A 144,179-nucleotide genomic window follows, 5' to 3' on the forward strand; every position below is an offset into this window, starting at 1 on the left:
AGGGAATATGTGGAATTTAAGAAGCAGGGCAGAGGACCCTAGGGGAAGGGAAGGAAAACAGAATGAGAAGGCATCAGAGAGGGAGAAAAACCATGAGAGACTCTTAACTTTAGGAGACAAACTGGGGGTTGCTGTCGGGGAGGTGGGTGGGGGGCTGGGTAAGTGGGTGATGGGCATTAAGGAGTGCACACGATATAATGAGCAACGGGTGTTATACAAAATTGATAAATTATTGAGCAGTACACCTGAGATGGATGACTTACTATAAGTTTGCTAATTAAATTAAAATAAAGAAAACAAAAGAAAAAAAGTGTCTTCCAGCTTCTGTGCAATGATCTCCCATCTCATATGGCCCCAGGAAACCAGATACTCTTATCACTATAGATAAGTTTTCCTATCCTAGAATTTCATATAAGTAGAATCAGCTCTTGTGCATTTTTTTATGCCCAGCTTCTCTTGCTCAGTGTAATGTTTTCCAGATTCATTCACACTGTTACATTTATTAGTTTGTTCTTTTTTATTATAGATAGCATCCTATTATATGGATTCACATAATTTGTTTATCTGTTCACCTCTTCATGGACATTTAGGTGATTTCTGGCTTTGGGTATTACAGATAAAGCTGCTATGAGCATTTGTATACATGTACTTTGTGGACACACGTTTTTACTTCTCGTGGGTAAATAAGAAAGCATAAAATATGTCTTTCCTTACATCAGTACTACACTCTTTTGATTACGTTACTGTAGAAGCTTGATGTTAATGAGATATATATCCCAAGTGATTGGTTAATTTCTAAATACACCAAACCACCATTTTATCAAATTTCTCCTGTAAAAATGTATGTTATTACTGAAATTTTTAAGTAATTCCTTCAGACTGTGTTAGTGTTTTATTGATGGCCATTTTAAGTCAGTTTGAGGTCTTTTTGGTTCTTGGTATGAGTAGTAATTTTTTATTAAATCCTGGATACTTAAAATCTTTTCTCAAACAACAAAAAATTCACAGCCACCCATTTACAGTTATTTCTTTCTTCTACTATTAGCTGCAGGCAATCACTGGCCCATTTTTCCCCCCCTCTCTCTGTTGTCTTCTCTAGAAATTTCATAAAATTTGAATCATATAACATGTAGTCATTTGTGTCTTTTATTTTTAAATTTTTTATTTATTTACTTGAAAGAGAGGGTGTGTGCACATGTGGGAGCAGGGGCAGGGAGAGGAAAAAGCAGACTCCCCACAGAGCAGGGCTTGATCCCAGAACCCTGGGATCATGACATGAGCTGAAGGCGGACGCTTCACCAACTGAGCCACCAGGTCCCCCTGTGTCTAACTTCTTTCATTTAGTATAGTATTTTTGAGTTTTCTTCAAATGTTTTTCTGGTATCAGTAGCTCATTCCTTTTGTTGCTGAGTAGTATTCCATCTTAAGAAAATACCAGATTTTGTTTATCCATTCACTACCTGAAGAACATTTAGATTATTTCCAGTTTTTGACTATTATGACTAATTCTGCCACGAACATTCACTACAAAGTATTCATTTCTCCAGATGCCTGGGTGGTCCATCCGGTTAAGCATCTGCCTTTGGCTTGGGTCGTGATCCCAGGGTCCTGGGATTGAGACCTGCATTGGGATCCTTGCTCATTGGGGAATCTGCTCCCTCTGCCTGCCAATGCCCCTGCTTGGGCTCTCTCTCTCTCTCTCTGCCTCTGGCAAATAAGTAAAATCTTAAAAAAATATATTACTTTCTCCTGGGTAAGTACTTAGAATGGAATTATTAAGCCTATGGTAAGTGTATGTTTAACTTTTTAGGAAACTACAAGACTGTTTCTCCACAGTGGCCGGACCATGTTACATTCCTGAGAGCTTACATTTCCCCCTCATCCTCCAGAAGTCTTTTAAGCTAGGGGTGGTGTGTCCCACAAGCAGCGAATCCTCTTCCTCCTCCTCTCTCCCATCTTTGCCTCCATCCTGCTATGGGCACCCGTGTCCCCCACGGGTGTAGTTTGAATTGTCTACTTGATCGCTGACTGGGATTGGATGTTGAAGGGGAAATCAGCGTCTCCTTGCGTGTGGGTTATAGTTCTTCCCACATATTTGGCATTGGTTGATAGTCTGTTTTTCTCTCTGTTCGATGCTTTCTCATGGTCACAATTCCCCCCTTTGTTGTACTGCAGCACACTGTTGTTTTTTTTTTTTAATATTTTACTTATTTATTTGTAAGAGAGAAATAGAGAGAAAGAGAGAGAGAGAGAGAGAGAGAGAGAGAGAGAGAGAGAGCACGCACAAGCAGGCTTGCTGCTGGGCAAGGAGCCCAGGTCTGGACTCGATCCTAGGACCCTGGGATCATGAGCTGAAGGCAGATGCTTAACCAACTGAGCCACCCAGGCATCCCAGCACACTGTTTTCTGCTACCACAAGAGTTGAGAATCTTATCCTCTGCTATGCAATGTTTGCCTATTTGAAAGAAAGTTTCACTGTTTGCTTTCCAGATAGTACACAGTTATGAATATTGGCATGATTTTTGATATATGGATCAGCTACTCTTTTCAAATGTATAAGCTCCTTTAAGTAAAGCCCAAAGGCTGCCCACCTTCTTTAAATACATATAGCATGCTGTCATGAGTTGGCTATCACATTTGGAACCTGCTAGTCCTTGAATTAGCAGGTGTGGCTTATTTCAGAAGGTAGTCCACTCCTCACCTGAGGTTGACAGGAAAAAGGTGTTCTGCTGCCAAAAAACCCATCTGTTCCCAGTGTCTGTGGACTGTTCTCAGAACGGGAGCTGATATGATTCACAGTCATTATCTCTCTAGGAAAAAGAGTGCAGCAGCTTGGAGCTACCAGCTGTAGGGAGGGCATGCCATCGCTTGCTTTCCCGGTCTATTTTCGTTGTAAAGGACTGCTCGAAGTGTATTTTAACAAGATATATAATTTCAGGAAGTTTCCATTGCTCTCTAGGTAGCACCTGCAATGGGAACCCTGGGCTATATGCTAAAATACGAGGCTGCCGTTAAGTTCATTTTGTGATCTTGAGTGAGACATCTATTTTCCTAGAGCTCATATTTAAAAATTGTTGAGAAGGGGCAAATTATCTTCATGCATTGTACAGTGTACAGTGTACTTGGCAGGACTATGCACTAATGAGATTTATAAAGCTATTCATAAATGAAAATTCTCACTGGATATATATTCCTTCTGTTTTAACTCTGAAAAGATACTCAGGTCAAAAATCTTCTTACTTATTAAATGTTTCAAAAGAAATTGAGTCTGAGGAAGCCAAGCTTGTGACAAAAAGTCATGTTTTCAATGATAGATTTCTTGTCTTGGTCTTCAAGCAAGGATTCAGTTTCTGGTTTCTTCTTGCATATGGAAAATTGTTGTAAGTTGTTTATTGAGAATTCTCATTGTGATATGACATAAACATAGAATTTTGGTTTCAATAAGCTTCTCCCCAGCTGTGCTATATTAAGCAGCTCCTTTTCTGTTGAGTATCTTGTCTCTTCCTGACATTTTGGCTGCAGTCTCTAACTTCCTGTCACGCTAGGTAGTAGGTCAGATCTACATGGGTATTTGAAAATTCTCTGAGACTCTTTTATCATTGAGAGTTGTGTTTTCTGTTCATACTCCTTGAATCTGGGCGAACTTGGAACTACTTTAACCATCAAAAACCCCACAGAAGTAAGGTCGTCTATGATTTCTGAGGTGAGGTTATAAGATAGATGACACAGATGGTCTGGGAGGTTTAATCAGTTACCCAAAGCTATGTAGTTCATGAGTTGCAAAGTCAGGGTTGCTGGCAATCTGTTTATCTGTGCAGACCTTTGCCATATCTCTCCACCACTGCCTCTGTTCAAGAAGAGCAACACTCTTGCATCTAGGTTACAGTTTTTTAAACACCCTAGTAAATTCATAAGGAAAATTTAAAAAAATACATTTTTACTTAAATGGACACATGAGCAAAAAAGCAGAGTTCTTGGGATTTTCCAAAGGAAGTGACCTTCATAAAATATTTTCTATCTTGCCATTTTTCTTGGGGTTGGGTTTCTTTTCAATTTCTCTTTTATCCTAGTGATGTTCTTATAAAGGATGAAGGAAGAAAATACTATTTTTTTTCCTCCCCAAGGACTTTAGTTTAGAGGGCTTTAGAATGTGATGTAGTAGGAAGAGTATAGACTTTAGAATCAGACCAAGGCTCCAAACCTGGCTTTGCCACTAAAGATCAGAGTACTTTTGGGAAAGGCGCCTTAGCAGTAAAAATGGAGATCATACCACCTTTTTGGTGGGATTGGATGAGAGAAACAGTGAAGAAAGCATAGGAAGATTATCTGTCTCGGAGACTAGCATGTTGGAGACATTCGGTACGTATTTGGTATTGGTGTTTCTTTCTGTAGCTATAATTATTTCATCAGCCCTGAGACACTCAAACAAGGCTGAGCATGGACCACACAGGAAAGGGGTTAAGACATAGTCCTGTTTTGAGAGTATTTGACCATTTATACATAAGGTGATGTAATGCAGTAGTATTCACAAACATGGGACTCCCCCGCAGTCAGTATGATTTAATTGGTATTGGAAAGAACAATACCAAAGTTTAGGGGAAAAGGAGCATGAGGAGATAAGGGTGGTGCATGGTGGGATGAACAAAGGACTCATGACTGATCGCAGGAATCCTGCTTTCTGCCAGAATGAGCCGCGGGAAGCTGGAAGAAAATTCATGTCATAGATGGCGGCGGAATGTGGGTGCAGCCTGCTGGCGCATGTTTATCCCGTACCTTCCAATTTCTGGAGGCTATGCCTACGTGATTTTGCCTGTTGCATACCTCAAATCAATCATCTCCCTTTTAAAAACTGTAGCAAATTGTGCAACCTTTTCTTGTTTATTTTTGTTCATATTTCCTTTGCGTTATCACTGGCAGGAAAAACTTATCCCTGGAGATTTCCTGTGGGACATGATTATTTACAGTAACTACAATTCAATGAATTCTTGAGGATTTCTTCCTGATTTATCCTCTCTTTTGTTCCTTCTTAAATATAGTTCCTAGGGTTTTGGCTGTTTTTCTCTTGGGTGCTTTTGAATAATTATTTTTTAAGATATCTGTAGCGTGAGTGTGTGTGTGTATAGCATGTATTGTTTGTCATACATCTGGCTTTATTCTTTTGGGCATCGTGGCTTTAAATGATAAAATAATGATCTGCAACATTTGGCTACTTCAGCCACTGCGAGCTTGGTTTAGACTATTAAAATCTTTCGCTCCAGGAATCCAATCAGCCTCCTGTCTGGTCTCCTGGGCCCTCGATTTCTAGTCTTCTAACACGCTGAAGCCAGAGCAATCTTTTTCTGAAGAGAAAATCTGATCATATCCGCTTTGTATCTTGCAAGGGCACCATCAGATTTGGGCAGCACGATCTGGCTCGTACCTGTCCCTTTGGTCCCTCTCATCTGCTCTGACCCCCAGTCTGTATCCTGGTCACACCGCTCAGTGAAGAGTTACCTAAAAATCTTCCCATCTCCAGGTCTTCCTGAGCTCTGCGTATTGCTCTGTCTGCTTGGCGAAACTCATCCGCACCCCACAGCTGCTTTTTGCCTACTTTATCCACTAGTTATTTAGGACTCAATTTAGACATCCCTTCTCACTGAGGGCCTTTAAGGTCCTCGAGACTGGGCTGTACGCTCCTCTACCACTCCCGTTTGCTGTGTGTATCATGGTACTATACTCTTGTCTAATTACCTGACCGTCCATCAGAGCAGAGGCCCTGACTGGGGAGGTAACACTCAATAAATATTAGTTTAATGAGTGAGTGAAGGAAGGCACTTGCTTGAGGCAGTGTGGCCCAGTGGAGAAGGAAGCTGGCCGGAGCCTGGTTCCTGGCTCCACGCTTAACTAGGTGTGTGACCCCTGGCAAGTTTCTTCACTTCAGTTTCTTAATCGGTGAAATGGAGATAATGAATAGCAGACATCTGTTTAGATTGTCATGATTATATGTTAATAGAGGTGAACAGTGAGAATGGCATATGCACAGGACACAGTTTCATTTCATGTTAGCTTTCACAATTGTTATAAAGTTAAAATGATGATGAAAATTATAATAAAATCATGAAAACTATAAAAACTATAGTGAAAATCATAATGAAAAATTATAATGAAAATTATTAAAAATTATTAAAAATTACTTATATTTCTTATTGTCTCAAGTTTTGTCTGGCCAAAGTAGAAGGCATAGGTTTTGGTATGGTCTATTAGCAATTGTCTACTCTGCTCCTTAAGAATGTTCCCAGGAATTGGTTTATAAAAGGTGGAATTTCTACAATAATGTTGCAAATGATTTTGGCTGTAACATATGATGTAAGTATTCTATATTAGAATTTAATACTGTAATTACAGAGTATATAGCTCATAACTTTGTTTAAGTTTTACTGTGTCCTAGGTAAATAGATTTTAAAGAATTAGAATCTATTGTAGGTAAATTTTCTGTCTTGGTTACAGAAAGGAATCTATATGAAAGGTCTTGCTCTGAGAAATGTGTTTGAGATATTGTTCAGAAATTGGCTAGAGAAAGATACAGAATTTTTCCAACAGAAAACACTAATGAAGACTTTGAAGAAAGCTGTCAGGAAGCTCATAACTAGGAGGAAGATCATGTTTCACCCAAGTCAACAGGGATGGTATTGGTGAATATTTCTCATTTCACTGGGTCCAGATATGAGACACAAGTCAGCGAGGGGAGAAAAGGGAAAGAGGGAGACACAAGGTGTTGAGAAGCCAGAACAGCCATGGGAAACTTAACCTCCAAGTTAAGAGTTTCAGCTTGAATTCAAGTTACTTAGACCAGATTAGACCAGGGTTAGAACAAGCAGCAATTCAGAAATGCCAGAGGTTAGTTACCGAGATAACTACACCTAGGTAATAATGCAGATGATACTGGATGTTAGTGTGTTACCTTACAAATGTACTTTTTGGTTATTTTAAGAAAAGCGTTAATGAAATGAAAATAATACTGTTTTATATTTTCTTGGACTTAATTATTTCTGTCTGTAGGAGACAGCTTTTTGGATAGGAAGGCAATATTCCATGTAACACCAGCTATGTGAATGGACAAGCAGGAGACTGGGTCCTTGCCCGAGGCGATGTGCATAGCGGTTCAGTGCCCTTTGCCTGGGAGCCCCTCCCAAGGGTTGAGTGTGAGTTGGTCAGAGAGCTAGTATTGTTTGAAAACTCCCCAGTGATTCTATTAGGCATCCATGGCTGAGACTTTGGTCTCAAGAAAAAGCAGGAGCACCCAATTAAGCCAATTAAAAGGACAATGAATACAATGAAAAGGACAATGAATTAAGCGCACGAGGCTTAAAAAAAAGTGAACTCCTGCATCTGTCCAGCTTCCACTAAAGAATCTTGCTTTCAACTTGAACCCACTTGAGAGGCCAAGTGCTTGCCTCAGCACCACTTGTCGGAAAAGTAGAAGCTGTTTCCTCATTCTCGGTCCACCTGAAGTTAGTAGTCATGGTCTGTCTCCATATTCCTCAAACTGGTCTTACTAAGCCTCAATAACTAATTCGTTTCACTATATATTAATGCATAATCAATACATAATACATTATATAATGCAATAACATAACTAATCAATGCATAATATACAAAAGTCTTACTAGATAGAAGACTGACCTGAAGACTTCCCCAACAGTGCTGTGAGTGGTAAGCAGTGCTACTTAAGAATCGATATTTATTTATTTATTAATTTTTTTAAAAAAGATTATTTATTTATTTATTTGACAGAGAGAGAGATGACAAGCAGGCAGAGAGGCAGGCAGAGAGAGAGGAGGAAGCAGGCTCCCTGCTGAGCAGAGAGCCCGATGTGGGGCTTGATCCCAGGACCCTGGGATCACGACCTGAGCCGAAGACAGCGGCTCAACCCACTGAGCCACCCAGGCGCCCCAAGAATCGATATTTAGAAATTGGTAATATTATAGAGCCAAATAAAGATTTGGAGGTTTCCTTGTGCTGTGCTTCTCAAGTTAGTTATTTTATTTTACTTTATTTAATTTTTTCTAAAGATTTTGTTTATTTACTTGTCTGAGAGAGACTGCACACACAGGAGTTGGGGAAAGAGCAGAGGGAAGGGGAGAAGCAGGCCCCCTGCTGAGCACGGAGCCTTATGCGGGAATCCATTCCAGGACCCTAGGATCATGACCTGAGCTGAAGGCAGATGCTTAACTGACTGAACCACCCAGGCATCCCCTAAGTTAGGTTTTTTCTTTTTTCTTTTTTTTTTTTAAAGCAATACATCCCTTTATTTGGGAAGCCCATTTAATAAATTTTTTTTAAAGATTTTATTTATTTATTTGACAGACAGAGACTACAAGTAGGCAGAGAGGCAGGCAGAGAGAGAGGAGGAAGCAGGCTCTCCGAGGAGCAGAGAGCCTGATGCGGGGTTCGATCCCAAGACCCTGAGATCATGACCTGAGCCAAAGGCAGAAAGCCTATTTGAAATGTCAGTGTGTAGTGAGAGAGGTTGGAGTGGCTTTGTTTTAGTGATGGTGGTGATGGGGGGCGCTGAACCCTGAGTGCTGGGTTCTGTGAACCTTTCAATCTACCCAACCCTCAGGGATAGCCTTTGGAGATTTACACAGACCCCTTGTCTCATTGAGAAGCACGGTTTGAAAATCATCCATCCAGGCTTGATCTCTTTCAAATAGAACATAGGACATGCCTGCTGCCTTTTGGAAGCTTCTAAGTTTTGTAAATACAAATACCTATCCATGGTGAAACATTTTAGCTCATGAGCTCATATTTACATAATATTTATTACGTGCTAGGCACTTTCCCCTCCAACAGCTGTAAGTGTGGCTATTATTACTCTTATTTTTTGGATGATGACGGAGAAGTGGGAGATATTATGTCAGTTGCCAGTGTCAAATAGCTAGGCAGTGTACTTATGAGCCATGATCTTCACCATCAATACCCTTGCTTGATATAAACATGGTGTGTATTCAGTGATAAACACCGCACATATAATATGTTTTCATGCATATACATTATTTAACCAGTAGATCTTTAGAAGCAGTAGCTTGTCATGTCATAGATGCTGGAGATTCAGGAGAGAATAAGACAAAAAGTGTCCCAGCCTTCATGGACTCTGGTTGAGAGATAGCAATACACCAAATAAAGAAATATGATGATTCAGGTAGGGGATGATGTTATTAAGAATGCACACAGGATGGCTCAGTTGGTTAAGCTGCAGACTCTTGGTTTCAGCTCAGATCATGATCTCAGAGTCTGGGGATCAAGCCCCACATGAGTCTGTGCTCAGTGGGGAGTCTACTTGTGGATTCTCTCTCTCTCCCCCTGTCCCTCCCCCTGCTCGCTCTCTCTCTATCTCAAATCAATCAGTCAATCAATCAATCAGTCAATCTTAAAAAAAAAAAAAGAATATATGACAGGATAAAACCATAGGTGGCTACGGGGAGGTACATTCTGCTTCAGGTAGACTTCTAGAACTTGCTGCTCAAAACATTGTCAACCGCCTAGGAACATCAGTGTCACTTGAGAGGTGGTTAGGAAGGCAGAATCTCAGGAACTACCCAAACCTACCCCATAATCAGAACCTGTACTTTAACAAGCTCCCTAGGTGATTCATGTGCCCATAAAAGTTTGAGAAGCACTGAAAGCAGACACCAAGTTTCTGTTGCTGGTGGCTGGGAGTCACTCTTTCTCTCCCTCCCATTCTCTCTCTCTCTCATGCTCTCTCTCTCACACACACACTGAGTATGTGAAGATAGATGGAAAATCTGGAGTTTGCATTTTGAAATATCATAATACAAAAACATTCTCACTTTTATTTGCAGCATTTTCTCAGAAACTTCATCATTTAAAAACAAGATTTTCTCATAGGACTAATGGTATAATTGGGGGTTACATTGCTGATTCACCACGAACTGATTCATAGCTCTGACCAAAACATCATAAAAGAAAATCTTAAGCAAAATTTCTATATGGCCTTTTGAAATAGGCAATTTAATGCTTCAACTCCAATAAAACAAATAGAAATATACTGTAAAGTTAATTATGTAAAGAATGTTAATTTGCTGCAATATATATATATATAGTATATAAAAATATAACTTCAATGTAAATTTGCTCTAAATTAGTATGGCAGCTACAAGTATTATTTAACATTTAATTAAATAATTGTCTTTGTATTTTGAATGGAAGATTCATGACCAGGTCATTTTAATAAACCATCTGATTTTATTTATACTTGTATAACCTCTGAGGAAAGTTCTCTGTAACAAGTAACATTCAGACTCATTCCAATTACCTTACAGCATTAAGAAATTACTCCTCAGAATACTGAGGTATTATTTCAGTGAAGGGTTACGGCACATTTCCTACTAAAATTATTTAAAAAACTGAAAGTTACCCAACATTCCCCTACTTTGCACTGCCCTTCTCAGTTTCTTGAGAGCTCTTGCACAGAGAAGCTCAAACAGAAGTCACTGGGCAAAGGAAGTACCAAAGTACTCAAGTCCTTTGAAAGGCATCTGAGCAGTCAGCAGTGAGGGCGACCAACTCATCCCAGTTTGCCTGGAACTTTCCTTGGCTTAGCTCTGAAAGTCTCAAATGCCAGAAACAGTCATACTCCCTGGAAAACTGGAAGGGCTGGTCAGTCTAGGTCACTAACGATGAACCTGAAAAAATGAGTTTCAACGTAATTGCCACAAAATTGTGAGCACAATATTGCACTTTATTTTCCTACTTTTAATGAAAACTCCAAAGTTAAAAGTGAATATTGAATAGCATCGGGTGTTAATTCAACAGCATCAAACAAATAGGGTGTTTCGTGAAAGGAAAACTAGAAATTACCATACCTTTCTTGTCTTTCTCAATATTTTGAGACAGGGAGAAGAAAAGGAAGCAGAAAGATAGATATAACATTCACCATTCACTAGACCACTGAGCTCCAAAATGGAGGTAAATGAAGAAAATAGTATAGTTTCTATTTTTACTTAATTTTACTAAAACTGAAAAAAAAACCCTTAAAAATATAAACTAAGTTTACTGATGTGTAACATACAGATGAATGTAAGTGTCTTCAAAGGTTCAGTAAGTCTGAGAACGTGTGCTCTCTGGAGGGAAGAAGGGTCAATAGCAGATCCTTCCACCGTTGGTCTATTTTGGAGAATTTAGGGACAGGTTATCAGTTACATGCCATGGGAAGTCAATTTTGAGTCAATTTATAAAAATAAGACCTTCGAATATAGAATGGGTAATATTTTGTATTTGAGATGGAGTGTATTAAGCAGCTCTTGTTATATAACAAACCACTTCAAAACCTAGTGGTTTAAAACAGCAACCTTTATTCTTTCTCATGATTCTGTGGGTAGGCTGAGTGGTTCTTCTGGTCTGAGCTGACTCATATGGAGTCGTATGGTTTAGGATACCTTCACTTACAGGCTGGCAGGCCGGGCAGTGGGGCAGCTCAGCTGGGATGATCCATTTCTGCTTTACATGGTCTCTGTCCTCTGGCAGATTAGTGTGGGTTTCTACATCTGGTAATCAGTAAAGAGCAAAAACGCAGAAAAGAGAAAGGAATCCCACTTTTTAAGCCTTTGCTTGCATCATCTTTGCTAATCTCCCATTGGCCAAAGCAAGACACATGGCCAACCCCAGCTTCAAAGGTTAGAGAAAAATACTTTGTCTTTTGATGGGAAATTCTGTAAAATCATACTGCAGGGATGAGCAGAATTTACGGCTACCTAGCAAGCAATCACAGATGTGGAACTATTAAATTATGAAAATATTTTGTAATCCAGAGAAGTTCCTGGCTTAATTTTAGTCAAAGTAGTTAAAAGATGTGTTAAAATGTAGTGAAAAGTAGAGCCATCTGTACTCCAATGTTCATAGCAGTAATGGCCACAGCAGCCAAACTGTGGAAAAAGCCAAGATGCGCTTCAACAGAGGAATGGATAAAGAAGATAGGGTCCATATACTATGGAGTATTATGCCTCCATCAGAAAGGATGAATACTTAAAAAAAATTTTTTTTTTAATTAAAAAAAAAAAAAGAAAGGATGAATACCCAACTTTTGTATCAACAAGGATGGGACTGGAAGAGATGATGCTGAGTGAAGTAAGTCAAGCAGAGAGAGTCAATGATCATATATGATTTCACTTACTTGTTGAACATAAGGAATAACATGGAGGACACTAGGAAAAGGAAAGGAAAACTGAATTGGGGGAAATCGGAGTTGGGGGGGGATGAAGTATGAGAGACTGTGGACTCTGAGAAACAAACTGAGGGTTTTGGAGAGGAGGGAGTTGGGGGGTTGGGTGAGCCCGGTGGTGGGTATTAAGGAGGGCATGTATTGCATGGAGCACGGGGTGCGATGCATAAACAATGAATCTTGGAAGACTGAAAAAATTAAATTGAACACACACACACACACACACACACACAAGAATCTATGAATAAAAATATAAATTCTAGGGGCGCCTGGGTGGCTCAGTGGGTTAAGCCGCTGCCTTCGGCTCAGGTCATGATCTCAGGGTCCTGGGATCGAGTCCCACATCGGGCTCTCTGCTCAGCAGGGAGCCTGCTTCCTCCTCTCTCTCTCTGCCTGCCTCTCTGCCTACTTGTGATCTCTCTCTGTCAAATAAATAAATAAATCTTTAAAAAATATATATATATAAATTCTAATTGAAGAAAAGCATATAATGAAAAAGTTCTAGATATCCTACTTTCGTCTTTTGAATAAAGATAAAAAAATTAAACTACAAATAAAGATGCATTAAAAGAGAGCATGCATAATACAAACAAGACAAATTTCTCACTTTTCTTGGAAAGATAAATGACTATTAGAACCATGCTATGTAGCACACAGTTTTGATAAATAAACACACTTTGTCCTTTCAACGTAAATACGACATTTTAACAATAACAAAGCACCTATTTTTCAAGAGAAACTTGTGGTATATAAGAAGTCTTTTGAAACAATCGTTTAAAAATATTTCTAATGTGAAATTATTTTGTTCCAAAAATGGATAGAGATTGTGCAAGTAAATCTAAGGTATACCCACGGCTTGTAACTGTGCTTCTTAAAGTTCACATACACTGGGATGTACTAAGAGGAAAGGACTGATGCAAAATTGGTATGTTCTGACCAAAGCAATTTTAAGATAGTGAATGTTTGTTATTATTTCCTTTTTAACGGTTTTACTTATTCATTTGAGAGAGAGAGAGACCATGAGCAGGGGGTAGAGGCAGAGGGAGAAGCAGACTCTCCACTGAGCAGGGACCCAATGCAGAGCTCTATCCCAGGACCTGGAGATCAGGACCTGAGCTCCAGGCAGACACTTAACCATGGGAGCCACCCAGGTGCCCCAAGGGCGAATTGTTACTTGGAGCTGTTATTGTTTATAGGAATTTGTTATACAGCAATAGATACTTAATACAAAGTTAATTAGTTATTGTTCTTTAAAGCCATGTTTCCGGCAGTTAATTTATTTTCTTTATGCCAAGTCCCTTCATGTTCACGTGTTAAAATAAATTGTTTCAAAATACCATTTTGTCCTGTTATGTATCACTCTCTGTATGATATAAACATTATTCAAATATCTCAATATGACAGAGTTTTGCAGTTTTCGTATACCAGATGATATAAATTTTGGGGTCTAAACCACAAGCAGCTTTCCTTTAGGCGTATTAAAACTGGTATTAAAAAAACAACAAAAGACTTAAATTTAGGAGGACTACAAATTATTGAATTTATATTTTTAGTGACTACTTCTAAAGGTTTTTTTTTAAAAAAAGATTTATTTTAGTGGAGAGAGTGAGCGAGCGCAGAGGAGAGGGCGGAGGGAGAGGGAAGGGAGCGTGAGACTTAAGAGACTCCCCGCGGAGCCCGGAGCCAGACTCAGGGCTCCATCCCCCCATCCTGAGAACAGAATCTGAGCTGAAAGCAAGAGTCTGACGCTCACCTAACTGAGGAGGGAGCAGAAGGCTGGCTGAGGACAAAGCAAAAGGCTGACACCTCGCAATCTCCCCCTCACCCCCACCACTCCTGGGCGGGACAAATGTGACATTCTTTAGGAGTCTCCCAACTATCTTGATATGAATGGCTTGCCAAAGGGGAAAAGACACCATTAATCAACAAGCTGCAAGACCTCTGGTATCCCGCACCCTGTCGGCCCTCGTTAGCATGTGAAAGCTCCGTTGAACCCTCCCTTCCCCTCACCTTCCCCCAATCGCAAGGTAGAGAACCTGCCACCCCTCACATCGGGCCAGCAGCTCTCCCTGCCCACGGGTCCTGTCCCCGTGCTTTAATAAACCACCATTTTGCACCAAAGATGTATCAAGAATTCTTTCTTGGTCATCGGCTCCAGACCTCACCCCACCGAACCTCACCTAGGTTCTAGAATTTCATCATAACTGTGCCACCTGGACACCCCGTTTCTAAAGGTTTTTCTAATTCTCATTTTTTGAATTAATCATTTCAGTTAAAACTTCTAAATTATTCATGGCTATGTCTTACTGGAAGGCTTAATTTCTAGAAATTATTTATAGAGTGAATAATAGCTGTCATTTTTTTGAGTACTTACCCAGGGTAACCACTGTGCTGAGAACCTTATATTCATCCCTTCATTTAAATTAGAAGAATTAGAAGAGCTAGACCTACAGAAAGGAGGGCAATGACCAGCAATACACTTGATCCAGGAAGCAGGCCCAAAACCAAAAGAAAAAGAGAGAGAGAGAAATATAAAATATTACTTACATCTTCCTTCTTCTTGGTAGTTCTTTGAAGAGCATTCATACTCCTTCGTTAAAATATTTCTTTTGATTTTGTATTTCATTTTTCTTTTTGAAACACTTAAAACATATTGTCAGTTAACTGGTAGCCCACTAAATTTAAAATATATTTCACCTTAATAAAAAGTAATTTGGGGGCACCTGGGTGGCTCAGTGGGTTAAAACCTACGCCTTCGGCTCGGGTCATGATCTCAGGGTCCTGGGATTGAGTCCCTCATCGGGCTCTCTGCTCAGAGGGGAGCCTGCTTCCTCCTCTCTCTCTGCCTGCCTCTCTGCCTAGTTGTGATCTCTGTGTCAAATAAATAAATAAAAATCTTGAGGGGGAAAAAAAAAGTAATTTGTAGTTTAAGTTTAAAAAATTATCTGTATCCTTTTATAGCATAGTAGATAATAAAATTGGAGTTTGGTAATTAATTCTAGGTTCATGAGTGAACTTTATCATGAAAAAAATGAATCATAAAAGATGAATCGACTTCCTAAAATTTAAAATATGATTTTATTGCTCTTAGTCATTTATATTTTCTTAATTGAATGCTTCTATTTTTAAAAGAGCTATAATTCTATATTGAATGTCATAATTGTCTAAAAACCATGATATAATCTCTAAAGATTGAGACTGTTAACATCATTTTAGCAAAAATCTCTTAATTTTGTAAAAATTTATTTTCCATGTTGGATATTCTCAGAAACATGTAGCACAGAGTCATTCATTTTTCCTGGGAAAGTTAGGGAAAGTTCTAATCAGGAAATGATTTTCGAGCTGGGTCTTAAAAGTAAGTAATCAGCAAAGGAGAGGTAAATGGGTGGTTTTGGGCATGATGCTCTTGAGGGTGAGATAATAATAGGTAGGAAAACAAGAAGTTGACTTTCTCTATACTAGTAACAGACAACTAGAAAGTAAAATTTAAAAACAATACCATTTACAGTAGCCATCAGCTATCATAATATAGTAAGAATAAATGTAACAAAATGTGTGCAAGACAGTTGATTTTTGTACCTTAATCTTGTATTCTGTGACCTCATTAAATTCACTTACTAATTCTTGTAAGTTAAATTTTTTCTTACTATTTTCTGCATTAAAAAAGGTATCGACTGTTAATATAAAGTTTTGGTTCTATCCATTTGTCATCCCTTTTAGTTATTTTTCTTGTCCTATTGAACAGCCTATTACCTCCAGTATATTGTAAACTACAAAAACATTGCAGAGAAAAAGTGAAATACATCTAAGTAAATGATGAATTAAATCATTTTTGTGCATTGTAAGATTCAGGATTGTTAAGACATCCAGTTCCTCAAATGACTGAAATTGGAATACCCATGTGTATACATTTGTCACAACTCAGAGAACTATACACTTAAAATCTGTGCAGTTAATTGCATATAGATTACATCACTAGAAAATTGATTAAATGAAACCAAAACCAACTGAAAGATTGAAACGGCAAGCCACAGGGTGAGGAAAAAAGTGACAAGGTCTTCCTAGAACTCATTAAGGAAATATAGACAATCCAAAAGAAAGTGGCAAGACTCAAACAAGACTTCATGTATCAGAATTTTGAAACAATTGATACGTTTATGAAAAGGGGTTTAACATCATGAAAATGCAAATTAAAACCACAGGGAAATATTATGTACTACCAGAATGGAAAAACTGAGAATTGATGATGCCAAGAGTTTTGGTAGACATGAAACAATCAGAACTCTCATGTACCAAGAGCAGGAAGGTAAACTCAATAACCATTTTGTAAAGTTGCTGGGTAGTATCTACCAAGGCCGAACCTCTGGATATCCTTTAACCTAGCAATCTCACTCCTAGTTTTATATCTAATACAAACGTGTGAGTAAGTTCACCAGAAAACATTTGCAGGTATGTTCAGAGCAACTTTATTTATAGTAGCCCTAAACTGGAAATAATCCATATGGCGACAAACAGTAAAAGGGATGCATACATTGTGGTTCATTCTTCAGCAATGGAATATGTATATGATTGCTACTCCTAAAAACAGAAATGAATTTTGCAAAAATAATGCAGAGCTAAAGAAGCCAGATACAAGATCATAGACTGTGTAATTCCACTTATATAAAAGTTCACAAAACAGGCAAAACTAATTTTCTGCGTGAGGTTTTAGAACAGTGGTTATCTTTTGGGGAAATGGGTAATTATTGAGAGACAATATTAGGGAGTCATCTGGGGGAATGGAAAAATTCTATACATTGATTTAGATGGTGGTTAAATAGGTACATTTTCATTTTGTTAAAATTTTTAAGTTGTCCACTTGTGATTTGTGCCTTTTCTGTTTTTATGCTTTGTTTCAGTAAAATGTTTATATTTAGATTAAAATTAAAGGACTGATAAAGGCCTGAGGCCATGAGAATAGACACGGGGCGGGGGGGTGGTGGGGGGTGGAAACTACTTGATATTAAGGATATTTCAGAGGTAAAATCCACAGGCTTTGGTGATTGGTTTTGAGGAAGCTGGAGGTAATAGGTGGGGACAAGATATTCTGGAAGAAGGTAGTTGATTAATGGAGATTGAAATATCAACAGTAGAGGAATTTGAGGTGAGGACTAAGATGGGGTGATGGGGGTAGTATGATAATAAGATGTAAGTACCAAATTAAGAAACTTTGAGAACATGAATATGCCAAGAGATCATTGAAAGTACAGTTCTGAAGCTTAGCAATAGTTTAGGGATGGTGATATTTTTACCATTATCATATGAGGTATTTCAGTCATCCATTTCTATGGATTTAATTTTGACTTTATTCTACACTTTAATATATTAAACTTTATGGGGACACCCGGGTGGCTCAGTTGGTTAAGACTCTGCCTTTAGCTCAGGTCATGATCCTAAGGTCCTGGGATCAAATCCAAAATCCAGTTCCTTGCTCAGCAGGGAGCCTGCTTCTCCCTCTCCCTGACACTCTGTCAGCTTGTGCTCTCTCTCTGACAAATAAATAAATAAAGTATTAAAAAAAAAACTTTATCTTTCACATTTCTAATTGCTCCTTCCTTATACATAACATCATGTTTTTGAAATGGTTGGGTGGAGGTTTCTTACTTTACCTGACTTCCTGAATAAAAACTCTTTTAATTGTTTTGAATATGGCTCTAGGTATTGTCTCCTTATCTTGATAATGTTTATGGTTGTGCAATCCATCCATTCTAAATTTGTTTGGGTTGTGCAGTTAAAATCCCTTTTCCTGTGCTTGAGATTTTTGACTTTCTTGGATGTGCATGTTTTTGGTTTTCAACAAATTTGGAAAAATTTCCAGCCATTACATCTTAAATGGTTTTTCTTTCCCTTCCTTTGCTTTAGGATCTCCAATTACATGGATCTTCCGTTGCTGAGGTTGGGCCGCAGTTAAGTGATGTTCTATTTATTTCTTCTCCCAGTTGTTTATTCCATTTCATTTTGGATTACTTCTGTTGCTGTGTCCTCAAATTAACTACTTGTTTTTTCCACAATGTCCAAACTGATATTAATCCCATCTCACTGATGGAATTTTCATTAAGACATCGTGTTTTTTCCCCTTAGAAGTTGGATTTGGGTAATATTAATAAGCCACATCTCTACTTAAAACATCTAATTTTTTCTCTATCTTCTTGGACATACAGAATATAGTTATAGTATCAATTTTAATATCCTTGCCTATTAATTCTACATTTGTATCCCTATCAGTTCTGGATATTTTTCTTTTGATTGGTTTTTCTTTTCTTTAGGGGTTGTCATATTTTCCTGCTTCTTTGTATGCCTGGTAATATTTGATTGGATGTCATTCACTGTGAGTTTTACCTGTTGGATGATGGATACTTTTTATTCTCATAAATTTTCTTGAGTTCCATTGAGGTGCAGCTGTGAAGACAGTATGATTGTTTCAAGTCTTGCTTTTAAGCTTTGTTAATGGAGACCGGAGCAGCCTTACATTTAGGGCCAATTTTGCCCCATTACTGAAGGAGGATCCTTCTGAATATTCCACTTCCTACCCCATGGGTGATGAGATTTTTTTTTCCCATTCTGGCTTGTAGAACCTGAACTATTCCCAGCCTTTATGAGCTCCAGTATTGGCTCCCTCTGCTCCTTTTGGGTGGTTCCTACCCTGTCCTCCAGCATTTTCCTCACAGACGTGCACTTACTACACTGAGGACCCAAGGAGGACCCTCTACAGATTGCTAGAGTCCTCTCTTTATGTAGCTCCTTCTCTTCGGCATTCTGCTCTGTTAATTCCAGACACCTTGGTTTCTCTAGACTAACAGTGTCTGCTCTATCTTCATCTCAACTCAGATTGACTACCAAGCTCCACCTGGGGTCCCTCATAGGACTCATAGGACTGAGCTTGTGTGTTTCCCCTCGTTCAGCAAGCCCTGACCTATGTTGTCAGAATCCAATGTCTAAAAGCCACTGTTTCACATTGTTTTCTGATTTTTTTTTTGGCTCTTTCTGGCAGGAGGGTAAATCTTGTCCCTCTTACTCCGTCTTGGTCATAAGCCGAAGTCCAGATCTCTTTTCCTACAAACATTTTTTTTCTCCCTTTCTGCTGTCTTCTAAAAAAAAAAGGTTGGGACGCCTGGGTGGCTCAGTTGGTTAAGCAGCTGCCTTCAGCTCAGGTCATGATCCCAGCATCCTGGGATGGAGTCCCACATCGGGCTCCTTGCTCAGCAGGGAGCCTGCTTCTCCCTCTGCCTCTGCCTGCCATTCTGTCTGCCTGTGCTCGCTCTCTCCCTCTCTCTCTGATAAATAAATAAAATCTTAAAAAAAAGAGAGATTAAAAAGAAATACGTGAATCATGAGAGACTATGGACTCTGAAAAACAATCTGAGGGGTTTGAAGTGACAGGGGGGTGGGAGGTCGGGGTACCAGGTGGTAGGTATTATAGAGGGCACGGATTGCATGGAGCACTGGGTGTGGTGAAAAAATAATGAACACTGTTTTTCTGAAAATAAATAAATTGAAAAAATTAAAAAAATTTTCAAAAATCACAAGATCACTGACATTTCTTAGAACAGAAGATTTATCCTTAGCTCAAGGTCCAAAGTCACCTGCTTAATTTAGCACAGTAAACACAAACCAGCTCTGTCCTCTTCCCTAAAAAGCAATAGCTTGCCTTTAAAGTACAATTTAAATAAATAACCAGAGGCATTTGTTTGATAAACCGGGCTGATAAACAATAAACAATAAATTTGCTGAAAAATCTATATAAAACAAAGAAAAAAAATGTAGAGAGTAACTTGTCTCAACCTTTTCCCTTTGGCAGTCTCATAAATCTTACCTATTTCTATTTATGAATAGGCAGTAAACAGGCCACACCTGTGTGACTCTCTTCCCTAGGGAACCAAAGAAAGCATGACTTACATTTTTAGTGTCTCCTATCATTGAATTCTATCTGTGTGACGGATATTATTTCGTGAACGAAAGTTTCGTTATAGCCCTCCTTTTTCTTTTTTTAAATACTGTTCCTCAGCTGTTCCCAATGCTATCTGATTGAAACACTGAATTTACATGGATGACTGTTCAGCACCCGTGACCAAGAGTACAGATGTTAGCATTGATCAGAGTTGCTTGTGAGTCCTGGCTTACCTACCAAATAACAACATTCCTCGAGCTCTTCCTACCTGGCCAGACACTGTGTTAAGGGTCTTTTTTTTTTAATTTTATTTAACAGTCAGAGATTGCAAGTAGGCAAAGAGGCAGGCAGAGAGAGAGGAGGAAGCAGGCTCCCCTCTGAGCAGAGAGCCCGATGTGGGGCTCGATCCCAGGACCCTAGGATCATGACCTGAGCGGAAGGCAGAGGCTTAACCCACTGAGCCACCCAGGCGCCCCTGTGTTAAGGGTCTTTACATGTACTGGCTCACCAAATTTTCAGAAGAATCTTATCTAATACCGAAATTGATAATATTGTTATAGTATGACGATTAGCCCCAGAAGTCAGAGTGCCTGAGTTGAATCTTGGCATTACTCCTAAGTATCTTTGTATTAATGGGTAAGTTTTTAACTTCTCCAAGCCTTGGATTCTTCATCTATGGATGGGAGTAAGAGTATTTCCTTCACAGGGCTACTTCAAGGACTACAAAAGAAGAAAAACGTGAGGTATCCAGTGTAGGGATTGCTGCACATAGGTACTCAAAAAAGGTGACTAATTGCATGATTTTTCTAGGAAACACTGAGAATAAAAGGGATGTAGCTTTGTAACATTCAGACACTTTTGGGAACTTGATAAGCCATGAGAATGCATCTCCCAGACCTTCTACTGCAAGATGCAATTGTAATTGACTGAGGGTCACAGCTGCTAAGCTTTGAAAATCAATGACATCTTAGTTCAAGTCCATGCCTTACATGGGTTGCTCCCTGTCAGTGAAGGAGTGCAGTGGGGGATACTGAGGCAGTCCCATTCACACAGCCACAGGACTCCTACCAGAGTCAGTGTAGACTCAAGGCCTTCCTGATGGTTTTGCTGACCCTTCATTAGCCTGTAACCCATTCCTAGGACGCTTCCATGCAACCTTCTCCCCCTCTTGCCTTCGCTTGAAGTCCATGTGTATTGGAGTCTTACGGTTCTGCCAGTCTTTTTTGGCTCCCTCCCTACTTCCTTTCGTATAGGCACTCCTCCTAATCAAATGTTTAATCTCATCTTGGTGTCTGCTTTCTGGAGGACCTGGACTAACACACTTGAGTTCTTATTTGGTTTACCCTGGTAATTATGCTAATCACAACTTGCAGAGAGTTTTTCCTGGCGCCAATCTTGGAGAAATGATGATTACCACTGTTCTGAGAAGTTTATGTCTCCATTTCTCCAGTGGTTCCTTTTTCACTTCATCTGATTTCCCATCATAATTTAACACTGAGAGCCCCCTGCCCCTTCTCTGATTTCCTTCCTGCCAGTGATGTTTAGTAGGCCAGTCTTTATCTACCCCCTTTTCTCTCTCTTCTCCTGGAAAACTTGAGTTGCCATCTCTCAACAATATCATTCAGTAGGGTCTGTTTCACATATCTTTGCACTGTCTCAATATTTACTGTAGTCCCACAATGGAGGATGTGCTTCTAGGTACCTTTTATAGTCCAGAAGGGAAGGCATCTTTATACAACTAAGGGCATTATGCATAACAGAAGTTTACCTTTTTTGGGGAATCCTTCTTATAATTATACATTCCACATTAGCTTCTGTGAATTTAAAGACTAATTTCATATAACATTGGGCAAATAACTTCTCTGACTCACAAATTCTTCATCATGAAATAGAGGTGGGCATACATGCCTCTTTTGGTTGTTGTGAAGATTACATGAGATAGTATTGATGATCTCTAGCCCTGTGCCCAGCATTCATCAAATGTGGATTTGTTCCTCTACCTAGGTGACACAGAATCTAAGGTAGCTCTTGGTTGTGTCAAGAAGAATTAAATCAAAAACATTCACAGATGAGAAGGAGGCACAGAGAAGTTGGCACAGCTAAGTGCCAAGACAAGATTTGAATGCAGATCTTCTGTCCCCAGAGCCTGCCTTAATTACAGATCATTAATTATAAAATAAGACAAAAATTATCTTTAGTTCTATCTTAGGTCAGGCTCCGCAGAAGCAGACTTTGACACAAGGATTCACGTGCACCTGATTTACTTATTATTTATTATTTCTTCCTTATGGAAGCCAGGAAGGAAATGGAGGAAGAAGGAAACGGAAGCGGAGGCCAAACGAGGCCCTACAGAAAGTAGGCTCAGCCTGATCCCACAGGGCAACTTGAAGCAATGGAGTTGGCTTTTATACCTCTGTGTCCATCAACTAAATACCACCCGGGGCAGGTCGATTCACAGCCATTTCTGGATCAGTAGACCAAATGAAGTCGTCTAGAGAAGGACTACAGGCGCTAGTCATGGGGAGCAAAACCACATGAAAGGTAGAGAGGGGAACAAAAATGTCAAAGGGGTCTGAAGGGCCAGACTGGATCACAGACATTGTCCACTATTCCCCCAACTTACTCCCCATCAAGCTGTTCCCATGGTTTTTGTTTCACTTTAGAACATGCTCATCTCAAAGCCCACATACATTCTCTCTTCTGAAACCTAGCATTATGCTAGTTGGTAACTAAGATTTGAATTTAAATTTAACTTAGGGTAAAGAGCTCTTGTGTAGTTTCACACTAATAAATGATTTGTATTTGCATTACATTAAGAACAAAACCATAAAATCGGTGGGGCCCTTCTTTTTCTTCAGGCTCTCTACTCCCTTCTCAGAATCAGCAAGTTGGGGCTGGGCAAGACCTGATCTCTGCTTTTCCATTGCTTTTAATGTGGTTACCTTTCTTGAACATTTTTGGCTTCCATACTAATAAAGCTAATACTTACATAACTTATACTATGTGTTGTTCTAAATGCTGTCTGCATATTAGCTCATGTAATGTTTACAACGACTCTAGGAATGAATATTAGCATAACCCCCATTTATGGTTGAAGAAACAAGCCAAAATAGGAAAGAAGTAGAATTGGGATTCAGACAGTCTGGCTCTAGAGCCCATGCTTGTCCCCACTATGCTGAAGTGCCTCTCCAAGAGGAAAAAATTTCTTCCCAAACCAGCCTATGTTAATTTGTGTTCCATCTATTGTCTTATCAATGATTCCCTGTCAACTTGAATTGGACTAATAAGTACTCAATACCAATAAAAACACTTAGTCTCTGGACCTGGTGATTCCGATAGCAGCTTCTAATCTAGGCCATCCCTGGCTTGTCCCATAGTCCCTCCCACGAGGCCTCCAGAAAGACCAAGATCTTGCCATGTTTGAACATTACAGGTAAAAGTGATTTAAAAAAATCCCCTACAAATCCTACTGCACGAGAGAGTTGACAGACAAATTTTGTAGAAATTTGTGATTAAGTATCACAAATCATACTTCATGAAAAATAAAGGGTATCACTGCACCTTGTGCGATATAAAGGTTTGAACATGCATATAATTCAATGCAATGGACAATATTGAGCTCCATGGATTCAAGTTCATTTCTCTGTATTTATTTGTGGGTCCTCAGGGAAACTGTTTCAGGTAGAGGAAAGGGTTTTTGGTTAAGGAGCCCGAAGCACGGTGTGGCAACCTTTACTAGCTTTTGGCTCCCAAATTCAGCTTCCTCATTTTAAAAATCGGATACTCTGTTTTATCTGCCTTAGAGGGTAGTGTATCAAATGAAACAAAATCTATGAAAATGGCCTGTAAATGATCAAGTATGAAATGCACACATAGCTTTAGCATATTAATGACGATTAAGATAGATGTATCTGAACCTTTCCTGCTGCTCATGCTTTTATATTTGCGGTCCTTAATTTTTCTACTAATACTGATTAATTTATAATTTCTGAGGATCGTCTTTTCCTTTTCTTGTGGGGGGGTTAAGATTTTATTTATTTGAGAGAGAGAGTGTGCACATCTGTGAGTAGGAGTGGGGAGGGGTGGGCGTAGACTCCCACTGAGTGTGGAGCTCCACTGCAGGGGGCCCGTGGGGGGCTGGGTCCCAGGACCTGAGATCATGACCTGAGGGACAGTCAGAGGCTTAAGGGACTGAGCCACCCAGGCATTCCAGCGAGGATCTTATTTTCAATCTCATACTTAGAGATGGGTTTATAGTAAAAATTTAATGACTAGATACACTTTCCAAAAGCTGCACTAGCTCTTCACAATGATTCCGAATTGGTCTTGGTTGGTGTCCTACTGCTTAGTCATTCTTTCCTTTCTATTGTCCTCCTCGGCCCCATTTTAAGACCCTTAATTCTTAAGACTTCATGGTTCCTATTCTAGATACCCCCTCCCATTTCCCCACGAAGACATATTTGAACCCTATCTGCTGTATTTTTATAAACTTATTCTCTCTAGAGTGATTGTGATTGTCCTTGAGTGTGGCTTACTGTATTTACGCCCTTTGACAGAACTTTAATTCCACAGAGAACTTCTGAATATGCAAAACTTTCATCCCCAAAAATTAATCTCCAAGGGATTTCAGGCACCAAGTAAAGAAGTAAGAAAGGCGAAGCCTGATTTATCTGGATACGATAACAGAAACATGGACTTTTGTCTATTAAATAGACTGATGGAAATGTCTATGATTATTTTTGCTCCTTTCTATGGCACATCATGTGGTGCTTGCAAATGGCTTTATGCTTGACTTCTCATTGCTGAGGACAAAGAATCAAATTATGTTAGAGCTTGTTTTTAGAAACCCAAGGGGCACATGTAGCTAATTAGAGATATGCCCTCGGTTTCCTTTTCTTGTTTATCCTGAGGGATATTAAAAAAACATTCCCAGTGGTATTTCTTCTGGAAATCTTATATAGCCAGGAGGCAATTTTCTAGTGTTCTAATCAATTTAAATTGATGCTTTTAGAACTCTAAGCTTAATATTAATTCTAAAGCCGCCTTTTATTTAGGTAAAAATTTCAAATTATTAGTACAAAGATTTTTTTTTTTTTCCTAACTGGAATTCAACATCTCTTCATTCCTATTGCTTCCCCTAAGCCCAGTGTGGGTTGGTTGGGATAGATGTGGATTTAACATATATTTCTTTATTTTGGCTGCTTTAAGTGGGTTTGCTTCTTTTAGTTCATGTAATCTATTCATTATGATGCAGATTTCTGATTATTCAGTTATAGAATGCACAATAACAGAGGAAGAATTTAAATGATCAGAATAATTCCATGCAATTTCTTATGCCCTCCTAATGCTTTTGCAGAGCTTAAATCCATGAAATTGTTTTGAAAGATTTTTAACTTCCTCCCCCACCTCCCCACCACCATTTGGCAGCTGTCCCATGTTTCAGAGAGCCATTTCCTGGAATTTTATCAGAGTATTTTTACTAGTTTCTCTGCATCTCTGTTTTCTTATTTGTGACCTAGTTATATCTAAGAGGAGATGGAAATCCTGAAATCAATAATACTATTCTTCAAATTTCATAAATAAGATCTATTTTTTTGCCCTTCTACTCTCAACACTATCATGCTGCTACGGAATGCCATTCATTTGCCAGCTTCCAGGGTCACGTGTCCAGGTTGTGTATGTTCATAACAATCCATTTATTCCCACATAACCTAGGATGCATGCCTGTAGGGGTCCTTAGTGCATGCATTTAAACACAATGATATGGGGGGAACCAGTCAAAGCCTTGAGATGCAGAAGGGGTGTCTGTTGAGATTGCATTTGGCTTCATGTAATAGAAACTGAACTCCTGAAGCTTAACCAAATAGGGTTTTCTTTCTCTGGGATGATTAGAAAGTAAACCCCACAACCAGGGCTGGTCAGCTGCTCAGGGTAGACATCAAGGACCTGAGCTTCCTTTTAGCTTCCTGTTCTGCTATCCTTAGCCTGTGGTTTTCATCCTCAAGATTGAAAGAAAAAAGCTGCACCTCCAGTCTTTTGATGGGGAGAGAAGAGCGTAAAAGTGCATACCAGCTGATCTGCTCTTATGCTATCACGACAGTAAAAGCTTTCCTGGACGTTCAGTAAAGTGCATGTTTACTTATATCTGGTTGAACAGAGCTCGGTCACATAGTTAATGGAGTCTGGGGTGGTGTTTTTAAGTGTTTTTGAGCACAATTAGAATTCTGTTAGAAAGGAAGAAGGAAGAAGGGAAATTGGGTAGACGACTAGCAATGTCTGCCAAAAAGGGATTTAGGAAAAGGGAAGTGAGTGGGAATAAGTGTCCCTGGTCTAAAGGTCAGTCCCGAAGTCACCAATAATGAATATACAGAGTGTTTCTGTGAACTAGCTAGCACCTGGACTAAGCCATGTTGGGCTTTGCTTTGCCTTGTGAAACGTCCCACATTCTGAACTGGCAGATGCAGGAAGCTGAACTGCTGATGCATCAGTGTCAATTCATCCTTCGGATGCACGCTCGCCCAAAGCTGCAGAGACAGGAAGAAAACCGCCAAGATCATTTATTAGTTCACTGTGAGAATATTGCCAGCAAGCGTACCAAATGTTCACCAACCAATCTCAGGCAAATGTATGTGTGTGCAATATATGTGCAATGTATGTGCAAGTCATTAGAAAGAAACCAAAGAGGGATGCGAGTGGGGTGACCTTAATGGCTAATCTAGTGGAACCAAACCACAGTAGCCTGTGGCTTCTCTCCTCACTATGTACTTAGGAATAAATAGTACTCGGGAAGAAAATACTGTATCCTGGCCAGTGCACCCTCCCCTCTGGGCAGCATGAGAGATGTGTGCCTCTATTTATGCCTCTAGTTCTCCCTTTTCTTGGCTTCAGATTTTACGGAACCCCCCCGCTCCTGATATGTGTTCATATATTCATTCTGGCTACCTGCAAGTCTTGGCCTGGTGAATCAGTCAGGGAACTGGCAAGAAACATATGGGACCACTTATAAAGGGGAAGACATGTAACCCACTAAGGGATAGTGGGATAATGGTGCACCCTGGGGCTAACCAAGGTGGGGAGGTATAGCTTTCACTCCTAGAATGATGCTGCTTTTGCTATAGCTCTAGGAATAGTTTGCCTGGCAAGAACTGAGGTCTTGGTAGAGGACTATGGCTACAGCCAACCTATTGCCTGGCAGAGAAACAGCTATGTTCCTATTGATGCCTCCCACCATCCAAACACAACCAGAAGCGAGGCAGGAGGGGAACCCATGGATTCTGTGGCTAGAGACCTTTGTCCTGCAACACAAAGCAGGGTGGAGAAAGCTAGAGAGGGAATCTGGAGTGGCCAATAGTGAAAATCCAGTGATTTTGTGGCACTATACTTATCTGTCCTCTGATCCAAGAGGTCTCCTTTTATGGCTCTTAGATCTTAGAGGTCAGCCATCATTCTACTCCATTTCCAAAGTGCTTCCTACCTAAAGCAGCCCAGCCTGGGGGACAAGTTGGTGTGTTGGGGGTGGTGGGGAGGGTGGGGTCCTCGCGGCTGTGTTCATTTTCTCTTCCCTAGGCTTTCAGTACTTTTTTCTCTCACTGTGGTCACTTCAGTGCAACCCCCATTTAGCTCAGTCCTGACTGATCAGGTTTCCTTTTTAACCTGGTTGTTAGGAAGCTACGGAAAATTCAGTAGCTTATCTTTATCAAGGGTATATACACATTTCTCCCATTGAAGCATGAGTACAACTAGCTCAGGGCTTCTCAACCTTGGCATTACTGACACTTGGGGACAGAGGATTCTTTGTTTGAATGGGGAATGAAGTGTGCTTATTCACTAAGTTTTTTTTATCCACGGGGACTGTCTTATACATTGTCGGGTGTTTAACCACATCTCTGGCCTCTATCCCCTAGATATCAGTAGCATTTCCTCCCTTCCTTATCAACACCAATATTTCCTGGAGGGGTAAAACTGGCCTCTGTTGACAACACTGCTCTAGGTGAATAAAATGATATAGGCCAGAGGTGAGTTAAAATACAGCCCCTCTACCAACTGTGTCACTTTTACTATATATATATATATATATATATATATATATATATACACACACACACACATATATATTATATATCCTTAGTTTTGAAGAAATTTTTATTATTATGGAGTAGAATTTAATACTTGCATGAATTTTAAAGATAAAATATCAAGAGTCAAGGTTATATAGTCCTTGATGTGAACATCAACAAATACATATAACAAAGCTATTGGGCTGGATTTTTCTCCGTTCTTTGCAGCCATGTGACCTTGGCTGAAGGCACTCTATGTGCTGTTTCTGACTTAGCAACATGCACAAACGTCACTGGCTCCACAGGAAAGCATTTGCATCAAACATTTAGTAACTTCAGTAATCTCATTCATTCATTATATAATAAGTATACTGTCCAGCATGACCTTCCAAGAGAATAACATTTTCTCTACTTCATTATATAAATACATGCCACAGAGTGAGGGAAATTTGGGGCACCATCAGTCTGTAATTGTGGGAAATTTTAAGTGTCAGGTCAGGGAGCTTGAAACAGGCTTAAGATGAAAGTCTTTTCTATAGATTTTTTCTTATTGAGCTGAACTTCCCTCTAAGCCCTGATCATTGGGTTGCGATTCTTCTTACAAATTAGGGGATGAAAAAGAAACTCCCTTTCTTGACGAGGAGGGCGACACAAATTTCACAGCCACTGTTAGTCCACTCTGGCCTCCGATTGGTTTTTGGAGGCACAAGGATTTTTCCATGCTGGGATTCTTCATTGAACCACTTTGGTTGTCATTAAATCTGGTGTCTGGGCAGCACCACTTTCACCAGTTTGGGTCTTGTTCCACGAAGCTCTTCTCCAATACGGTCTTCTTTTTTCTCCTTCATCTGCCTTTTTTGGTTGGTTTGATCTTAGACTTTGTGCACATCTCCAGCCAGAGGTTACATCTCTTTCCCCTTTGTTTCAGATGTCAGGTGAACATGAGGGCATGCTCGCCCATGCTGTTTCGGGATGTCCTCCTTGTTTTCTAATAAAATAGGTTTATTTTCCATGAAAATCTCCCAATCAGGGACAGGGGAGATATGTTTCAATCACAATCCCTTTGGAGGGAAGACATGTCAACTGGCTGTTTTTCAAGTTGGTGACACTAATATTTATTTCTCTTGGTAATCATCTGCAGTTTAAAGCCTATTTTTTGATCCCCTTCCCTAAATGTTGTTGCCTGGACAGCACATGAATTTTTAAAGACAAAAAGAGCTAAAGCAACAGAGATGGAGTGAATGAAGTTCTCTGGAATTAGCTTCTAAAAAGAATCATATGACTTGGGGCACACCTGGGTGGATCAGTGGGTTAAAGCCTCTGCCTTTGGCTCAGGTCATGATCCCAGGGTCCTGGGATTGAGCCCTGCATTGGGCTCTCTGCTCGGCGGGGAGCCTGTTTCCCTTCTCTCTCTGCCTGCCTCTCTGCCTACTTGTAATATCTGTCTGTCAAATTAAAAAAAAAAAAAGTTTTAGAAAGAATCATACGACTTAGAGACCTCTAGGCACTCCCGTAAGCCCATGGAACAAAGGCCAAACTCTAAGAACAGTGTATGACGCCCATTCTGACCTGGTTTTATTTCGTTCTCTAATTTAGTTTTTACCCTGTCCCTACTACACACTATAAGATCTAACTCAGTACTTCTCAAGAGTGGTTTGAAGACCACCTGTGTCACCATTAAAAATGCAGATCCTTGGATAATATTTAGACCCATGAAGTCAGAATCTTTGGGGCAGGACCCAGGCATCTGTATTTTACAAGCATCCAGAGATTCTCACACTAAAATTGGAGAGTCATTCCTAGCTGTCTTGATCTCCACACCACATTTGTAAAACTTTTCAAATAATGAGGCAAATCAGAGGTTATGCTAGAAAATATCACCACTGTCATTCAAAGGAGGAAGAGTTCCTCCCAAAGGGGAGGATCTGTTCTTCATCTAGAAAACAACTGTACAAGTGTGGGAGGAAAGAAGAACCTAATTTCATTGGCTTAGATAGAAGGAGAGTGAAGACTTAAAAACTCTAACATGTGGAAGAACCCAAATCCTTTTATGGTCTGTGTTCTCTCCTCATTTCTCAGCATTTCTTTGTCCCCCACTGTGAACTCTGGCAGTCTGGAATTCCATTGGCCTCCTACCTCTGGACTAAGAGCATGTTGCACACTGCAGAGCCCCAATCTTCCCAGTTAAGATCTCATGCAATGCCGTCCCCTGCCCTGATTTGAAGGCACAATCACTTGACTCCTTGCACTTGTCACTTTCTCATGTATTCTGGATGAAACTCCGCTGTCCCTAACCTGTGAGTACACATTCAGTCACGTTAGTGATAATACCTGACTTTACTATCTTGGTAACGTTTTTTGTCCTGGGAGCTCCAGGGCTGTCCTCCTGTGTTCAAGAATGAGTCCCCACACTGTGGTGCTGCGGCTGTTCAGCCTCCAATTTCTATCCATCTCCTCTCTCTCTCCGCTTGAACTAAAAACCAACAGCAAAATCCCTTTGCACAGACAATTCCAACTCCAATCAGGTTGGCTGGCACAGTCTCAGTTCTCTCTCCAGATTGATAAGCTTGGGCTTTGCCTGGTGTGTATCTTTTCGCAGAGACAGTGCTTTGCACTCCAGAGGTGCTAAATGGCTTGGGACAGAGTTTTAAAACTGACAATTGGATAAACACCAGAATAAGCATCGGAGGAGGAAAGCCTGACCAGGGCTCGAGCTGACCTGGCTGACACCACTGGGCGCTGGACCTGGCTCCAAGTTTCCTGGCAGCCACGGCCTAAAGGGGAACACCTGTTAGGCGGACGCCCTTATTTTCTTTGTCAGACAGCAGAAGTAGGGCTGCCAGATGCTTTCTACAAAATCCTGAACGCATTCGATACGTCCTCCAGCAAGCTCAGTTGCCACCTTGAGAACCTGGGCGCCCAGCCACCAGTAAGGGATGGCAGAGGAGGGACCTCCTGTTGTCCGTGGGACTCTGTCTGGGCTCTTGGCAGCTTCGTTCAATTCTGAGCGTCCTGGCAATGCTTGGGTCCACAAGGCCATCAGACTTATCCCTTCTGTGCACCCTTGGGGAGGAGAAGGAGGAGGTGGTCCTCGGTGGCTTTTCCGTGCAGGCGGCCGACTGTCCTCGCAAAGGGGAGCCGAGCGCCGCCCCCCCCCCCCCCCCCCGCTGCCGCCGCCGCCCCTGGGAGGTCTGCTCCGGGCCCGCGCAGTCCCTGCCCACGATCTCTTCCGTCGGCCTCGGGAGGGTGCAGCCGCCGCAGCCGCCGCAGCCGCCGCAGCCGCGGGAATCCAGCGGGCGGCAGCCCGCCGATTGAGGCCTCGAGTGAGGGCGGGGTCTCCGGCGGGGGCGGGGCTTAGCGCCGCGGGGTGGGCGGGGCGGGGCCTCGCGAGGCGGACCCACGGGGCGGGGCCTCCGGTAGGCGGGGTTTAGGCACTAGGAGGTGGTGGCGGCCGCCGCGGCGGCGGAGGGGAGGGGAAAAGAGGGAGGGGAAGGGAGGGAGAGGGAGGGGAGGGGACGGGAGGGGAAGGGAAGGGAGGGCCGGGGAGGGAAGGGGGCGGCCGGCCGCGGGGAGGGAGTGAGTCACCTGACCGCTGCCCGCGCCGCCCGCTGGGCTCGCTCGCCGCCGTCAGTCGGGCCGCGCGGCGCCTCGGCTCTGGTGAGTGGCTCGGCGTCCCTCGCGTCCTTCCCGGGAGGGTCCGCGCGGCGGCGCGCGGTCCGGGCTGCCCGCCCGTGAGGGGCCGCCCGCGGGCCGGGCCGGCGAGGCGGGGAGGCGGGCGGCGGCCTTCTGGGCGGGGGGCGGTGGCGGCCCCTCTTCCTGGAAGTGGCCTCGGGGGCCGGAAGGGGCGACCTGCCTGCGCCCCGGGCTGCGAGCGCGCGGCCGGCGCTGTTGTTTACGGGCCCCCGCCGCACTTTCCCCTCGGGCGGGCGCGGTGGGCGCGGTGGGGCGGGGAAGCGGCCGGGGCCGCGGGGCGCCCGGTCCCCCCGCCCCCTCTCCGGCGCCGGGGTCCGAGCCCGGCCCTCCGGGACCGTGTGACACATCAGCACCGCCCGCGCGGCCGGCCCCGGCTCCGTGTCGTCCTCCCGCCGCCTCCCACCGCGCTCCGCCGCCCCCGACGCGTCCCGTGAGCTGCCCCGCGTCCGGTCTGCCCGGCCTGGGTGTCTGCGGCGCGTGGAGTCACGTTGAGAATGGCCGAGGTCGTGGCCGGAGCAGAAATGCCACCTTGCGGGGCTGGGTTGAGCCGAGATGGGTTTGGAGGACCGGACATCGCCGAGCTCCCTTTGTTGGAGTTTTGCCCACACGCTGTAATTAAGACTCCCACGGTGTGGTGAGGGTGGGCGCCCCTGGCCGAGGCACCCGCTTTGTGCCTGTCTAAGGGAGCACGAGTGCCACTGCCTTCTCATTCTTGCGCGGCCGTTTATGTCACTGAGTAGTACTGTGCGGAACGCCTTTGTGCAGCGAGCCTTCTGCGTGAAACTTGGGCCGATTTAGGTATAGTGTAGTAGTAATTGTGAAAGACGTGTGGGGGAAAAACAAGCTACTGTGCGATGCTCGAAGGAACAAAGGCTGTTTTGTAGGGATGCTTATCTCTTTGGAGAACTGTATCGGTGTTGGGACTGTTACCCTTGGTGGATGCCACTACTGGGTCTTTGTTCCTATACTTTAACGCTCCTTCTGTCTATCTGGAGGCTTTGCGTTTAGAGCCGTCCAGAAGGACAAGGGCGGGGGGACACACCGGACGTGTTGGTGACCGAGCACTTGAGCGCTTCACATGGTCAAGCAGAGAAATGGAAAGAGGTGGGCACGCTGGCTTCTTCCTGGTCTTGGGTAGTGGTGCAAGGGCTGGGCTGGGTTGGGCTTGAAGGCACTTGCCACTTCTGTCTTTGGCTAAAGAAGCCTGGGGAGAAAAGGACTCTTGGTGAGTCAGCTTGGAGTGGGATGGCTTTGGTTTAGTGACTGCATTGCATGGTGTGTTATTGTTGTTTAATATGGCTGGGTCTGGTGGTTTACCATTGTTCAGTATGTTGGTTGGATAACAAGGTAGGATGATGACTCCTTAAAAAAGTTGGGTTGCTGAGTCATTCACCCCAGCCTGAGAGGTAATTAAGAACAGCTGGTGCAGATACGCTCATCACATGCCTCCACCATAAAAGGCCAAGGAGCGCTCAAGAGGGGTTGCTTCGGAGGGCTGAAGGGGACCCAGCCAGGGTTGTCTGTTTTGATACAGGTAATGAGTGGGTGAAGAGCAACAGCAGTCTTAGGAAGTGGCCAAGTGGTGCTGAGGTTGTGTTTAAACACAGAGCGGCCTCATGACCTACTGCCTGAGAATGAATTTGTGCTGGAGAGAGCTAAAACTGAGCGAGAAGTTTACAGCTAGGGGTAACCTAATAACAGGATTGTCATAAAAATATTTACTACCATTACTGTACTTAGTTTTTTGTTTCCCTCTTGTGGTTTTGTTGTTATGTGGTTTATACATTTCAGAAAGTGAACTTAATTTGTTCCTCTTGGTTTTCTTGGCCCTTGGCTCTTCATGCATATAGTACTGGTTTCTGGTGGAGAGAGAGTATGAATGGAATTGGCAGGTTGCATTGGGTCAAGTCTAGAAGGAGCTGTCTAATGAAAAGTAAACCATATATATACAAATTTCATTCTCTTGGTTATGGTGCTAGAGTGTATTTGCATCTTAGTTCATTACTTCTTGCTGTAAAAATGACCCAAGCTCACCAGACAGCCCCCTTATTAACAAAGTTTAGGAATGGAAAATGTGGAAGTTGGGGGGTGGGGAGGGCAGGGACTGGCCCTTACCTGTGGTCAAAAGAATGACTAATTCTTACTGATGGTAATTCACTTAAAACATTTTGTAAATGGAAAAGTGGTTAATTTTGTTGCTCTAAGTTTGAGACTATAGGAGATTAGAAAACATGAATTTTTCAAGTAAGTATTAGGATCTCCAAGGTGAAGTGCTGGATGATTCATTTGGAAGAAAATAATAAAACTTTGATTTTTAAAATTTTAATTTTATGTAAAACAAGGAAGTTGCAAGATACAGATAAATAGGAGTCCATACATATTATAAAATGTGGGTACGGGCTCTTCTTTTACTGTTGGGGAACAAAAAGAATTTGTTAACCGCCGCCAATATCATTCTTTCAGCAATTGGAGTATTTTTTCAAACTTCTGATTTCCTCTTAAGAGCTACCATTCTTTCAGAATACTCTTAATATTCATTTTTTTGCATATGTAGTTCTATTCTTTTTAATGCTGTACTTTAAAGATTTGAAGCTTGAATGTAAATTTATTACATTGTTGATATCGGGAGTGGAAATAAAAAAACTCAGAGTTGCTCTTTACGTATGATACCATGTATTTTGAATTTGGAAACAAGCCAGCTGGCTGGTTTGTTAAATATATGCGATCTGAAGTGTAGTAATCTGGAAAAGGGTGCAGTGGGAGCACCTAAAGATAATGTACACATTGGATTAGGACTTGGATATAACAAATTCTTTTAAAAGTTATTTTGTTCTGTTACTCCTTGAAGCCATTTTTGGGGGGCCGAGTTTACATCTGTTTTAGTAAGGATTAATAAGACTGCATATTCAGGGGTGCCTGGATGGCTTAGTTGTTAAGCATCTGCCTTAGGCTCAGGTCTTGCTTGATCCAGGCTTCTCTGCTCAGTGGGAAGCCTGCCTCTCCTTCTCCCATTCCCCCTGCTGTGTTCTCTCTCTCTCTGGCAAATAAATAAACAAAATCTTAAAAAAAAAAGAAAAAGACTACATATTCAGTACATCACTTGGGAAGTGGAATTTCCCCCCGTAGGAGAATGTGTGTATTTAGAAAATCAGTTTCTGAGTATGCTAAGATTCAGTTAAATCTTGTAGGTCATGTGCCTTCTACACTCCTGTATTGTGAGAAATAATGTTTAGAATAATGATTGCGAAGTTCTTTAAAATGACCAGTTGTCAGAAGTTCTCTTCACTGTAGAGATCTCTCCAAGACTTAGGTGTTACGAATCAGCTCCTAACAATTTTCTAATGTTCTGTTAATGGGAGCATTGCTTTAATCTGAAAACTTGCATTTCTTGAGGGTTCTGTTAGATGGAGGGTTGTATTTGTTTATTTATGTATCTGTTTACTTCTTTATTTAAATATTTTATGTATTTGTCAGAGAGCAGAAGGACAGAGAGCTGCAGGCAGAATAGGCAGAGGGTGAAGCAGGCTCCTGGCTGAGCAAGGAGCCCCATATGGCACTTGATTTCAGGACCCTGGGATCATAACCCGAACTGAAGACAGACACTTAATTGACTGAGCCACCCAGGTGTCCCGGAGGGTTTGTTGTATGTGGTGGAATAGGTGACTTAATGAAACTTTCAATTAAAAAAAAATGCCCAATAATCTCCCAAAACCAAAGGGAAACTGAGCACTCTTTGCCAGAATCCAGGCCCCTTGAAGAGATGAAACATTTCAGAACTGCAGATGAAATGGACTTCCGCCACCGTGAAACCCGGACTTCTGGCTTACTCATGGACAGCATTAACGAAACTGAAGTTGCAGGTTCAGTCAGCGTGCCGCTGACAGAGAAGCAGTCAGCAAGGTGGTTCAGAGTAGGAGATCTGGAGCCAGACTGCCTTGGATCAAGTTCTGGCTCTCGTACTTACCTGCTCTGAAGCCTTGGGCAAGCTGCTTCACCTAGTTGTGCCTCCCTTTCTCATCTTCGAAATGGGGATGATGATGGTGATCGAATGTATATCCTAGAGACTATTTGGACAATAAATGCATTAATATGTGTTAAGTGTTGGCTCCATCTTAATACATGTGTGGTGTTACTATCTGTTCACAATCAGAGGGAAGTGCTCTGTTACACAGCCACATTCTGTAGTCTCTTTGAACTGAATCGCAACCACTGATCATCAGGAAGACTGAAGAGAGCATGTGGATGTGCAACACGTTGCTACTACTGGAAAAACAGCCCCAGTGAACATTCTGATGTTAAGTCAATAGCAGGAACTCAAACACCCAACTTCTGATGGCAGGGAACACAGGATGTGGCTTTTTTTCTAAAAGGATCTAACCATCTCAGCAAAGGCCTGCAGGTGGTCATCACCAGTTGGTTGGAATTGGCTTTTGAAGAAATAAAAGCACTTTCCATTCTGCATCTAGTCAATTCTGTATGTAATAGTTGAGGACTCTGGTCTGGCAGGTTTAGTAACCTGTTCACTCCCTCCTTGCTTATTAATATCAGGGCAGACTCATTTCTTAATTCTTATTCCTGACCAGTTTTGGGGGAACATTTGAAATGTAAATATACCTGCCAGTTACTTCTAAGTATTGTATTTTCCTGAAATGACATGCCTATGCCAAGATAGAAAAATTAGCCATAAGAAACAGTGGATATGTTTATCGTATAGCTTCTTGCACCTGTAGGTCATTCAGAAAGGTTGTGTCAAGCATTCTGACCATCCTTTAGGCTAGAGTGTGAGTTTCTTTTAATTTATTTATGTATTTATGTATGTATATAATCTCAACACCCAATGTGGGGCTTGAACTCACAACATGAAATCAAGAGTCACGTGCTCTTCCACCCGAGCCTGCCAGGCGCCCCAGAATGTGAGTTTCTTGATGTTGAAGATACTTCTCTTCTGTTTTATCTCCCATGGAACATTGAACGTGCCTTGGCTGTGTGTGTTGCAGACTTTTGGTTGGTTGCTGCAGTGGTGGTATGGTATGGATTCCTTTTAGTCCTGTGGTTTTCAAACTTGGGAATTTTTGAGAGTGAAGGTGAAAACATGTGCTGTACCTCTTATGTTAAATGTGTAAGTTGAAACTTTTGATCATTTAAAATTCTGCTTTCTGTTTTCATTATTGATATGAGTATAGAGGGAAGCAGCTGAATTTATTAAGTCATTCTTTTGGTTCATCTCCTGGGACAGAAAGAAAATTCGTCTTGTGACTTCTTTTTTACCTTGTAATTGACTTAGAATTGAATTGAGCAAAATGTAATTTGGATTGTCCAGATGTTAGACCTCTTATGTATCTAATACTTTTCCGTCATATCCTCACTCCTTTAGAACAGATTCTTTGTTGTATTTAGGATCAGGGACAATTTAGAGAATATTAATGGGGTAATAAAAATTGCCCCAAAGCAAACATAAGGCAGAAATAGGAGTTGCCAGGAACTTGGTTGCTAATGACTGTTGTAGGAGCACAGTGGGCATGCTGTGAAGTTGGCAGGCTGCAGGTTTCTTTCTCAGCACTGGCACAGTTTAGAAAATGTTACCTTAATGCAGTTGAACCTATGTGTGAATCATGTTCTATTAAAAACTAAATAATTTCCTTAATGCTGTGGAAACTTAGGAAGTATTCAAAAGAATATTTTTGTAATGAAGTTATTATTCCCAGCTTCTATCTGATGAAGTTATTTTCACTTTTTTTGTTACTTCTTAGATTGGATCAGAGTTACATTAGACAGTTATAATCCATTTCCCCATTTCCCTTTAACATGGAATTATACTTAAAAGTGTTTCATATAATGGAGTTGACAATTGACATTGACAGTATCCTACCTGCATGGTAACAGAATAAATAGTGTGGTGAGGGAAGTGTTTTGCCCCTACTGCCTTTTTTTCACATTGATCTTTTTACTGACTTGCCTGCCTCCAGGATTCCAAGGGGGAAGTAGGTTTTGGCCTCAGAGGTGAACTTTTAGGGTCCTGTTGAAGAAATGGTGATATGCACCCACTCAGCTTCCTATTTACTGGTATCTTCCTATGCCTAATGCCTTATTCCTTCTTTAAAGTGTGCCACCATCTTTTGGAAGTCAGCTGTATCAGTGAAGGAAATTATCCATCAGAGAGTTTGTTATAAAATATGTCTATAAAAGATTTATTAGTCTTTGAATAAATTTATGAGGTTATAATTATTAGGTTGTCATTTTAGAGTGGTTTTCAGTAAGATCAGTGATTTCATTAGTGTGTATTTTTCACTTAAATATTATTTTTCATAAATGTAAAGTGGTTATCAAATGTTGGCCCAAGACACTTTTCATTTTCAAAGAACCTAACATTTCCTTATTTATTAAATTTTTCTGAGGAGTATTCCCAGCATGGTTCAGGGTTCTCCTACAGATAGATTTATCACTTAATTAGAAGGTGAATGAAAATATTCACTGACTTTTTAAATAACTTTTTCCACATTAATGGAAGACTTTTGAAGTAGAAAAGCATTTTGCTTAGCTTGATAGGGTTGCATACTTTCATTCCCAGCCTTTATCTAGAGAAATCAAATGAAACGATAGGGATGAGTCTGTAGCTACTCTAACTTGGCCTATTTAATGGTCTCTTTGTGGTGAAGGATTGTCGCAAGTTCCGTTCAAACTCTAGGTACAGTTCTTTGGGTTTTTAAAAAATGTGTTTTGCCCCTCCTGGCATGTCTGTTGCTATAGGCCTGGTTTGTTGTCTGTTCCAGACCCCAGGAGGGCTGGGACACCTTTTCCTCTCTGGAGCAGGTCGGCAGCAGTGTACACGCATGGCAGGGGAACTCAGAGACTTGCTTTCCTGCATTTGCTTCTCAGGCCCTTGCCCTGTTCCTGTACTCAGTTAACTTTGAGCAGCTTTCTTATCTCTGGAGACTAAGGAATAATTGTGATTCTCAGTTTCAAGGCACTTTGGTCTCTTATCTTTCTGTGCGTGGTGCTCCTCTCCCCAGACTTAAACACAAACACATAATCAGCTTTTGTTGTGTATAATTAGTAGGGTTGGTAAATTCATTTCAGCATTTGTGGTATGCCTTTGTATTAGGTATTGGGTTTATGTTTGATTAATGAAACAAATATTTATGCCTTTTTATGCTAGGAACTTCTATAGATATTGGTAGTGTAGAACTTCTTACAAGTTATTGTCTAGTAGACAAGCCATTACTATAGCATGTATTACTTTCTGTAGTAGCAACATGTAGAATGTGCCTGGGAGCCATAGAATGTAAGAAACCTAAGTTTTAAGAAATCAGGAAAGCCTTAGGAATGTCAATGATGAATGCATAGTTGAACAGAGGAAACAGTTTGTTTTGACATCTCTTGAGAAGTTTAGCATTGAAGAAGAGTAGAGAAGAGGGATTTTAGTAGGGGGAAGTTGGGTCAGGAAGGGTGTGTGTTTGTGTATGTATGAATTTTAAAAAAATGTCAGTAGGAAAAGGTTGAAGATGCAGTGTATCTTTGTTTTGTTCTTGGTTAGTTCCTATTATGGTTGCAAGGTGGCTGCTACAAGTTCAAGTGTCGTAAGTCAGTGACTAAATTCCTTGGGAGAGGACTATTTTTTTCCCCCCACGGGATGTCTCTTAAGTAAAACCTGCCCCAAAAGCCTTATAATAGATGCCATCCTGACCTTCTCTCTGTTCATGGGCCAGCGTTTTACATAAGCCCATACCTAAATGAGTCAATATCAAGGGAAATGAGACCATCACGATTAGCTTAAATGGGTCATCGTTGGTCTTAGTTGGTACTGGGACCTGCTTCCCCAGAAACACATAGCCTCAGGGAGAAAGCAGATTTGTGAACATAATCAGAGGTTGGTTAGAAAATGAGGTGATGAATGGTATTGGGTGATCAGTGGTGCCATCCTTGCCTGCCACTTAACCCATCACTACAAACAGACACATACTTCTTTTTTTAAAAAATTTTTAATTTTATTTTATTTTTGCTATTGAGTTGTATAAATTACTTACATATTTTGGATATTATATATTTCTTTTTTAAATTTTTTTAATTTTTTAGTAAACATAAAATGTTTTATTAGCCCCAGGGGTACAGGTTTGTGAATCTCCAGGTTTACACACTTCACAGCACTCACCTTCCCCAATGTCCATAACTCAACTCCACCAACCCTACCCCCACCCCACCCAATCCTCAGTTTGTTTTGTGAGATTAAGAGTCTCTTATGGTTGCAGACACATACTTCTGAATAGAAAAAGAAAATGTGGTTGTCTCTGGATTTGGAATTTTAGGTGACTCCCCCCTCCCTTTATCATCTTATTATATTTCTTGACCTTTACAGTCAGATTAAATAAATTTTATTTAAAAATATTTAAAAATTGAAAACAAAATGCCCATTTTACCAGAAAAAAAAAAGAAAAGAAAAAAAGGAAAAAAAAAACCCTATGGAAGTAATCTAAATCTATTTCTTTCAGTACTCCAACAGTTCTAAAGTTCTCTGTCATTTCTTAAGGGGAAAAGGAGAATATACAATTAAATTTTGTAGTTTCTGATTGTATCTATGCCAAGAGAATCTCTCCCTCTCTCTTAATCTGCAGGACATGTTCTCCTGTGATATCTGTGGCTCTCCTGAGTGGTGAGGCTAGAGTGGCTTGAATAGAATGGTTGATTCAAAAGAATGCCCACTTGGATGGGCAGGATTCTTTGGAACCCAAACTCTTGAATTACAAACAGGAGCATCTTGTTTCCTCTCCACACACATTCCCCTAGTAAGGGGGAAGGTGATCCTGTGGTCAGTTCATTAGTTATTCTTTTGGGACTTCAAGAATAAGGCCACTTTAGGTTTATATAGTGTTCTTCGTGGTATGTGAAAGGCAAATAAATAAGTACACAAATAGCATTGTAAATTCACAAAGTAGAAGCTAATTGCTAATAGTTTTTTCTATTTAATAATAACTAAGAGGCTGTGATATAGATGGTAAGTGTTTTGAAATGGTATTAATTTTTTAGAGAGAATTTAGAAAGACTATATATACTGCCAAAATAATTGTCTTAGGTAAAAAGCAATAATATTTATCTACTTAGTGTTCCTTAAATAATATTTGCACTGAGAAATATTTCAGCTTTTTTTTTTCATAGGCCTCATATTTACTTATTTGACAAAATCTTATAATTATTGTATTTGGGAAAGTGGCTATGAGGGTTTAGGTGGAAAGTCTACAGCTTGGATATCCCCGTTTAGAAATGGTGATTTTGACTTCCAAGTTAATACTGTAGCACTATGGTGACTGTCAGGGATTAGTGGATCAGGTTATTTTTAAATAAAGCATTTCAATTTCATACCCTTACTTAATTAAAAAAAATTTCAGATCTGTGATTCATGTAATATTCTAATTGTTCCCCTATAACTGCTGCCTTATTTAATTAAAATTGATAACTTTTTAAAACCATTTTTTTTTCTTTAACTCACATTTATTATGAGTTGGAATAAGATGATGTTTAAGGAAGGGTGGGGAGTTTGAAGGCACTTTTTTTTTGTTGTTTGTCTTTTTTCCTCCGCCCCCCCCCCCCCAGTTACTTTGCATACTGTGTGTGTTAACTGTTAGATCTACAGAGTCATTCTGACCTTGATCTAGCTTTGGGACTTTGACTTCCTCTACACAATCAGAAATAAATAATTTGGATCATGGTTATGCTTTTTATAGTTTGAAAACAAAGTGACATATGAAGAATTTATAGTATTTCATTTGACTGTAGGACATAAACACTTAATACTCTATATGAAAAGTAACTTTTAGTGAAATACCTTATAGCAGTCTGTCCTTGAATTTTCCATATATAGTTGAGTATAACTATAGACTTTTGACTTTAGTTCCGCATAGTTTAATGTCAGATTCCTTTTAATGATACATGAGATTATTTATGTAATCCAAGAAGTGTTTTTTTTTTTTTTTTTAAGATTTTATTTAATTATTAGAGAGAGCACAGAAGGCGAGGGAGTAGCAGACTCCCCGCTGAGCAGGGAGCCTAACTTGAGGCTAGATCCAGGATCCCGGGATTATGACCTGAGGCAAAGGCAGATGCTTAACCCACTGAGCCACCTTGGTGCCCCCTAAGAAGTATTAATCAGAAATTAATTAATCAGTATTGAATAATAAAGGGAAATTGGTTATTTCTTGAACGCCCTTTTAGTCTAACACTGTTCTCATCACACGCAGGATACTTGAGGCATTTCCCTCTCTTCCTTATTCTCCCATCCCTTTTCACTTCACCCACCCTGTCCCCCACCACCCCAAGAAAACCTGCACACATGTGTCACTTAGGTCATGCATGTGAATTGGAATGTACTATTTGGATGTGGGGGTAGAAGTCCTCTGTAGCCTTTAAGTTACTAACCCCCCTCAGGGTTTCAGTTTCTGCATCTGTAACAGAAGTGGGGAAGCAGGTCATACTGGATGAATGTGTTCTTTTAATTAGAAATGCTTTAGTTCTGTGCCACTGGCAGTTATCTTGAGCAGACTTTCCAGTTTTAACGATTTCTTTTTACCTTGTTGAGATCTTAAGTTTACTAAATTTTTATTCTTCCAAGATACAGGGGTCTCTGCCTTTTGTAACTTAATTCTTGGGTTTGCAGAACCTTTTAAAATACAGTTTTCTGTTGGTCACTTGCATAATGATGGCAGTAATAATGATAAAATAACAATGATCTTGTGCCAGACACTGTGCTATTAAATGCACCAAACCATTCAATCCCTAGAGTAAGTGTTTTTCTTATGGGAAACCTGAAGCATGAAGTCAGGTAGCTCACAGAAGAACACACACCTGGTGGGTAATACCGGCAAAGCTCTAAGTGTATTTAATACTGCTGTTCTTTCCAGAGATACTCTGCTGCAGTGTTAAAATAACCTAAACTGAATTTTCTTCTGCGTTTCATAATTCTCCTTGTTTGTTTAGCTCTTTATCCCTTTTAAAGGCCTTTGTGAGACAAACAAAATAGGTTAGGAGCTACTTACTTAAGTCTAATGGATGCACATTTGCCCTTGTTTAAATAGCTACACCTGACTTGATGCATCCTTCCTCCTTATTTTCTGTACAGAGTTCTTTTTCCACATTAAGTCATCCTTTATTTGAGAGACCTATATAGTTTCCTTTACTCTTTCGTATTTACTGTGAAGATACCAGTGGAAGGTCCTGTGTTGTAGAGTTGCCCATGAATTTCACACATAGTAACAAACCAGTACCACTGATGACTGGAGGAAATATCCATTATAAAGGAGGAAAAAGTATTTGGCATTCTTTGGAATTGCCTCTTTGGGAGCCTTCAAGACAAGAAATAAATGTCAACTGCATTTTTTAATGAAAGTACATTGTTTGATTTATAGTTGTCGTCTATTTTAGTATTTTTCTTTTTTTTAATTTAAATTCAATTAACCAACATACAGTACATCATTAGTTTTTGATTTAATATTCAGTGATTCATTCGTTGCGTGTAATACCCAGTGCTTATCACATCATGTGCCCTTCTTGTTGCCCATCACCAGGTAACCAACCGCATCCTCCTCACCTACCTCCATAGCCCTTAGTTTTTTTCCTGAGTCAAGAGTCTCATATGGTTTGTCTCGGTCTCTTATTTCTTCTCCTTCAGTCTTCCCTCCCTTCCCCTATTGTCCTCTGCACTATTCCTGTGTCCACATATGAGTGAAACCATATGATAACTCTTTCTCTGATTGACTTGTTTCACTTGGCATAATACCCTCCAGTTCCATCCTTGTCAATGTAAATGGTAGATAAATCATCTTTTCTGAAGACTGAGTAATATTCCATTGTAAATATGAACCACATCTTCTTTATCCATTCATTTTTCTGGTTATAAAGTATCATGTATTTATAGTTAAGAATTTGAATGCAGAAACAAAAATTACCTAAATGTAACCATTGTAAATATCTTGACATACATTCTAACTAGAGGTGGGGGGAACCAAGATTTCTGGAGCCCTTAGTGTGCAATGCCTGTTAGATATACAAGTAGTAATTTGAGTATGCAGTTAGGTACATGAATATGAAGTTCAAGAGAGCTGTTGAGATTAGACCAAATATAATTATGAGAATATACCGTTAAGTCCATGAGGGATCCTCTTCTTACTTTGGGTCTGAATGAGTTCACCTAGGAAATGTGTGCAAAGAAGAGGAGGTACCTGAGGACTAAGCCCTGGGCTCTCCAGGGTTTAGAGATTTGGAAGAGGAGGACAGTCCATCAGTGAAAATTGATAGGTGGCTGCCAGCAAGGTAGGAAATCAGGATTGTGTATCCTGCAAGCCAAGCGAAGAAAGGAATTCAGGGAGAGAATGCTCAACCTGTTGAATGTTGCTGAGATGCTGTGTAAGAAGACTGAAAATTTGCCATTTAGCAGTGGTTTCCATGGAACGGAGGGGGAAAGGCCTGGTTTTAGTGGGCTCCAGTGAAATTGGGAAGAGAGGGAAGTGGAAATAGGGAGGATGTAAATGGCTCTTTTGAGGACTTCTACAAAGGGGAGTAGAGAATTGTATTGTAGATGGAAGGGCATTGCGAGAAGAGCCATTCTAGGGTGCTCTGTGTGATAGCGGGAATCCTCTGTGTTCGTCTGTTTTCCTTGGTGAGACTCTAGAAACTTGTCAGTTTTACTCGTCTTCTCAAAGCAGCAGCTCTTGATTGCATTTATCAGTTCAACTAAAAGCAAATGCAAAATTTTATTATGTGAGTAGTTTTCTTGGTGGAAATAAGTTTCATCAGATTTTGTAAGGCTCTAGTCGTTTGGCAGTTCAATAGTTCATTTCTTTAGAAGATTTTTGAAGAATCTGTTTCAGTTGGTATTGCTATCAGTATAAAATATTAAACCATATGTATAACATTGTTCCCAAGTGAGAAATCTTACTCTATTTCTTTACCCTCCCACCTCCTAGTTTAGTCAGAATAATGTAAAATGTTAATTAAAGGTTGACTTTCCTCTTTGTCAAATTTCTTTTCTATTTGGAAAATCTTCAAAAAATTTAAGTCTCACAACGAAGTTATCAGCAATTTAGACTTAATTGTGTTTTAATATTTTTGTTTACTATTTAAATATCTTTAAGTTTATGTTCTTAGTCAAAGTATTACATGTTTTTGGTTTAAAAAATATGGAAAGATTTATCATGAAGCAACCCTATCTGTTGTACCCCATCCTACCCCTAATTCTGCTTTGTGGATAATATTCATCTTTACCCATTTCTGCTGTACAATTTTTTTGGTAGTTACCTGTGTATCTCTAAGATGTTTAGACCTCAGTTTATGAACCTAATATATTATCTGTTGACTTCCTTTTACTCTGGATATTAATTTTGTTGCTTCCACCATCACCCCACCTATATTTGTAATCTGTTATTTCATTTCTGTTCTTGGTCACCTCTACAACCCCAGAATTTGTTTTATTTTTTAATTTGGTCTCACTCATCCAAGGAAGTACCTTTTTTTTTGGACGTATCTTTTGACTCAACATTGTAAGTCATATAGAAATACTAGTTTTCCTTTCAGTTCTCTCTGATTCCATCTCCCAGCCTGTTCATTTTACTTTCATTTTGTCAAGATTAACAATGTCTATATCCCATTTATATTATTTATATTATATATATAATATATATCTATATCCCATTTATAATTATATTAATTATAACCATAATTAAGTCTTCTGCTATTTGTCATTCTGAACGTTGAAAACCAGTTAAGTGTCCATATTCTCATGCAGGGGCCCTGGACAGCTAAGCAGTATGCTATTACACTTCTTTAACTAGAGTTCTAGTGTCTCCTTATGCCACTCAAAAAACCTTTCTAGCATCAGATTCAGATAATAGCTAACATTTAATCAAATAATAGCTAACATTTAATTAATTAGTCAGTAATTCTTGAGCAGTCATTATGTGCCAGGCACTGTTCTAGAAACATTATGTGTATTATTTTATTTGATCCTCCCAATAGAAAGTAGTATTCTTGACCCTACTTTACCTAAAAACAGAGGGAATGCTGTCAATGTACAGGACAAGAGATGTACAGTACCTTGCCAGGGTTTGTCATCGAGCTGCAGAATGCTCTTCCATGCTCTCCGCCCTCGCGATTTCTAGAGCAGAAAGGCGCTATGTTTGTATGGTTCTGACAGTCTTTCAGTCGTGGGTGTGCCCTCTGATAACCACCCTGTGCCCTTCTTATCTATAGCCCCTGATTTTGGGATCCTTGGATGTCTTGGGTGAATACTTAGAAAGTGGTGTAGGAATGAAGGGTGCCCTTAGAGGAAGCTGAGTGAGTTTGGGAATTTCACTCTTCTGGGGAATTTTGGGGAATTTTCACTCTTTGCTTTTTTTTTTCCCCTTTGAGTTTCTTATATGAGCCCGAAGTTAACTGGGATAGTAACTACCACACCTCCTTTACTGCCCATCAGTTGCTCATCCTAGAAAACTTACAGTTAACATAATATTTAATGGTGAATTATCAAAAACTTAACCTTATAAGGGAATAAGGCAAGAATGCCAGCTCTCAGCGCTGTCGCTCTTCAGTCATTGCAGTAAGGGAGGAAGAATAACTCTAAAGATGAGAAAAAAGTAAAACTGTCTCTGTTTGCAGATTGACATGATTATGGTACATAGACACTTGTAAGGAATCTTCAAAGCAACTGTTAAGACCTGATAACTGAATTAAGTAGGATTGCAGAATTCAAGGTTAATATTTAAAAAATTGATTTTTTGTTTACAGTGTAGCAGCAGAAAACCAGAAAATGAAGTTTAATAAACAGATTCATTTATAGTAACTATAAAAAAGTCCCATAAACTAGTTAAGAGTAAATATAACAAAAGATATGCAGGACCTCGTTACTAAAAACGCCGGAATAATGCTGAAAGAAGAACTCAGTAAACGGGGAGATTTGCCATGTTTGTGCATGAGAAGACTCAATTTAGATTTTGGTTCTCCCCATATTGGTATATAGAGTCACTGCAATCCTGATAAAAATTCTGCTGGCTTTAACAGTTCAGTAAGAAAACAGCCCACTAAACATGAGCAGATAAATTGAACAGATTTTCACAGAAGAAGATATACAAATGGCCAATAAGCACATAAAAAGATGCTCAACATCAGTGGCCATCAGGAAAGGTAAATTAAAACCACACTGAGATACCACGGTACATTTATTAGGGTAGCTAAGATTAAAAAAACTGAATACCAAGGATTGCTTAGAATGTGGAGCAACTGGGCTTGTGCACTGCTAAGGAGCCGTTCAGAATGATACACTTGCTTTGGGAAACTGCTCAGCAATTTCTGAAAAGTTAAACATCAACCTACCATATCACTCAGCTCTTCTACTCCTAAGGTATTTATTTACCCAAGAGAAATGAAGTATATGTCCATCTGGACGTTCACAGAGGCTTTATTACAGTAGTCCCAAACTGGAAGCAATGCACTTACGTCCATTTTTGTTAGACTCCTCCATCAGTAGTTAACTAGATACACAAAGAGTGATACAGTCATACAATGGAATATTATTCAGCAATAGAGAAACATCTGATGTATGCAGTATGAATGTCACTAAGCTGAATGAAAGAAGCCTGAGGCAGAGGACATAATGTGTGATGCTATTTATATAAAAATCATAGAGAATGCATGCTAATCTACAGTGACATCAAATCTTTTGTTACCTGGAGCTAGGAGGACAGGGAAGGAGAGAGCAAATGGGGCGTATGGAATTTGGAGTGCTGAAATTGATCTTTTTTAAAATTTCTGTATCTTTATTGGTGGTAGTTTCATGCCCATATGCACGTGTCAAAACTCACCGAACCGTACACTTTAAATAGTGCAGTTCTATGTAAATCATACCTCAATGTTGGTACAGAAAGTAGTGGCTGACAAGTACATGAGAGAGAGTGTTTTCAGTAAATGAGCCTTATTGGTGCGGGCCAGTTCTAATTGCTAGTTCATATTTTCATAAGATGATCTATTTCACTTGAGCTACAACAGTCTTGTTAAGGATCAAGTAGCCGCCAAATATGTTAAGCAAATAAAAGACTGCTTTGTTTTCTTAAATTCTTTTCATTTAAAAAGGTATAATCGTGGAGTCTGTTATTCTTGTTTTGGTTCTCGAGCTCGGGTTTCCTATGTTAATTCTTTTTTTTTTCTTCCTTTATTCCTTTCCAAGCTATTTTAAATGTACTACCCACAGTTATCAAAGTTGAATTTGTTGACTTGGGAAGTAAAAAACCTTTTGTTTCTGACCTCTGAGTTGGTGAGTCTGTAAATAGGGTCTTGATACTTCTCTAACCGTTCAGATGTCTCCCCTCTGTGTTTAACTTTAGCTCTATCATTTCAGATATGGAATTAGACCAAGAAAATACAAAAAAGATCCATGATTAAATGCATAATTTTTAATTCGAGGAAGAGTAAGTGGAGAAAAGTCCAACTTTCCCTTTGTGGAAGCAGGGATTGAATCATGAGCTGCAAAAATTTTAGTGATTTGCTCACCTTCTCCATTCTCCACATCTCATTCTACAAAAGCTGTGGCGGGGTGCCTGGGTGGCTCAGTGGGTTAAAAAAGCTGTGGTATCTTTAGTCACATAGTTAACATCGATTTCCATTTTCCCATATGTTATTGTAAAAGTCCTCTAAAAACAACATCCATGTTTTGGAGCTTTTATAAGGTCTTCTGCTACTTACTCCAATTTTTGTTTTGTTTTCTATTTTCACTCAGTTTTTTTTTGATCTACACATTTGTATATCTCATCTATTCATACTTGGGATTTTTTCATAAGAGGAATGGATTTAGAAAATGGGGTTATCAGATATGTTTAAGCAAGTATGATGTTTAAGATCTTTATGTTAAAAACATAAAGAAAATAGCAAATCTTGGAAACTGAGTTACTCTTCCTGGCTCTTCCTGGAAGATGACTCAGCTCTGAGAATATAGGAAAGAATGTAGACTTAAATTATTGTCCCTGATTTAAATTCCCACAGACTTTTTTTTTTTTTTTAACGTATAATGTATTCTTTGCCCCAGGGTACAGGTCTTCCCACAGACTTTTTGATGTTAAGCTTCTTTCCAGATTGGGAATGGTAATAAGAAAAGCCCTTCTTTTTAAAAAGACACTTTTCTGTGGGCATCTCTACCTTACATTAAAAGCGAACTTATTTATGTATTTATTTATGCATTAATATATAAATATATAAAGGCTTCAAAAGGAAAGACAAAGAACTAAAGGTGTACACACACAATATTGTTGGGTCTTTGCCATCTACTTGAACAGTAGAAGACAAGGTGCACCTAACTGCAGAAGAACACTCAAATGCTAGGTATCTTGGGTAGATTGTAACAGAAACTGGCTTAGGGGAGCTTGAAGCTTAGGAGGGAGCTGAGAAGGATGGTGTGCTAAGAGGAGTTTTCCTGTCTTCTGAGCCTTTGGAGACCCTGACCTGAAACTGAGTGAGGTAAAGGTCATTGATGGAGTGTGATGGAGTTGGTGGTGGGCAGAAGCAATAAGGAGAAAGAGGTAGAAATTACAAATGGCCACTGGAGAGAAGGTGAGGGAGGTTCTAAGGAATTCTTCCTTAGATGAAGATGTTTGTAGATGAAGAGTATTGTTTTTTCTATAAAGGCCAACTCAATTGCCCATTTTGCCGTATGGGATGTCCAATTGATGCCCAACCACATCACCCCTCCCACACACACACCCTCAGCTAACAACTGTTTTGGAAATCATCATTTTCATTAATTGAATATTATGGTTAAATGAGAATTGACTAGGAAGTAGTTTTTGTTTGGAGAGTTATTGCAAATAAATACTTTTAGGAATGTTCACATTCCTGTGTAAATTGATTATAACGATCATTGTCATTGCTTTTGCCCCAAGGCATCATTTTCATTTTGAACATCTGTAGGTGATGTTCTTGAATGTAGAGACTGTTTTTTACTTGTGTTTTCATGGCACTAAATCTGTTGGGTAGCTCCGTATACACTTGTAGAAAGGACATTCATCATTGTTCAGTGAAGATAAAGGATGTTTGGATGAGAGTTTTTGTTTTTGTTTTTCCTTGTAAGTGATTCCTTGGTTATTTTGTGTGCCCTTCCACACTCATAATTAAAAACAAGAAACCAGAGTTCTATGGTATTTGAGGGAAACAAAATTCCAGCTCTTGTATGTGTGGAACTTCATCCTCATACAGTTACTTTCTGAATTTTGGTTGTGAAGCATCGTACTTGGTCCATGATCAGATAACCACTTTAGGCTTTTAAAAGATTTTTTAAAAAGTAGGTTATCTTTTAAATTATGAAAATGGGATGAAACCATAGCATCTTGTTTATTTATCATTTTGAAAGCAAAAACATCAACTGGTGACTTTTAAAACTTGAATTGTGTATGTTGAGCAGAGAGCAGAAGTTATTTCTAAATCGAAGTACAGGAAGCTTTAAAATGCTTGTTCATCCTTTATCAGCATTACTGAATGAATCAGCAAGCTACAAAGGTCAACAAACCTTTATTTTGAATTATAACAGTAGTTATATAGTTATATATAACTATATGTATATAGTTATATAGTTATATATAACAGTAGTTATATTTCCAGGAATAGAGAAAAATTCATGTGTAATGGAAGAATCTAAGTTTGGTGTTAATAAATTAACAGTTATAAATCTGGAAGGTTCCTTGGGTGGTGGTGTATTTTACCTTTTAGGTTTGAGAAATGTTACAAGGTCACACTGACAGATGCTAGAAGGATGTGTGCCAGTCTTTAGTCATTATGTTATTGGGTGAAAAAATTACTGACCTCTTAGGTGGTTTTCAGAATTAGGAAAATTGATTTTCAGATTAACTTTCTGTAGTACCCCATATTGATGAGGCCAGGGTCGTGATGTCTTTGTTTATGCAAGTCAGCTATACTGGCTTTGTTTATAGTTGCCAAGTTTTGTTCTTCTTTGACCAGTGGTCTTGCACATACGTTTCTGGCTCCCAGAGCGGGCTCTCTTTCGCTGCTCCTGACTGTGAGAAAGCTGGTATCCAAGGAATTTTCTCGGAGTGCTGGGCTTAGTGGCATTGTTCCTATATATACCAGAATAGCTGATTGCAGTGTGTTTGGAAAAAAATGTAGATGCTCTGCGTTCTGGATTTGTAGTACATATGTGAAATCATTCATTCAGAAGCAAGTTCCTGCATGGAATCAGGTACAGTTATGTTATGTGCATGAGTTATGGCAGAAAACAAGTCAGACAAGATTTTGATGTTTAAGCAGAGACCTAAAAGGTGGGGAGTTAGCCAGCTGAGGAGTAGGAGAAGTGCAGGTTGCAGGCACAGTGTGTTCAAAGGCCCTGAGGTGGAGAGGAGCTTGGTTCCCTGGGGCAAGAAGAAGGGGTGGTGAGGCAAGAGAATAGCAAGAGAGACAAAACTCGAGATAAGGCTGGATTATTGCAGGTTGGAGGATGGGCTAAGGATTTAGAATTGTTCATAAGAAATTTGGAAGACAATGTTGGGTTTTGGCAAGGGAGAAATCACTTTGATGTGGGAGAGCACATTGGAGGGGGTCTAGAGGGGATTGAGAGGGATGAAGCTTTTGTTATTATTACTATCATTAAGAACAGCTGATATTTCGTATTTGTTTGCTATAGGCCAGGTACTGTGCTAAACCATTTACCCTTATTGTCCATAGAAACCTCATGACAATCCAGTGAGGTGCTCTTGTTATCCTTATTTTACAGGTGAGGAGACCAAGACCTGGCAAGGTTAAAGCAGCTTGCCCGAAGGTCATACAGGTAGGTAATGGCAGAGCTGGAATTTGAACCTCGTGTGTGGAGTTAGCCACTGGACTGTGTTTTCCATGCCTGAGATGGTGGTCCCTTGGTGGTTCTTGAAATCGAGTGGATCACAACTGGAATTTATTTATTTATTTTTAATAGAACAGAGTAGATATTAGAGTACTTTGCACTAGTAAGGATAAAATATTAATAGATGAAACTTAGTTTCACTTTTTATTTAGTGTATTTGTACATGTGTGAGCTTAGACGCCATTACAAAAGGTGGGCAGCACCTGTCTAGACTAGAGCCAGTGATGGCTTGGACTAGAATTGTGGCAATGCAGATGGAGAGAAGTGCGTTTCCGTGTTGAGAAGCAGAGGTAGCAGATCTCAATGAGAGATTGCCTACAAGGGCCGAGGGAGGTGTCAGATATGTCCCAGGTTCTGCGGGGAGCACGATCAGTCATGACATGCATATGCTTAGTCCACTTAAGTGAGACACTTTAGGTTCTTTTGAGAGGCTGTTTGTTGTACTACTGGGGTCCCTGGCTCCTCTCTCCTTGGCTTATCTCCCAAATCTGTATCTCACAGCAAATCTCTAAGTTGGCTGAGAACTTCTGAAGTGATCTGTCACCCCAAACTGCCTAAACAGGAGGGCTGAGCCAAGAATAAATTCTTTCTGGGATTTGAGGTGAGTAGTGAGGGCTCATATGTGTGCTGACAGCAGCTTCAAAGTGAAGGTGTGGGAACTGCTTTTGTTGTGGTTTCCTTGAGAACCAGCGTCCCTTTAGGTTGCGGTGTTGAAGAGTCCAGAGTCCTCTTTGTTGAAGTTCAGGTCCAGTTCATTTGCTCCTGGCGCTCTGGGAGGCTCATTTCCCTGTTTTCATGCACAACCTTTTAGTAATACTGTGGGGAGGCAGTACTGCAGTGACTTTCTCTACTATGTGTTCAGCAGCTACTAACGGGAGACAAATACGGAGTAGTCGGGTGCTTGGTATGACTCCTCATTCTTCGTCTTACTGGTTTTTTGACCACAGCCAAGATACTTCTTACTGAGCCTCAGTTTCCTTATCTGTAAGGTTGGGATGATGTAAGAGCATCAGTGTCATAGGGCTATGTTGAAGAGTAGGTAAGGGAAGCTGTGTCAGCACCGCAGGCCTGTCCCTGGTACGGAATGATAGCTCGATGAATATTTGCTTTAGTGTTTTAGGATAGTTTCTTGAGAGACTTAAGCATACTTATGAGCGACGTCTAATGGGAAAAAGCTGGCATAGAGAGAGAGTTTGGACATACGTGAGAAGGGAGTGTTAGGGGAAGGTCCTGGATTGAAGAAGCGAGGGTGCTGTGAGGTCGAGAGCAGACACTGGGGACTGTTTTCAGTAGGAGAGGCGGCCTGTGGAGGTGGTGGTGGGGAAAATAATTTCTGAGGTTGGATCCTCGTTGTGGTTGTCTACTGGGAAGGACACTTACTGAAGACAAAAGTGTCCACTTGGAAGGCTCTTGTGGAGAACGGGATATCAGGGCACACGAAAGAATTGATGAACAGTGCTGAGGCCATGAATTTATAGTGACCCCAGCCTGTGTGTTTTTATGATTTTGCCTGGCTGTGCAGAGGTCGCAGAATGACAAGATGTAAAAGTAAGATTAGTCTAGTTACAAGGGTTTGCAAGGCAGATGCCTGAAACGAATAAAGAGGCTGGGGACGTGGGTGCAGGGACAGAGAAAGGCGAGCTGTTGAGTCCGGCTTGTGGGGGGAGGTGTACATCGTCTTAGAGAAAGTGGAGGGCGGTGGTCTGTGTGGCACCACACACATGGGGCACGTGATCTCTTTGATAGTTCTTCCTTACGATTCCTAACTCTTAATTCCTTGTTTTGGTAAGTGAAATACTAAGACCAGTTGCAAAAGGGAATTCACTATTCTTTTGAATGGGCACAATCCAGAAGTTAAGTTAGTCCTAGTGCCTGTTTTGCAGTCGCCGTGATTTTATGTGGTGTGCTGAACCAGTGAGTGATCAGTTGTAAGCCTTAACCTAGGGCAGAGTTCAGCCCCATAACAAGACATTTTGTTTTCATTGACTACTTCTGAAGAACTCAACGTTTTAGCTGTATTGAGTACTTCAAAGATAAACACGTAAGTAAGGTAGAATTTATAGGTGAATTTCACATGTTTGTGACTAAAACAGCCTGTCCGTGAGGCAGAAGTCACCCGTGCTCTGGGCCTGGAGTGCCTGAACACCAGTAGTCCTCTTGTCTCCTCTCATTTTTGCTTGGTGTATAACGAATCTGGAAACAAGAAAGTTTATTCAGTCACTGAACTTTTGAGGACCTTCTTGTTTTAGGCAGTGCAGTAGTTCAGAAAAACAAAATTGAATGACAGGTGATACGTGTGAGGAGTTTCTCAGTCTGATCATGCCGTAGAGAGGTATGCATACACTCCTTGGGCGTGCTCGCCACTGGCCGTTGGGCTCTGGAGGAAGATACTAGAACCTCTCTTTTAATTTCTTACTTTCTTTTTTTTTTTTTTTTTTTTTAAAGATTTTATTTATTTATTTGACAGAGAGAAATCACAAGTAGACGGAGAGGCAGGCAGAGAGAGAGAGAGGGAAGCAGGCTCCCTGCTGAGCAGAGAGCCCGATGCGGGACTCGATCCCAGGACCCTGAGATCATGACCTGAGCCGAAGGCAGCGGCTTAACCCACTGAGCCACCCAGGCGCCCTAATTTCTTACTTTCAGTCTCTGTTATATAATAGATCATGTATAAGAATAGTACATGATTGAACTGTGTAGACATACATATATTGTGGCTATCTTTTTTGCTAGTAGTTTGTATATGATAAAAATGGTGGTTATGATATGTCATAATATTTAAAATACGGTGTATTTTAAAATACATACACATTTTTTGATGACTTATCTTTGAACATTTTCAGAAAACTAAGAGTTTCTGTGTATGGTAAATCATGCTCTTAATGATGAAATAGTTGTACTCTGTTTCCTCTATTTGTAGTGTAAAGTATGACTTGTTCTGTAAAAAGACTCGTTAAGATCTGGCTTGACAGATTTGAGTCTTTTTCTCAAGTCATTTCTTCCTTATGTTGGAGGAACTTTACCTTATGTAGAGTGTGTCTCTTGTTATAAAGCACCAAAGCCTCCTGCCAGCTGTCAAGTGTTGGAGAAGGGCGCATGGAGAATGGTGGGTCCATACGCCTGTTCTCCTGCCAGGCCCATCCCAAGGGTGACCTCTGGGGAACTAGGCACACACGCCCATTCATGTCATAAAGCAACAGGTTTGGGATCCCACCCAGAAACTTCCCAGATCAGTGAGTCTGTTTGCTCATTGGAGGTGTTTTGTCAGGGTGAAATGACTTACTTTCAGAGAACATAAAGTTCTTCCCTCCCTCATCCTGAGATCCTTTTTCCTAAAATTAGAAAAACTAACTAAAAATGGTGTTGAAGAACCTATTTTAAATGAAATAAAGTAATAAATATGTCTAGGTTCTCTAGGGGATTTTGTTTTCATTTTTGTTTTTGTGATGAGTAATTTCATTTATATTTGACACTGTCATTTTTAAAAATACTTCTAACAAGACTTTATTCAAGTAAAATCTTGCATATGTTTTTACAGGTTTGATGACGACGAGAAGCATGCTTTCACTGAACTTCCCGACACCATTTGTTATGCAGAATGTCTCTGAGTGAGATCGCGGTTTTTGCCTATGAATCTTCGGTGCACAGCACCAATGTCTTGCTCAGCCTCAATGACCAGCGGAAGAAAGACGTGCTGTGTGATGTCACTGTCCTTGTGGAGGGCCAGCGGTTCCGTGCCCACCGATCTGTGTTGGCGGCGTGCAGCAGTTACCTCCACTCGAGAATCGTAGGACAGGCCGATGCAGAGCTTAACATTACTCTACCGGAAGAGGTGGGAGAGAGGTCTTTGGTTCTGGAAGCTTCCTGATTTTAGTTTAACTGAACCTAATTAAATCTCTTTATGGTTTATAAATTTAAAAAATAAAACAGAGTCCTTGTCATGAGGCTGAGGAGCAGTTCCCAGGTTCTGCAGCAACTCATTTCTTTAACTTTTTTCATGGAAATTACAACATTTTTACATGTAGAATTGTTAGTTTTGGATGTTAGTTAACAATATTGAGCAGTTGAATAACTTTACCTACTATTACATTCTTTTTTTTCTTTTTTTGAGAGAGAGCATATGTGTGAGTGTGGAGCAAAGGAGAGGGAGAAAGAGAATCTAAAGCAGGCTCCACGTGCAGTGTGGAGCCTGAGGCAGGGATTGATTTCACAATCCTAAAATCCTGAGCTGAGCCAAAATCAAGAGTTGGTCGCTTAACTGACTGAGCCACCCAGGTGGCCCTATGTTATTTTCTGATACAGTGACCAAAGCAGGGCACAGCCAGTGGATTGTAGACATTGGGAGAGATCATGCTTAGAGTCATGGACACACTGTCTCACATTCTCTCCCTTTGACCTTTTCCTGTAATGGGAAACTGAGTGGGTTTAGGGTTCTAGAAATCATTTTAGACATGGCCTCATGGAAAGCAGGTACTCCATAAGTGTTCTACTGCCCCCCTTCTTCTTTCTTGAGATTGTTTCTGTGCATTGGTAAACCAAAGGTGATTTTGTGTCATAATTGTGGAGCTTGGTTTTACACATGTCTTTCACAGCAGCCTGTTTGGAGCTCAAGCATGTAAATGTTTCTGTCCTTGTTATGTCCTGCCTCCAGGAGACCTCTCACAGGTCTGCGAAGTGCTGGTTACACTCACTCTTACTCGAATAGAATAGCTTGCTTTTACTTAGTGAGTGAACGCAGCTAGAAGAATGTTGAGCCTTGGGACATTGGGACACAAAATAGCCGCTGTTAAGAGGAGTTTGGAGAAAGTATATAGAACTTTTTTGTTTATGACAGGTCTGTGTGGGCAACTCTCTCATGGATACTAAGCCTACATACAGTTTAGCTTACGCTGGTCACCCGTGCTTCCATGAAATTGTCGTTACAGTTTGGGGAATCAACAGATTGTCACTTCTGTGGCAGAGATCACTGAATAAGGCAATACCAAGAAAATGATAAAGGCCAACTGTAGGTTAGCCTTTGTTTTTAGAAAGGAACAACACATATCATAATGGCTGTGTTTACTGTCTTTACCTCATATGAGTAAAACTGTAATTCATGTGTCTTTATATTCATGTGGAAACTGCATAGGTATCTTAAATCATGTGTCACTTCCATAAAGTGGAGGGTATGGTTCCAGTGAATGGGGTATGTTAAGCATGCTTTTCCAGACTCCTAATTAGCTTTATATTTTCTAGAAGAATATTTTCACTTTCAAATTAAAAGACTGTTTTATCATGATCCAAGTAAGTTATTCATCTCTCTATTTCCCTTCTACTTTTCTTTATCTACTCGACTGCTTTCCAGTGATGCATTTGTTTTTATTTTGTATGTTAACAGGTGACAGTGAAAGGATTTGAACCTTTGATTCAGTTTGCCTACACTGCCAAACTGATTTTAAATAAGGACAATGTGGATGAAGTGTGCAAGTGTGTGGAATTTTTAGGTGTACGTGACATTGAGGAGTCTTGCTTTCAGTTTCTCAAATTTAAATTTTTGGACTCCACTGCTGACCAGCAAGAATGCCTAAGAAAAAAATGCATCCCATCACACTGTCAAAAAGCAGACCTTAAATGTTCACTTTTGGACCAGAGGGATTTAGAAATTGATGAAGTGGAGGAATTTTTGGAAAATAAAAATGTCCAGACTTCTCAGTGGAAACTGCATAGGTATCAAGCAAATGCAAAAGTATCATCTCCTCTACAAGACAGTGCCAGTCAAACCTGTGAATCCATGTGCTTAGAAAAAGATGCTGCTCTGGCTTTGCCATCTTTATGCCCCAAATACAGAAAATTCCAAAAAGCTTTCGGCACTGACCGAGTCCGTACTGTGGAATCCAGTGTCAAGGACGTTCAGGCTTCTTCTGTTCAGCCGAATGAGACATCTGAAAATGAGTGTCTGGGAAGAATCCAGGACTGTGCAGATGTGCAGGTGACTTTAAAATGTGAAGAAAGTAGATTAGCAACAGAACATGAAGAAACCAAGAAGGAAGATCCTGCTTCTCATTGCCCGTCAGAAAAATCGGAAGTGACTCCTTTCCCCCACAATTCTTCTGCAGACCCTCATGGACTCTATTCTCTGTCTCTTTTACACACATACGACCAATATGGTGACTTGAATTTTGCCGGAATGCAAAACACAGCAGTGTTAACAGAAAAGCCTTTGTCAGGTACAGAGGTTAAAGAGGAGAAAACATTTGGTGAAAGTCAGGATTTACATTTGAAATCTGACTCTGGCCCCAGGGAAGACAGTAGCCTTGCCTCTAGCGATCGGAGTAGTGTGGAGCGAGAAGTGGCCGAACACCTGGCAAAAGGCTTCTGGAGTGACATTTGCAGCACAGACTCCTCTTGCCAAATGCAGTTATCCCCTGCTGTGGCCAAAGATGGCTCAGAACAGATCTACTCGCAGAAGCGGTCTGAGTGTCCCTGGTTAGGTATCAGGATTAGTGAGAGCCCGGAGCCGGGTCAGAGGACTTTTACAACGTTGAGTTCTGTCAACTGCCCTTTTATAAGTACTCTGAGTACCGAAGGCTGTTCAAGCAATTTGGAAATTGGAAATGTTGAGTATGTTTCAGAACCCCAGCAGGAACCTTACCCGTATGCTTGTGTGATTAGCTTGGGAGATGACTCTGAGACCGATACTGAAGGGGACAGCGAACCCTGTTCAGCCAGAGAACAAGAATGTGAGGTGAGGGGAAAATGTGTGTGTTGTTAAGTCCTTGTTTTACCAGTGTTAATCAGGGTTCACTCTCTGTCAGCTCCTGTTGTGCCACTAGGGACATATGAGCAGGCTCCGGCAGGGGGTTGGAAACCCATAGGCCATATGATCAGTACCAAAAGAGTGTGACCAAGTTTGAAGGACTTCTCTGTTCATATATTTCAAGCAGGTATATTTATGTTTGCCTTGGAGTGGATTCACACATTGGCTGTTTAATGGTTTAAATCGAATACCGCGTCCCAAGAGGGGGAAAAAAAAAAAAGAGTGTGACTGTTACATGGTAACTGCTGGAAAAATGCAACATATGTTCCTATCTCATTCATTGCCACAGGATCCCTGGACTAGTCACTTAGCAGTGACTTAGTAGTGACTAGGTATAGGAATGTGGCTTCTAATGCTGAGTTTTCTCTGCCTTAGTTTTTCAGAGCCATTAATTTTTTTCTTATTTTCCTTAGCCATTTCAGCCACTAATTTAATGTCTTAATAATTCGGCATGAGTTACATGTAGCTGGTATGGTATTAACCTTACCAAGCATGATCTGTGTAGTTTGTGTACAAATGTTTGTATTTGATAGCTGCTTTTTTGTAAAACATTACCATAGTTCCAGTGATAATAAATGCTTGTTGGGGCTTTATCATTTTCTTGAGTTTCTAGCTGTTGGATGACATGGGCTTAAAAGAGGGACTGAATTCTCTCCCTCCGCCCACCGCTGGCGTGGCTTGGAAGGGAGGTTATAGGTGACTGAATTTAAGAAGCAATATGTACGCATGAGATATTTCTATAGATTTATTTATGGCATTTATAAACCCAGTGTTTGAAACTATGAAAGTAATATTAAGAAAAATAACATTTAAGAAATCTAAAACATTTTGTATAACTAGTTTCTCTAAGTTTGAAAGACAAATTAAGTAGGTTTCCAGAGAAACTTGATCAGTGTTTTGTAAGCATTTTTGATATCATTAAATTGACACACAGTTTATTAAAAAAAAAAAAATCCTCCTTTTTCCAAATTTAAGTATGTTGGAAATGACTTTAAAATATTCATAAGGCTTTTCTAACCATTCCTATACTGGAAAGTGAAATGTGTAGATTTTTAAGTTGAGTTATATGAAACTACTGTTCTCTTGACAGAAAACTTAATTTTCTGAAATGCCTTAGAAATTACTAGTGTAATTATACCAGTGTTCAATCAGTGCTACCCAGTAGTATAAGTGAAAGTATAAAATAGATTTTTTTTTTTGGTTTGGTTAAGCACATTAAAAACACTTTAAAAAGAAGTTTAAAGATATTTTTGTGTTATTAAAATACCCTAGTAAAAGAACTTAAATTCTCTTTATTTTAAATACATGAATATTTGTGTTAATATTTTTATTTGCTAAAAAAATATGCTTCTCAATTTTCTTGTTTTCTGAATGCTCTTAAATAATCTAGTAATATCAAATTATCAGTCATTTTTTATAAGGGGTTATATAGAAATTGGAAATAGAGGTCTTTCTTTTTTAAGTTTAAATAAAATTCCCTGGAAAATATAGATGTGTATCTTCCTCTTCCTAGATTTAAGTGTAATTCCATATTATGGCAACAATTACTCATGTTTATTTTACATTCTAGGTAAAACTGCCATTTAATGCACAGCGAATAATTTCACTCTCTCGAAATGATTTTCAATCCTTGTTGAAAATGCACAAGCTGACTCCAGAACAACTGGAATGTATCCATGATATTAGAAGAAGAAGTAAAAACAGAATCGCTGCACAGCGCTGTCGCAAGAGGAAACTTGACTGCATACAGAATCTTGAATCAGAAATTGAGAAGCTGGTAAGGATACAAGTTTCTTGCTGCTTAAATTCTACTAAATTCATTTATTCTTTCTTTTTTATAGAGGAAATCGCTGTTTCAGTTCCCAAGTCAGCTATAATGCTCAGTGATACGTTAATTTCAATATTTACCAATTATCATTTTAAGAAAATAAATTATATGACATTTTCAGAAAGTTTAAGAAATGAGAAAATAAAGAGTTTTCATAGACTGTTTTACTTATGTGAGAATTCTACATTTTTAGGGTGTTCCGCTATAATATGTAAATTGAGAACTATTTCTGGGTGGTTTTTTAATGATAAACAAATTACGGGTAATTTTACTGACTGCTTAATTCTTTTAAAAAAGATTTTATTTATTTATTTGAGAGAGAGAGAGTGCATGCATGAGTACAAGATAACGTGATGGGGGCTGCCCACAGAGGCAGAGGGAAAAGAAGGCTCCCCACAGAGCAGGAAGCTCAGTGATGTGGGGCTTGATCCCAGAACCCCAGGATCATGACCTGAGCTGAAGGCAGATGATTAACCAGCTGAGCCACCCAGGTGCCCCACTGTCTACCTAATTTTTAGTATTTGGGTAAAGATTAAAGAAATGATGAAACACTTTAATCTCTTTGTGCAGTGTTTGGTGTCTATAAAAGCTAATAATGTTCTAGTTGTTGTTTATTTAAATGAACTGTAAACTTGAATAACTTGTTTTGGTTGCTACCAGAACAAAAAAAAAAAAACAACTTGGATCTTTCATCTAAGGGAAAAAACTCATATGCTGATATGGATAGAAATTTTAAGATCTAATGAGACTCTTAAGTAGAAGAATGCTTACTTTATTGAATCTTGTTATTTACTCCACCATCAAAATAAATTAATTGACAAATGGATTCATTTGCACCCAAGTTTCACTGTTCTCCTAATAGTTGGTGGAAGGAAGCACTGTATGAAAGAAAATAACTGTGATGGAGAAAGCGGGGAAACCAGCCCCTAGAAGTAGTAAAAACATTCTTTGAATATTTGGTTTTGAGTCTTTGTTAATTATTGGTGAACATTTAAAATTGTGATTGTAGCAAGTCTTCAAGCACAAACATTCTAGCTATGAATAATAATAGTGCAGCAACATTTTAGTAAATAGAAACAATCTGTCCAGGAGATGCATCCTTATTTTATGCTGTATCTGATTATTATGATAATGCTGTGATTTCCTCCATTGAATCCATCTTTGCCCTCATCACAGAAAACAAAACAAAATAAAAACAAAATAAAAAACCAATCTGTGCCTTTATATACCTTCAGAAGAGAGGAAAAATAAAAACTTACTCCTACATTGTGGTCAGTACCCTGTTTACCTGTTACAGTAATTTGGTACTGGCTGTAAGAAACAAACCATCTGAAGCATGAATGAATGACTTAATGAATGCATTTGTTGTAAGGATAGAGGTGTGTCCCATATAGAGACCAAAGAATGGAGCAGAGCTTGTAAGTAGCATAGAACGAGCAAGTGGAAAAGTGCCAAGAACCCAGACAGTCTAATCTCTCAGCTCATCTCTCTGCACCTGCCCACGTGGCACTCCGTGGGTGGCTCTCTGTGCCACCAAGGGAGGAATGGCTGCAGTGTGACTTCCGTATCGTTCACTCTCCTCCAGGGTCTAGTGCAGATGGAGATGACAGTTTTAGTTCTAAATTCCCAAGGAGGTGAGCATCTAGTTGGCTTATTTCAGCTCAGGTGTCCTCTTCTGTGATGAGAGAGCAGGAACAGATAGTGGCATTGTGGCTGCTGAGAGCCCCCCTTGGGCAGGCAGAGTAGATAGTCTGCCAGGGATCTGCTCACCCAGGTGTGCACCGGTCCGAGCTCGGCCCAGTTTCGTTCTTCTCCCCAGTATCACCGGAGAAGACATGCTAGTTTTTTTTTTTTTTTTTTTTTAGCAGAGTGACTTGCCTTGTGCTTTAGCTTCCTTGAACTCTGCCCCGTCCTTCATACTGCTCACCGTTCTAGTAATTTATCCAGGCACACTCCAGTTGCAAAGGGTAAGGGGCACTTGTAAAGTTCAGTCTTGCCACAGATCTCTCTCTCTGGTGAAAATAAGCGGAGAGTGTGCTACTTATTAGCTTATAGGACTAAGAAAGCTGGCCCTTTTCCTAGAAGTAAAATAATTTGAGCCTTAAGGTATTTTATTACATTAAGAAGTTTGCTTAGAATTTAGACCCTGGTTATTGGGTGATGTTATGGGTCTTGTTTTTTTGGTAAAGAGAGCAGGACCTATAGTAGTTAACAGCCACACTTCTACCACAAGTTTGTGTTTAGTAGTATGGAGAGCTGAGAATGTGGGGGACAGATCTGTTTGTTTGTTTTTAGATGATACTCTTTGGAAACATGGCCAGTAGACCAGCAGTATTTCCCAGTATTTATAGTCTGGGTGGTATTTTAGCAAACCTATTTAAGGGAAAATACTTGTTTCATAACTAAACAGCCATGTTACTATAGCCAGTATAGCCACTAACTGATTAGGTTAACATATAAATAAATGCTCAGTAACTGGTCTGGTAATACTCATGTGAAGGGTCCCATATTTCAGTAAGCTTCAGTCTTCGGCTGTTGGCTATAAACTTTTTGTGCTTTGTCCTAAGAGTAATAGCATAATAGACTGGATGGAACAACACATGAAAGAAGTGTTTTGGTTACAGTAAGAACAGTGATTCTAAAAAGTCCTCAAGATGGGTCCACGGAATAATGAACATATATAAAAAACACTTTAATAGTCTGAGTGTGCTGGGAAAGCGTAAGGGTGATGTTAGTTCGAATTCAGTAAATTAATGAGCTGTATTTCTCAACAAGAAGTCCTGTCAGAATCTAACTGGAACCCTTGAAGAAAAAGAAAGATGTGTATTTATTTAAATTGATGGTAATTCTAACATTTATTTAAAATCTGATAGTGTATTAGAGGTTAGGTGTTGATTTGGCATTGCATTCACAATAAGGATTTTGATATGTATAATCTACAAACCAACCAATAACATGGCTTTTTTTTTTTTTTAAACCAATATACAAAGTTCAAGAATCATTCAACTTCTGTTTATATATTTGGCTTACAAAGCTCTTATCTTTATAGGATTCTTTGCAAGGTCTGTGTTTCTTTTTTTTCTGGAACATTAATTCCAAAGTTAGCAAATAATATGTTTCCATACCATTTTGGCCTCAAGGAAAGGTAACCCTGAAATCAAAGGAACTCGGCTTTTAAAGATTTTATTTACTTATTTGACAGAGAGAGAAAGAGAAATCACAAGTAAGCAGAGAGGCAGGCAGAGAGAGAGGGGGAAGCAGGCTCCCTGCTGAGCAAAGAGCCGATGTGGGACTCCATCCCAGGATCCTGAGATCTTGACCTGAGCCGAAGGCAGAGGCTTAACCCACTGAGCCACCAAGGCACCCCAAGGAACTTAGCTTTTAAAGAAAAAAATTACCAAAGTGTGTTTCTCTTAGATGGCATCAAATACTGATTGATATCAGAATCAGAATCTTCAGAAAAGCACTTGAATTAAGACATCATTTTGTTTCATTGCCGTTGTCCATTGTGAGGGTATAGGAGTACAGAGACCTCATCTGTCCTTAATGTTTGCATCTTATGGGGAAGATTACATTATTTTATTAAAAATAAACCTGTTTTAGCACAGGTTAATAATAAACCACATGCTACTGGCTGCTCTGCCCACATGCACACTGCCATCTCCAGACACACCCACGGGGCCCTTCTGGATTTGCCCATTGCCGTTCTGTGATACCTTTGAGCAGCACACGTTGAAATGGGGCTTGTGGACCATTGGCATCGGAGTTATCTGGGGATGTCCTTTAAAAAATGCACTTTCCTAAAAAAAAGATCAATAGGAAAATAAAATGCATGTTCCTTAATCCCACCCCAGAGCTGAGAGAGGGGCCCAGAAGTATGCATTTTATGTGTTTCCAGGGAAAATCTTTATGCCCATTTAAATCCGAGAGCCTCTTGCACTGGGACACAGAGTTCAGATGGAGGCTATGGAGTCAAATGGCCGGAAATTTTGTCTGACTACTTTGGTAGCTTTGGTAGCTCTGTGGCCTGGGGAAATTATTTTACCTCTAAAACCAACATTCCCTCATTGGCGATATGGGGATAAGGATAGCATCTCCCTCAGGATCGGTGCAAAGATCACATGCCAGTAGGGATGGGAAGCTTTTTGTATTACTCAGCACATGTCCAGGGCTCAACAAATCTTGTAGTATTTTTTTTTTTTTAAGATTTTATTTATTTGAGAGAGAGACAGTGAGAGAGAGCATGAGCGAGGAGAAGGTCAGAGGGAGAAGCAGACTCCCCATGGAGCTGGGAGCCCGATGCGGCACTCGATCCCGGGACTCCAGGATCATGACCTGAGCTGAAGGCAGTCGTCCAACCAACTGAGCCACCCAAGCGCCCCATCTTGCAGTATTTTTAAGTAAAAGTAGTTCTCTCTTCTTTCTCTTAGCATCTGCCAAGCATATTAAATGTTGTGCTGGGTACCAGGAAATCAAAGATAAACGAGAGGTAGTCCTTGCCAATAAAATGCGTGTATTCTCAGAGGGAGCCTGAGAATGTGTTCTCATGTTCTCATGTTTTCTTTAGATTTCGTCTTCCTCCCCTGCCTTCTGAAAATTTCAAGCTTTCAGGAAAGTGAAATGAATAGTGTAATAAACAACCTCATGTCAATTCAACAGTTATTGACAGTTTGTCACATTTGCTTCTCTGTTGGTCTTTCTGGGCAGATGTATGTCCCTGCTCTGGTTAGGCTGGTCTGTCTGTCTGTCTGTGTCTCTCCCTGACAGTCCGTTTTGGTCTCTTTCTAAGCACAGTTGGTTGATCTTGGTCTCACTGTCTTTTCTCTCTTGGTCTCTGTTGCTCTTCTTTTATTTTCTGAATCATTTAAAAGCCACCACATTATGACATTTCACCCCTAAATGCTGACACATGTATCTCCTAAAAAATAGACATTCTTAGATATCTTTACCAGTATTTTTATCCCACCTGAGAAAAAAATAAATCCTCAATATTATATTTACTCCCTATTCAGATTATGCTCATTGTTCCCCAGATATATTTCATATATACACTTTTTTCCCCAAACTAGGCTCCAGTCATCACAGAACACTTCTGGTTATGCCTTTTAGTCTCTCAATCTAGAGCGCTCCCCATCCCCCTTTTAAAAGCACAGTAATTTTTTTGAGGAGTCCTGGCCAGATTTCTCTAAATGTCCCACTTTTTTAATAACTGATTGTTTTTAACAATTAGTTTTAGCTCGTTCTTCCATTTTCACATAAACTGCGAAAGTTTACGATGTTGAAGTGAAGTGAAATGTGAACTGGTGTGTCCTCTCTGTTGTGTTGTGGGGGGGGGGGGCACGCGCTGGTAGGGCGGCCCACTTGCATAGGTGTGGATTTTCCAGGTTATGTTTTTTCCTCTGTAATTGCTCAGTAATCTGTGAAGTATTACTTAGGCCATTTAGGAGCATCCTGTTCCCCGCTACTCCTACATTTTTTGCTTTCTAGTATATGTTGGTGACCTTTACCATGGATGTTGCAAAATAGTGACTTTTCCAGTTCTGTCCTTTGTTCCACTCACACTCAGGCTTAATTGATACTCCTCTTTTCTTTTCTTTTCTTTTCATTTATTTATTTATTGGTATTCCTTTTATTTATTTTTATTTTTAATTTTTCGAAAAGATTTTTACTCATTTATTTTAGAGAGATAGAGCACGGTGGGAGAGGGAGAGGGAGAAGCAGGCTCCCCACTGAGCAGAGAGTCTGATGTGAGGCTCCATCCCAGGACCCTGGGATCATGATCTGAGCCAAAGGTAGATGCTTAACTGACTGAGCCACCCAGGCGTTCTGGTATTCCTCTTTTAAAAATAACTTTTCTTTCCTCCTGTTTTCCTTCCCTCCTACCACATTCTTTTAGTATCACTATGGACTTAGGGATTAATTTTTTCCTAATTTAATTTCTTACAGTCCATAGTGGTCATTAGCCTTTTTGATGTTGATATTTTCTCAAACTTGGCCAAAGAGAGCCTCCCCCCGCCCACCTTAAGCCAGCTGCTGTGTCCTTTTGACATGACCCCATTAGTGGTTCTGTGCCCCCTGGAGTAATATGTCACAGGCTTACCTTGGATCTCCTGTGTCCCAGGATTTGGAATCATTTCTTCAAAATTCCCTGATTCCTTTTAGCAGGTATTAAACTTAAGAAAGCATGCTTTTTGCTGGAGTGTGTTGATCTGGGAAATGTGTGTGTGTGTATGTTTATGTGTAAAATCATGTGTACATTCAGTATGTTTATCATGCTTTGATAAATAAAAGTAAAAATATAATAGAAATCACAAGTTCATGTAGATATTTTCAGTAAAAATTTCATAGTGTAGAGCTTTTCTCTTTGCTTCTGTGTTTGTCTTTTACCTTTTTCCATTACAGGGAAAATCTTGGCTCCCGGTTATATTAATATATTTTCTCTTTGCTTTATGCAAATATATTTATAATATAATGACTTCATATATATAAGTATAGGGCAAACAGGAAATATTTTGTTAAAGTAATAGTAAATATAATTATATGTTAGTATAAAGTAAATAATAAATGTATCATAACTATATTAGAATTATATGTTAAAAATACATAATTATATATTATATGTAATAGTCACAAAATTACAGCATCAGTATTACTATTAACAATAAGCAGATGGAGTAAAATTTAAGATTTGTTTGCCTTTTTTGTCCTTAAATATATTCCATACTATTGAAATTTAAAAGTTTAAAAGTTATTTGAAGTAATTTTTTGTCTGTGCTAGCAATTTGATATATGATAAAATTAATTTGTTTCTGTTTGTATTTATTACTGTGATTTGCTTTTCAAAGTTTTTGTGTAATTTTCAAATATATAAAGCATTGATACGTTTCAGAAGTTAAAACTATGTTTTAAAAAAGCTGTACTCCAAAGTCTTGATCCCATGATTTTCCTATACCCTAGTCATAGCTATTTCCTTTGGGTAACTTTTTATTAGTCTCTGAATTTTTTCCTTGTGTTTTTTTTTCCAAAAACAGGTTAGTATTTTATGTTTACTCTTAGTACCCTTTCTCCTACTAAATATTCTATATGTACTTTTCTGTATTTCACTGTTTTCACTTAAGAAGTGGTTTACAGGAAATACTTTTTTTAGTTCAAAAAGGTTGTCATTCTTTTTTTTTTTAAGATTTTATTTATTTACTTGTTTATCTGTTTATTTAGAGTGGGATGGGGTGGAGGCAGAGGGAGAGAGAGAGAGAATCTCAAGCAGACTGTGTACTGCGCTTAAAACCAACTGTGGGGCTCGATCCCATGACCCTGAGATCATGACCTGAGCTGAAGTCAAGGGTCACACACCCAACTGACTGAGCCCCCAGGTGCCCTGAGGTTGTCATTCCTTTTACAGCTCCATATATTCAGCTGTGACTATAGCACAGTGTCCATACCAGTTTCTTATTGGTGGACATTTGGGACACTGCAATGAATAACTTTGTACATTTTTGTGTGTGTGTGCGTTTAAGGAGATGTGTCCTTAGGGATAGATTCCTAAAAGTAGGATTGTTGGATCAAGGGTAAATACATAGTAATTTTGTTAGATATGAATAAATTCTGCTTAGTAGAGGTTGTAGCATTTTGCCTTCCCACCAGCTAGCTGCATCTGTGTATCTGTCTGCCCACAGCCTCAGCAAGGAGTTTGTCCTCAGCTTTGGGTTTTTTTCATCTGATCGTGACAACAATTGGTATCTCATGGTGGCTTTTTTTTTTTTTTTTTTTAATTTATTTGACAGAGATCACAAGTAGGCAGAGAGGCAGACAGAGAGAGAGGAAGGAAAGCAGGCTCCCTGCTGAGCAGAGAGCCCGATGTGGGGCTGGAACCCAGGAGCCTGGGATCATGACCTGAGCTGAAAGCAAAAGCTTTAACCCACTGAGCCACCCAGGCGCCCCCTCATGGTGGCTTTTATTTTTGTTCTCTTATGAGTGAAATTGAGCATTTGTATTTATACTTTTTTTTAAAGATTTTATTTATTTATTTGAGAGAGATAGTGTGAGAGAGAATGAGCACGAGAAGTGGGAGGGTCAGAGGGAGAAGCAGACTCCCTGCTGAGCAGGGAGCCCGATATGGGACTTGATCCTGGGACTCCAGGATCATGACCTGAGCCAAAGGCAGTTGCTTAACCAACCCAGCCACCCAGGCATCCCGAGCATTTGTATTTATACTTTTAAGGGCCACTTGTATATTTCTCCTGTTTATGTAGAGGCTTTACATCATAAGGAACCATTAATCACCATTTCCTAGTAGTGAGTACTCTTTAACCTAAAAAATTGTCACTGTCAGCTAGTCCTTTTGGTGCCAAAGTCTTTTATCCCTTATCTTTATTGGATGAGTTATATTTAAAATGTATTTTTTAAACTTCATGTGTTTGAATATTGCATACTAGCTGTTGAAAATGTGGATTTGAATGTAAATTTGTTGTGATAAAATGTGGAATGGCACCAGGATGCCAGTTTTATTTTTCTTATAGATCTGTGTTTAAAGCCACAGTACCTCAGACTTGTGCTTTATATGATTGTATTACAGGAAAATTAAAATATATTATATAAATAGGTAGAAAAATAAGCATATAGTAGAAGTAGGTAGAGAAATTAAAATATATGGTATACATAGGCAAAATATATTGTAGAAATAGGTGTATTGTACAAATGGAAATATAGAATAGGTGTATATAGGAGAATTAAAATATATTGTAGAAATAGGTAGAATAGGTAAAAAATATAGTTGCTGGTAGAGTATGTTTGGGAGGTAGCTTTAATAAGATACTATGATGCAATTAAGTTGAATTATTTTCATTTAATGAATATTACCAAAGTAAATTTGTGTTTTAGAATTAGAGTGAAATGGAAAAATCTGTAACTGCCTGGAAACTTACCTGTGTGGGAGTTTAAGTGCAGGGGAAAATCTGGGAGCATTTAATCATGGTAGAGTTCCAGGGTTGTACCTGTTGATTTTAGTTGTAAGCAAGCCATTCCGTATGGGACACACACAGAGTGTCATCATGTCACCCGTTATTTAGCGGGGTAGGAGTAGGGAGAATGTTTAAGGTCATATCAGTGTTTATCTAAAGATAATGATGTTATTAAGTATTTGTCATCTTTCTAGTATCTGTAGGTTTAAAGTAGCCATTCTCATTTCTGGGAGAAAGCTTAGAACTCATGGTTTTGCTTAGCCATGTTTAATTTAAAAGACCAATCAGCAGATAACACTTCATCTTTCGGGGGCGCCTGGGTGGCTCAGTGGGTTAAGCCTCTACCTTTGGCTCAGGTTGTGATTCCAGGGTCCTGGGATTGAGCCCCACATCAGGGGCTGGGTGGGGGGTCTGGTTCTTCCTCTCTCTGCCTGCCTCTCTCCCTGCTTGTAATCTCTCTGTGTCCAATAAATAAAATCTTTAAAAAAACAACAAAGAAACACTTCATCTGTTTCTGTTTAGAATGGAGACTCATTCAACTTCGATAGAGGAGTCCGTGGCTGAGTATTGTGACTCAGGAAAAATACTTCTTATTTTCTTCTAGAAGCTTGGTTGCCATCCTCATTTGGTTTGGCTTTTAGGAGGCCATAAAAAGAAGCGGGCACTGATCGCATTAAATATATTCCTTCTTGGGCAGGTAGTGGTATGCCCTGTTCTTGCCCTCTTGGTACCTGTAGATTCATTTTATCAGAAGCCTACAACTGGCAAACTTTGTGTAACCAAAAATATACTGTCAAACACTGATTTTGGTTTTATTTATTTACTCATTTATATTTAAAAAAATTTTACATTCTTGACCTGTACCTGTCTTTTCAAAACAGAACAATTCTATAAAAATATGAACAAACTAGAGAATACTTGATGATATAAAATTGAGTACTTTGGGGTGGTGGGTGGCTCACTTGGTTAAGCACCTGACTTTGGCTGAGGTCGTGATAACAGGGTCTTGGGATCCAGCGCCACGTCAGGCTCTCTGCTTAGTGGGGAGTCAGCTTGTCTCTCTCCCTCTGCCTCCACTTGTGCTCTCTCTCTAATAAGTAAATAAAATAAATTAAAAAAATACAATTTAGTACTTTATATTCAAAACATTAGATGGCCTTGAAATATTTAAAAACTATCAATAATTAGATTCATGTATAATTTTTTCAGAAAAACTTTTACGTAAAACCGTAGCAGCTCTTTCATATAAAGTAAATTTCTTTTTACCATTTTAGCTGTTTTTGCTCCAGAATAGAATCCATTTAAAGGATGGTCATTGTTGATTATCACTCTGAAATAAACGGTCTGATGTTAGCTTCCAACCTCTGCTCTCCAGGGCCTGCCAGTGAGCAGAAAGTCAAGAGTGTGTCATTAAGTTGCATAGGAGAAACCTTGGACCTATCAACATTTATTTACTCTTAATTTATAAATAACTTGATTATTTGGTTTCCTAGCTCATACTAGGTAAGAAGCAATGCAGTGGTTGGTAGAATAGGAAGGACAAGGTAGGACCTTGATGGAAAGAGACAGCATCAGCAAGTGATGGTGGACAGGAAGGCAGGAACCAGGAAAACTTTTGAAACATTCTGTGGTTGGATCTTTCCTGTCGGGATAAAAAAAAAAATAAGTAGTAATAATAACAGCACCAAAAATAATAATTAAAAAGCATAAAATTCCTCCCCAAACTCCTCATATTTGAGTAATTCACTCACTAGCTTTGTGACTCTGAGCACATTAAACTCGGTGTCCCATCCGTGAAATGGGTTCATTAGTACTTAAATCAGCAGAGTCATTGCATGAATGACAGATGAGATTGCATATCTGAAAGCATTTAGCACAGTATCTGGCATGAACTCAATGTTCAGTGATTTGAGTTGCAGTAGTTATGAGGACTGCACTTGTATTTTTGGTTATATTCCGTCTCAAATGTCAGGCCCACATTTGTTTACAATCTGCAAATCCAGAAAGCTCTGAACACCCAGCAAGTTTGTCATGAAGTATTTGATCAGAAAACTGATGTAGGCTGACATCGGGCTGTGTCCTTCTTTCTCCCACGTTGTGCATAATTTTATATTTTAATGTGTTTTATCTAGAAATGTGAAGATGTTTGACAGTGGGGGTACTGCCCCAGACCCTGCTAGAGGGATTATGTGTGCATCCACTTTGTCTTCCTAAAATCTGAAATATTCTGAATCCCGTGATACATCTGGGCCTCAGAGTTTTGGATGAGGGATCATGGGCCTCTGAGGTACTTAGTAGATTTTTGGATTGAGTTGAAAGTAAAAATTCTATGTGATCTTATTTAATGAGAAGACGACAGTAGATACGAAATGTTTGGTTACCTTAGAAATGTGGATTGAGCTACTAAACACGAGTCATTGTCTCCTTCCCCTCCCAGCAAAACGAAAAGGAGAGCTTGTTGAAAGAGAGAGATCACATTTTGTCCACGCTGGGCGAGACAAAGCAGAACCTCACTGGACTGTGCCAGCAGGTCTGTAAAGAAGCAGCGCTAAGTCAAGAACAGATCCAGATACTTGCGAAGTACTCCGCTTCAGATTGCCCGCTCTCACTTTTAATTTCTGAAAAAGAAAAAAGTACTCCTGATGGTGAACGTGTGTTACCGTCCCTTTTGAGTTTACCCGAGGGGCCCCCAGCAGGGCCACCCGCCTGCGAACCAAGCGCTTGCCACCCCAGTGCACAGAGCGGCGGGTCGGCGGGCTCTGCGCCCGGCCAGGAGCCCCGGGCCGCTGCCAGCACTGCGCCTGAGCAGGCCGGGCTCGGAGAACCGTGCCAGCCGGGGGGAGGCATCTCTGATTTCTGCCAGCAGATGACGGATAAATGTACCACGGACGAGTGAGCTCGCATTCCCGTCCTCACGCCACTCATCTGCTGCAGTTTCAGTGTCTTAGATGCGTAAGATGGCTTCTGTCTCTTAATGATACTGTTTTGTGCCCCTGGTAGTTTGCTGTTAAGGGAGTTCCTCTGCAGTCAATCCTGATTTTTCTCTGATTTCCATGAGATGCAGAAATTACATGCCTCCTGGATCCCAAAAAACCACCTGTGAAAAAGCAGTAAGGCTTTAAAAGCTCATGTTATTAAGAATAATAACAGTGAGTAGTAACTTCCCAGCACGCAAAATAAGTTTGGGAATGAAAGCAGCGTATCAGTCCACAGTCTTACAGCCTGAAACGTCTACAGGGCTCCTCCTGAAGAAGGAGCCCGCAAAAGTGTTGTCATCTGACCTTTCTGCACTGCACTGGGTTTAACAGAAGATGCCTCCCCGAGTCCTGCTGGTGGAGCTCAGTTCTGCCTCGAAGTCAACTAACTGAGAAAAACTTGTGTAGAATCGCAGTGTGAGAACAACACTGTCTTTCCTGAATCCTGGAGCTCCGCTCTCCTCCCACTGAAGCCAGGGATGGGTCGGCCTACACCGCGACTGCTAACTTCCGCTGGAAATGGGTAGGCGACAGCAGCATGCGGGTGGCCTGAGGCAGAGGCTCCTGCTCTCCGTCGGTGTCAGCTGCAGAGATTCTGGCTGCTGCAGCAGGAGGTGTGTGCTCCCTCCTTTCTTCGCCGCAGTCTCTGCCACATCTAGGTCCATGACGGACGTCCCGGCGTTCTCCTTTTCGAAGAAAGAGGACTTGGGATACAGTGGCGTGAGGGATGCGTTGGCAGCATTGTTGTAGCCTCCCTAGACTCCCGGAGAACTTTCCAGAATCCAAGGCTGTCGGTCTTTCCAGCAGAGGTCACCCGTGCATCTTTCCACCACGGGGAAAGACGGCTGCTGACACTGATCAGGAGCAGCAGTTTGTTTTTCCTCCTATTTTTGAAGTCCCGTGGTTTGCTTGTACAAAGCATTATTGGAGATAAAAATGTATCTGCAAACATAAAGGTTTGTGAAATAGGATGAAACTCAATCTTGTTCCATTGTGGGTTTGAATTTGGGAACCAGAATTAATCTTTTTTCCCCAAATCTGGTATATAAGGGCACACCAGTCATTTTGACTTGGGCATTTTGTAATCCGTCCTTGCACTCATTCAGTCCTGTTTGAAAATAAAGTTTTTATAATCTCAGCACGTGCCCCATAACATTTTGCAGTGGTTCCTGGCCATTCTGATGTTACAGGCTTGTTTGAGAGTCAAATAGACCTATAGATTATGAACCTTCTCAACAATTTTTTCTAAAAATTGCATATATTCACGTAGGCAGAAGCATTTGCAGAGCGGAGTTTTAAAGGGTACACAGGAATAATTGACCGTGTTGGACTGGAAAGTACTGAATTTCACTGAGATCAGACACCCGAGAGGCTTTAACCGCTTGCATTCTGAGTCTAGTGAAGTCACCTGGGTAAGCTGACCCTGGAGACGAGCATCCATCCTGCAGGAGGGAGTCTGAAGCAAGCAGACCTTTGTCCTGACAGCTTATGGGGACCAGACTTACTACTTCCGAGTAATTTTGTCAAATGTTTATCCTTTTCAACGGGGAGGTGGGTGGCTGGGGGAGATACTGCTAGTGTATTTTCAGTGGTTGTATGTTATCTCTGTTACTGACTTAGTTGTAAGAGAAAACTAGTTGGGCTTGCTTATTTTCTAGAGGCTTTTATAAGTACCCTTAAGAACTCGTCAGGGAGAGGAATTCTATGATAATGCATCCTGTGCTGCACAGACTTGTGTGTGTATGCCCTATCTATGTAATATCCCCATGTAGCTATTTCTTTGATACTTGTAATTTTAAATTTTAACTTCAAAATATAAAATAATATAAAAACTTTTCTGGTTTACAAACTGTAAAATCTTTTACAAACCAGTGGAATCCTTGATTTCCTACCTCAGTGTACACTCAGCTGTTTGTCATATCAGTTTGTGTATGTGCAAATGTCACATAACCTTTTGCTTTAACAGCTACTGTAAATAACTGCTTTGAAAGGTTACTTAATATTTTATGATACAACCCAGTTGTCTCCAGAATTTAAATATGATTTTTAAGACACTTGGTTTAAATTTCTCTCTGCATATGAACAGTTCAGCATTAGGGGTTTATTTTAATGATATTCTGTTTATTGGCCAACTGTAATATTTTGTAAAACATAGCATTACTTTTAATAGCCAGCATGTAATACAAGTAACTACACTACCTCATACCTACATGATTTTCACATTGTAATACAGAGGGACAGAGAGAAAAAGATTTTATCTTTGTTTTTCGGCCATAAGGTGGGGAAGTTTTCTATATATTGCATAGCATTACACATTTATGCCTATTTTAACATTAACTTCTAAAGAAGTTTTTTCTAAGAAAGTTTGTTTTGATTTTTTTTTTTAAGGCTGCCGAAGAGGACAAATGACAGGATTATGTATATACAGTGTATATCTTTTCCTTCATGCAGAATTTTGGAAAGGTTGTTTTCAGTTTGTATATGGCATATTTACGTGATCATTGTTCCTTATTTTATTAATTGGCCTTCTCAGTGCTTGATGATTTTCAAGACATTTATGTCTGACTCAGTAAAGTAACATTACCTTAAAATTGCTTTCATTGTTTGAATTCTACAGCTATAGCAAATAATCTGTTAAATTGTTACATCCAGATCAAATACGGTTGTAAATTAAATCTTGGTTCTCCATCTGTAAATTTAATAACATAATTTACTGTAGCTTAATGCTTAACCAGTTTTAAATAAGGAGTTAAATATATTTGATGCAGTAGACGATACAGGTTGCATGTGGACACTTAGCCACATTAACAACTTGGGAAAAAAAAAATCAAACAAATGGCAATGCTATAATGAATTCTCAGGTGAACTTTTTTCAGTTTTGAAACATCTATTTTGAATCTGTAAATATTTTAAGTGTTTTATTAGGCATGTAATAAACTATTCTTTGAGATCTATTGGGCAGTTTGAAAATTTAAAGCCATAATGGAAAAGTTGGCATTCTGATGGTAAATAAACGGAAATAATAACATCTATTGATTTTTTTGTATCTTTCACAATATAATTTTCTAATAATGCAATAAAACCATTAAATTTATATATCCATTTCCTGTTAAGGTCATGATTCATTAAAAGTCAACTTTTATAGTATTTAATTTGCATTCTTCTTCAACGTGCTTATCCAAATGTAGCAAAACCATAAATGTTAGATATTGGTTGATAAATTGACAGATAATAAAATTATCTAAAATTGCCTCTAATTGAATACAGTTGTACATTCCATTTCCATTTTCTCACCTTTCATGTGAATTTACTAATTTTTATGCTTTTGGTCCAAATCAGTATGACTTACAGAATTTGTATGAGATAATCTTTCATTGTTTATTATGCTTGGAAAAAAATATTCCCAGCACTCAGATAGTTAAGGAAACACAGATTTTAGCCTGATTACTGATTTACTTAATCTCCATCTTCAGATAGAGTTGTAGGGTTTTTTTTAAGGGTTGTTAGGGCTTTTAAGGGGGTACCGTATTAGTCCTTAATTTTACCTATCATCCATCCGTCTGCCTATCTATCTATCTATCTATCTATCTATCTATCACCTATTAAGTAGGCTTCACGCCCAGCATGGATCCCAATGTGGGGCTTGAACTCATGACCCTGAGCTCAAGACCTGAGCTGAGAGTTAAAGTCATTTGCTTAATCAACCAAAGCACCCAGGTGCCCGATCCTCTTAATTTTTTTAAGATTTATCTGCTGAGTCACCTCTGCTAGGTTCCATTCAACTTCTAATCAGGCCTTGTAATCGAGCTTTGAGCAGCTGCTCAGAGCTATTGGCAGTCTAGAGCATGGTCTGGACCATTTGAGAAATAAAAAGATGGTAGGTGAAGTCCACATTGCCGATGGAGGCCGGGTTGTAAGACAGCTTGAGAGCCGCTTCGCCCAGTGAATTTGCTAAAAGCAAACTCTGGAATTAGGCAGACTTGCAGTGTTGAGGCCTGAGAAAGCTGCCTCCGAGGGATGGTTTCTCCTTTATGTGGACTTCAGCTCTGCAGTGCCAACTGTGGACAAGCCACGTGCACCCGACACGAGTGTCTCCACCATTCCTTCCTTGGGCCTGAACACAAAATGGCACTTGGGGCAGTGGATGTAGTGCTGGGGACACTGGCCTGGCATTACTGGTCAAGAGCTAGAGCCTTGCTAGCACTCTCTGCTGCATTGGACTCTAGCCGCCTTGAAACAGCTGGAAGAAGCACATGTTCTTCCCAGGTTTGCCTAAAAGCCTGGCGTAGAGTGCTTTGCGCCCTGGAAACTGCAGCAGTGGTGCCCGGAGGGTCCCTGCTGGGCTGAGGGCCTGCTATTGGTATTTGGACGTCCACAAGCCTGCTGCTTGCAGCTGGACTTAACTGATGCCATGTTGCATTCACTTTCTAAGGCTCCTGCTGCCCTCCAAAGGGCGCCTTATTGGGGATATTCCTTCCAATTGAATTTAAGTTCGCAGGTAGTAGATTTTAGAAAGTGGGCATTGACAGACCAGCATTGGGGGGAAACTGATACAAGGAATCTCTCCATCTGCTTTCCATATCTCAGAAACCTCTGAGTGTGGACCATAGCTTTTGGGCATGCTACGCACTGTGTTCTGGAAGTAGAACTTTGTCTGGGATAACTGCTCTAATGGCTGGAGATTGGCCGACTTTCAAAACAGGTGGTGCAAATGCTGTGGTGATCTTGTGTATCTCATTATTAACTCTGAGTCACTTTAGACTCTTGGCATTGGGCCAGTAAAATTCTGAGTCCCTGAAGGAATGACACTTTCTATGACGGGTGACCCACTCCTTTACTGAGGTCTTTATGCCTTTTGCTTAAAGGCTTACTCAGCCTTTTCAAAGGCCCAAGGAGGGCCGTTCGGACTCCACAGAAAGTCCCATTTGGTGAGTAAAGCACCAGAAGCTCCATGACCCTCTGGATCCAAAATGCTCACAGGATGGTCTAAAACTTCTCACCCAGGCCACCTGGTCTATCGTGAATACCCACCTGGCCAATAGGAGACTCCACCTGTCACCAAATTTAAAATTCCCTGGCCTCCATGCTACAGCACCCTCCCACATGACTCTGGATCACATATCCTATTCCGATGTTGATGGCTCCACGTCTCCAATACTGCTGCCCACAGGCCTCCAGAGGAGCACTCCTTATTCTCCTCCTGAATTATAAACAATTAGAGAAATAAAATGAGGGGATGGTGGATGGAAACCCAAAATAAAACCTCAGGGTGCTGATCAAGAATAGCTGAAGGAAAAGCTTAGAGGACCTAGAGGAAGTCCAGGATGGGGCCAGTTTGCCAGGTCAGTTCGTCTCCTGTTGTTAGCGAGCGCCACACCCACAGACTTCCTCACTCATCAGCATGGATGTGTGTGTGTATGTTGGGGGGCGGGGGGGTGGCAACCACTGCAGTTTTGAGAAGAATGACCCTGCCGAGCCAAGAGCAAACAGTTACTCTTCCCCAAATCATCAACGAGCTAGGTCACCACCTCTCCAGGGAAGGATACCTAAAGAGGTTAAGGGTCGATCTCCTCCCAGAAATCAGAGGTTAAGGGAACCATGGGGGCGGGGTGGGGGGGATCGTGTGGAAGCAGCGAGGCTGGGGACTTTGAAAAATTTACAAGCAGAGAAGCAGCAAGATACCCATCAGAGAAGCCAGCCCCACCGGATGTCCGGGACCCGCCCTCTGTCCTCCTGCCCTCCCGTGTGACCTCTGTAGGGACCTAGGTTCAGGTTTACAAACAAAATGTGACCTGGTGCTTAACCCCAAACACCTCTTTTTCCTCCCTCCTCACCTCTGTTTTCTATCCTGCTCTTGAAGTATAAATAAAAAGACAATGGAAAAGATTTAAAAAATCGAGCACAGCACATTCCTTTCTCCTTTAAACATAGCTGTCTTTTCAGCAGACGTGGTCCTCCTCCTCCCGGGTTCACAATCACTGTCCTGAAGCCCAGCTGTTTCCCAAAGAGCCGATTTCCTTCTTTCAGGAGGCGACACCTAAATGATTTTCTAGATACCATCTTGATGCGCGGGTTTCTGACAGGTTTCTGACGTGATGTTAATCTCTTGCAAGGAGATCCCGTTAATACCCAGAGCACTAGTCAATATGGAAATAGCCACTGTAATATAATCTTTCTAAAGTAACACCTCTTTGGTCCACTTTGGAAACTTACTGTCTTTTTGCTTTGGACCATTAATCACCAAGAATTGTCCTTTGTAAAATAACTATACTTATGTTTGCTTGCTTTGATTTAAATGATAACCTTAATGAACAGGACCACTACCAGTACCTTTAAAATAATTTTTTTTTCTGAAGAAAATATTTTTAAATGCCCTGTTTGGACCTCATTTGAGCTTCATATCTCATTTATAGAAGACCTCACTTACAGCGCTTTGCATCTGACATTTGAGGGGTCTGTGGTAGAAAATCCAATCTTCCCAAAAGTCTTCCATACTAATCCTAGAACTTTGGGTATCTGCTCAAACAGCTCTGTTTCAGCTGGACAGATAAATAAGATAGCATTGAGGAGGAGGGGAATGTGTGGTGGAATCAAGGATGGGGTGTGGAATTTGTAAGAAGCAGGAGTGGAGCGCATATAAATTAAGGAGACCAAGTTGCTAAGATAAGATAGGAGAATTTGGCTCATATCAGCACTTAATAGATTGACCTTCTGTTCACTAGGGCCTGGGAGAGCAGACAGCTGCAAACATACTTTGAATAGGGTAAAGATGAAGTATGCACTTAAGGACTAAAGGAATTGCACAAATGTAGGCAATGACTCAGGGCACAGATCCAGGCCCTTTCACAAAGTGCTGTGGGGATGGATAGAAAGAGCACAGACCTGGAGTTAAGAGAGACCTAGTTTTGAAGCCTGGCCTTGACACTTAATCACCATAGAACCATGGGAAATTGATTTCTTCTAGACATTGTTTCTTATCTGTATATCTTCCATATTGGGTCTTCTGGCCCTTGTGATCAAAGTAAGATTGACCCAAACTTCCATTAGCCCTCTGTGAAAATACAAATCAACTCTCCAACACACATTTATTAAATGCTGTCCTTAAATTGGAGAGGGAGCTGGATTTCTGGAGTGTGAGTGTGGGGATTAGTGGTAAGACTGGCTTAGAGTCAGTTTCATAGTAACACAGTCTGAGATGCCTACTTCCATCAAATTAGTTCAAACTATCAGTTGTGTGCTGGATTTGATACCTTGTTGATGGAGCCATTAAACTCAATGACTTCCTTTAGTTCCACCAAAGTCAATTAATTAATATACCTACAGCTCTAGACTTTTATGAATAGAGTTGGCTTTAATTAAAATTTGGGAAATATTTTATTTATATAACAGTAATGTAAATGGCTGTGAAGAAAACACTATGCCTTGTCTTAACACCTTCCCCTCCACTGGGAAATTTTCATAGGCTGCCCAAACTCATGTTGTGTCTCAGATTCATGCCATCCCACTGTCTCCTCTCTTCCCTTCGGCTCCTTGGTTGTCTGAGAGACATACATTCTTCTCTCTTGAACTTGTGGAGCAGTTCAGTTGACCCCAGCCTTGGTCTCTGAGGACTTGCTTTCTACCATCTTCACTTACAAACCCATGCAAGGGCTCAGCAGAACAGAGGGCATTCATGGAGAAGGACTTGGCTTGTCCAGAAGGCTGCTCATCCATTCACTCAACAAAACTAAGCTCCAGGAGGAACCACTAAACACTGGTCTGGTTCCCGGGATCCATAAGAGAAGGAGAGGGACCCAAATCTCTGCCCTCACTGAGTTGATGTTCTAGTTAGGGTAAATGGGCAATAAACAAAATTATAAAGCATCTAGTATATTTGATGATGAAAGAAGGCACAAGAAAAACAAGCATAGGAGGATAGGGGATGGAAGTGTTAACTAGGTGACAGTGGAAAGCCATCTGAGGAAAAGGACATTTGAGTTAAAACTAAAGGAGGTGAAGCAAGTTATGAATTATTCCTGGCTTAAGCTGTAAGCAGAGAGGGAGAAAGTACCAATCTTGTATGGTTGTAGGATCCAATGAAACCATGTATGGAAAAGTTGCTATTGGAAGACCAGTTAGTACACAGCTAGCATGTAGTAAGTTTTAGTTTTCTTATTAGATAGAATGGTTTCATCCGATACAGTGTCTTCTAGCCACAGGAGGCTATTTTTAACTTAAATTACTTAAAATGATATTAAAAATTCTTCGTCTCACTAGCCACATTTCGAGTTTTCGATAGCCATGTGTGGTTAGTGGCTGCCATTTTGCACGGTGCAGACATAGAACATTTCCATCCTTTTAGAAAGTTCTGTTGGATAGTGTTAAATAGAATGTCTAACATTGATAAATCAAACAAAATGTAACAGGACCGTAATGGGACTTTGTTGTCTTAAACTTTCAGCTCAAGCCTCTAGACTCAGGACCATAGGAGACAAATAGGACCACAGACTAGAGAGACGTCAGCAGGGACACATCATGCAGGACTTACTAAAGGTCGCCCCATTTGCCAGCTTAGATAAGAGAAAGTTTATGATTCATTGAGAGATAAGATTCTTTCAAGTGAATTCATGGGAGTAGAGCGTGCTGGGGGAGCAGAGGGGAAGCTTCTATTACTAAAGTGAAGAGGAGGGGCACCAAGAACGCCTCACCTAGAGATGGGATTGTCTGCGGGAAGGGGAGGCTGACTTCTCACTCCTGAATGGGTGCCTCTAGTCTGCAGAACCTTGAATGTTCCCTCTCTGCCGCTCTCAGAGGCAAGTTAAGAGAGGGTTCTTGGGTGAATCTGAGGTGAGTTCTTAGGAATCCGAGAGAGGGAAAGTCTGCTGGTGGGAAGGCTGAGGAGAGACGGCAGCTGGGGCATAGCCTGCACTGTCACCTGTGGCCACCACACACCGGAGCCCGCAGTGGGGCCAGGCGTGTGTCATAGGGGATTGGGAGGCTACAACCATATAAGGGACAGCCTTTATGACAAGGGACGAAGTCCATATGCAGTGAGGGGCAAGTGTCTCAGTGGAACGGTGGCTGTCAGCGGTCCCGGTCCGTCTGACACGGCCTCACCCACGTCCCTGGGGAGGATCTCTGAGGAGGCCCTGGCTGGGTCCCACGGTTGGCTATCTGCCTTGACAAAAGGGTCAACAGCCAAGCAGGAAGCATCAACAGGAGCTGCTGAGGAGGGGAATGAAGAGGCTGGCCCTGAAGGAAGAGGCCACGTACCTTTCCACGGGACGGGTCCCAGAGCCGAAGATCAGCCACTGCCCGGAGCCAGAGGCGCCGGGCTGCTGGACCCAGGGTGCGCACCTTTGCCCCTGCTGGCATTGCTCGTGGGCTCTGGACATTTGCGGCCCCACAGGCTGAGGGTTCCCAGATCTGTGGGAACACAAGAAGCCACCCTGCCGGCTTTTTGTGTGCAACGACTGGATTTGCACAAACAATATACGTTTCAAACAGATTCTGTCCTGGGTTTTGGGATACCTGAAAAGGACAAGGGGAGATGGAGATGAGAAGGGAGTTGGGGGAAATTGGAAGGGGAGGTGAACCATGAGAGACTGTGGACTCTGAAAAATAATCTGAGGGGTTTGAAGTGGCAGGGGGGTGGGAGGTTGGGGGAACCAGGTGGTAGGTATTAGAGAGGGCACGGATTGCAGGGAGCACTGGGTGTGGTGCAAAAATAATGAATACTGTTATGCTGAAAATAAATAAAACAAACAAAAAACAAACAAACAAAAAACTGTTCTTAGACTCCATAACGATGGTAAAATTCTGAGATGTGCACCAGCCACCACCAGGGGGTAGGGAAGAGACATGGACAGGGTATCAGAAGTGGTGGAGGAAAAAAATCAAACTGTTAACTGGATCGTGTGTCTTCCGAGTTGGGCCCATTTCATGTGGCGGTGACAGCTCTAACTGCCAGGTTTCATTTTCCTTCAGGGTCCAGGATCTTCTGTGGCTCTGAGGCATCTGCTAGTGAAACGTGCACATTTTCTTCTTTATTTCCTATTTACGGTGCTGTGGTCTGGCTTTTCTCTCCCTGTCTTTCATGAAACTGGTTTCTAAAATTCACTTTGCAGTCCAGCACCCTCCCATACTCTTCCTCTAGGTCCTTACCCTCAAGCAGGGAATCTGGGCATCTCCGAGGTATGGCTGCAAATTCTTCTGGCACTCCTCCCGGTGAAAGGGGGGCTCTCCGTCTCCTCTCTTTGAATCTAGCTGTGAGTGCTTTGACCAATAGATCACAAAAGGCCATGCAGTTTTCCCTTAAAAAAATAAATTGGGTAAGTTGGGGGTGGCGGGTGGGGAGATGAAACATGAGAGACTGTGGACTCTGGGAAACAAACTGAGGGTTTTGGAGGGAAGGGGGGTGGGGGGTTGGGTGACCCTGGTGGTGGGTATTAAGGGGGGCACATATAGCATGGAGCGCTGGGTGTGGTACATAAACAATGAATCTTAGCACACTGAAAAAAATAAAATTAAGATGTTAAAAAAAAAAGAAAAGAAAAAAAATGTCCAGAACAACTGTTCTTGGACCCCTCAGTCACCATGAAGGAGCCCAACTACTCCAAGGCCATCAGGCAGTGAGAAAGCCCAAGGCTCATGGGAAGGCCATGTGTGGGCTCTTCCATCAGCAGTACCAGCTAAGCCCAGGCCTCAAGTCATGTCAGGCTCGGTGCCAGATATGTGAGTCAAGAAACCTCCACATGATTTCAGTCCCCGGTCAGGCAAGCCGTGACCAGCTATTTGAGTCTCTCCATCTGAGGTCTCTGATTGCGTGGAACAGAGATAAACCAGAATCCATGAGTGTAAAGAAAAATTATAGGGGTACCCGGGAGTCTCAGGCCATTAAGTGGCTGCCTTCAGCTCAGGTCATGATCTCAGGTCCTGGGCTTGAGCCCTGCATCGGGCTCCCTGCTCAGTGAAGAGCCTGCTTCTCCTCCTCCCTCTGCCTGCTGCTCTGCCCACTTGTGCCCTCTCTGTCAAATAAATAAATAAAATCTTAAAAAAAAAAAAGAAAAGAAAAATTATAGTTACAGCACTGAATTTTGAGGATGATTTGTTACATAGCATTCGATAGCCAGGACCATAGACTGGAACATCTGGCCCATAGACTGCCTTCTTTCCATTTGCATGTCTAATCATCACCGCAAACTTAATATAGCCCAAAGAGACCTTCGAATACTCTTTTCTGATCTGAACTCTGCTCTCCTTCTGGTTGTTTCTGTCTCAGTAAATTATACCATTGCTCATGGCAAAATTCTTGGACTCATCCCTTATTTGTCCCTTAGCTTTATTTTTTACAACCCATCTGCCAGCAATGCCTGGTGGTTTGACCATAAAACCCAGCTCTAATCCCATTGAGGGGTCTCGTTGCCTGATACCAAGATATCATCTCTCCATGTGGCTGAGATGCCTTCTAACTCTTCTCTTGATTTTCCTCTGGTGTTTTTGCTTTCCATTCTACACAAAGGAAAGAGAGGGATTTTTATGACACGGGAGCAGGTCACATCTCTCTTTGCCTAAAATGCTTCAGTGGTTTCCCTTTTTGAAAAAAATAAATAAATAAAATAGAAACTCTTTTCGATGGCTTTCTATCTTTTCTACCCCACCCATTACATTTCATATCACTTCCCTTTTTTGTTATTCTCATTCAGTCAGAGGTCCTCCCCGTTCCTTCGATGTGCCAAAGTTTTCCTTTGTCCTTTATGGAGCACTTGAAAAGGAGTTGGCCAAGAACTTGGTTTGGAACCCTTTGGTGACCACTCCCCTCCAGCCTGCAAAGGCGGTTGACAAGGCTGAGGGGAGCTCTTGAGAAGAGATAGAGAATCGCGTTAGGAAGCAGCGCTCATGGGACTGAAACTCTAAGCTGCAGCTTAGGAAGAGGTGCCATGAGAAGGTTGTTAGAGAAGCCTTGGACATGAACCACCTAGAGTCTGGGGGACACAAAGGACTGGTACCAACTCATGAAAATAAAAAACAAGATGAGAGGTAGATGGAACAGCTTGGGCAGCAGGATAGAGAGCTACATTGGAGAGGAATTGGAATTGAGACTGGTGCGGGTCAGAGCTGTAGAAGTATGGAACCCAAAGGAAGGCAATTGGCTTGGGCTTATTTCCAAAGGGATCCTCTGTAAGAGGGCTTCAGCCAGGCAGCAAGACAACTTTGAAAAGAAGCTGAGACTGACTCTCAGGTATAGCCGCTGAAGAGGAACTGCAAGTAACCAAGCAAGCAAGCAACCAACCAACCTGTGGAGATTGAAACAATGAGCCGGAAGTGGGGAAAGAGGCTTGGGGAAGAGCTGTCTGTGCCTTCTCAGGTGAAGAGGCAATTGCACGTGCAAAAGCTGAGGGACAAGAGGGGGGCTGGCTTACTTGTATAACTGCGAGGTGTTTAGTATGGTTGAAGGCTAGGTGTGAGAGGGGCGGGGTGATGATGGCTCCAGATGGAGGAGTGACATGAGACGAGCTGGGAGAAGTGACAGAAGGGTCCAGATTTTCTTAAGTATGTTGTGAAGTTTTGAATGCATCTTAACGACAGTGGGAAACTTCGAAAGTTGCAATCTGACCAGTCTTGTGTTTGGCTTTGTGTTTGACTTTCAAAGTCGGCTTTGGCTCTAGTGAGGAGAATGGCTTATGGCATGAAAGAGTGGAATTGGGGAGGTCAGTGAGAGACTGTGGTGACAGACAGGAGACTGGACTTTGTTGCCGTGCCAGCAGGAATGCAAAAGAGTGGCCAGATGCACAAGACATTTAAGAAAGAGGTGGTGGATTTGAGGTGGGAAGATGACTGGAAAAGGAGAAGAATCATGGACAATGAATCCCAGATTTCTTTCTCGAATAATGGAGTAGAAGATGTTGGTATTCCATGAGGTAGTGAGTACAAGATCAAAGCAAAGTTTTGAGGGACAGGTGCATATTCAGTGATGAGTGCACAACAGGTGAAGGACAAAGTGTGCGAGCTGATATATAAGAGTTGAGCTCAGGAGGCAGAGCTGTGTCAAAGCTTCACACTTAGGCCATTAACATATGGTCCATGTTTGAAGCCATGTGTGTGGAGTGTGTATTGTGAACAGAGAAGATGGTCTAGGGAAGATCCCAAAGGAATCTGCCCTAGAAAAGGAAAGAACCCACAGAGGAACACCAAAGGGAAGAGAATATCAGAAGACAGGAATAACATGGAAGAAGTGTGTTAGGAAGAAAAGTGGTATTAAGAAGGACAGGACAGGGGCTCTTGGGTGGCTCAGTGGGTTAAGCCTCTGTCTTTGGCTCAGGTCATGTTCTCAGGGTCCTGGGATTGAGCCCCACATCAGGCTCTCTCTCAGCAGGAAGCCTGCTTCTCCCTTTTTCTCTCTCTCTGCCTGCCTCTCTGCCTACTTGTGATCTCTGTCTGTCAAATAAATAAATAAAATCTCAAAAAAAAAAAAAAAAAGAAGGACAGGTCATTTCCACTGATGATGAAATGTTTAGACTGAGCTTGACCATGACCAAGTCTAGGGGGACTGGGGAACTTGCTTAGTGGGAGGCAGAAAAGCAAAAACAGCATCTATAGGAAATACTTGTTTTGCTGTAACCAACAAATGCATGAAAAGATCTTCAAGTACAGTAACAAGAAGCTGAAATAAAACTAAGGTTTTACAGTCAAAGATTTAAAAGATGATCCAAACTTAATGTCAACAAGTAGGTGAAGAATGAGTACTATCGTTTGAGAGGTAAATTGGTGCAAACTAACTAATGGTGGTTTAACAACACCTACAGATTTATTCACAAGATTGTTCCAGATATTATGGTTTAGTTGGAGAAATGTGGCTAGAACAGAATGGTAGGGTGACAAAGGCTTAGGGTAGGGGACTCCCTGCATATTATAATGGGTTTGTTTTTCTCAATTTATTTTTTTTTATTATAGTAAAATAAATACAACATAAAATTTATAATTTTAACCATTTTCAGGTGTACAATTCGGTGGTATTAAGTGCATTTCAAATGTTATGCAACCATCACCAGTGTCTATTTCCAGAAGTTTTCATTATCCAAACTGAAACTTTCTACCCAATAAATAATAACAACAATTCTCCCCTCGTCCCAGCCACCATAACCACTATTTTACTTTTTGTCTTTATGATTTAACCACTCATATAAGTGGTATCATATAATATTTATCCGTTTGTGTGTAGTTTATTTCACTTAGCACAATGTTTTTATGGTACATCCACATTGTAGCATGTCTCAGAACTTCCTCTTCAAGGCCGAATAATATTCTACTGTATCTATATACTACACTTTCTTTATCCATTCATCTGTTTCAATATTTTTTGTTTGTTTTGAGTATAGCTGACACACAGTGTTACATTAGTTTAGGTGTACAGCTTAGCAATTTGACAAGTTTATACATTATGCTGTATTCACCACAGTATAGCTACCATATGTCCTATTATGTGGCTATTAAAATATCAATGACTATATCCTCAATGATGTTTTAAAGTAATGGTCGTTCTAGTATTAATTACTTTAAAAATTATGGAGTATTGTATTAACCATTATGAGTAAAGAGAACAAGCAAACACATTTGTTGTCTTGAATATGGAATTATACGTAAAATAAAAATTAATTTGGTTTTAAAAAGGGGAATGTGAGATACAGATGAATGCAATTAAATGAGTATTATTAAATATGTATACTCTAAATACATATTTTATAATATAATACATATTAAATTTAATGACTGTATAAGGTGAGTTACTGAGTTAAAATAAGGAGAGAAAGTTATGCATGTTTCTCCATTGACTTTTGTATGACTATGTATTCTCATCTATTAACTCCTGCATAATTTCAAGAGAGAGATTAATGTCTACTTTTAGGCACTACCACTGAGGAAAACCTAGAGAAGTTTCTGTAGGAGGACTGCTGCACTGATGGGCTTCTCCATCTCCATGGAAACAACTCCTTATCTTGAGATCATGACACTGGAAGGAAGAATACAGCTGAATGGCTCCAAGCAATGACCATGATGTACATAGGATTGGACTTTCCATTTCAGGGGATTGAGGGAGCTTGGGTGTGGTTTTTGGGAATTGATGGAATGTCTACCAATTGCATCATCTCTGAAGAAAGAACTGAAAAATGAACTATTTGGTCTGGTTTAGTAATTAGCTGAAATTTCTAGAAGCTTCCCCATGTAGGAGCTGAGTAAGTTGAATATTTGTGAGCCCAAGTCACAGAAAAACAAGTTATTGCAGAAAAACTGGGTTGTGTGTGCAAATACCGTGACTTCCTTTTGAAATACGATTCTGAATCTAGATTTTTGCCTGGAAGTACAAGATAAGGAGAAATTTCAAAAATACTTCAGTCCTTTCTTTTGAGAAGTTAACCTGTTTAAAGCATAATCTGTTAAAAAACACAGTAGTTTCTTTTATGAGGAAGCTGTGTGCTTTTTTATGAGGCTTTATAATAAAAATGTTTTTCAGTAGTAGGGAAGACTTTAGAAGTAGGAAAAGTGAATCATATCTAGTTATAGTAACTTAGAACCAATTGTGTCTCTTCCTGTGCTGCTTTTTTTTGTTTGGAAGACAGAGAAAATTTGAAACCCACTTCTGACTATGTAGAACTTTATAGAAGCAATGTGTTTTTTTTAACACCATTTCTGTTAAATTATTTATTTTTCAATTCGTCTGTAGCTTATATGTGAATTTATCTTATATAATAGTCCAATGAAGTAGATAGATATAAGATATTGAAATTAACAGCTTTCCTATTTATCAGCAATAATCAGCCAGAAAACATCCAGATAAAAGGTTTACCTTATATAATGATAAAAACAAAATAGCCATTTCTAGAAGTAATTCTGGTGAGAAATTGCTGAAACTTACTTAAAATAAGTTGAAAAGCTATTTTTGAGAGATGTCATGGAAAATTTAAGTAAATGGAGAGTGATACTGCATTTCTGAGTAGGGAGAAGGGTGTATTAGTCAGCTTGGGCTTCCATAACAAAACACCACAGACTGGGTAGCTTAAACAACAGAAATTTATTTTCTTGAAGTTCTAGGGGCTGGACCAAGGTGCCAACAGGACTGGTTTCTGGAGAAGCCTCTCTCCTTGGCTTGTAAACACCCATCTTCTAGCTGTGCCTTCACGTGGATTTCTCTACGTGCTCACAGAGAGAGATTTCTCATGTCTTTTCTTCTTACATGACGGCAACAGCAGCCCTAAAGGAATAGAACCCCACTCTTAGGAACTCATTTAACCTTAATTACCTCTCTAAAGGACCTATGTCCAAACAGTACCACTGGGTTTAAGGTATCAACATATGAATTTTGAGGGGACACAGTTCAGTCCAAGCAGAAGGAAAATGTGCAGATGTTGGCTCGGGCCAAATCCATGAATTTCCAATTAAAATACTAAAAAGATTTTTGTGTGTTGGCAGGGTTGTAGAACTTCAAATAAAATTACTCTTCCCTTTAACTGAAAAGATAAATACTTCAACACAAATGAATAAAGAAGATAAATGAGGGTAGGTCGAGGTTGGGAACATTATTCACACTATGTACTGAAAATATTATAAAGTTTCATAAATTAACAATGTGGAAATGGGCTAAGGTTAGCATTTCAGTAGAACAGAATAGCTATCCCTGAATATCCACTTTTAAGGATGTATAAATATATTTATACATGATATATTATTATATTATTATTTTATATTATATATAATGTGTATTAATTATATGTCATATGTAATATTCATATGTAATACAATATAATATATAAAGTATGTATTATATATTTATAAACTTATATATAAACATGTATATTATACACATGAAATATATATTTCAGTGTTTATATAGTATAAAATATACACATGAATCTTCAGGAAAGAAGTTTATATTTGTGTGTGTGTGTGTGTATGATAAATGATGCTAGAAAATATGGCAACTGAGGAAAAATTCCTTACTTCACATCGTACTCAAAAACAAATTCCAGATATATAATACTTAAATAATAAATCAAATCATAGAAAGATTAAATGCAAGTGAATCTTTATCCAACCTTTGACAATGCCAGTACTTTGTAAACTCAGAAGTAATGGCAGTAAAAGTATATGGAAGATACATTTTAGTAGATAAAAGTAAAAACTTCTGTATGTTTTAAAAGGAGAAATAAAAAATAATAAAAACCGTTTGTTGCCTGAATGAAAGATGTCATGGCAGCATGTGAGGAAACATTTTAATTCATAGTGCGGGCACTCCCTTTGCATTGGCTGGTTGCCATGTGGTTACTGACTCTCTTCCTGATTATGTAAAATATATATGGATTCAAGGGTACGTGTGTGTATGTGTGTGTGTGCATATATGTACAATGGTGGCTGCGTGAGAGTGTGTGTGTATATGTATGTGTGTGTAATCTGCTCTTTAAACAGCATAATCACATATATTATTTCTCCTGCCAAACTGTTTTGAGGACCACCGTGTCTTACCTACACTGTGGAGTGTCAGGCTAGGAAGATCAGGGCCTGGGTGGGCTATGAGCCCACCTCACAAAGGCCAGGTCTGTTTTCTCCTATGAATCTGTTGGAGTTGCTACAAGTCTTTCCTGTCCCATCATCTCACTGCCACTGTCTCCTCGAGCCCTTTGAACTCTGCCCCCTCACCTCGGTTCTTTTCTTAAGCTTTCCTGCTGGAATGGCTGGTCCTGGAAGATGCACAGATGCTCTATACAGGGCCCAGGGAAGAAGATGGACTCTAACCACTACGGTCATGTCACTTTTTCTGCACTTTTCTTCATGGATAGGGGCTAAAGGGAGCTGTGAGGTGATGGCAATTAAGCGTAAAAAGGAAAACGATTTTAGTAGCAAGTTTAAAGCAGTCTCCCAAAGGGCTAATATCCTTCCTATATGACCATATGGTAAGACTCAGTAAAAAGAACACCAAAGTTTGAAGGATGGACAGGTAATAAACATGAACAAGCAAGATACCAAAGAAAACAGGGATACCCAGCAAGCATCCATTCAAGGACTTTGGGGCCAGACAGCATGGGTTAACATTCTGCTGCCTCCCCTTGTGACCTGTGTATCTTTGGGCAAGTTAGTTAATCTTTCTATTTCTCAATTTCCTCATCTGTAAAATGGGGATGATGATGGTACAAATAATAAAGTATTAATAATAACAACTACCTAACATGATTGTTTCAGGTACCAAGTGATTTTATAAATATAAAGCTCTTAGACTATACCTAGGACATACACTATTTAAATGATATAGATGATGATGATTATTATCTCATTTGAAATGTAAAAAATGCTAAGTAGAAAAAACAATGGATCGAAATTTTCTATTAAATTAGAAAAAATGGGAACAATGAAGGGTAATAAAATTAGTACTCTCACACAGGGGTAGGATTTAAAATAGATTTCATGAGAATATGTATGCATGTATACACACACACACACACACACACACATAAGACTCAGAATGCAATAGTACACAGCCATAAAAAGATGAGACCTTGCTCTTTGTAGCAACACAGGTGGACCTAGAGGGCATTATATTAAGTGAAATAAGCCACACTGAGGAAGACAAATACCCTATGATTTCACTCATATGTGGACTCTAAAAATAAAAAAAATTGAATGAACAAGCAAGTCAGACCTATAAATACAGAGAACAATCTGATGATTGCCAGAGGGAAGGGGGGTGGGGGGTGAGTAAAATAGGTGAAGGGGAGAGGGAAATACGGCTTCCAGTGGTGGAATAAGGAAGTCCTGGGAATAAAAAGCGCAGCATAGGGAATACCAGCAACATATTGTAGTAGTGTGGGGACAGATGGGAGCTACACTTGTGAACACAGCACAGGGTATAGAGAGGTTGAACCACTATGTTGTACACCTGAAACTAATGTAATATTATGTATCCGCTAGACTCATATAAAAAAATTTAAGTAAAAATAAATAAAATACATTTCATGCTTTGGGAAAGCAATTATTATTTAAAACACTTTTAATTAGCCGTAACCTTTGACCCAGTAACGGTACTCCTAGCAATCTATTTTGAGGCATAATCCTAAAAATTCCTTTATGTATCAAGATGTTCATTGTAGTGTTATTTAGTCTAGTAAATACTTGTGATTTCCTTTAGAAATAGAAAAAAGAAATCCCTATACAGAGACTCAAAACTAAGACTTATTAAAGGCGTATCTGGTGTCAGACACTATGTTCAGTGCTTTTCATGCATTTTTTCATTTAATCCTCAGAATAACTTCAAAAGCAGATATACTATTTTTATCCTCCTTTAAGAATTTTGTTCAGCTAATAAACTGTTTATGATAAACATAGAATAGAAGGAGAAAAGCTCTTGGCAAATGCTAAGTATAAAAGTAAGACACTTATATCAGTCAGTATTATTATAAGTATGCATATTAATATCTCCCTGTGGATAAAAAAAATTGAAAAGAAGTCCATCCAAGGTGAACGTTTGTTCTTATTTATTCAAATTGGCTTTTGTCAGTACACATGAATCTAAAGACAGTAACTACCACCACAATAAAACTATCAAATATAATTTTAAAGAATAAAAACCTGAAAGAGAAAAATGCAAGGGTATGACAGCCAGAAATCTAAAAGCAAGAAGTCATGTTTCACTCAGCTGAAAGCCAAAATCCTGTTGGTGGCCTCCAAGGGCTGCCATTTTGAACTTTGCCCCCTTTTCTCTGGTCTCCCTCCCCCCACCCCAGCCTTGTCCCTCTCTTGGCTCCCCAGTTCCATAAGACTCTTCTTTCTCAGCACACTAGGTGATTTTACTCCATGGGCTTTGGCTCAAGTGGTCCTTTCTCCTGGAATGCTTTTTTTTTTTTTTTTTTTTTTTTGTAGATACCCCTAATGCCCTTCAGGATGACATTTGTCCCATGTCCCCTTTGCAGTGAGAATCCCTTAGCTCAAAGTGCATCCTACCTTTATCCTCTCATCCTACTTCCAACCCCTGTCCACCACACTCAATTTTCTCTTTCCATAATACCCGTCACCTTCTAACATACTAGAGGTTTAGCCTGTTTCTTCTGTCTAGAACTTATGATCTGTCTGGCTCTATTAGAGTGTAGGCTTTCAAGGGCGGGAGATTTGAGTGATCCACGCTGCACCTCAAGTAGCCAGGACAATGTCTGGGACACAGGAGGATGTCCAAAATGTTTGTTGAATATTACTGATTTTGGTGTCCAGGACGAGAGAAAGGAAGAAGAGTGAAAAAAAAAAAAATTCTTAGTTGAGCTCTGGGCAATGTGATCAGTGGCTTCATTGGAAAGTTGTTATAATCTTATGCCTTTTGACTTACTGGTATTGGTGACCCTATGGCACCTGCCCCGCCCCCCCAAATCCCTAAGAAGAATTGGGTTAGTGCAGCTGTGATATTATACGGCTTGATTTATCTAGGTTTATTCTGCATGTAAATCAATCGATGTCTTACAGCGACTTTAACATGAAGAGAGCTCCATAGTAGTCTACTTTGGAATGTACTTTGGTCTAACCTCTCCCCCTCCCCCACTGTTACTCTTTTCAACTGTTCTGGCTTTGTCAGAACTTATGCACATGGTCTCTCTTTTTTCCCAGCCATAGATGGCAGCACACCACTGCCTACGATCAGATAAACAGGCTGAGTTCGTAAGTCAGAGCTGTTGGTCAGGAGAGAGCAGCTAATGAGTAATCAGTCCAAGCTGAATGGCAAATTAATGTCTTCATTAAGTGAACTAACTGCCTTCCTTTATAAACAAGGTCAGGGTATTTATAACTGTGGTGCATTTCATAAAGCAAAATGCATCTACACTAATGTAAGTTCGCTAAGGAACCCATGATTTATCTGCAGGAAGCATATGCAAAATCTTACATGGAAACCATCTTTAATAAGGACCGCTACCATTCTGATGTCATCATTAATAAAAGTCACCTTTGCTACATAGCCTCATTTTTCTTACACAGGGTAAATGAAAAAGGGATTGCCTTAAATACAAGCCACTCATACGGGATGTTATTGGGTGGCTTGTTCCAAATCTAGTTCTTAGTAATAAAAATGAAGTGTGATCCTTATCAATCAAATATGTCCACCACTTAGGTTAGAGAAGTTATTTAATGTTTAGATTAGAGTGCACAGGTATAAAGCGTGATGTTTACTAACCACTGTATGTTGCATGTGACATGCTTAATCTTGTCATCATTGTCAGAGAGCTATGTGAAGAGTTCAGAAACTCTTCTCACAACATGACCAGACGTCAGGGACCTGGGGAACTTCTGGTTCTAGATCAGTGCTGTACAACAGAAATATAAACGAAAGCACAGGTGTGAGTTACCTGTGATAACTGCATTGTGTATTTTAAGTTTCCTATAAACCACACTGAAAAAAGTGGAAAGAAAGAGGTGATGTTAATCTTAATTCTGTATAATATTTCATTTAACCCAATGCATCTCAAAATACTTAGCAGGTGATCAATATAAAGATTACTGAGATATTGTATGTTCCCCTCTTCTATACCAAGTAGTCTAAAAATCTGGTGTATGTGTTTTACCCACAGCTCATCTCAGGGCAGACTAGCCACACTTCAAGTGCTCAATTTCTGTGTGTCGCCAGTGGTCACTGTAATGTCCAGCCTCATTATTTGTTATGGTTTGAAGTGCATCTCTCCAAAATTGGTATGTTGAAGGACCAGTCCCTAGTACCTCAGAATGTGACTTACCTGGACATAGGGTCTTAACCAAGTTAAGATAGGTCATTAGGGTGACCGCAATCCAATATAACTAATATCCTTGTCAAAGGAGAAAATGTGGGACAGACACACAGAGGGAGGACAGAGATATGGGTGATGCGTCCACAGGCCAGGGAAGGCCGGAGACTGTGAGCAAACCTCGGGGCTGGAGGAGAGCCCAGGAGCCCTCAGAAGGAACCCACCCTCCTGTCCCTTTGATTTTGGATTTCTAGCCTCCAGAATTGTGCAACAATTCGTTTCGGTGTTTTAAGCCACCCTCTTTGTTGTACTTAGTTAGTACAAAGAACCAAAGATAGTTCCTTTTTTGGTAGTGGTGATTTTATTCCATAACTCTGTATCTTTCCTTTCTTGTCTTGAACCTTTTCTCCTCCTCTTCCTGAACTTCCTTCTGTGCTGTCTGTCTCTCAGCAGACTCTCCTGGAACCTTCCTTCGGGGCCTACATGCCAGTCGGGCATTTCCACTGCATGAGAGCGAGAAGCCTGACTGGCTTGAGGCCCCTTACAGCCGTTAACAGCAACAGCATCCACTGTTCTGTCCTCTGGAGCTGCTGTTATGTGGGAAAGTGCTGAGTGAGAAAGGGCTTTGAAGCCACAACTAGATGAGAACGAGCATTTTGTGCATCTTACTTGCACATAGTCAGCACTCAAAGATGGAATTGTTAACAGACAGAGCCAGTCCCTAGCTCAGGTTTGGTGCTCGCTGCTCGAAAATCAACACTCCAGAGACAAGTGAGGTCTAAAAAAAAAGGTTGCTTTATTCAGGGAGTCAGCAACCTGGGAAGATGGTAGACTAATGTCTCAAAGACCATCTGACCTGCCCAGGCAAATCCGGAGAGTTTCGGGGGGGGGGGCATGGGAAGAAATGGGGTGGGGAGGATATGTGTAGGAGAGGCAGGTGGCCAGGGGGTTCTTCATGGGTGGCATCAACTTGAACAGACTTGCTGTTTTCAAATGTACCCAGGCCTTATCTGCTGGGAGGGTCTGGTTCTTCCCTCCTCATGGCCAGTGGTCTGCAAATCTCAAAGAAAGTAAGTTAGTTCTGCTACAGATCAAGAGACTTAGGTCAGCGAGCAAGGAGTGCATAAGCTTGAAGCATGTTAACCCTTAAAGCCTGTAGGAGAGCTGTTATAGGATAAGTGTCCCCCAAATTATTTTGATTTCTTCTCCTTGTAATTATTTGTAGCTGCCAGTGTGACAGAGGGAATGAGGAAAGTGGATCAGGAAAGGGTCCTGACATTTCTTTTGCCATCTGGCAATCGTGGGCTTCTATGGGTCAGCTTTCCAGCATGGAAGGTACCCTTCTCCAGCCAGGCACACATGTGTTACGGGTGACACAGATCTCACCTCCATCTCTGGAAATGGGGCCTAATGTGTACACGCAAACACACACACACACACACACACACACACACACACACACACACACAATTGGTTCTGTTTCTCTGGAGAACCCTAACACAACTCATTGTTCTTACTAATTCATGACAAGGGAAAACTTCATACTTTATAGATGTCATAAATGCTTAAAAAGATGTGAGGCAAGGGAGAAGGCTTCTGGCACTTAACCCAATTTCCTCCTCAAATAGCAAAAGTTGGATCAACATATGCCTGTAGTTATAAAGATGTATCATAATCTTTGGAGTCTTCAGCAGCAGAATCCTAAAGGGCCCCTGAACTCCACAGTCTTTGCCTTGCTCTAGACCCATCCCAGCTGTTTCTCCTAAGTACTCAATTATCTGCAGATTGTTTTCAATTCATCCTGGGTCCAGTGGAAGACCACTGGGGCGGTATATCAATAGAGCTGTCCTTGGAAATAATGAAATTTGAAAATAATTTTTGGCCGCTTCATAAATGAAACCTATCGATCCTCAAAAGGCCTTTCCTGGGGAGGCCACGCTCTGGACCCTGCTTCTTTCTGCTTGACACTGAAGTGCTTGGCTTTCAAATGCTATTATGTCCTTTCCCTAGCCAGGAGCAGGCAACTCCTTCCCTCCTGCAGCCTTCATTCCTGGATCCTGCTTTCATTTTTCCTGCTCTGATTTTGGATGAGTTCCTTTGGAAGACCCCATTGGTGTCCTAGGGCTCTCCGCTCTGTTGCATTCTGCTTTGCTCACCAAAGACTGCACGCTGTGGTGGCTCCTAGTGTGTTGGGGTCAAAGGCATGTGAGACTCCCACTTCTCTGTACTTTCTCTAGCTGTGAGTTTTAATCCCTGATCTGAGCCTCTTGTTCCCTTCTCCTCTGCCTCACTTTTCTGGTGGATTTCTTTCTCCATCTACTCACATTAATTCTGTTCTTCCCAGCGCTCTGCATTTGGCACCAAACAGGAGTTTGCTCTAATCCCTCGCTGGGAGCTGTTGCTGTCAGCCAGATGGCAATAAGATGTTAAAAGCAGCCCTTTGAACTTGTGAATCGAGAGACAATACTCTTTACATCCCTGGAAAAACAGTTCTTATTTTGTTTTAGTTGGGGGTAAAATGATATTTTTAAAAATTCTACTTTCTTAGTTAGATTTTAAGTAACAGATTAAGAATAAGTAATAGATTTTATCTATTTGCAAATATGCTTTTTAGTATTCTTTATCTAAAGAAGTATTGGTTTCTCAGAGTTTTGCTGAATATTACTTTTTTTTTCCTATTTCTTTCCTTTCTCTTCAGTTTCTGGTGGTAATGGAGATTTAGTGACCCATGGTATTATTATTTTCTGTATTAAATAAGCTCACATTTTTAAAAAAAGGATTTTATTTATTTATAGGAGAGGGAGGGCACAAGCAGTGGGGAGGGACAGAGAGAGAGAGAGAGAATCTCTAGCAGACTCCCTGCTAAGTGGGGAGCCCCATGCAGGGCTCGATACCCCAACCCTGAGATCATGACCTGAGCCAAAATTAAGAGTTGGACACTTGACTGAGCCTCCCAAGTGCCCCAATTAAACTCACTCTTATGTTAGTTTAAAAAGATGGATGACTAGAATATTTGAAATTTGACTCTGAATAGATGGTTATCATTTTTGTCTGACAACGAGCACCAGTACTCCTTTCTTATGGTATCTGATGGGTGACACACATGGACCTTTGAAACAAGCAGGGTCAGAGCATCCTTCTTTGGGACTTTTCAAACTGTAGCCAGGAGAGAGAAGCCATCTGTGTTAGTTAGCTATTGCTGCATAACAAAGAACCATAAAATCAAAGTGGCTTAAAACAGTGAGCATTTATTAGCTTATATATTTGCACGTTGGTTGGGCAGGCTCTGCTGATCTCATCTGGGCTTCTGTACATGGTTTCAGGGTGGAGATAAGTTGACTGATTTAGGCTGTGGCACTGGGGTGTCTGTACCCCACACTGCAGGTTTGCATGTGTGTTTGCCTCTTACCTTCCAGCATACTAGCTGGAGAATGAGCTATAAGAAAGCAAGTGACAATATGCAAAGTCTTATAGACCAAGGCTTAGAAGTGGCACATTGTTCTGCCCATATACTATTGGCCAAAGTCCCATGGACAAGCCCAAAGCCGGGGCAGAAGAACACACCACCCATGAGGGGACCACGGCTAGTGTGTGGATACATGGAAGGATGAAGAATTGAGATACTGGTCTTCCAATACATCACAACAACTTCTTTCCTTTTTGTTCATGGAGCATTTGGGAATGAGCTCCATGTGGAGATGTCCGTCTACAGTAGATGAAGACAGAGCCAAATTCTAGATGGAAGCAGATGGGAAAGGAAGGTGGCGAGTTCTGATAATATTCTTGTTCTTACCAAGGTCTTTTGTGATATCTGAGCTTTTTTTTTTATTGTGATGTGGGCTACTCCATAGCTCCCCAAACTTCCCCTTCTTTGTATAACTTACTATAAACTTGGTTCCTGTTACTTGCAGACAAGGGATTATGATCCACATAGACAATTTTCCCGTATCAGAGGGACTTTATATAAAAAAGAGGCTTTCTTTATTCCAGTGTAAAGTTTTTAAGGCTTACTTTTGGAGAGGGATGAATTTTTTTCATGTTAGAAGTAAGCTTTAATATCTGTATTTCACGAGAGATTACTGGTTTATCAGATTAAACTGGACTACACAAGTTTCAAATTAAAATGTTACTTAATATTGTGGTAAAATTATTTACAATCACTGTCAATTGAGTAAAATAGTATTTACATGAATATTTACACTATGTATATTAGGTCACCCATGAAGTACCCACTTTATACATACAAACACACCCACAACACCACACACACACACACACACACACACACACATTTTCTTTTGATGTGCAGTAGTAGCAAATTGTATTTTGAATCCACCTGTAATTTTCTCTTGCTCAGAGAGTAGATACTTACTATCTTTCAGTACAATTACTCTTCAATGGATACTTTGTTTATGCAAAATCAAAATCCTATCCTTGAATCAAAAAGCTTAAACCACACATACTAAACAACTCTGAATAAATTTATTAGAGACTGAAATCATTGTGAGCAGAATTGAATCTCTGTGCGAGAATGATGGTGTTTCTTGTGGGTGAGGAGTGGTGGATTATGTCCTTTCACTGAGGAAAGGGAGGTTTGGGGAGTATACTCTGGGGACTATAGGATCACGGTGATAGGGGTGGGCTGGAGGAGGCCAAGAAGAAAGAGGACTGATACCTTGAGCTAATATCTTAAGCTGCCAAAACTCAAGAAGCAGTGATATATTATCTATCCAGTACTACTGTTTTCTTTTTCTCCATTATAATTTCCTTGTTATTCTTAATACTTTAGTAAATTTTCTTAAATGCTCATTCAGATGTTTGCTATACTTTTAGGATTTAAGAAAGGGGATTACAATTCTCCTTGGATATAGGAATGAACCTGGCTTCCATGGAAAAATGATAAGAGATGCAGTGCTGATCTGTGGAAAAAGTCCCTGAAGCTTGGTCTAGAATGAGAGTTGATTTGTGGACCATGTACGAATTCCATTGGTATTTTAGACTGTGTCTCTCTTTGCCAAATATTTATTTTTCTTCCATCTTTTTGCTGTGGAAGGATTCTACTTTCTTTGCTAACTCAGGAAAGACCATTTCTGGGCAGAAGAAAAAGAATCAGAGCATACTTCTTCATGTCTCCCTTTCCTCAGCCCTGAGCCTGGCAACATTCCAGTTGGTGCTGCTCCATCACTCAGGATCCCGGAATGAAGTTGAGGTGAAGAAAGCCACAGTCAACTTTCATTTGACATGTGTGGGTGTGATGGTTAACTTTATGTGTCAACTTTAGTGGATCACAAGGTGCCGAGATATTTGACTAAACGGTATTTCTGGGTGTTTCTGTGAGAGTATTTCCACATGAGATTAACACTTGAACTGGGGGCCTCTGTAAAGTAGATATCCCTCCTCACCATGGATGAGTATCATCCAACACACTGAAGGAATGATGGAACAAAAGGAGGAGGAATGGTGATCTGCTCTTTTTTGTGTCTGTCGGGACATCTCATCTCATTTTATCCTCTCCTTGGACAGAGACTTCTACTGTCAGCTGTCCTGGCACTTAGGTCTTTAGACTCAGACTATAACACCAGTTTTCCTGGGTCTCCAGCTTATTGATCATGGGGCTTCTCAGACTCCATAGTCACTTGAGCCAATTTATCATCTATGTATCTATCAAGTATCTGTTTGTCTGTCTATCTATCTATCTATCTATCTACAAGTTATTCTGTTTCCCTGGAGAACTCTAACTTAATAGAGTAGGCAAAAAAATCAACATTTATAGCTATTAGCCAGTGAGACCTTGGGATTATTTCTTACTGCAACAAAACTTGTCCTGTCCTGACTCATACATTGGGATTTTTCATAAACACAAAGGAAGTAGATCATGGACAATTGTATCTTTTGTTGCCATCCAGTAGGGGGTGTTGATCTATTTTATGTGATATCTGCAGACTGGAGACCTATGAGCCTTTTGGTTGGCTCTTTGATTTATACTTGGACTTTCATGTCAGGCCAAAGAGTATATTTTTACTCTTCCAAAATGTTTCTTCTACCTAAGTGGCATATTGGTTAACTTTCTCACCAGTCCCTATCTGACTTTTGTCCCTCCAGGGACTGTAATGATAGCTGTTTAATGAGCATTGTACTCAGACTAATTCAGAGAGACTGATGAACTCTGTTTTGATTTGTGCAAAGTTGTCGAGAAGTATATTTGAGAAAACAACTGTACCCTGGACAAACCTGAGGGTTTTTGTCTTAACTATTCTCCAAATTTGTGTATTAGGAAGTCAATCTGAGTATTGCGTGTGTGTGTCTTTTTTTTTTAAGATTTTATTTCTTTATTGGAGAGAGAGAGAGCATGAGCAAGAACAGGGGGGAGGGGCAGAGGGAGAGCAAACTCCCCACTGAGCAGGCAGCCTGATGTAGGGCTTGATCCTGGATCCTGGGGATCATGACTTGAGTCAAAGGTAGAAACTTAATCGACTGAGCCACCTGAGTGCCCCTGAGTATAGATTTTAGATGTAATGATTTGATTTGATTTTAAGCTAATAATTTCAAATACATTAAAAGCAATCCATGCAATTCCAGAAGAGCAGGGACCTAGATTAATTAGAAAGGCCTCATTAGTTCCAGTGCAGGGAGAGTTGATAGGAACATCCCACTGACAGCTGAGGAGCAACTGCACCAGAATGAGTAGCCTGAAGCATACTCAACAGGCGACCCCTATAAATACTCACTCTTCTGCGCAGGTATCTCTTGGTAAAGGCAAATAGAGGAACCAAAGCAATTACCCAGATAATTAAGGAAAAACAAACCTGTGTGTGGCAGGTAACTTGGGGAGCTTCCACTAAATTTTCTAGGCAACCATTTTAATTCTTTTCCTCCCTGTTGTCAGCAGGAATGTGAGCTGGCTCATGAGAGCTACTTTGACAATTATAATGCTCTCAGTTGGTAAATATTGCTTCCCAGGAACTCCACTACTCATCAATCTAGAGTTTGAAATAGCTCTGTGAGATCTCAGGGCTGTGTTGTTCCCACTGATTCATGGCAAACCCCCAATAACTGCTGTGAAAATGTTAGGCTATTTGTGAAACTTTGGGAAGCAGCTTCTAACAACTCTTACTTGTTTTGTGATTCTGGAATAAGATAAGAACTGCACCCTCACAGGTGAGGCAAATCCAATTGTTATGGCAGCCAAGGAAGAAGATTTAGGGTCAATCCGTGTATGAGGCATTTGCTGCATCTCACCCCAAACACCTTCTTATCAGGGAGGTCCTACTACACTCATGTTAGAGATGAGAAAATGGAGTCACAACCAGGCACACAACTGGTGAGTGACAAAACTAAGTTTGATCAATGCCATCCTGATCAAAATTCCACCAGAATTTTTCAAAGTGCTGGAACAAAGAATCCTAAAATTTGTATGGAACCAGAAAAGACCCTGAATTGCTAAGGATGTGTTGGAAAAGAAAAACAAAGCTGGAGGCATCATGTTGTCTGATTTCAAGCTTTACTACAAAGCTGTGATCACCAAGACAATATAGTACTGGCACAAAAACAGAAACATAGATCAGTGGAACAGAGCAGAGAGCCCAAATATAAACCTGCAACTCTATAGTCAAATTATCTTTGACAAAGCAGGAAAAAATATACAGTGGAAAGAAGATAGTGTCTTTAATAAATGATGCTGGGAAAATTGGGCAGCTATGTATAGGAGAATGAAACTCAACCATTCTCTTACACCATACACAAAGATAAACTAGAAATGGATGAAAGACCACAACATGAGGCAAGAAACTATCAAAATCCTAGAGGAGAAAATAGGCAGTACCCTATCTGACATCAGCCACAGCAACTTCTTTCAAGACATATCTCCAAAGGCAAAGGAAACAAAAGCAAAAATGACCTTTTGGGACTTCATCAAGATCAAAAGCATCTGCATAGCAAAGGAAATGGTCAAGAAAACAAAGAGGCAACCCACAGAATGGGAGAAGATATTAACAAGCAACACTACAGACAAAGGGCTGGTATCCAAGATCTATAAAGAACTCAAACTCAACACCCCCAAAAAACAGATCATCACGTCAAAAAATGGGCAGAAGACATGAACAGACATTTCTCCAAAGAAGACATACAAATAGCTAACAGACACATGAAAAAATATTCATCATCATTAGCCATCAGGGAAATTCAAATCAAAACCACATTGAGATACCACCTTACACCAGTTAGAATGGCCAAAATTAACAGGACAGGAAACAACAAGTGTTGGAGAGGATGTGGAGGAAGGGGAATCCTCTTACACTGTTGGTGGGAATGCAAGTTGGTGCACAGCCACTTTGGAAAACAGTGTGGAGATTCCTTAAGAAATTAAAAATAGATCTACCTTATGACCCTGCAATTACACGACTGGGTATTTGCCCCAAAGATACAAACGTAGTGAAAAGAAGGGCCATATGTACCCCAATGTTCATAGCAACAACGGCCACAAGGGCCAAACTGTTGAAAGAGTCAAGATGCCCTTCAACAGATGAATGGATAAAGAAAATATGGCCCATATATACAATGGAATATTATGCCTCCATCAGAAAGGATGAATAACCAACTTTTGTATCAACATGGATGGGGACTTGAGGAGATTATGCTGAATGAAATAAGTCAAGCAGAAAAAGTCAATTATCATATGGTTCCAGTTAGTTGTGGAGCATAAGGAATAACATGGGGGACATTAGGAAAAGGAAAGGAAAAGTGAGTTGGGGTAAGTTGGAGGGGGAGACGAACCATGGGAGTCTGTGGACTCTGAGAAACAAACTGAGGGTTTTGGAAGGGAGGGGACTGGGGGGTTAGGTGAGCCTTATTATGGGTTTTAAGGAGGGCATGTATTGCATGGAGCTCTGGGTATGGTGTACAAATGATGAATCTTCGAACACTGAAAAAAAATAAAATTTAAAAAATTTAAAAATAAAATAACATTAAAAAGAAAACCCTAAATTTGAACCAGATCCTTCTGATTCCAAAATTCTTCCCACTCTCCCAGTGGCTCTGGGAAAAGCCAGGGCACCTAAAAAGCTCCATGATTGTTTCTAGTGTTGGTTGCGTTGGAAACTGTACATTAGGCTCTGGCTCTCCAAGTTTTGCATGTATTACAATCTCCTTTAACTCTTCTTGTGCACAGGGACACCTGGGTGGCTCAGTTGGTTGGCTGTCTGCCTTCAGCTCCATTCATGATCCCAGGGTTCTGGGATTGAGACCTTCATCAACCTCCTTGCTTGGCAGGGAGTCTGCTTCTACCTCTGCCTGCTTTGCCTGCTGCTCCCCTTGCTTGTGCACACTCTCCCTCTCTTTCTGACAAATAAATACATAAAGTCGTAGGAAAAAATAATCTTATTAAACACAGAGATGTCTGGCATCACACATAGAGGGTCCAATTCAGGTCTGGGTTAGGGTCCAGGAATTTGTTCTTCTAACAAGTTCCCAAGTGATGTTGATGCTGTGACCTGGGGACTGCACTGGAGAACCTCCACGGCATTCAGGTCAACTCAGAGAGCCAAGTTTGATGTGAAAATGGACATTGATGGGAATGAAATCAGAGATCTGCAGAGTCAACATAGAGAGAAGGTTGAGAATGGGTCCTGATAATAAAACTAACACTTTCTTAAGAGAGTATGTCTATCACGGATGGACGGTCAGAATAAGAGCATTAAATAATGGGGCAGGAAATGTATCTGACAGTTTCCATCTGGAAGGAAGAAGTGATTAAAAGGTTAGTTTCTACCTTTCCTTCTGATTCCCGGGACACCAATCAACCTTATGAACACTACTTTGATTAACTTAATTAGTTTGATTAGTTTGTTTTGTTTTCCCAGGTATCTGGTACCTGAAGGATGCTTTGCAAGTATGACTATTTTTCAGGACTACCTCTTTGCATTTTCTCTATGAACACCATTCATATTGAAGTCTATGTAAATGGTGCCCCCTGGAGGAGTGGAAAAGAATAGCATCCATCCTCCATGAAAGATCTAGCATGGTCATGATTTGAGTGCCCTTAGAGACTACTCTTCTCATCATAAACTAGCAAACCTGAGGACCAGTCCAGGAGCTATGAGGACACGATCTCTGAGAGGCCTGCCCTTGAGAAAGGTTTTTCTAAGTAGTGCCCCAAGTGACGCAAAATGTAAAGTTGTTGAAAGAAGTGAAAATGGGCGGAGGGCATGGTTAACAAATCTAAATGCTATCACGATGTTTTGTCGGAATCAAATTATTTTAAGATTCACTTACGAAGTAGGGGTGGTGACTGAAAGCTTCAGACAGATATTTAGGCACTTATTAAGTGATCTCTCTTGTCTAGAGGACAAGGCAGCCAGGAGTGCCAGGTGTTTTCCTGTCTCTCCTCTGCTCCTATATCTGGAAGCAAGAGATCCTCAAATGTCTCTCATCCTCGGGGTCCACAGGAAGCACAGTCGCTCAATGGGGAAGTTCAATGAATAAATGTGTGTCTCGGGGGGCGCCTGGGTGGCTCAGTGGGTTAAGCCGCTGCCTTCGGCTCAGGTCATGATCTCAGGGTCCTGGGATCGAGTCCCGCATTGGGCTCTCTGCTCAGCGGGGAGCCTGCTTCCTCCTCTCTCTCTCTCTGCCTGCCTCTCTGCCTATTTGTGATCTCTCTCTGTCAAATATATAAATAAAATCTTAAAAAAAACATGTGTGTCTCGGTGAGACAGCAGGATGTCTCTTAATTTGAACCCTTTGGTCTAGAAGGGAGCCCTGAAGAGGCCCCCCATTGGAAGGTTACACTTAGCCTTTGTGTTAATGCTTCTCTATGACCTGCAAGTTTTCCAAAAACACCTTCATTCAAAGGATAGGTCTACCACATAAGAATAACAGTTCTGCTACTTTACTTAACCTTTCTGGGACTTTGTTTCCTTATTATGGGTTGGTTACAAAGATTATGGATAGAGAGCCATAAACATAGGTAGACAAGGCTGAGAGCAATGATTAATACCTACTTGCATTCTTCAAATATGGCTTGTTATCATTATTGCTTAGGCATGTGTGTCGAGAAGGTTCTCGGGATGATTTGAACCTGATGGGTAGTGAAGGGCGCTTGAAAAGTATTAATTAGTGGAGAGAGTCTTGAGAAGTCCAACCCATGTATAATGGGAGAGCTAGAAATACACGAAGGTAGTGAGACAAGAGAAGAGTAGAGAGGTATGACTGCTAGAGAAGAGGACTCTTCTGCAAACTAGGTTATCAGGAATACATGGTTCCAGTCTGGTGGTAAAGAAGGGGCTGTGGAAATGGGAGGTGTATTTCAGAGAGAAGAAATGACATTGTCCATGCTTGTATACCCTTAACTTTCCCTCCCTCTTAAGGGTCATCTCCTTCTGCAGAGAGTTGCTTAAGCTGCTTGTCATAGACGACTAGGGTCCAGAAACCAATTTACATGGGTTGTGACAAGCATTAAAAAAACAAAACAGAACAGAATATATAATATCAGTGTCCACTGCACATGGGGAGTAAATATTGTTTTATAAAACTTGAGTTGGTTGTGCATGTATAGGGTCACGATGTAAAACGTATTTTTTTACTGTGGATCTTGGTACAGAGGTTTGAAAGTCACTGCTCTGCTGTGTTCACTGAGCTGGGAAGTTCTTGCATGTCTGCTCTGGCAGGGTCCTCTTGACTTCTGATTCTGCAGGCTGCCTTCTCCTCCCCAGCCTTTGGGCACCTGGTCCTTCCAGCAGGGGCTTGGGCTCAGGCTCCCCACTGTTACAGTGCTGCTACCTTTGCAAAACCCTGCAGGTGAAGAGGGAGGCTGGGGGCAATCTGCTCTCCCTCCTTTTGCTTTTATGGCCCAGCCTCTCACTTATTTCAAACTGTCAAACCCTGTGCCAAGTGTTAGCAATATATTGGGGCAAGTAGGAGAGAAATAATTTAAACCTTGCTGCTTTTTTTTTTTTTTAAAAATTTTTTTTTTATTTATTTTTATTTCCAGCATAACAGTATTCATTATTTTTGCACCACACCCCGTGCTCCATGCAATCCGTGCCCTCTATAATACCCACCACCTGGTACCCCAACCTCCCACCCCCCGTCCCTTCAAAACCCTCAGATTGTTTTTCAGAGTCCATAGTCTCTCATGGTTCACCTCCCCTTCCAATTTCCCCCAACTCCCTTCTCCACTCTAAGTCCCCATGTCCTTCATGCTATTTGTTATGCTCCACAAATAAGTGAAACCATATGATAGTTGACTCTCTCTGCTTGACTTATTTCACTCAGCATAATCTCTTCCAGTCCCGTCCATGATGCTACAAAAGTTGGGTATTCATCCTTTCTGATGGAGGCGTAATACTCTATCCCCAGGGGTAAAGGTCTGTGAATCACCAGGTTTACACACTTCACAGCACTCACCAAAGCACATACCCTCCCCAATGTCCATAATCCCACCCCCTTCTCCCAAACCCCCTCCCCCCAGCAACCCTCAGTTTGTTTTGTGAGATTAAAATTTACTTTTCCTGCAGTCCAAAGGAAGGGTATTCTGGAATTTAAATCCTGTACAAGGCTCACTTCCTAGATGCTTCTGGTTTATCATGGTGTTTCCCTGACTGCAGGGCCACATTCTTCACAATGGAAGGGCTTTTCCCCCAATTTTAAGCCTATAAATATTTATTAATTTTCTGGGGGAAAATTCTATCTAGTACTCACAGAGTTCTATACATTCTTATTTACTTCTGACTATTTAAAAAAGACCAGTCAAATTTAAAATACCCATTTCAGATCCATTCTGATGCCAACCATCTTCTCCCCTCCTCCCAGCACGGGCCATGCTTCTCCATAGTGACTCAGACTAGGGAGAAGGCTTGGTCTGCTTTTTTACTCCTTCCCCCCTCCCTTTGTTGGTACCTTTCTCCTTTCCTGGGGAGCAGAGATGTAAAAGGACACTCTGGCTGAGACAGGTTCAGAGAGTAGGCAGATCAGCAATGTCTGTTTCATAAGCCAGTGTAATCCTGTGGATCAAGATGACCATTCAACTTGTTTCTGATACCCCCAATGTCTGAGAGTGCTCCCCTGTCTTCACGGAAAATATTGGAACTCTCTACTCTCCACGGATGACTTACAACTAGCAATCCCTCTTTCCTCTGTTCTCCTCAATCTTCTGCTCGTTTGGGGGTGGGGGAATGAGATGGGTCTGGGGATGCTTGGGATCAGTACCGTTGGGAGCAGATGATTGGGAGAGTAGGAGCTCCCTGCTCCAGGGAGCAGCTGGACCTGTAGATCCAACTGATTGAAACCTTCTGGAGGGGTTCATAGCCTCCAGCTGTTGGCAGCTCTCTTTAGATTGTGAGTTCTTGATCGGTCTTTGTCTTCAGCCCTGGGTCTTGGTAACCAGTTTTGAGACAACAGAAATAATACCATCAATACCCCATGGCATATGGAACAAGAGATCCATACAATCTACTCCTCCCATATTCTGAAGCGTTAAGCTGGAAGGATCTGAGACTAAAGTTTAGAAACGTCTGTAAACATGCCTGTGGACACTGCCAAGAAGGGTGTCTCACGTAAAGACTGTCCAGTTGGGCAAAGGCCTATGGATTTAAGGGTGGACTTGGTTTATATTATAGCTGCAACACTGTCCCCAGGCAGGTATTTTTCAGAATTAAGATGGGAAATTAAAAATGCAAAAAAAGAGAGGAGGAATCCCCCTTTTCCAGAATGAGTGATATCTTGGTTTATAATGCACATTCATCGAAGAGAAAGAACTAGAAAAAAATTCATGTCACATTTACTCTCAGCAAATTTTATTTTCAGAAACTACAGATGTACAGGATTTCTAAATTTGGCCAGGAAAAAAAAAAAAGACATTTTAAAACTGCCTCTATATTATTTGGTCATTTTAGTAAATAAAGTCACCAAATTTGCAGTATGGAACTGTGAATTTAAAAAAAAATTTTTTTTTTTTCTCAAATACCATCTTAATTTACCATCACGGAAGCAGGCTTAGCTATTCTGAAAAATTCAAGTGGTAAAAAAGGTACATTAGATGTCCTTTCTCCACCTTCTTCTAGTTTGAAGAGATGTTACCTAGGAAAGGTGGCAAATTAACTTATGAAATGGTATGGGCTGCCTTGGGCTCTGAGAAACCCCCAGAAATGTCCCTGGAACCTCCATCCCCATGACCTCTTGGCTGAGTCATGGGGGTAACTCTCACGTTGTCAGTGGGGTTGGCAGTTCTCTTGCTCAGGCTACCAGAATTAATATTCTTTTTTGTCCTCTTTCTCCTCCGCTCGGTGGGGCTTTCATTCCTGCAGCTCCTGGCATGGCTTCAACAGCGGTGTTGACATAATTCTTGGAGTGTCTATAGGACCCAGTGATTTGCCTCCAGTTTACCCAGGTGACACAAGTGTGTGATTTCAAGATTCACAGCTTCCATGTGGCTCTCACCAATCAAGGGAAGAGTATCCACTTCTTAACCAGGGATACTTTTTTTTTGGTTCCTTCTTTCAGATTCCTATGCCTTCCTAACTCAGAGCTTGATACAAGTTACCTAGCACCTAGACTGGAGGAAAGCAGCATACTACAAAAGTACATCCCAAATTGTTTGTTCTTGGCAACCAACAGTTGAGGGAAAACCCCCAATTCCTTACTTCCGAGTGGGATAATATTCAACATGCATATTTAATGACCAGTTGGCTTGGTCACCATGATGGAATTGGGCCCTGAACAATCAGTATGGCCAAACCAGTGCGTACTGGTTGAGTATCAGCTTGGGCAGGGGTCCCAGACAGGCAGGCTCCTGGGCCTCATTGCCAGTACATTAGCTTTGTTCAATATGCAGAATGGTTTTGAAATCTGTTTCTGAGCCTTTAGGCTAGGCACACACTCTCCATTCCCACTTTCCCTTCTTGTCTCATTTCTAGGAGCCTGATGGCTTTGCTAATTTATGTTACCCTGGCTTCCTGAAAACCATCTGCTGTGCCAGACTCTTCTTAAACCTTTCTTTGGGGTCTGGTCTCTGACCAGAGGCTATTAGCTCTAATTTGTCTCTTAAAGTGTCCTCCCCGTTTGTCTCCACTTAGACCAGTCCTCATACGAGTGGAATTATACAAGGCCACCTCTACTTGCTGGACCCAAGTTTCCACAGAGACAGGCGTGCCACTCTGGATCTGAATTATACTGATATTTCGATGGCACATTAAATTATTTCTGACTTGGGAATGAGAGACTAAATATACAAAAAGACAATGGCAAAACCATATATAAAAATAGAACGCTGACCCACAACCTGCAGCCACCTTCCTATTAAACCAACCCCCTTTATCCACAATAAATAACACAGGAAGCCAAACCGTGTAAGTCAGACCACCATCTTGAATGATCTAGAAACCTGAACAAGGGCCTCTGTAAAAATTGGCCCCAAACTGTCCAGGACTGGCTTAACAACTGACAGTTTCCTGAACTTTTGTTCCTGCCTCCAACTGAGGATGAAGTGGAAAAAGTCAAATAAGCATCCTTTGTCAATCTCAGAGGATATTTTGCTAGTGGTTCCCATCCTCCAGCTTCCATGTGCCCACACCCTCCCATCAGGGCATACCGGAGCCTTCCCTTCTCCTACTCAAAAGCATTCCCACTCCCCTGCGTGCTTTTGAGTCTTTGCCAAAATGCAAGTGACCATGGCCGACCCACTCTAATCTTAACTCTGAAATAATAGCCTTTGCTTGTTCTCATTTAGTTGGTCTTCACTTATTTCCAAGCAGTAAATTCAATTCTAACTACTTAGATAATCAAAATAATAATAAGGCCTTCATTAAAATGATAAAACACAGCAGAGAGGAAAAATAATATATATATATTTTTTGTATTCTGTAAAAGTTTAAGGGGAGGTGGGGGGAAATCTTCCCTGTAGGACATTTCGAATTTCCTCCTGATTCCATTTTCTGATTTTTCCTGCCACCACAGAAAATTGTAATAGAACAGCTCACTTTAAAAGGTTGAACTTTGTTACTCTTAAGCTGAAAACTTTTTTTGAAGCTTAAGGCAGTTATTTCTGTGAAAAGATGGCTTCTGGGTTTATTAATTAAAAAGAATGCAGGGAGTATTTGAAATATTATCATCTGGGTGACTTTATTCTACATTGATAAATACAGTCTCACCATAATTAAGATAAAATGAAAAGGGTTTGAAATATGGTGATAGCTTAAAACGTGAAAATAATTCTTCTTCACATGAATAATTATCCTACCAGTTTTATAACCTAATAAAAATCAAAGTAAAAGAAAATCCCTGGGCATTTTAATTAGGAGAAATCATACGTATTCTGGGAACTTAGAAACATTACCAACATATTCGCACTTTAGAATCTTCATTCTTTCCCGGGAGATTGTCCAAAGAAGGGGATCCCATGAGTCTGTTTCTCTACAGGACCTAGCAAATATAAAGCTCGATATGAAGTAAATAAATTTAGCTGCAATTTATTTTATTTGAATTGAGATGCAGAGGAGAAATATACAGTCTTTGGATTTTATTTCCCTTACATCTGTTCCTCTAAAAAACATAGATTTTTCTTCTATATTCTAGACAGAGAGAGACAGAGGAGTGACTCCTCTTGAAGTTCTGGTGTGATTTTTAATTTTCTAGGAATTTACTAACGTTTACTACGCTATGACTTATACACATGGCTCACAATATGGCTTTAAAATTGTAAGTCCTTCAGAGTTCCCCAAATGCTCTCTGGGTAGCTATAGCTGGTGTATTTTGAAGAAATGGACATAAAAGTGTTCATTTTACACTTGTTGGCAAATTGATTCAATGCAAACCAATTTTAAATTAACCCCTATTTGGAAGCATGTTGGAACCCTGACAGTTGTTTAACATTTACTTTGTTAACATTTGATTTACATTATCTGGTCTACTTCACCCCTCCCATCTTTTCTTTAATTAATTCACGTTGACTATGTATCTTTTGATTTCTTAATTACTCCCTTTTCTGCCTGTGTAGAAGAAGAATGCCTTATACTCATCGAGCCCTTGATTTTTTTTAAGACTTAGAGGAGGAGCTGCAGTATTCCCCCGTAGTTCACCTTCCTTTGTGGGCATGATTCTCCTCTACTTTTCCCATACTTTACATAAACAGGATCACCTGAAGAACTTATTAAAAACTTGGGCTGCTAGAACTACTCCAGAGTATCTGATTCCATAGGTCTGGAGCAGGGCCCAAGAATGTTCATATCTAACAAGTTCCCAGGTGAGGCTGGTGCTGCCTGTCTCAGGACAGCGGGTTTTGAGATCTACAGCTACTATGCTCTGTGCATGAAATAGGAATTCCTGTGTGTGTGTGTGTGTGTGTGTGTGTGTGTGCGTGTATGTGTGCGCCACGCTCATGCCTATTGGTAATTGTGGAGGTGGTGGGACCACCAGCATAGAGGTAGGTTTGACCAGGGCAGGATCTGGACACACAAAAGCTTGCAGAGAGTTCATGGTGAGATAGCGGTAGAGCTTCTGGAATGAGCCCAGGTTCCCAAGGTCTAAGTGAGAGGGGAGGGGAGAAAAAGAAAACCCGATGTGTTCCTGATAGCTGGATGCATCTTCTGTTTGGATTTCACTGTAATGAAACTCCTAGATGGCTTCAGGACCCCAGAGGGACAGCTTAATTGTCACATCTCAGACTCATAGAATATTGGTATCTGCATTTTATGCTCTCAGACTGCATATTAAAACTCTGTGCACTGGCAGAGTAAGTTAGATAAATATTTGCTCATTTGACTGCACACAGCTATGACCTATGTTTCCTTGTTCTGTTCTGTCTCCCAAGAATCTGTGAGTCAGTTAAATTGCTGGCTATGAGATAATTGGCTGTGAATTTTAATCCCATCTTCATGGTCATTCACCTGCTTAAAGATTGGGGTGGGCGGATGTTTTAGTGAGTCGGTAACTTGCTTCTTTCTCTGCCAAATGCTAAAGACAAGAAGCTCTTCACAGGTTGCTGGATGGCTCCAGTCATTATACGTTCTTATGAAGACACTGCAAACAGGCAAATGTCAGCTCAACAGAATAATGATACTCATTGATATTTGGATCATTCTTGCGTAATATAAAATTGCAGGTGGTTTCAGGTTCTTAAAGGGTTCATAAGCCTCAGGTCTTAACACTCCCTTTGGTTTTAATGGCATATTATCTTTTTTATTTCAATTTTGTTTTAAATATTTTATTATGAAATTTCAAACATACCCATGATTTGAGAGAATAGTGCAACGAACATTGACAATACTGCCATCCAGCCTTCATAATTATCCCTATTTTGCCGATGGTGTTTAATTGGTCTGCACTCCTGGGCCATATTAATTTTATTTGTAAATATTTCAGAATTAATTTATAACAGATAAGGGTTTTAAAACAATGTAGCCACAATAGTATTGCCACACCTAACAAAATTATTTTTTGAAGTATTATTCTAGGCCATGTTCAAATTTGATTGTCTCAAAATTTTTTTTTTTTTTTAGTAGTCCTGTTTGTTCAGTCAGGATCCAAACAAGGTCCTTTATAGACTTTGAGTGATACAGACTTTGATTGTCCCATATTTCTTCACTGGTAGCAAAGTCTAAAAACATGGGTTTAATTATCTAAAGTATAATTAATTTAATTATAAAGGAGAAGCAGGATAAATGCTTGATTCTCTACCTTTATCTAATTCAGAATGATGAGCTCAACAACTTCAAATGTGACCAATGAGGTTTTTACTTTTCAAAATATCATTAGGAACTTAAAAATATTATATATGTATATATTTTATAAGTAAATATATTAAAGATTTTATGACATATTTAATTATTATTTTATATACTTCAATCCATTACAATGGATTATAATGGGTGCTCAATTCGTTTCTTTCTTAATTTTAAGAGGATTGCTCTTAAACTCAGGACCTAACTGCTTCCATATCACTTTGGTTATTTTTTATAACTGTGCTTAAAACTAACATATGCTTATTGTAAAAAAAAAATTAGAGAATAAAGACTCATGAACATGAAAATTACCTGTATTCTCCCTACTTAGAAATATCCCTTTTAAACGCTTTGTTGAATTTCTTCCTATTCTACATTTATGCACATCATTCAATATCCAGGGTCCATCATTATAATCGCTCCCTCAGGGACTCTCTGCATTTCTACCCCTTACCTTCCTCACATGGGTGTAGCAAAACCTCAGCTCTCTATCTTCTCTGCACCTGTGTCTGAGCAGCTGACCAGAGGATATCTAACTGAAATGAAAACTCCTTAATTTGATGACCTAAAGCGTCAACTTGCACCTACTATGACTCAGAAATCCCCTTGTTTCCCAGAATAATTTCATATGTTCTCCTCAAACCTTCCACAACTCCTCACTCTTTTATCCGCCCTAAGTCATAGACCTTGCCTTCTACTTAAGTGAAATAAAGCCTTCAGATGATAACTCTAAAATTCTGCCTGTCATCCTTGTGCAGGGGCCATGCTAATCTTCTCCGTATCGTTCTGATTTTAGTATATGTGCTGCAGAAGCGAGCACGGTAACTCTAAAATTCTGAATGCAAACTTAACAAAGACCATCCTCATCTGTAGCTCTCTTCACTTTCCCCTCTGTCATGATGGGGGGCACGTTATTCACCGTAGCCAATTCTAGCTCCTCCTCTTGTCCTCTGGACTCCTGCTCTTTGACCTTTTAAAGCACGTCACTTTGATTTTCCTCTCTCCTTGTATCAACTTTTTCTGTTTTTTAATTGGATCATTTCTCTAACCATATTCCAATTTTCCAACTCTAGCTTTTTATTTTAAGATTTATTTATTTGAGAGCAAGAGAGTTGAGGGAAAGGGCAGAGGGAGAGAATCCTCAAGCAGACTCCCCATTGAGTGTGGAGCCTGATGCAGGGCTCCATTTCACAACCCATGAGATCATGACCTGAACCAAAACGAAGAGTGGGACCCTTAACTGAATAAGCCACCCAGGCTCTTCTCCAACTATCATAAAACAACATCAACAACAAACAATCACTTCCTTGGTTCCATATCTGCCCGAATGTTTCACCATTCCTCCATTATCCTGAATAATCAGACTTCCCAAGAGTTTGCTAACTCTATTGTTTTCATGTCTTTAACTCTTCCTTCATCCATTTAAGCCCGACCCCCTCCTGAAATTTCTGGTCTTCAGATCACTGGTAATCCCAGGCAACCATATGTAATGTACACTCTTCTGTCCTCTTTGCATCTTCCTTTCAACATTTGGGAGAGTTGGCCATTCACGTCTTGAAACACTCTCTTCTTTTTACTAACATTGCACTATTATGTCCTAGCTTTCCAAACTCATTGGCTTCTCCATTCAATTTCCTTTCCTATCTGGCTCCTGTCATTCCCTAGGTGTTGGCCTTCCTCCGGTTTAAGTTCTTGATCCCCTTCTCTTCTCCTTTTACTCTTTCTCCCTGGGTGATTTCATTCTTTCCAGGCTTTTAAGAATCATTATGACTTAAGACTGCGAAGTTTATACCTCCAACCAGACAGTTTTTCTGAACACCATATCAAACTCTTCTTACCTGATAGCTCAACCTGGATGTTTTGCAGACATTTTTAAGTATACATTTTGAAGTATCCAAGACAAAACTTCTCATTTCCTCTCTACAAATGAATCCTTCCTCCATCTGTCTTATCCCAGCAAATGGCTCCATTCTTCTCCATTTGCTCAATCCAGAAACTAACAGTCAGTCCTGATTTTCCCTTTCCATAAACCCTATATGCAAAGTATCAATAGCTCTGTGTGATTCTATCCCCCAAAATATCTGGACTCTGTTAATTTTTTTTCCATCTTCACAGTTAACTCTGGATGTACCCCATCTTTCACTACAGGATGTACCCCATCCTGGACTACATTAACACCTCTTTAATTGTCTCTCTGATTCCACATTTAGTCCCCTATAATTTATTTTCCACGTTATAAATAAGAGCAGTCGTCTTCTAGAACTCACAAATAAAACCTTCCTTAAAAACCTTCAGTGGCTTTTCATTATACTTGTAATAAATCCAAACTCCTTACAAGGGCTGGATGGTTCTATGGATCTAGGTGATCAGTCTCTGCTGAATTCTCCAACATCAGGTGTGCCGTTTTCACACTGTACCAAAGTCACTCTTTTTCAGACAGACCCAAGTCTTTCCACTCTCAAGATTCTCATAAATGCTACTACCTCTGCTTTTTTCTCTCCACTGTTGTCATATGTGACTCCTTTGTTGGAAATCAGCTTAAATACTGTCTGTCAAGTTGATGTCTTTTCTGGCCACTCTAACTAAAACAGGTAGCATTTCTGCTTCATTCTGTGAGGGGAGGGATTGAATCTCTCTCAAATGCCAACTGCTTATTTTTAACATTTTCTTCCCTGAAAACAATTTCTTCCCTTATTAGCCATATAAATCTCAGTGATCTATTCTTGGGAAAACCAATTTAAACATAAAAATGCTGACTTTGATCTGATAATTGTTTCATGAGAATACACTTGGGTTCAAATTTGAAATTCTACTTGTTACTTTTAAAAGCATCTCTTTCCTCCTCTATTTCTTACTTAGTAGACAGATGACAAATCAGAATGGATGAAATAAAGGGGAGGTATGGCACAACTGCTGGTGATAGGACAATTTTATAGGACTTCATGCATCTTTGGGCAGAGGACCCAGGAAGTTATGCCCTGAATGCCTGCTCTGTGCTGGGCACTATACTAGATGCTTACCTAGCTGGTCCAACTCTGGAACACTACTCTGCCAGTGACACCAACTCACGATGTTTGAGAGTTGGGAAATGTCTCAGAGGTCATTTAATTCACTCTGTGGAGAACTTACCTGCTAAGTGATTCTTCTTACAATATGTTACCTAATGCTTTCCCAGTTTCCCCTTGAACTCTCTGCCTCCTTCTGCAGCTCGTTCTATGGTTAATAATTTTAATCATCAGAAAGTTTTAGCTTAATGCTGTATAAGTCTATCTCCATATAATTTCTACCCACTAGCCCTGCTTCTATCCAGTGTAGCCAAATAGTGGGATGAACGTGTCTTCCCCATGAGAGTCCTCTGGGTACTGGAAGATGGACATCAAGGGGCTCTCAGGTCTCCTTCAGGCCAAATGATATCAATATGATCTTGCATTTAGGGTTCCTATGACTTGACACTGAGTGGCTACATCCAGAATTCCTGCATACTTCCTCCTCTCATTGCCCCCCATGGCTCCAGGCTACATGTGCCGAGCTGAGATCATTCCAGAACCCCTTCTCTTCAAATAAAAACTTCTTGAGACTTAAGTTTGCTCCTATTAATATTGTCCACAGAATAACTACCATCCAAATGTCTGCAGAGTACTTGTGCTGCATATATATTAACTTTAATCCACACAATATTCTGGGACGGTAGGTATTAGTTTGAACTGTTGAGATTATCTTTTGTAGGTCAAAAATGGTTGCATATCAGCAATTTCAAATGATTCAATTATTATTAACTTAATTTTATAGATGAGAAAAGTAGAGACTTCAACAGGTTACATACTTTGTTCCTGGTCACAAAGCCAGCAAGAGCCCACTGAGGTCTTCACCCACGTCTGTCTGGTTCAAAAGGTGGCTCATTTGCTGCACATCCTGCTTCTTTATAAATCACCTTGCAGCTGCAGATGCAAATATTCAAGGTAAAGACAAAGAGGCCAGTCTTTTGCAACACAGTGTGGCAGAGTGGAAAGGAAAGAGGAATTTGAGGTACGTGTCTATTTGTTAAGTCTTTATCCCACTACTTACTATTTGTGTGACCTTGAGAGCATTATTGAACCTCCCTGAAACCTAATTAGCTCATCCCTAAAATTAGGTTATTAATATTTAACTTGCAGTACTTGTGTGAGGATTAAGTGGATTGACATTCTGTCAGGCTCCTGCCCATTGCTCTCCTGTTGCCCGGCATGTCATGCTGTGGGTCCTGAGTACATTTACTCTTATTTTTCTACATCAAGGTTGGCCAACTTTTTCGTAAAAGGCTCTTGTACTCACTGAAAAACTACAGTCATTTTACATCTTACTTTGAACCATGTAAAAGCCATTCTTGGCTTGCAGGCCATTAAAAAACAGGTGGGCCAACGGGCTGGAGTTGGGTGGTCCCTGCACTATTGGCTACCACGTAGTTTGTTCTCTGTTCTCGAGCCTCCAACAGCTTGTTACTCATGCTCCCTCTCAATGATGAGATTTCTTTTTCTCTCGCTGAGGAAATAGAGGCAACTAGGAAAAACCTAGCTCTGGCTCTCTTGTCACCCCTTTCATCATTGTGCCTACATTCTCTCCCTTGTCTCTGTTTGCACGAGTTCTCTGGACTCCTGACACAGACCAGCTCCTCTGCTTGTGCGCTATATACCAGTGCTTCCCACTTACTCAGGAACATTGTTCTAATAATTGTCCCATCACCTTTCAATCTCTTCCTTGACCTCACTTTCTTCTCTACTTATCACTTACTCCCCATTTCTTACAGAGTTCCACGAATGCATGAACTAACTATGCTGGCTAATTCCAACCTTCTTCTTCTCATTCTTTCTTTACCATCACATATCAAGGTCAGTAACAGCCTCCAGGTTCAGGTTCTCAGTCCTCATTACAGTGATTTATCAGCAGCTTGTGTCAGAGGATTATTCCTTTGGCCATGAAAACCTGCTTTCACTTGCTTTCTTGGGTACTACTTGTTTCTTCTACTACATCATCTACTTTTTTCCCTCTTTAATCATTCTACTTCTCTTCAGATTCTTGGATGTTCCTTCTCTGCTGGCTCTTAATGCTGGAGAGTCTGGGGAATAGTTCTTGGAGCTCCTCTATTTTCAATCCATATTCATTCTTGTAATGGTCTGAAAAACCTCCTGGCTTTATCTATGTGTTACGACTATCATATATACACCTCCAGCTTGATCCATTCCCTGAACTCCAGATTTTATTTTTATTATTATTTTTAAAGATTTATTCATTTATTTGTGTGTGTGTGTGTGAGAGAGAGAGAGAGCGAGAGAGAGCGAGAGAGCGGGAACACAAGCAGGAGGAACAAAAGACAAAGAGAGATAGAGAAGCAGCCTCCCCACCAAGTGGAAAGCCCAATGCTGGCTGCATCCCAGGACCCTGGGATCATGACCTGAACTGAAGGCAGGTGCTTAACTGATTGAGCCACCCAGAGAAGGCACAAGCAGAAGGAGCATCAGGCAGAGGGGGAACCAGGCTCCCCTCAGAGCAAGGAGCCCAAAGTGTGACTCTGATCCCAGGACCCTGGGATCATGATTTGAGCTGAAGGCAGACGTTTAACCAACCGAGCTACCCAGATGTCCATGAACTCCAGATTTATATATCTGCTTGTCCACTTGACATCTCTACTTTGAAGTCAAGTAAGCATCTCAAACATAGCTTGTCTGTAACTGAGCTTTTGACATTTTCCCATTAACAAACTTGGCTTCTCTCAGAGTTTTTCTCATTTCTGTAAATTGCAACTCCATTTTTCCAGTCACTGAGGCTAAACATCCTGGCTTCATCTTCTTTAAAAAATTTTTTAAATCACTTTTGGAGATATAATTTATGTCTTGTAAACTCTGTCCATTTACAGTATACAATTCAATGAGTTCTGACTGATGTATATATCCATGAAATACAGCCACAATCTGCCATTGCACTCATCCCCATTTAGTAACCAACCGATATAAATTTGTTGAACCTCAGCTATGTGCCAATGACTGTTCCAGGCACTTGGGATGCCCTATGAATTGAAACAGTCAAAAATCTCTATCACCATGGAGTTTACACACATTTTATTTATTTACCTTGTTCCTCAATCATCTTCCATTCACTAGAATAAAATCTCTGTGATAACAGGGATTTTGTCTGTTTTGTTCAAGGCTGTATCAGTAGTGGCCAGAAGAACGCTGGCAAATAGTAGGATTTCAACAAATACCAGCTGTTGTCTTTTTATTTTATTTTTCAAAATGAAGAGGTAACCCCTAGTCCAAGCTTCATTAATTGGAATAGATTCCTGCAGTGTCCTACTTTGGGCCTTGGGGGAATCTGCAGCCTGTGAAAATTGAAGACACAATTGAATTGCTAATTTAAAATTGGAACCAGTTCAATTCTATGATCCTCTAAAAATGGGATTTAAGCTGTGAAGTAGTATTAATCTAACTTTTCAGAGTACTTATCAAGAAAACTCCAGTTCTCTGCCAGCAGGCTCTTCTAAGACCTTTTGGTTGATGGGCCGCTGTCTGACTGTCAAGCGTTGAGACTGGCTATTCCACTAATTGCCTCTTCCTTAGGGATGTGTCGTTTAACACCACTGTCGAGATCACTGTTTCCCAAAGTGGTCTTTTGATTATTTGTATTAGCGTCAGTCACTTGAACCACTGAATCAGAATCTTTGGGGGTAGGCTTCTGAGACCTGGGGTGGTTGGTTACTTGGTGTTTGCAATTATTTGTTTTATAATCTGAGTTAGGGCAACTGGATCTAGGAGGATTGAATCACTGTAATTGAAGGCAGCCTGGCAGAATCCTCAGCAGCTGGATGGAGATGTCCAGGTGAGGGTTAGAGGCTTCGAGGGAAGCCCAGGGTTATTGTTTTTGGTGACTCTTTGGTTACAGATTGAACTGTATGACGACAGTAAAGTGCCAACATTAAATACCTCAGAACGTGACCCGGCTTGAAAACGGAGTTGTTGCAGATGTAATCTGCTAAAATGAGATCATACTGGAGTAGGGCAGGTCCCTAATCAATATGACTAACCTCCTTACAAAGAGCAGACTCCATGTGAAGACGAAGACACAGGGAGAATATCATGTGAGCATGGAGGGTTGGAAGGAGGCGTACACAAGCCAAGGAATACCAGAGATGGCCAGCAACTCACCAGAAGGTGAGGAAGAATTCCTCTATAGCTTTCAGAGGGAGCATGGTCCTGCCAACACCTTGAATATGAGCTTCAAAAGTCCAGAACCAAGAGACAGTAAGTTTCTGTGATTTTTAGTCAATCCAGAAAAGTGGATTACGATCCTTTGTCATGGCAGCAGTGAGAAAACAATAGGGCCCTTCTTCAGTTGTTCATCAAACACCTAAAATGATATTGTTGAGGTAGGAACATACACAAAAGAAGAAGAGCCAAGAGTGATGAGTTCAGGGACCTCTAGAACTTAGGAAACTTTAGGTTTGAAATCTCAGTGGGAGAAGAAAGAAACTAGAAAAATGTCCACATCTACGAGAGAGCTGATGCACGAGAGAAATGGCATTATTAGATCAGTGGGAAAGACGTAAACTTGTTAATATATAGGAGGGAGAAATTTGGCTGTCAATATGCAAAAATAAAATTAGATTCCTACTTCATACTATAATAATTATAATGACAAAGTCCTCACTTCCACTGCATTTAGTAGTGCTGCTCTAGGAGGTTTTTACATTTCCTAGTTGTGACTTCATGCTTACCTATCAGTAGGTTCTATCATTTGTATACCCATTTTACAGATTAAGAAACTGGGGCACACTGAGATAAAGTGACTGGCTAAAATAATGGTGAAGTTGGGATGTGACCCCAAACAGTCTGGCTCCTGACTCCATGATTTTAATTAAGAATGCTATGTTGCTTTACACATCATACTGAATTAGTTCATGGCACATTAAAAACTCAACTGTGAAAATAAAAACTCAAAAAATTTAAAAGAAAACAAAGGAGAATTTCTGTAAGACTTTAGGGCAGGGAATACATAAGATTGGAAAATGCAAATTATAAAAAAAATTGATGGCATTTTCTATACTAACAGTGAACAAAACTTTGTTCATTAAAAGACCTCATAATAATAGTGAAAAAGAGATAGATATTTGCAACATGTATAATTAACAGAGGATTAAAATGCAGGATATATAAGAAATTTGGCACATCAGTAAGAAAAGAGAAACAACACAATCAAAACATGGGCTAAAAAAACAGAACATGGAGCCTCACAGACAAAGAAACATAAATGACTAATACTTATGCAAAAAGATGACAATTGTGCACCTGTTATCTTGGCAAAAATTTAAAAATCTGACAACACTAAACAGTGACAAAGATATAAAGCCATAGCAATTCCCATATATGTTGGGGGTTAATGTAGATTGGTATAGCTGCTTTGGAGACCGATTTTACACTCGTTAGTAAAGTTAAAATTTCATGTATCCTATCATTCAGCATAGGAATACACCTTGGGGAGACTTGCTCAGATAGTCAAGGAGACCGGGACATGTTCATAGCAAAATTGTTTGAATAGCAAACATTTAGAAACAACCTCAGTGTCCATCAACAGAAAAGTGGATTAAACATGTGGCATGCTCATGTTTATGCAGCACCGAACATTAATAAGCCAGAGCCAAATTACATTCATGAAAAGAACTCCCAAACATTATGTTGCCAGAGAAAAGAAAGTTGCAGAGAGTGTATACGACTTAAAAACATGGGATTCCTGGGTGGCTCAGTGGGTTAAAGCCTCTGCCTTCAGCTGGGGTCATGATCCCAGGGTCCTGGAATTGAGCCTCGCATTGGGCTCTCTGCTTGGTGGGAAGCCTGCTTCCTCCTCTCTCTCTCTCTGCCTGTCTGTCTGCCTACTTGTTATCTCTGTCTGTCAAATAAATAAGTAAAAAACCTTTAAAAAAAGACTTAAAAACATATAAAAAGGACTGTATAAAAGTTCAAAAATAAAAGAATACATAAAGGCCAAAAAACAAAAGAATATATAAGATTAAAAGCATACAGCACAATACAAAAATTGTGAAGCGTTACATATAGGTAGAGTAAAAGTATAAAGAAATTATTAGAAAAGGCAAACCCTAAATTCAGGACAATGATTACCTTTGAGAGTGAAGGGAAAGTTGTAATTTGGAATGGGTAAACAGGAAGCATCAAATACAATGGATTTTATTTTATTTCTTAAACTAGGTGGTCGGTGCATAGGTACCTGGATTATTCTTTATTTCTTTTTCTGTGTCTTAAATATTGCAAAAATACATTTTTAAAAAGATTTTATTTATTTATTTATTTGAGAGAGAGACAGAGCAAGCATTGTGGGGGGGTGGGGAGAGGGAGAAGCAGGTTGTCCAGTGTGCAAGGAGCCCAATGAGAGAGACTTGATTCTAAGACCCTGGGATCATGACCTGAGCCAAAGGCAGACGCTCAACTGACTGAGCCACCCAGGCGCTCCAAAGTACGTTTTTTAAGGTGAAAAGAGATTGGCTGTCAGCTACTGAAAACTGTGAGACACAAGCGAGTCATCAGAAAGTCAAATGTTGTTGGGGCTACAGATCCGAAAAGGTCAGAAGTGGCCACAATCTCTGCTTCCTCTGGCTTTCCTTCACTCCCCTTGTATTCTGGAATGACGGTGGAAAGAGAGGTGCCGTAAGAACCTTGTTCCTTCTCTGTCTGAGGTCCCCAGGCCTGTGTTTCTGTCCTAGGATTCACTTCCTCCTGCTTTAGATAAGGTACTATCTGGGCAAGAAGTTTTCTTTTCAGAGTGAGTACTTCTTTATTGCTGGGTGGCTGTGGTTTCTAGTCTTTTGTGTGTGAAAGGCATTTTTGAATCAATGTTTTCTAGTGTGCTTTTTATTAACATGCTTTTAGTGAGCAAATAAAGTGTGACTGACATGAGCTAATATTGCCCCTCTACACAACCGAAGGGTCTTCTAGACAAGCAATAAATAAGAATCAAGAGCTTGGAGTCTGGTGTCTCCAGAGTGGCTTATAACACTTCTCTGGGAATCTATCTGGGCTCAACCAAAAAGAACATCTGAAAAGAGGAGCTTTTTTTTCCCATTGTTGTTGATAAATAATCTTGCTGTTGCTTATGTTTTTCCATACACCAGTGTCAACGGAGGAGATCATTTTGGATGTGGGTATTGGAAATTAGTACTTCGCTACTGTGAATTTTGCCCAAGTATTGTAGGATAGTGGGAAGAATAAATCTGATTGAAGAATATGACTTTTTGTGTTCTTTCAATAATGCTGCCCTCTTACAGGCATTTTGCATATCAGTCTCATTATTAAGGTTAATTATTAATATTATTATTATTAAGGAGGACCAGGGAAGGAAAGAATACAGAGGAGTTGCCTGGGTTGATGCAAATTTAGAAAGCTCCAACCTAGAAGGTTCTTTCAAAACCTGAAAGCATGTTTTCTCTCTCCTGAATATCTGTATTTATTTTAGAATTATTATTTTGGTCACAGTAACAGGGACATACCTCCCCAGGATGTTAGTATCTTTCATTGTTGTGGAGATATTTTGTTTGTTTTCTGTCAATTGTTGGTTATTTAAATTTGGTTTCATGACTGAAATGGAATTTGGATGCTGAGGAATTGAAAGGTTTTAATAACATTGTTAAAATGCATAGCTTTCTAAAGAGGTAATAGGAGGCAGGTATTGCCTGGATGTCGTAGGATTTGGGTCAAGGGACAGGTGCAGTAAGAGTACCATTCTTCTTGTCCCCAGGGACATTTCTCTATAAAAGCTGTGTTCAGGATGGGTCATGAGTGGGGGGACTTACCCCTGGAGTTCTGTTTATTGTATATACCAGGTCCATCAGAGACCATCTACAGCCTTTGTCTGGTTATTAAAATTCTGTGATGCTGTAATGACATATTTTATCATTTGATTATTAACTATCTAACAGCATCCAAACATTTTACCAGACAAATGACTGAATTTCTTTAGTAAAGAATTTGTACCTTGCAGTTATCCGAAAGAGAAGAATTCTCTTAGAGTATCATTGACTCCTTAAAAGCCTATTTATTTTCTTGGATCACCTACAGTTGCTTACTTGGCAAAGAAAGGATGAAAAAGTCTTTACTAGACACAGGCTGTAGAAATAGTCGTGTCGGTCTGTTTCACGCTCTATATTACTACGTAAAACAACACCTGCCATGTAATAGATGCTGTTTAACCATTCAAAGAAGGAAGGAATTAGTGAACAACCGGACAGCAGATTGAACATTAACGTTAACTATTACGTTCTTCGTATTTTTTTCCCTAAAACTTCAGAGACCATTTTGCTATAACTGGGGCTACTAGGGAATAAGGGGAGTAGTAGAAGTGCCTAGCAAATAAAAAAGTAGGAAGCAGCTGGAAAGCATCGATAGGTCAGAGGCTCCTAATCATCTTCTGTTTTATAGATACAAGATTAGAGATTCCCTGTGAGTTTTGATTAAGGATGCACAGTTACACGATTAAATATCAGTGAGTCAAATTAGAAAAGGTTTAACTCCAATCTCAGAACTCATCAAAGCCCCTACCCCTCCCCTCCTCCCTCGCATTAAGCCGTCTTTACAACGTGGGATTAGAGCAAACCATCTAAGACTTCATGTCCTCGGGCTCTCTGTTACCTTTCCTATACAGCTGTCCTCATTCAGATCACAAACAATTCTCTCCTTAGGAATCAAAGCTCATTTCCTCTTGAGGTTTCTGTTTATACCCATGACTGGGTCCATTCCAGTGCCTCTCCACAGAATTATTTATTTTGGCGACCTGCAGGGTCCTATATCAGGTACAACATGCACTCGTCTTATGCACTGTCACGAAACATATTAAAACTTAGTACACTTGTCTATTTTAGAAAACACCTCCTTAATCATCCCAGTAATTATGCAAACGCTCCCACGAGGCTGGCTATAAACATGTCCTTCCCTTGGAGAGACGCTTTCTGATTCTCTGTCCTCGGAGGCCACACCAAAGGAGTGTGGGCAGAAAGTGCAATTAATAACTCCACTGAGGAGAGGTTAATATGGTCTTGAGGCATCTGAGAAATAAAACTGTCACTGCTTTTATTAAAGGCTCTAATTCAGGCACAAGCTTGCATGATAACGATAAAATGATTTTAAAGGAATAAATAAAAGGACAGGAAAGAAAAATATTGATCTGAATTCTAGACTCTATTCTAGATTCTGCAAATGTATTTCCTTGGTAGATGAAGAAGGAGATCTATTGCCCTTTAAATGTGTCATTTGTTGCAAGAAAATGTACAAGGCCAAAGAGACACTATTCAGACTTGTCTACTTGAGGCTCAATACCTACCCCATAGTTTTCTAAGCACACTGAACTCCTGGGGGGCCATATTTTATGTGGCTCCATCTCTTTAAGGGTGATAGGATCAAGTTTCTTTATGTAGATTTTCCTTGAAATTCAGGTCATGTTAAAAAAAGTCTATGTTTTCTTTTTTTTCCTTTTGTCTCACTTTGTATACTGAAGACGGCTAGGGAAAATATAAAGAGATAGACTTTAGTTTCTTCCATAGCATCCCAATATATAAAATAGAATTCATGATCGGGTCATGATGTAGAGTCTTGCAGAATGGGAAAGGACAGATATGAAGATAATGGGGTGCCATTTACTGGTCACGTGGACTCTGTAAGGAGGTCACGAGAAGGAAGAGCCCTAGACTCCTGACACATGACAGCCAACTCCGGCTGTGGATAGGTACGTGATGGGGTGGATGATTTTTGTTCCCTGATCTAGGTTATTGAAAATAATCTTCATTTCAGAATGTCTCCAGGGCACAAGGGGAGGATCCCCAGGACACTGATGAGGTAGCCCTTCCAACCTTACGTCTGGAATGTAGTTTTCCCTGGGAAGGAAGAATCCTGGGACATCTGGAGATAAGGATTGGTGGGGAGGGTCTTTAGGGTCAAATTGAAAACCCTGGGCTTTATCCTTTAGACCGAAGCATCAATGAAAACTTTTGGGTAGAGGAATAATGAGATAAGTAGTAGGGTCCAAAGAATATGAAGTGGGGCACAAACTAACCTGAAGGCTTTCTAGGAAAGAGGCCAGTTCAGAATACTTTTTTCAATGATCTATGCCTGAGAACATGAAATAACATTGGTTGATTGATAGAGCCGAACTCAGGAAGGATAGAAATTAGGCAAGATTTTATTTTTCTTCATCTATTGTATTTAAATATTCTCTGTCCAGTTCCCTTTGCTTATCCCTGGATGAAACTGGGGAAGATCTCATAGCTTTCTTGTCCTTTTCCTCATCAAAAAAACCCTATTTTACTATCAGGTATTAAACATTCCCATCCAGTCTAAATTCAATTCCGAGCTCCTCTCCTTCCCCGAGCTCAGGTCTGATTCATCATCTGGGATAGAGCTATGGTCTTTTCTTTTGTTATTCTTTCCTGGTTTTGGCTCTTTCTTCTACCCCCTGCTAGTGTGTCATCCTGGGTTGGGACACTGGAAAAGAGGATGAAAGTGAAAAGGGAAAGCTATTTTTCCAGAGTTCATGTTATTTGTAGGTTCCTTCTGGTGTCACTGATTTGTGTGGTAGGCTTCCAAGTACTGGGTCCCTTGTGAGTGCTGTGCGGTTGGTTGTGAGCTCTAGGCGAACTCTGGATGGTGTGGTAGGAGATTCAGTCCACAGCTGGCCTTTTTCCAAACCCTCCCTCTGTCACCTTCTACCCTGTGTTATACTGCTAGCCTCTTCCCTCCCAATAATAAGGCTCAAGCCTGGCTCCCTTACAGTGTTCACTGAATCCGTGGGAACACACATAACTCCTTGCCATTCTAAACTCAGCCTTCCTCTGCTTTTCCTTTCCTTTCCCCCACTGGCATCTCCATCTTCTACAGTCTCCAATGGGAGGCAGGCACAGACTCTATGTTCACGGATACCCCTAAACTCAAGTGCATCCATGTCAGGCTCTTCAGAGAATAATCCCACCATGTTGTTCTCCAGGAAACTAAGCATTTCTGTACCTTAGCAAGCCTACACACAGAGAGATAAATTATTATGGGCTGAAATATGTACCTCAAAATGTGATTATACTTTAAGATAAATCTTTAGTGGGGTAATGAAGACAACATGAGCCAAATGACTGGTGCCCTTATAAGAAGAGATTAGGAGCGACGTAGACAGAGGGAAGACCATGTGAAGACCATGGAGAAGGCAGCCATCTACAAGCCAAGAAGAGAGGTCACGAAAGAAACCAACCTTGCTGACACCTTGATTGTGAGAACACTAGAACTGTGAGAAAATACATTTCTGTTGTTTGAGCTGTCCTGTCCATGGTACTTGTTATGGCCTCCCTAGCAGACTAATATAGGTCCCCATTTCCATTTGGAACAGGCACCCCCACATCAACAAATTGGGAAGTGTCTGTTTCTTGGTTATCCCTTTAACTCTGAAGTTGTCTTAAACTTCAGAGCTTCTTTTAAAGATCTGAGACCATGGAGACATTCTACTACAAGCTTCTTTTAGAGGGGCTGGATGAAGATGGTAGAGCAAACGCTGTGATGTGCCAGGCCACGTGCCCTCAGACCACCCAATTTCAGGATAGCTGCCCCAAGTACCACCGCCAAGGTTCTTCCCCAGTCACCTGTGCCAGAAGCTCTCAGAGTTGTTATCACCAGAACTGTAGAAGACTGCTTCACCTTGGTCAGGTGTGATCCAGGATTTCAGGGGATTCAGCATCTTCAGAGGCAATGTTCTAAGTGGGCACCATTTCAGCCTTTCACTGCCCTGTACAACTCTGAGGAGCCTTCTGCACAGTTGCCCAACACATCTCCAGTGAGACTGAGCCACAGAAGCCCACAGTGTTATCTAGCTCATGAAGACTCCATTGACTGACTTTCTCTCTTTCTTTTTTACTTTTCCCATGGCCTTACTCCTGCTTTTGGGGATCAACTCCTGAATAAATGATGTGCTCCAAGTCTTTGTCTCAGGGTTTTCTTCTTGGGGACCCTAAACTAAGACAAGGGGTGCCTTGGCTGGGCTAACTTTTGGCTGTGAGTTTAGAGCAGTGTCAACTCTTGAATTTTTCTTAGTTCTATACAGATTGTTCCTTACTGATTTCTTTCCCTTTTATTTCATTAAAAAAAGTATGCATATGTGGCACAAAGCTAAGAAATGTTCTTCCTATGCCCAGAGTTTACAAACTGAGATGCTTATGATCTAAAAAAGCTTATTGTGCCAGATAGTCACAGAAGATTTTTTGAGATTTTTCCATAACTCTTGAAATGTTCAGAAGAAGGAGGAATGGCGAGGGCACCCTGGGGCATTCTGGGAAGTGCGATTGCAGGTAGTTTGACATAGTTATCCTCACTTCCGTTCTGACACTGCAAACATGAAAGCACTTTCAGTTCTATTCCTTATCCTATTTTCACCATATTCTGAATCTCACCAGCTACTCTGATGAGCTGTTTGCATTGCAGTTAGGATCTCTGGAGCAACGGCCTAATGGTCACTGCATTGGACAGAATGAGATGGTTGCTTTGCTTTGAAAACAAGAATGTTTCGGCTCCAGGAAAGCCATCTCACAGAGTGGACAAAGCTGTTGCCTAATAGGTGGAGAGCAATGTATGGTTACAAGTGAAGAGTTCAAATTCTGACCCTATCACTCACTAGTTTTGTGGTTGTGGGCTGGTAACTCAACGGCTCTGACCTTTGATTTCTTCTTCTGTAAAATGGAACAAATATTAGGACCGGCTGATTGAAGGGTTTGATAGATCAAATGAGGCAAACCATTTAAAGTTCTTAGCAGAGGGACGCCCTGTTGGGTCAGTCCGTTAAGCATCTGTCTTTGTCTTAGGTCATGATTCCGGGTCTTGGAATCAAGTCTGGAGCTGGGGAGCCTGCTTCTCCCTCTCTTCCTCTGCCCCTCCCCCAACTTATGTGCGTGCTCGCTCTCTCTCTCTCTCTCTCTCTCACTCCCTCTTAGATAAATAAATAAATAATATCTTAAAAAAAATAAATATCTTAACAGAGTGTCTGGTGCATGAGTAAAGACCTGAGAGATGTTAGTAAAAATGGGGATGTTGATAGTGCACAGAAATTTAGCTCTTTCTGTGTGGTCCTGGAAGGTCCCCAGGACTGGTATTTGGGGTGCGTAGAGCAGTGGGGGAGGGTGGACTATTTTCTGTGTGTGAATCCTCGCAGAGGCTGGGCGGTCACTTACTTCTCTTAGGCAGGATACCAGAAGGGATTCAGGAAAGGAGTAGAAAGAGAAGATCTTTAAGATGATCACCAGCTTCATCTGACTTTGCTGTAGAGAAGCAGGGAGGCATCAGGCGAGGGTGCAGATGTGAGTCAGGAGTTTTGAAAAGTCCACAGTATTCAGCTGAACTCTGAAAGCAAGAGTGTGGCATGTGGTGAATGGCACCAGGAACGTGGGCATCTCTGCACTGGGGAAAGGCAGGGTTGGCTGGAGAAGGAAGTCAGCTCTACACAGAGGCTGTAAACAGAAATCGACAAGTTCTCTGGTTTGGCCCTGGGCTTGATCATTGTTCAACTGTGAGCATCGTGGGAGCCCGACTTCAGTCTCCTGTGCTCCTTGGTCCTTTATCTTGGCACCACACTGCCTATATCTATGTGTATGTCTGCTTTATCCTTTCAACTAAGGTACTCACATTTATGTCTATTTCTGTTTTTGACACAACAGCAAGCAGCTTTTTCTTCTGAATGTCTATTGGTTTAAGGGGATTTTTAAAAAAAATTTTTTTGGTACTTATGTGTGTATTTTTCTCTTTCACATTCCTGGTACTCAAGTTAAAAAAATGAGATGAAACTGAACATTTATTTAAATTTCAACTCCATGCTACATTCCTTTTGATGGTAAGCTTATCTTGAAATTCCAATTTGGATGGCATTTTTTTCATGACTTGAAAATAATTCAGGATTCTTTCAGTTGAAAATGTGAAATCAATGCCTTTTTGATGAATAGGGGTTCTACATCTGAATAATAAATAGGCTGTTCTTTGTTTTCATAAATAGCTGGGAAAAATCATAAACTCCAGTTATCTGCTGTCATTAAACTCATCCTGGGGATGTGTGGAGTCTACTTTAGAAATACTTATAAAAATAAGTTCATAAGTGTAGATTATCCAAAGAGAAAACATTGAGTGTTAAATAAAGAGAGTCCGAATAATTTATTGGTTCTATATGAGCACCAGAGAAGCTTAGAAGGCAAGCATGAAATGGAGCACAACATCATAGTAATGACCAAATATAATACACTGCTATAAAGATCTTAACATTTATGTTTATCTCAGGTTAATTTACCAGTTACCTCATGGCCAATCTTTTCCTAGTGGCTGTAACTGGTGATTTATATTAAGCATAATGAGTAGCACATGCTTTCTGATTATTACCTTGTTGAGGCAGGGAAATACACCACAATTAAATGAACACCACTGCTTTTATAGTTTTCCAATTAGTGTAACTGGTTTAAATGTTATATACATGATATTCGGTTATCTTATTAATTTGGGGTCTGTATTAGCTTATAAATTTATCTTATATAAATAGAGCCCTTATGGAATTCTGCTTGCTTGATTTTTATTTAGGGGAACTAGTTGATCCTTTTGGAGGAAGATTTCTTCCTGCAATTTCCTTCCAGAAACAAGTTCTAGCTCATTAATTTTAGCAGAACATAGGTAACTTACCGTTTTTAAATGGTTGTCCTTCTGAGGGAGCACAAGGAAATAGAATTGAGCACCCAATTACAAAATTAATTTGAGTTCAGCATAGAAACTGTGTAAAGAGAAGAAATATAAATTCTGCTACCCTGGAACAATCATTGCTACAATAGAGGTATTTTTCTTTTCAGCCCTTTTTTGGAGGTAGGATGTAACTATGCATGTTTTTTCTGTACATATATTAGGTACCCTGCTTATAATGAGCATTCTCTTATGTTATTAAATATCCTATAAAATATTTTTTATTTCGGAATAAGTGTTCACAGAAGTAAAGGGAAATCCCAATGGTCCATCACCCAGTTACTACCAATGGTTACATCTTATATAACTACAGGAAAATGTCAGAACCAGAAAGCTGACATTGGTACAATATGTATCTGTCATCATATCACAAGTATCACTATGTATATCCACCATCAAATGAAAGTACAAAACTATTGCATCACCATAAAGATCTCACTCATGTGATCCCTCCTATGTCACACCAGTCACTGTTTCCTGCCATCCCTCACCCATGCTAACCACTAATTTGTTCTCCATCTCTATGATATTGTCATTTTACAATCATCCAGCGTGTGAGCTTCGAATTGGATTTTTTCCCTTACTCAGCAGAAGGCCTTTGAAATCCACCCATGTTATTGTGTCTATCACTAGCTTAATCTTTTTTTTTTTTAAGATTTTATTTATTTATTTGACAGAGAGAGCTCACAAGTAGGTAGAGAGGCAGGCAGAGAGAGAGAAAGAGAGAGAGAGAGAAGGAACAGGCTCCCTGTTGAGCAGAGAGCCTGATGCGGGACTCGATCCCAGGACCCTGAGATCATGACCATGCCCAAAGGCAGAGGCTTAACCTACTGAGCCACCCAGGTGCCCGAGCTTAATCCTTTTTAATGCTGAGTAGCATTCTGGGGGTGGGGGGAACCACAGTTTGTTTTTCCATTCACCCACTGAAGAATATCGGAGTAGTTTCCAGTTGTTTGTTAGTAGAGCTAAAGCTGCTATGAACAATCGTGTATAGATTTTTCTGTGATCGGTTTTTATTTCTCTGGGATCAGTTCTCAGGATTGTGGTTGTTGGATCACATGGTAAGTACATGTTTGGTTTAGCTTTGTTTTTAAAGAAACTACCATGTTATTTTAAAGAAACTGACAAGGTTAAGAAACTGCCAATTCATATAGCGAATGAACGATTGTACCATTTTTCATTTCCACTGGCAAGGTATGACAGATATAGTTTTTCCACGTCCTCATCATCATTTGGTATTATTGCTATTTTTTATTTTGGCCGCCTGCTTCGACTGGGGTGTAGTGATATCACATCATGGCCTTACATGTATTCTTTTAAAATATGATTTTTGAGTGACTGAGGTTGTCTTCCCACAGCATTTATTTGATACCTTCATTGGTGATTTTTTTCTATGCCAATTTAATCAATAATTGTTATTACCTGTTGGAGGATCTTTTCCTCAACAATTCTATGTTCACTATACTCACTAATTGAGCTATTAGCTGGCTAGGGAAGACAGCCTACCAGTTTTCTCTTTCTTTACCTAAAATAAGTTTCTTCTATTTTTGCCTTCCTCCTAGCCACTGTCTCTCAGGCTTGCAGAGAGAGGGAGGGAGGAATCAGAGTGTGTCCTGATTTAAAACGAATATCCTGGCGCTGCTGCTCAGTCCCAGCGTCTGAGCTGATTGTGCTGAGTTTCGTCTGGTGCGTATCACCTGGAGTAATTTTAAATCCCAGTTATCATATCAACATTAATGTTCCTTACCACATTGCACAATGAGTCCTTGCCATCATCCATCAGAGGGATCACCTTGGCCCTTCCCAAGGCCACAACTCATTGTCCACAGTTACTTCGTTGCCATCTGGGGAGGGCTTCAGAGAGGGGGAACCTGAGGGCTGGGATGCTCAAGGAGGTGGGTTCACCCCTCTGATTAATGCAGTTCCATAAAAAAGAGTTTCTCTGAGGGAACTAAGTGCGACTCCATTTGTGGGAAGACAAGATTGAAGAAGAGCTCTCCTTAATGCATCAGGCAAGAGCCGCTTGATAGATATCTTTGCCAAACTCCCTTCCTAGGAAGAGATGAGTCCTGCAAACCTAAAAGCTAATGGCATGACAATTTAAAAATCGTCATTAGACAGGAAGAAAATGTGATGCCTATTGCAAACTGTAGAGGTTGCAAAGAGGGCCACATAATTAGAGCATAAGTCTGCTGACGGTGACAGCACGCGGTCCTGGGAAGATAGATTCACCAGCTTGATGCTGAACTCCCCAGCTGGGCTGAGCAGGTTCACCTCTTGTTGCTGTCACTGCAGATAATCCACTTGGGATAGGACACCTTTATTTATTCATTTATTTATTTATTTATTTATTTATTTATTTATTAAGATTCTATTTATTTATTTGACAGAGAGAGAGAGTGAGAGAGAGAGAGCAAGCGTGAGAGCGCACATGCAGGGGCATGGGAGAGGGAGAAGAAGCAGGCTTTTGGCTGAGCAGGGAGCCAGATGTGGGATGGATCCCAGGACCCTGGGACTGTGAACTGAGGGGAAGGCAGACACTTAACTCGCTGAGCCACCTAGGAGCCCCAGGATATGAAGTCTTAATGTATGAATTCATCAGGACTAGACTTGAGACTTAATAACACCATAAATTGCCAGAAGACATTCTTTCTAATTGACCAGTTTGTCACAGCTTTTATTGATGATGAGCTGGATTTTTAGAAATCAATTGCTAATTAGTGACACAGACAAGAAAATGATATAAACAATGCCCACTTTGCAGACAAAGTTATGAAAAAAAGATAAAAACTGTAGGATAAAGACACCAGCTAGAAGGCAAGTAAGACCTGAATGGAAAGCAAGTAAGAAATGGAAAACTCTCAGGCCTTAAAATAGGAGGCCAAGGATCTAGTTCTAACACCAGGATGAGCTGTGTGAGCCTGAAGAGCTGTCCTTCCTTCTTTCCTATTTAATGTTATGTGGGCAAATCCAATGACTTAGAGAGTCTGATGTGGGTTCCTTTTTTTTTTTTTTTTTTTTTTGAATAGACTTTATATTTTTAGAGAAGATTTAGGCCCACCACAAAGTTGAGCAGCAGGTACAGAGATTTCCCATATATTCCAGCTCCTATGTATGCACAACCTCCTCCACTATCGAAATCTGAAACCAGAATGATGCACTTTTCACAACCGATGAGCTCACACTGATAAATCTTTATAGTCCGAAGTCCATAGTTGACATTAGGGTTCACTCTTAGTTTCGTACATCCTATGGGTTTTGACAAAAGTATAATGGCATGTATCCTTCATAATATCACACGGAGTAGTTTCGCTTTCCCAAAAGTTCTCTGTGCTTCACCTCTGCCTCCTTCCTGCCCCCTTAACTTCTAGTAGCCAATGATCCTTTTACTGTCTTCATAGTTTTGCCTTTTCCAGAAAGTCATGTAGTTAAAGGGAATCATATATAACCTTTCAGACTGGCCTCTTTCACTTAATCATATGCATTTAATTTTCCTCACATCTTCTCATGGTTTGACAGATCACTTGCTCTTAGCGTTAAATAACATTTCATTGCCTGGATGTACCACAGTTTCTTTATCTATTCGCCTACTGATGTACATCTTTGTGCTTCCAGGTGTTGGCAATTGTGAATAAAGGTGCTATGAACATCCATGGGCAGGTTTTTGTGTGAATATGAATTTTCAACTCCTTTGGATAAATAACAAGGAGTGTAATTATGGTGCCAGTGGATTCAGTGATGGTGAGAGCCTACTTTCTAGCAGCTGTCTTTTATCTGTGACTTCATGTGGTGGAAATGCAAAAGGGAGGTTTCTTGGGACCCTGTCTAAGCGCACTCTAATATCATTATAAGGGCTCTGCTCTCATGACCCAAGCAACTCCCAAAGCCCCATGTCCAAATACATTCACACAGGGGATTGGGTTGCAACATACAAATTTTGGGAATACAGCAGATATTAATTTGGGGGACATTCTCAATCATTAATGCTTCACATGTTTTTCTGTTCCTTGCTTTCTTCTCCTTCTGGTTTTCCCATTGAGTATATGTTATACTTTTTTGTCACTGTCCCATGGTTCTTCAATATTCTGTTTCATGTTCTTCTGCCTTTTTTCAAATCACCTTTTTGTTTTGGAAGTTTCCATTGACATGTCTTCAAGCTCAGAGATTCTTTCCTCAACCATGTCCAGTCTACTAATAAGTCCATCAAAGGCATTCTTCATTTCTGTTACTGTGTTCTTGGTCTCTTAATATTTATTTTTTGATTATTTCTTTTCTTAGAGTTTTCCTCTTTCTTCTTTCATTCCCATTTGTTCTTGTGTGCTATCTATTTTTTCCATTAGAACCCTTGGCATATTAATTTCGGTTGTTTTAAATTTCTGGCCTGGCAATTCCAATATCTCTGCCATATCAATCTGTTTCTGATGCTTGCTCTTTCTCTTTAAGCTGTATGCTTGGCTTTGGAACTTTTTTCTATAGCCAGACATAATGATCAGAGTTAAATGAACTGAGTTAAATAGGTCTTTAGTAATGTGGTGGTAAGATGTGGGGGAGGAAATTGTTCTATCTTCTGTTGATTCAGTCTCAGTCTTCCTATGACTTTTTGCTTCTGGACTGTGAATGTTGCCTGTGCCTTCTGTATCCCCCTGAGGTGGGACAGAATGACTGTAGTTGGGTATTCCCCTCCCCCACATAGAAGGCTAGAGCAGGCTGCACCTGGATATTTTCCTTTCCCATGGTTGGTTAGGCTCCCAAAAAATCTCTGTTGTTTAGGGTCTGGGGAATTTTTATTTATTTATTTATTTATTTATTTTTAGGTGGGTCCTATTAAGAAGACAGAATGCTCTGGGATATTCCAAAATGGTTACTTTTCCCCTTCCCCAGTGGAAGCAGGAGATTTTTCTCCTATATACACTATTCTCCTATATTCACTATTTTCCTCCTATATTCTCTGTGAGAACCTCCTGGTAAAACTGATAAAAGTGTCTGTCTTCCCTAAGCCCCCATGCTGGGGTCTTCTTGGAGTTTTTAACTCTCAGGCTTGTCCACACTGAGCCTCCAGCAATTTGCCAGTTACAGCTTCTCATCTCGTACCTTGACACACGTTTCTGCAAAGGCGTCTGTTGTGGGTTTTTGCTCCAGTAAGTTGTGATTTTCTGTCTTTGTCTATTCTCTCCAATTTGGAGAGCACCAGTTTTCCCTGTGACCTTACTTCTCCCACAGATCCAAGAAGAGCTGTTGGTTTTTCAGTTGCTTTAGCTTTTTATTTGTTGGGACAGCTTGACAATTTCCAAGCTCCTTACATGTTGGACTGGGAACTGGATTGGATCATTCTTTGAAGAGAAAAAAAAAAAAGTAATAGTCTTTATTTTAAGGGCAGTTGTAGGATTTTTATAAAAAGGAGCAGTTAGTATTGAATTCCCATATACTCCCTCTCTCCTCATCTCAGTTTCCCATATTATTAATATTTTGTAAGTGTGGTACATTTGTCAATCAGTGGTCCAGTATCAATACAGTATTATTAACTAAAATCCTAAAGTTTACTCTAGTGTTCACTATATGTTTTACCTTCTCTGGGCTTTATCAGATGTATAATGCCATGTATCTGCCGTATCGTATCATCCAGAGTTAGTTTCATTGTCTAAAAAACATCCCCTGTATTTTACCTACTTCCCCTTTCCTCCCTCCACCCAGCCCCTGGCATCCACTGAACTTTTTATTGTCTTCACAGTTTTGCTTTTTCCAGTTTGTCATATGGTTGGAATCATACAGTATGTAGCCTTTTTAGAATGGCTTCTTTTATTTAGCAAAATGCATGTAAATTTCCCCCTTGTCTCTTTGTAACTGGACAGCTCAAGTCTTGTGATGAATTAATTCGATCACTAGTTATTAGGTGCAGGCCCATGTCTTGAACCTGCTGGGACCAGAGACATAAAGAGAAATAAGAAACTGCTTTGCTCATCTGAAGTTCACATGGGAACCAGTGGAGAGACAGTGATTGGACAGTGGCCCGGCCACACAGATAGGGGGGAAGGAGAGAAGAGGCAGTGAGGAGAGGCATCAGTGTTAGGTGATGTCTCAGAGAAGCAGAAAAGGAGGGTCTAGCAGTGTGGTGGAGGAGATGAAGTTTGAACATTAGCTGGACCAGCTTTCCATTTTGCAAGCAGGGAAGGGGAAAAAAAAGTGTTAGAAAAAATTTGTCCTTCCACCAGAGGACAAAGTAATACATTAGAGGAGAGTGAGAAAGTGAGACAAGAAAATAAGGAAAATGTATTTGTAGTTGTGGTGGTTCCGAATGAATACTTGGTATGAGGATCTTACATTATTTCTTCTTGGAACATAGAAGACTCTTTTCTTGGTGCCTGGAACAAAATGAATTCCTTTCCCCTGGTAAACCTGAGTTTAGAGAGGGGTCTTTTGCTACTGAAAATCACAGCATTTTGTAACTGAAAGGAACCTTAATGGAAATTTAGCCCAAGTCATTCATCTTACAGATGAGGAGAGTAATGGCTAAAAATTAAATGATTTTCTCAGTTACCTAGGGAAGAGAAGTGTGGGGCTGGAAAGTAGGACCTCTAATTTTGATTCTAATGGTCCCATTCTTCCATTCTTCCTATAGGCACGCACATACACTCCCCCCCCCACACACACACAGACACACACACACAATGAGCAACAGAATTGCCCTACAGCAGCTTCTAGAACATCAATACAAAGAGGAGAGAACCATAGGTGAGGCTCTTCCTTACCCCAGGAGGAGGTGAGTTCAGACAGTGCTAATATCCCAGTTGTAGCTGAAAGAAGGAACTCTGACTGAAGGGAATATGAGGGCAGTTGAGGTGGGAGAGAAGAAAGAGATGGAAACAGGACAAGAGGGGAGCTGTGGGGCGGAAAGGAATGATCCAAAGAACACTCAAGGTATTTTGATATTTGATTCACCACTTTAAACAGAATGTTGCCAAGTCGAAGGGGTCAAAAATGAAGTGCTAGACAACTTGAAATTCCACACGACCTGAGGGTGGCTAGAAATAACATCAGTTCCAGGAGGGAAATCACATTCCTGTTGTTTTCTGAGAAAATCTCAAGTGATTCTGAGTCAACACACTCTCACAAATTTTTCCCAATTCGACCCCTTTTCTCTAGTTTTCCATGTGGCTCTAGGATACCTGGGTGTTAGAGCAACTGTCCTGTTCCTGGGAGAGTTGCTGGAAAGCTTCTCTGCTTTTGCTCGGCCTGTTTGCCCCCTGTGGGAGGGCTCTCCCAGGCAGCCGTGGGGGACCCCAGACAAGGGGCTGGAGGGCGTTAAGTTCTGTCCTTCTGTCTTCTTACTTTTCCTCTGCCTCTTCTCTCTGGCCTCCGTTCCTCTCCCTCTCTCTTCCTCTGTCTCTTCACTGTGAAATAGACGTGTCTGCGTCCCTCCCAGGTTGCCTCCTATGATGAAAGCTCCTTCTTCTGTTGTCTGATGTTCCCATCTTTCCTCCTTCCCCTCCAGACAGAGAGGTTTTCCTCTGCTATGGAGACAAGGAATGGGGGTGACGGGCATGGGTGACAGTAACAGAGAAAAGGAATTTTTCTAAAGTTAGAAGATAAAATGTGACCCTCTGGGTGAGTGGCCATGACACATAAATGGCACTGGGTCCCTGGATTCCTCTGTCCAGCAACCTGTATGCAGAGGGGTGTGACAGGATGGGCGTAGAGAGAATATGAGAGTACTTTCTGATGTAGCCCACCATTGCTCCTACTTTCAGGATAAAAGGGTAAATGTATTCAGAGCTAAACTTTACGGTTTTTCAAATACTTGATCCATTTCAATTCTGTCCGGGGAATAGAGGCTTACATCACTCTTTTGTTTATTGAGTTTACTGATGTGTTCAAGGCTTTCAGGGTGAACATGCTGAAATAATCTCCTTTTCCTGACCTTCAATCCTGTAGTCTAAATGCTTTTACCTCTGTGAGAAATTTTGGAGCAGAGGCCGGGATGGAATGCTATGGCAAAAGACTGGAAGCCGAGTGGAAGGGACAGAAGCTGATGTGAACTCAGGGTGGGTGCTATGAGAGTCTGAGAAGTGGCAGCTAATTCCAACTTCAGGAATCTTGGAGGGCTTCCTAGAGATGACATTGGAGACGCCCTATGGAGGATGACTAGCAGTAGCATAACCTGGTGTTATGCCGAGGAAGGATACGTACGCCTGTGGGCCACATGGTGTAAGACTTAAGGCAACCGAAGGATGGCTCCCAGTAGGTCTGCTTGTGGGGGCTGCTCAGCTCAGAAGCCTTCTCCTTTCTATCCAGTGAAAGTTTTGAGCCATGGAGGAAAACTTCCCATGGTGGTATTCCTGCTCTGTGACCTGATCTGGCCACCTGGTGAACCCCTGACTCAGCATGTGCCTCGCCATTCCTGAATACCTGGAATTTCATAGCTTGTACTAAGACATAAGAACTACAGGAAGATTGGAAGGGAGTTGCTAGTGGCTGTGCTCTAGAAGGAAGTGTCCCAGACACAGGTGAAATCTGTCGGAGCCCCTGTCCCCTCCACCTCAGGGGTTGGCTGTTCAACTCTTATTAGAGTTACTGGTCATTGCCACTACTTTCCTACTAAATTCCTTTTTGTTGGTTGTTCTACAAGTGATTTCTAGTGTTTTTTTTTTTTTTTTTAATATCTTAGCTAATTAATTCCCCACAAATCTGCCTTTCAGAAATATCCCATGAGCTAACAGTCCTGTACTCTGTTCTTCTTGGAGAGGCTCTTCAAGTTTAGATCACAGCAGACCTCCCTGGTGGCTTTAGTAAAACACAGATTGCCTGGACGATCCTCTCTGGCAGAGGCTCTGATTCAGCAGGTCCAAGGTGGGACATAAAAATGTGTATTTCTACTTCTAACAAGTTCTCAAACGATGCTCACTGCTGCTGACCATAGAACCACACTTTTGGGAAACTGATTTATGACGTAGTAACTTTGGAAGAGTTCTAGAAAAATAAAAATGAATCATGAGATGCGTTACACATAAGTGTTTATGCTTATATGGCATAAGCAACCCATGTCCAAGTATCTGACACCTTCACATAAATGGGATAATAATCATTTCCAATTGAAAGAGAGCTGATTTGGGTATAGATGGGATCATAGGCCCTGACTATCCCGTATATACCAATTTCAAGTAATGTTTATTCTTGCTGGTTGTTACATGCATAACTAACCAGAACTGAATAGTTATTTCCTTTAAACACTTGCACAGAACAACAAAAAATCTGTTGTGAGGCCATGGGTCTCACTTTGTTTTTGTTGTTGTTTAAGGAACACCATCACTATGGCATACAAGTAGGATTTGAGTAAAGTTGGAGGGAAAGGAAGGTTCAGAGCAGGGGCCACCAGAAAGACCTTCCCAGGTGGGTATGGCAGAGTGTGAGGGTGCTTCTATCAGCGTTCAACCAGAGAGCTGGGACTAGTAGAAAAGGAAGGTCATGGGCAAAATGGATCTCCATAGCACAGGCCAAAACTGTGGTCCACAGGTGGAATTTCTTTTTCTCCCAGGGAAGTCTGCTATTTCGGGCTCTCTGACTGATGCAGCCTCACCAGGTGATCCAGGATAATCTCCCGTAATTAAAGTCAACTGAATAGGGACTTAAATTGAAGCTACAAAATCTTTTCACAGCAGCACCTAGATTACTGTAGGACTGAATAGCTAGGAACTTTAGCTTAGCCAAGTTGACATATTGAAAAAGCCATTTCAGAGGATATGAGCAGACTTGAGAGAGAAAGAGAGTACCAGGAAGGGTTAAATGGTGATTTTTGAGGGCTGAGCATACAAATCACTCCCTCTTCTCAATTTTGAGGATGCTCTGTATTCAGGAATTGTCTCCTAATAGACTTGGAGAAGGTGGGGGGGGGGAAGAAAACCATTAATAATGGTTTCTGCAAATGTGTGAAAGCTGAATGTGAAGCGGAAAAAAAAAAAAAGTTGTTTTCAAGAAATAGGAGCTGGCTTACCTTTAAAAAGAAAATCAGCTGCCTCTAGCAAAGTGGAAATGCAGTATTGTCCTGGATGGCAATTTGCACTGGATGGCAGAATTTATCACCAGTCTGGCAGGGGAGATCCTGAAAACAAAAGCTTTTATCTTTCAGTGAGTCAGTAACACAGGCTTGGATGACAGGTGGGGAGCGTGAACCTGGAAAGGAAAGTTGCCTGCCCTTCAGTTCCTGAGCATTTGATGAGAAGTTGGTCCCATGGACCACACTTTATTTTGCTCCGTCATAAAAATGACTGGGGTCCCTGCAGCCGAGGGAGGTTCTCTGGGCTATTAATTAAAGATCTATCCTAATTTAAAAGTCCATGATTGTCAGGGAATCCATCACTTAGTCATGTCAGGTAAACTGCTAGGAACTCAGAATTTAATTTGCATCTCGGAGCGTCAGAAGTCAATGGGGCGCTGACTGGCAGCCATGGTGGACAATGGCATATTCAGTAAGAACCCGAGGGGACCCGAGGGGTTAGCAGATACATGCTATTATCAGAGGACAGCAGAAAACAAGCTTTCATAAAGTGTACCTTTCAGAGGAGAAACCACCTGGCAAGGGCGGAGTTCACAAGAAAACCCTGAGTTGTAGCCCGCATGTAGGAAAATACTCAGCAGGGTTAGAGGGATGGAAAAATAGCACTGCTTTTCCCTTCGTTACTTTCTTCGTCCCTTACATTTGAGCCTTCTAGTGCCACTTCAGTGCGCACTGGGTACCCAAAAGATCTTTGTCAAGTCTTGGGGCGCCTGGGTGGCTCAGTGGGTTAAAGTCTCTGCCTTCAGCTTAGGTCAAGATCTCAGGGTCCTGGGATCGAGCCCCGCATCGGGCTCTCTGCTCAGCATGGAGCCTGCTTCCTCCTCTCTCTGCCTACTTGTGGTCTCTGTCTGTCAAATAAATAAAATCTTTAAAAAAAAAAAAAAGATCTTTGTCCAGTCTTCCCTCCCAGGATTTTGGTCTGCCACTGACCCTTTCCCTTCCAGCCCCCCCCTCTTAAGACATACCTCTCTTACAAATAACACTCTCAGAACCCTGTTTTCAATTTTCTAACTTCTGGGAGATGCTCTGATGACAATATTGCTGCTGACTGTGGAGTTCACTCACAGAATATAATACCAAGTTCCTCCTGGTTTGAAATAGAAACGTAACTGTTTTTTCCTCCTCTTCTTTCCCGCAGTGGAAGGATGGAATACAAATACTTTCTTCCAATTCCTGGAAAAAACAAATCTGTCCCCGCCCTTGCTTCTGAAAAGAACAAAAAAGTGTGGGGTGGGGGGGAATATCTGAGCAGAGAGTATGTGTATCTAGGAAAATGTACTTCTATACCCAAGTTCGGAACAAGAGAAGATTGAAGAAAATGGAGTAGTGAAGCCAGATATCATCTTTATTATTAATACAGCTGAGCTTGGAGGGTGTGACACACCTGTAGGCAAGTAGAATCCTGATCCTGAACCTAAGAAACGTACAGGCTTACCCTAGGAAGTCCCAGGCTATGTTGGACCAGGGCAGGCTCCCAGAGGAAGGCGGCCTCTCTAACAAGCCCAGCATGGAGAAGCAGTGGTGGTGTCTCCTCCCAATGGGCAGCTCTCTCCGAGGGGAGATGAGGGGGCTGGGAGGCACATATCAGTTCCTTAGCTTAAATCCTCTAAGTATGTTTCTCATCTTCTGGGGACATGGTAAGTGAGAGGGAGGAAAATGACTGGGAATGTTAACAACTAGACTCCCTTCCTATGAGGTGGGCAATTGTTCTCCCCATGAGAAAAATGAACTTGGGGAGGTGCCCCTGGACTGGAAAAAGGAAGAATCTACGGTCAGTGGGGCAAAGGAGTTCTGTGTCCAGCTTCTGGTAGTACTCTTAGAGGACAATAAGAAACTGAGAAAGAAATGACTTTGTGTTTGTTTAGGGAGGCACTGGATTTATAGTCTTGCCAAAGGTTAACACACACCAAAGCAGCATGGCCCAGAAGTGGTAGAATGACTAAGGTTCAATTTACCATCAGGTTATCAGAACAGGGGCTCAGAACCAGAATGGTTTATAGAAAACTGAGGAGTAGTAGGATTTTGCATTTCCTGAACTCTAAGATGTCATTGACTTTAAGATGCTGAATTATTTTGTGTTCTACCAAGAAAGAAATTTGCTATTAAGTTGTGACATAGTGCTATTGTATCCCCTAGGATTTTTATTTTATATTTGTGAAAATGTTTTTTCTCGATTTCTCTAGGCATAGAATTCTGTCATCAACTACTCTTGTGCATAAATAAAAATAAAAAAGTATAAGCAAAATAAATTTTAACAGATTTGTAATACGTTTTCCTTTTTCGTCTTGCTTTTATGAATCTCTTTTTGATTCAGAGTTGAGAAGGTTTGCATTTTGGTTCCAGTGTTTTCCTGTGTGCTTCAAGAGTACTGATCACACAGTATTTATTAAAATCCTGTTGCAACATTGTCTCTGACAGTGTTTCTTCTGACGATCTCTTTCTTCCAAGCCACTTGCCACTTCTCTTGGTCAGGAAGTGGCAACTCCACCATGATTGCCATCTGACGACTGTGATGGTAAGAATCTTTGATTGAAAGAAGCATCCCAGTTTCAGAGAGGCTGAGATGTAAATTTAAAAATGTGTACCCTAGAATAAATGAATAGTTTTTTTTATTGTTGTTGTTGTTTGTTTGTTTTTGTTTTTTGTACATCTGAGTTTCATTCCCATTGCATTGTGGGCTTCTAGGCTGCAGAGCATATTACTGGTGATTTTAACAGCTGGGGACCTTTCTGTTATATCTTTAATCATGTAAACAGGCAACATTTGCTATTTGTTCCTCAATAGTCTCACTGTGTTGGTCCTTATGAGGCATTCAGCTAATTTGGGAATAGAAAAATTGGATACAGTTACGACAAAATGCATTGCCTCTCAGTTTTATTACCTTATGAATTAACCAAATGCTAAATGTTAACTTGATGCATAGGTCACTGGAACGCTACTGAACTGTATGATCTTGGCTGAGTTTTGGATTAGTTTCTTATAAAGTGGACAGGTTACATAAGAGCATCTTTCAACACAGGTATTCTATGATGACAGTCTAGCACATCATGGCTCAAGATATAATATCTATGGGAAATAAGATCTAAGTTGCATGGCTTGTCTTTGCTGGGGAAATGCAAAACCAACATGATTCCAACAGAATGATTGGCAGTGAACTGACTCCTGAAAGATCAGTTATGTCAAGATTTATTTATGCACAAGCAAAGGACTGTTTGGTCATTCTGGACAATTACGGTTGCTGTCTTCAAGGGATGTCATCACAGACAGAACTGCAGATCTTTTCTAAGAGGTTTTATAAACCATTTTAGTGGGGCTTCATTCCACTTCGAATCAACAAGATAAAATTCATAGGCTCAAAAATCACCGTAAGAACAGAGAAAGGAATCTGCAGTGAATCCAGAAGTTAATGAAAGGCCTGATGCAGGAAAATGTGTTTTCTAAGAAATGCCATTCTTGTGAATGATGCTGAGCTGACCCTCAGAGAAATAATGAGTCTGTGGCTTTCCTGCTACAATCCTCCAGAAGACTAGCAGGCCCATTCCTCAGATGTCTGTGTCTTTCTTTTCCAGCTGTGGTGGTTTATGGTCCTCTGCCCAGCCTCCTTCCCAGGATCT

The 144,179-nt window shown here is 40.6% G+C and overlaps 1 protein-coding gene and 1 pseudogene across 3 annotated transcripts; one reads left to right on the top strand and one right to left on the bottom strand.

Moving 5' to 3' along the window:
* Positions 1 to 31,720: 31,720 nt before the first annotated feature.
* BACH1 (BTB domain and CNC homolog 1) lies at positions 31,721 to 75,352 on the top strand. 3 transcript variants are annotated; one of them, XM_032353628.1, is made up of 5 exons: positions 31,721 to 31,861; positions 55,306 to 55,599; positions 57,145 to 58,491; positions 60,134 to 60,340; positions 71,786 to 75,352. In XM_032353628.1, the coding sequence occupies exons 2-5, from the start codon at positions 55,366 to 55,368 to the stop codon at positions 72,242 to 72,244; spliced, it is 2,247 nt and encodes a 748-aa protein (XP_032209519.1). In that variant the 5' UTR covers positions 31,721 to 31,861; positions 55,306 to 55,365; the 3' UTR covers positions 72,245 to 75,352. The 3 variants fall into 3 exon arrangements, with proteins under 3 accessions (XP_032209519.1, XP_032209527.1, XP_032209537.1); XM_032353636.1 differs by lacking the exon at positions 31,721 to 31,861 and adding an exon at positions 32,711 to 33,001; XM_032353646.1 differs by lacking the exon at positions 31,721 to 31,861 and adding an exon at positions 50,901 to 51,113.
* A 38,105-nt stretch (positions 75,353 to 113,457) lies between these two features.
* Positions 113,458 to 113,572, bottom strand: LOC116581403 (annotated as a pseudogene).
* Positions 113,573 to 144,179: the final 30,607 nt, after the last annotated feature.

Source organism: Mustela erminea, chromosome 1 (assembly GCF_009829155.1).
Source record: "Mustela erminea isolate mMusErm1 chromosome 1, mMusErm1.Pri, whole genome shotgun sequence".
In the NCBI taxonomy this organism is placed as follows: Eukaryota; Metazoa; Chordata; class Mammalia; order Carnivora; family Mustelidae; genus Mustela; species Mustela erminea.

Bases quoted from the DNA above. Each gene is read 5' to 3' on its own strand.
- BACH1 (XM_032353628.1), top strand. From the start codon at position 55,366: ATGTCTCTGAGTGAGATCGCGGTTTTTGCCTATGAATCTTCGGTGCAC. The intron at 58,492-60,133 runs GTGAGGGGAAAA...TTTACATTCTAG, and splicing joins CCAGAGAACAAGAATGTGAG to GTAAAACTGCCATTTAATGC. The intron at 60,341-71,785 runs GTAAGGATACAA...TTCCCCTCCCAG, and splicing joins AATCAGAAATTGAGAAGCTG to CAAAACGAAAAGGAGAGCTT.